Source organism: Lampris incognitus, chromosome 8 (genome assembly GCF_029633865.1).
Source record: "Lampris incognitus isolate fLamInc1 chromosome 8, fLamInc1.hap2, whole genome shotgun sequence".
NCBI classification, from domain to species: Eukaryota; Metazoa; Chordata; class Actinopteri; order Lampriformes; family Lampridae; genus Lampris; species Lampris incognitus.
This window is the reverse complement of record NC_079218.1, coordinates 26507600-26649784: the sequence shown is the minus strand read 5'-3', so window position 1 is coordinate 26649784 and position 142185 is coordinate 26507600. Positions and strand designations below refer to the sequence as shown.

General features: G+C 42.4%; 2 protein-coding genes across 2 annotated transcripts; both read left to right on the top strand.

The window, feature by feature from the left end:
• Positions 1 to 20662: 20662 nt before the first annotated feature.
• On the top strand, positions 20663 to 21781 carry LOC130117085 (gap junction delta-2 protein). Its single transcript, XM_056285234.1, has one exon. The coding sequence runs from the start codon at positions 20663 to 20665 to the stop codon at positions 21779 to 21781; it is 1119 nt and encodes a 372-aa protein (XP_056141209.1).
• A 6671-nt stretch (positions 21782 to 28452) lies between these two features.
• On the top strand, positions 28453 to 124544 carry LOC130116648 (unconventional myosin-XVIIIa-like). The gene is made up of 40 exons (XM_056284625.1): positions 28453 to 29591; positions 56332 to 56419; positions 56763 to 56869; positions 56952 to 57128; positions 57527 to 57737; positions 57898 to 58040; positions 58217 to 58317; positions 58443 to 58506; positions 58606 to 58750; positions 61487 to 61657; positions 62593 to 62683; positions 62961 to 63153; positions 69975 to 70061; positions 75073 to 75211; positions 77555 to 77714; positions 77797 to 77983; positions 81859 to 82084; positions 83434 to 83543; positions 84640 to 84705; positions 86782 to 86910; positions 93556 to 93699; positions 93866 to 93955; positions 94301 to 94420; positions 94623 to 94740; positions 96729 to 96856; positions 97128 to 97282; positions 98159 to 98282; positions 98492 to 98692; positions 99021 to 99131; positions 101497 to 101601; positions 102227 to 102373; positions 103775 to 103888; positions 104870 to 104986; positions 105596 to 105679; positions 108884 to 109021; positions 112774 to 112959; positions 113094 to 113233; positions 114566 to 114610; positions 122356 to 122478; positions 123128 to 124544. The coding sequence occupies exons 1-40, from the start codon at positions 28566 to 28568 to the stop codon at positions 124542 to 124544; spliced, it is 7428 nt and encodes a 2475-aa protein (XP_056140600.1). The 5' UTR covers positions 28453 to 28565.
• Positions 124545 to 142185: the final 17641 nt, after the last annotated feature.

Sequence of the window (142185 nt, the reverse complement as noted above, 5' to 3'; positions counted from 1 at the left end):
TTTACATTATCCTTCAAAATGTCAACATAATCTTCTTTCTTCATGATCTCATGCACCCGAACAAGGTTCCCTGTGCCAAAACAGTCCCACAGCATTATGCTCCCACCAGCATGTTTAACTGTGGCAACTGTATTTTTAGGGTTGAAGGCCTCTCCCTTCCTTCGCCAAACAGAAGCACCACCCATGTGGCCAAACAGCTCAAGTTTAGTCTCATCAGACCAAAGGACAGCCTTCCAAAACTCATGCCCCTGTTTCAAATGTTCACGGGCAAACTTCAGTCTGGCTTTGATGTGCCGCTGTGTGAGCAATGGAGTTTTTCTTGGACGATGACCTCGAAGTCCACCACGATGAAGAGCCCTCACAACAGTCTTCCTTGAAACATCAAGTCCAGAAGAGGCCAGTTCAGCAACAGTCATCTTGGCAGAGATCCGGGGATTGTTGTTAACATCTCTGACTATTTTCTTCTCCAAAGTTTTTGAAATCTTACACTTTCGACCGCACCCAGGTTTGTTTCTAACAGAATTTGTCTCCTTGTGCTTTGTAATGATGCAACGTACAGCTGTTCTAGACACTCTGAAACACTTGGAAATGGCAGTATAGCCTTCCCCCTTAAGATGAGCATCCACTCTCTTATTTCTGAGTTCCAGACTGATTTCTTTACTTTTTGGTATGATGAAATTACTTTTTACCAAGAATTTAAGAGTAGTCCCTCTCAATCAAGTGTTCAAGTGCCACTGGCCCTGTTCCCTGGAGTCCCTTAAGTAAAGTTCAATGCTGACTGATTGCTCAGGTGTGGTTTGAAAGCAAAAAATCGCATGGGGGCTAATAATTTTGACCACCTCAACTTTCACTACATTTGGTATAAAGCAAACCTGAAGATTTATTTTACATTCCAAAATGTACCAAATAGGGGCCTTAACACTGATGAATGTTTTATTATGTAAAGTTTTATGAATGATGCAAACATTGGGCAGAATTTTAGGGAAATGTTCCATAGTTCCTTGGGGGCTAGTAATTTTAACCTTAACTATATATATACACACACACACACACACACACACACACACACACACACACACACACACACACACACACGCACACATATATTGCTTTAGGTTGTCAATCGTGTCCGATGATGACAATCCTGCCTCTGTCACTTGTGAGTCTTCTTATGGCTGTAAAGCCTAATCCGCGATCCACAATGTCTGCCACAGACAGAACAGGTGAAATCACTGACTGGGGGTGTAGGTGTGGTACTGGCTACATGTCTCTTCAGACGTCTTCTGGTCCGTCGAGGTTTTGCACCCCTTGTTGACAGAGCTGCCGCCAGATGGAGCGTTGGGCGGCAGTGTCTTCCAGCTGGCTCGGGTTCAGGCCGCACTTTTTTAAGATGGTCTTCAGCTGGTCTTTGTACCGTTTTTCTGGCCCCTTGCCAAGCGGCGGCCAAGATGTAGCTGGCCATACAGCACTTTACGCGGTAAGCGCTCCTTTGGCATCCTAATGACGTGACCGAGCCATCGAAGTTGGTGCTGGGTGACGGTAGCCTCCATGCTGATGCAGTTGGTCTTGCAGAGTATTTCAGTATGGGACACTCGGTCACGCCAGGTTATCCTCAGGATGCATTGTAGGCATCTGATGTGGAAGGCCTCAAGCATCCTGAGGTGGCGGCTGTGCAGGGTCCACGCCTCACAGCTATAGAGGAGAGTCGTGATGACAACTGCCAAGTAGACAGATATTTTGGTGTGGAGGTTGAGGTCTTTGTTTTGAAAGACCCTTCTCCTAAGTCTGCCAAAAGAGGATGACGCTTGTTTAATCCGGTTTTGTATCTCCCTGTCGATGCTGCAGTCGTCAGAGAGGAAGCTGCCTAGGTATTTGAAGGATTCCACTGTTGCAAGTGGTTTGTCGGAGATGTTGAAGGTTGGTGAATGAGATGGAGGAGTAGATGCCCACTGGCATACTACTTCAGTCTTTGCCACATTTATAGAGAGCCCCAGCCTACCATACACCCTTGCAGCAGCTGCAAGGGTAGCTTGTAGTGCCTTGGATGTGTGGGCCACAACTGCACAGTCATCTGCGTACTGTAACTCGATGATGTGCTCAGATGTAATTTTTGTGACCGCTTGGAGCCTACGGATGTTAAATAGGTTTCCATCTAGTCTGAAGTCCACAGTAACCCCACTGTCCTTCCTGATTTCCTTGTGGAGCAGCAATGTCACACACAGGAGGAATATGTTGAAGAGAACTGGAGCAAGGATGCACCCCTGACGTACCCCGGTGCACACCCTGAAGGGCTCGGATTCCTGGCCTCCAATGGTCACACGTGCCATCATCCCCACATGAACAGACCCCACATGTGTGTGTGCAGCACAGGGCGGTGTGTGTGTGCGGCACAGGGCGTGTGTGATGCGTCAGTGCAGTGATACTGGGGTAGTAGTGCTTGTAGTTAGTGCATGCTGCATGCTGCTTCTGCTTGCTACTCTCTGCTCTCAGCTACTGCCGCCGGCTAGCCCTCTTTGCGGGGGTGAAAAGAGGAGCTGAGTGCGTAAGTCTCCCCTGCTGGTACATAGCCTCTCTACCGCCAAGACTCCTGCAGTGCCTCCTCGTGGCCACACACGGTAACTGGGTACCTTGCGGTCCCTGGCTAAACTGTAGGGGATCTCGGAGCTACAGTGGTCCCCAGAGGTCTAATGTGCAGGCCCATGTGAAGTGGATACGCCCTGGCATTGACCAACCACTGTCCCACAGCCTTTTGGGTAAGTGTAGGACGACAAAGGCTAGGGGAGCACACCCTGAGAGAAAAGCAACGTGCATGACGGCGCACGATAGGCGGTCCTCTGACAGACTGGAGCTCCGGCAGACTCCTGCAGCTGTGGAAGAGTGCTGGTCGTCTTGGGCCCCCCTTGCCACCGGATCCCACCCTCTCACAGTGAAGAAGTGCTGCTGGGACATGCGCACCCCCAGCGGCACTGTAAATAATCTCTTTGCGCAGGTATCCACCTCTGCCTCGGTGAGACCAGCAACACACATATATATACACACACACACACACACACACACACATATATATATTTATAGCGTTTTTTTTCCCTAAGCTGTCAATGGTTTTGTGAGTGCTCAACTAATGAGGAGCAGAATATCAACATGGATACAGGAACAAAGATTTTAATACATTGCAGTACAGGCCTGTTTTGTGCGTCTCACACTCATCATTAGCAGCTGATGAGTGCGAGATGCATGAAACAGACCTGTACTGCAATGAATTAAAATCTCTTTTCCTGTATCCGTGTTGATATATGTATATGTGTTTATATATATGTAGTTAAATGGCAGAAAAAAGCTTGTTCTGCCATTTCACAACTTTGAGCTATAAAAAATACATCTTTGCTCCTGAATTGTTGAGCTCTTTTTTCTACATCGAAGGTTTCATTGCAACATCCTGTGGACACACACACACACACACACACACACACACACACACACACACACACACACATATATATATATATATATATATATATATATATATATATATATATATATATATATATATATATATATATATATATATATATAGCGTTTTTTCCCCCGAAACTGTCAATGGTGTTGTGAGTGCTCGAGAAATGAGGAGCAGCATGTGTGTGTGTGTGTGTGTGTATATATGTGTACATATATATATGTGTACATATATATATGTGTGTACATATATATATATATATACATATATATGTACATATATATATGTACACATATATATGTACACTACCGTTCAAAAGTTTGGGATCACCCAAACAATTTCGTGTTTTCCATGAAAAGTCACACTTATTCACCACCATATGTTGTGAAATGAATAGAAAATAGAGTCAAGACATTGACAAGGTTAGAAATAATGATTTGTATTTGAAATAAGATTTTTTTTACATCAAACTTTGCTTTCGTCAAAGAATCCTCCATTTGCAGCAATTACAGCATTGCAGACCTTTGGCATTCTAGCTGTTAATTTGTTGAGGTAATCTGGCGAAATTGCACCCCACGCTTCCAGAAGCAGCTCCCACAAGTTGGATTGGTTGGATGGGCACTTCTTTGAGCAGATTGAGTTTCTGGAGCATCACATTTGTGGGGTCAATTAAACGCTCAAAATGGCCAGAAAAAGAGAACTTTCATCTGAAACTCGACAGTCTATTCTTGTTCTTAGAAATGAAGGCTATTCCATGCGAGAAATTGCTAAGAAATTGAAGATTTCCTACACCGGTGTGTACTACTCCCTTCAGAGGACAGCACAAACAGGCTCTAACAGGTACTATTTAATGAAGATGCCAGTTGGGGGCCTGTGAGGCATCTGTTTCTCAAACTAGAGACTCTAATGTACTTATCTTCTTGCTCAGTTGTGCAACGTGGCCTCCCACTTCTTTTTCTACTCTGGTTAGAGCCTGTTTGTGCTGTCCTCTGAAGGGAGTAGTACACACCGGTGTAGGAAATCTTCAATTTCTTAGCAATTTCTCGCATGGAATAGCCTTCATTTCTAAGAACAAGAATAGACTGTCGAGTTTCAGATGAAAGTTCTCTTTTTCTGGCCATTTTGAGCGTTTAATTGACCCCACAAATGTGATGCTCCAGAAACTCAATCTGCTCAAAGAAGTGCCCATCCAACCAATCCAACTTGTGGGAGCTGCTTCTGGAAGCGTGGGGTGCAATTTCTCCAGATTACCTCAACAAATTAACAGCTAGAATGCCAAAGGTCTGCAATGCTGTAATTGCTGCAAATGGAGGATTCTTTGACGAAAGCAAAGTTTGATGTAAAAAAAATCTTATTTCAAATACAAATCATTATTTCTAACCTTGTCAATGTCTTGACTCTATTTTCTATTCATTTCACAACATATGGTGGTGAATAAGTGTGACTTTTCATGGAAAACACAAAATTGTTTGGGTGATCCCAAACTTTTGAACGGTAGTGTACATACATATATATACACATATATACATATATACACACATATATATATACATATACACACATATATATATATACATATACACACACACACACACATATATATATACACACACACACACACACACACACACACACACACACATATATATATATATATATATATATATATATATATATATATATATATATATATAAAGCGTTGGGGTTTTTTTGGAACTGTCAGTGATGTTGATAAAAGTGCTCAACAAATGAGGAGTGGAATATTAAGATAACCCAAAACTTTCAGCAGCCTGTTTCGTGTGATGCACTTATCAGCTGCCAATGTGATTGAATCACAGCTCGACTTCAGAGGCGCTTAGCTTGTGACTTCATCTGGAGCCAGGCTGCCAGGTCAGGCAGGGTGTATGTCATGTCTGACGCAGTCCGAAGAATGCCGCGGCTCAGACAGTATTCGATAAATCTGTCCTTGAATGATGGCGTCATCTTGCTTTGGAGCCGGTCGACGAGGGATCCACATCTCAAGTCATACCCATTTGGCCCTTCAAGTGTCCCAAGCATAACCACCAGAGACTGGATGGACAGGGCGAAGGAGTCAATGGCTTCAGTGTCACCAAACGGCCCCAGGAACTACTTTAATCCTTCATCAGCCAACATTCTCCAAGTTCTGATGCCGATAAAGGTTGAGAATCAGATCCCTTATCTCATTCTGTTTCCTCCGTACCTGCTGTCGTGAAAACCAACGCTGAAGGCACAGAGGGAGTTCAAAGTCCACCACAGGGTCCTTTAAAAAACTTTCAACTTACTGCAGCAGGTAGAGGCCACAGTCACTGCTGTTGTCCTGCAGGGGGACTTGGCAGTGTGAGCGCTTCATCCGCTCACCACTTAAGTCCCTTACCGAACCCCGCCAGACCTCCCATTCTGACTGCAAGTATTCCCGCAAGAGTTTACAGACTCATTCATGGAGAGAAAGCTTGAGGGAGTCCATGGTAAGAATGCAGGGTCTCTTGCAAATAGTCTTTTTTTTTTGCAGGTCTGCTCTGTGCAGTCCATTTGCCAAGGTAGGGGCTCTTTTGTGGAGTCCTTTCGCGTATTTTCAAGTGATGTGTCTCTGGAACTTGATGAAGCTGGAGCCTCAAGGATGTCATTAGATCCTTTGGGGCCTCTTCCTCTGCCTGGGGATTGTCCAACTTGCCTTCCCCTGTTTCCTTTTGCAAGTCCAGGCCTCCCCAAGACTCAGATTGTGACTCCTCCAGGCCGGGGAAGCAAATGACTACTAAATACCAGTGAGCCTCCTGATTGACAGGCACAAAGAGGAAGTCCATTTTAAATTGGGGTATAGTCATACAGTTGTATGACTTTTGATTGTTTACATGATATGCTACCACATAATTTATGAAAGAGATCATTTGCATTCTTTTTTGTATAAGATCTGTAGAGTGATCCTTTTTTTTTAACTTTCAAATGATGCACCCAAGCCAGCCAAGAAGGATCAACATGTCACTCATTATAAGGAGAAGACCACGACCATCCTTCTCAACGATGGGGAATTCACTAGTACTCCAGAGCCTGCTCGCTCCAAGACCACCTTTAAGTCCAAGCCGTGTTGTCCCTTTTGTGACAACAAGGAGCACTTCTTGAATGCCTGTGATGACTTCAAGAAGTTATCTACCAGCCAGGTTGTGAAGTTGATCCAAGAGGGGAAATGGTGCCACAACCACTCCGCTGAAATATGTACTCTGAAGCGCCCATGCAAGACATGCAAAGAGCAGCACCTTACCATTCTGCATGACTCTGTCCAGCAGGGTGAAATGGCTTGAGAGGCACTTAGCTTGTGACTTCATCTGGAGCCAGGCTGTCAGGTCAGGCAGGGTGTATGTCATGTCTGACCCTGTCCGGAGAATACCACAGCTCAGACAGTATCCAATAAATCCGTCCCTGAATGATGGAGGCATCTTTCTTCGGAGCCAGTCAGCATGGATTACACATCTCCACTCGTACCCCTTTGGCCCTTCAAGTGTTCCGAGCATGCCCGCCAGAGACTGGGTGGACAGGGCGAAGGAATCAAAGGCTTCAGTGTCACCAAACTTGATGGTAAGGGAATTGAGGATGGCACCTAGCTATGACTGGATGAGCTGTTTGGGTTGACAGTATTGCTTATGGCATGAAACAGGCTTGTACTGTCTCATAAAGAATTTACTTGAATCACTGGATTTATATATATATATAAAACTTTGTTAAAAGAAACACTCAACGGTAGGGATAGTGCTCAACAAATATACACTACCGTTCAAAAGTTTGGGATCACATTGAAATGTCCATATTTTTGAAGGAAAAGCACTGTACTTTTCAATGAAGATAACTTTAAACTAGTCTTAACTTTAAAGAAATACACTCTATACATTGCTAATGTGGTAAATGACTATTCTAGCTGCAAATGTCTGGTTTTTGGTGCAATATCTACATAGGTGTATAGAGGCCCATTTCAAGCAACTATCACTCCAGTGTTCTAATGGTACAATGTGTTTGCTCATTGGCTCAGAAGGCTAATTGATGATTAGAAAACCCTTGTGCAATCATGTTCACACATCTGAAAACAGTTTAGCTCGTTACAGAAGCTACAAAACTGACCTTCCTTTGAGCAGATTGAGTTTCTGGAGCATCACATTTGTGGGGTCAATTAAACGCTCAAAATGGCCAGAAAAAGAGAACTTTCATCTGAAACTCGACAGTCTATTCTTGTTCTTAGAAATGAAGGCTATTCCATGCGAGAAATTGCTAAGAAATTGAAGATTTCCTACACCGGTGTGTACTACTCCCTTCAGAGGACAGCACAAACAGGCTCTAACCAGAGTAGAAAAAGAAGTGGGAGGCCGCGTTGCACAACTGAGCAAGAAGATAAGTACATTAGAGTCTCTAGTTTGAGAAACAGACACCTCACAGGTCCCCAACTGGCATCTTCATTAAATAGTACCCGCAAAACACCAGTGTCAACATCTACAGTGAAGAGGCGGCTGCGGGATTCTGGGCTTCAGGGCAGAGTGGCAAAGAAAAAGCCATATCTGAGACTGACCAATAAAAGAAAAAGATTAAGATGGGCAAAAGAACACAGACATTGGACAGAGGAAGACTGGAAAAAAGTGTTGTGGACGGATGAATCCAAGTTTGAGGTGTTTGGATCACAAAGAAGAACGTTTGTGAGACGCAGAACAAATGAAAAGATGCTGGAAGAATGCCTGACGCCATCTGTTAAGCATGGTGGAGGTAATATGATGGTCTGGGGTTGCTTTGTTGCTGGTAAGGTGGGAGATTTGTACAGGGTAAAAGGGATTCTGAATAAGGAAGGCTATCACTCCATTTTGCAACGCCATGCCATACCCAGTGGACAGCGCTTGATTGGAGCCAATTTCATCCTACAACAGGACAATGACCCTAAACACACCTCCAAATTGTGCAAGAACTATTTAGAGCAGAAGCAGGCAGCTGGTATTCTATCGGTAATGGAGTGGCCAGCGCAGTCACCAGATCTGAACCCCATTGAGCTGTTGTGGGAGCAGCTTGACCGTATGGTACGCAAGAAGTGCCCATCCAACCAATCCAACTTGTGGGAGCTGCTTCTGGAAGCGTGGGGTGCAATTTCTCCAGATTACCTCAACAAATTAACAGCTAGAATGCCAAAGGTCTGCAATGCTGTAATTGCTGCAAATGAAGGATTCTTTGACGAAAGCAAAGTTTGATGTAAAAAAAATCTTATTTCAAATACAAATCATTATTTCTAACCTTGTCAATGTCTTGACTCTATTTTCTATTCATTTCACAACATATGGTGGTGAATAAGTGTGACTTTTCATGGAAAACACAAAATTGTTTGGGTGATCCCAAACTTTTGAACGGTAGTGTATATATATATATATATATATATTTGTTGAGCACGTTGAGCACTAGCCCTACACACACACACACACACAAATACACACACACACACACACATATATATATATATATATATATATATATATATATATATACATACATACATCTAAAAAATATAATATGAACAGTAAAACAACAAGTAGAAGTACAATTTTATATAAATCACAATATATACATGTGCGTGAGTGGGACAGTGGCTGTCAGTGGGAGGCTGGGGGTCTGTTGATTAGTCTAACTGCAACAGGGTAGAAACTGTTTTTGTGGCATGAGGTTTTGGTCCTGTTGGACCTCAGCTTCTTGCCAGAGAGTGGTGTCTCAAAAAGGTGTAGTCCAGGGTGGGAGGGATGGCAACAATCTTCTCTGTTCGCCTTCCGGTCCTGGAGGCATGTGCAGGTCCTGGAGAGATGGGAGGCGGCAGCTGATTACCTTCTCCACTGAGCGAATGATGCACTGCAGCCTACCCTGGTCCCTGGCGGTGGCAGCAGCGTACCAGATGGTGATGGAGGAGGTTAGCATGGACTCAGTGATGGAGGTATACACATTTACCATCCATTTATGTGGTAGGTTGAATTTCTTCAGCTGACGAAGGAAGTACATCCTCTGCTGTGGAAGGAAGGAGTTCTCCTGAAGTCCACCAGTATCTCCACTGTCTTCAGGGGGTTTAGGTCCAGGTTGCTCTGGCTGCACCAGGAAGTCTGGTGGTCCACTTCCCATTAGTGTAAGAATAGCCATTTCATAATGGCTGTTCTTTTTATTTATACTTTTATAATTCATTAACAACAGAGTGGTGCATTTATGTCCCCAACTTTTAAGGTAAGCCTATTCAAATCCATGGTAAGTGGGAGTAACAGTAATGGTAACATACAGATATGAACGATATTGACTGTTTTAAATGTAGCTCCCTGGTTAGTTGGTGTAGAATAGGAAAAAATACATAGTCCAATTTGGGAGGGGGGGGGATTTGATCACGTTTAGATATTTGGGGAGGGTATTTCTCCCCAAAAGTATATTATGGCTTCAGCCATGTGTCCCAGGATAAAGTTGGCAAAGGGGACATAAGGTCAACCTTACTTGATGAGTTTTGGAGTCAAACAGGCTACAAAAACATAGAATCATTAGGGTCAATTTTTACAGAACAGAAATGGCATTCAATGGCATGATCATGATCACAATCAAAACTACAAGCTAAATTTTGCTAACAGTGTGACTTTTAATAATTGTCAACTAAAAATTGTATCTAAGATACCTGATATTCAGTTAAAGGGTCTCACCTTGCACATATTACGCTGCCCAGTACAGGTACATATTTTTGAAAAATTTAGATTTCTAGAGTGGGGAGAGCGACAGGAGAGGGGACGTGTCTTTGAAATTGGGGGTGTGGAGATGCACCTCAGACTCTGACAGTCTGTAATTTTCCTTTTCCTTTTTTCAGATTCTACCCACTGATATCACGCTACCCCCAAAATCTGCAGTACTACATCATCAGTCGGCTGGCAGTACAACAGGAGTAAAGATTTTGACCAAAGAAGGGTGGCAACTACTTTTTTTATTTCATTGAAATCAGTTTGGTGGTGTTATGTTGGCCAGTGTTGACATGATGTTCATTATTGATAGTTTTTTTATATATATATAAACTTAGCACAAAAAGTAAGGACATTTGTGTTTGGTAGATTATTTCTTTGTTGTAACAATGCTTCTTGGCAATAAATCTTATATCAGGCACCTGCTTGTCAGCACCTGGGGTACCAGAAGCTCAAAACAAGAGTCAATAGCAACAGCCAAATAAGCTTTTTGGCATTGGCAGAGAAGATTTGGCAAATTTTTCATGGGCGCAACCCACATACTCAGCTCTGCTGCTCATCCCACAAATGCACAAATGTGGCACCATTTAAAAGGGAAATAAACAGGCTTTCCAACGGTATAAGATGTATTGCCAAGAAGCATTGTTACAACAAAGAAATAATCTACCAAACCCAAATTTCCTTACTTTTTTTGCTAAGTATATATACTCTATTGATCCCCGTAGGGAAATTCGTTTCTGCATTTAACCCAGCCTATCTGTGTAGCTAGGAGCAGTGGGCAGCCACCTTGCAGCACCTGGGGACCAACTCCAGTTCTTTCCATTGCCTTGGTCAGGGGCACAGACATGAGTGTTAACCCTAACATGCATGTCTTTTTTTTTTGATGGTGGGGGAAACTGAAGCACTCAGAGAAAACCCACTGCAGACTCAGAGAGAACTTGCAAACTCCACAGAGAGGAAGACTTGGGATGACGCCCCAAAGTTTGGACAACCCCGGGGTTTGAACCCAGGACCTTCTTGCTGTGAGAATGTCTTGACAGATGCTTGATAATCCAGATAAGAAAATCAAAGAAGGTTGACTCAGTTCATCTGGATACAATGTTTATTGTCTTGTTTCACCGCCGTTTATTGTAAAGCGACTTTGAGTGTTAGAAAAGCGCAATATAAGTTTAATTTATGATCATTATTATATAATAGAGCTTCAAAGGCCATGTGTACTATTCACAGAGGACTCTGGAATGTTGCAATCAACATTCCAGAGTCATTGGTCGGGACTCACCTCTTCAGATTTCATCTGTGATTTATGTGATTTATGATGTTTATTTTCTTTCCCTTTTGTATCTGTCCAAGTCGGAGAGTACTGCTGGCGTCGTGTGTGGCTGCCGCTTCTCCCTCTCGTAGCCCCCCCTCCCCATCCACCCCTGTATGTCTGTGTTATGTTTATCTGATGTCTTGTTTCATCCTGTTTACTGTAAAGCGACTTTGAGTATTAGAAAAGTGCTATATAAGTTTAATTTATTATTATTATCATTAATCACAGCACTGTAAGATGATGACAGGTGTATAATGACCGAAACCAACGACCAGTTTCTTATGCAAATATGGGTGTGACCATTAACTAGAGTTTCAAAGGCCATGTGTACTATTCACAGGGGATTTGGGAATGTTTGCAATTACACCAGCACTGTAAGATGTTGACAGATGAAGTCTTAGCCCCCCCCCCCAGTTCAGGGATGTTTGCTCCCTCTTAATATACACTGAACAAAAATATAATTGCAACACTTTTGTTTTTGCTCCAATTTTTCACGAGTTGAAATCAAAGAGCCAAGACTTTTTCCATGTACACAAAAGGCCTATTTCTCCCAAATTTTGTTCACAAATTTGTTTAAATCTGTGTTTGTGAGCACTTCTCCTTTGCCAAGATAATCCATCCACCTGACAGGTGTGGCCTATCAAGATGCTGATTAGACAGCATGACTATTGCACAGGTGTGCCTTAGGCTGCTCACAATAAAAGGCCACTCTAAAATGTGCAGCTTTATCACACAGCACAATGCCACAGATGTCGCAAGTTTGAAAGGAGTGTGCAATTGGCATGCTGACTGCAGGAATGTCCACCAGAGCTGTTGCCTGTGAATTGAATGTTAATTTCTCTACCATAACCCGTCTTCAAAGTCGTTTCCGAGAATTTGGCAGTACATCCAACCGGCCTCACAACCACAGACCACGTGTAACCATGCCAACCCAGGACCTCCACATCCAGCAGCTTCACCTGCAAGATTGTCTGAGACCAGCCACCCGCACAGCTGATGCAACAATTGGTTTGCATAACCAAAGAATTTCTGGGCCAACTGTCAGAAACCGTCTCAGGGAAGCTCATCTGCATGCTCGTTGTCCTTACCGGGGTCTTGACCTGACTGCAGTTCGTCGTAACCGGCTTGAGTGGGCAAATGCTCACCTTCGATGGCATCTGGCACTTTGGAGAAGTGTCCTCGTTACGGATGAATCCTGGTTTTCACTGTACCAGGCAGATGGCAGACAGCGTGTATGGCGTCATGTGGGTGAGCGGTTTGCTGATGTCAACATTGTGACTAGAGTGGCCCATGGTGGCGGTGGGGCTATGGTGTGGGCAGGCATATGCTACGGCCAACGAACACAGGTGCATTTTATTGATGGCATTTTGAATGCACAGAGATGCCATGACGAGATCCTGAGGCCCATTATTGTGCCATTCATCCATCACCTCATGTTGCAGTAGTATGATGATGCGCGGCCCCATGTTGCAAGGATCTTTACACAATTTCTGGAAGCCGAAAACATCCCAATTCTTGCATAACCTGCATACTCACCTGACATGTCACCCGTTGAGCATGTTTGGGATGCTCTGGATCGGCATATACGACAGCGTGTTCCAGTTCCTGCCAATATCCAGCAGCTTCGCACAGCCATTGAAGAGGAGTGGACCAACATGCCACAGGGCACAATCAACAACCTGATCAACTCTCTGAGGGAGATGTGAGGCAAATGGTGGTCACACCAGATACTGACTGGTTTTCTGACCTCCCCGCATATCTGTGAAATCCATAGTTCAGTGCCTAATGTCTCCTTTTCAAGATAAAACTGCACATTTTAGAGTGACCTTTTATTGTGAGCAGCCTAAGGCACACCTGTGCCATAATCATGCTGTCAGGTAGATGGATTATCTCGGCAAAGGAGAAGTGCTCACTAACACAGAATTGAGAGAAATAGGCCTTTTGTGTACATCAAAAAAGTCTTAAATCTTTGATTTCAGCTCATGAAAAATTGGAACTAAAACAAGTGTTGCGTTTATATTTTTTGTTCAGTATAGGTGGTTTTGCTCTTAGATCCTTGTTTAGAGAGAAGATGCCCTTATGACCTCTGACTAGTAGTTCTCCTGATTTCCTACATTAAATTATGCTCTTACTGTAAGTCGCTTTGGATAAAGGCATTGACTGAATGACTCTACCGTAATATCTTGCAATGCTGTGATTGCAAATCCTCTGAATAGTACGCGTGGCCTTTGAAGCTCTAGGTGATGGTCACGCCCATATTTGCATATGAAATTGGCCCGTTGGTTTCAGTCATTACACAACTGTATTGTTTATAAGGGTGGGGATACCTGCAGCCAGTTTGGACTGAAGATGTCACTTAGTTGAGTGATGAAACGTATCTGTCAATAAATGTTGTATCCCGATGACCTGATTCAACCTTCTTTGATTGTTGCTGTGAGGCAACAGCGCTAACAACTACGCCACCTTTCATTAAGTCGACGGCATGTAGCGGTGTCTACAGCTCAAAAACATGATTTGGCATTTGATTACATTTATTTCATTGTTGATGCGCTCTATCTGAATAAAATCTGTCAATTTCACTTAGGTTATTGTAAAAAAGACAACTGGGAGAGAGGGTAAGGTAACGGGTATGTACCAACTATTCACGTCTGAGAAAAAGCCTTTTAATTTCCCCATTAACAAGTACAAAATAACCACTCTGGCAGGTGGTTGGATTTTGGTTTATTGTCCTGGTGGAAAATACCTTCGTCAGAACATCTTGGATATGTGAAATAATGCAAAAGTAAAACATTTTTGCAATAAAAATTGCATAGGAAGAACTCGGTTTAATGTAGAAATGGAATTTCCATCCTGTCTAGCTCAACATTTTCTGAGCAATGCAGCATGAAATCATATATATATAAACCCCAATTCCAATCAAGTTGGGACGTTGTGTAAAACGTAAATAAAGACAGAATACAATGATTTGCAAGTCCTTTTTGAGCTATGTTCAATTGAATACACTACAAAGACAAGATATTTAACGTTCAAACTGAAACTTTGGTTTTGTTTTGCAAATATTCACTCATGAATTTGATGCCTTCAACACATTCCAAAGAAGCTGGGACAGGGGCATGTTCACCACTGTGTTACATCACCTTTCCTTTTAACAACACTCAATAAGCGTTTGGGAACTGAGGACACTTAATTGTTGATGCTTTGCAGGTGGAATTCTTTTCCATTCTTGCTTGATGTACGACTTCAGTTGCTCAACAGTCCGCAGTCTCCGTTGTCGTATTTTGTGCTTCATAATGCGCGACACATTTTCAATGGGAGACAGGTCTGGACTGCAGGCAGGCCAGTCTAGTACCTGCACTCTTTTACTACGAAGCCACACTGTTGTAACACGTGCAGAATGTGGCTTGGCATTGTCTTGCTGAAATAAGCAGGGACGTCCCTAAAAAAGTTGTCGCTTGGATGGCAGCATATGTTGCTCCAAAACCTTTATGTACCTTTCAGCATTAATGGTGCCTTCACAGATGTGCAAGTTACCCATGATGCCATGGGCACTAACACACCCCCATACCATCACAGATGCTGCCTTTTTAACTTTGCGCTGATAATAATCTGGATGGTCCTTTTCCTCTTTAGCCAGGAGGACACAACGTCCATGATTTCCAAAAACAATTTGAAATGTGGACTCGTCAGACCACAGCACACTTTTCCACTTTGCGTCAGTCCATCTCAGATGAGCTTGGGCCCAGAGAAGCCGGCGGCGTTTCTGGGTGTTGTTGATATATGGCTTTCGCTTTGCATGGTAGAGTTTTAACTTGTACTTGTAGATGCAGCAACGATGTAGCAACCAACTGACGAGGGTTTTCCCAAGTGTTCCCGAGCCCACGTGGTAATATCCTTTACAGAATGATGTCGGTTTTTAATGCAGTGCTGCCTGAGGGGTCAAAGGTCACGGACATTCAATGTTGGTTTTCGGCCTTGCCGCTTATGTGCAGAGATTTCTCTGGATCTTTTGATGATATTATGGACTGTAGATGATGAAATCCCTAAATTCCTTGCAATTGTACGTTGAGAAACGTTATTCTTAAACTGTTGGACTATTTGCTCAGGCAGTTGTTCACAAAGTGGTGAACCTCACCCCATCCTTGTTTGTGAATGACTGAGCCTTTCGAGGATGCTCCTTTTATACCCAATCATGACACTCAACTTTTTCCAATTAGCCTGTTCATCTGTGGAATGTTCCAAACTGGTGTTTTTTGAGCATTCCTCAACTTTCCCAGTCTTTTGTTGCCCCTGTCCCAGCTTTTTTGGAACGTGTTGCAGGCATCAAATTCAAAATGAGTGAATATTTGCAAAAAACAATAAAGTTGATCAGTTTGAACATTAAATATCTTGTCTTTGTAGTGTATTCAATTGAAAATAGGTCAAAAATGATTTGCAAATCATTGTATTCTGTTTTTATTCACGTTTTACACAACGTCCCAACTTCATTAGAATTGGGGTTTGTATATATGTATATATTTATGGATCAGCAAATCAGATTTCACCTGTTCAAATGTGTAATACCACAGTCAATATTTAACATATTTTTGCCAACAAATTCAAATATGAGTGTTTTATCAGAACTTATTCTTAGCCAAGTATCAATTCTAACATATACAGTTTCCGTGTCACCTCATACGGGTGGTTTTGTGTGTCTTCCTCAGTTTTCAGGTTTCTCTACCAGAGGCCTGGGAGTTTGAGGGTTCTGTACAGTTTCCTTGCTGTTGCTACAGCTGCTCTCTTCTGGACAGAGATCTTGGATGTTACTCCTGGAATCTGTTTGAGCCGCTCTCCTAATTTGGGGGATAACAGCCTGCGAGTGTTCTTACCACCACTGGGACCACTTTTGTCTTCTCTTTCCACATTTCTGTTTAGTTTCTCCTTCAGCACTTGGTATTTCTCCAGCTTCTCATATTCCTATTTAGACCATGTCCTTGTCAGTACAGATTCAATATGCATTATGATATTTTGGACATTTAGGTCAGTGGCTCATAGCTACTGCAGAGAGGCAAATGGCTGATTGGTAGCCTAATGCCCAATACCTGCCAGACAATTTGTGCTAATCTTCTGGGAAGCATTTTGTGATTAGCCTCCTGTGCAGCAAGCCAAGCGGTGTTCTGTTAGCTTGTTGGCAGTTCACATGTGTAGCAGTGTCAGATACCTAACATACACACATTTAAAGTAGCTTTCATACAGTAAGACAGTACTACTTAAGGTAAATGGCTGGGGGGGTTGTCAATTTGGCACAAGAGATTAACCTTAATATAGAAAAACGTAATTCCATCAAACAACAGCACAAACTAACAACATGACCGAAACCAACGACCACATACACATGAAACTGGTCGTTGATTTCGGTCGTTATACATCTGTCGCCATCTTGCAATGCTGTGATTACAACAATCCCAAATCCTCTGTGAATAGTACACATGGCCTTTGAAACTCTAGTTAATGGTCACACCCATATTTGCACATGAAACTGGACGTTGGTTTCAGTCGTTAGGCACTGTATTGTACTGTATTGTTTATAAGGGTGGGGATGCCTGCAGCCAGTTTAGACTGAAGAGGTCTCTTAGATGAATGATGAAACGTATCTGTCAATAAACACTGTATCCAGATGAACTGATTCAACCTTCTTTGAAAAGCACAAACATAGAAAGGTGAATCAGTTCATCTAGACACAACATTTATTGACAGAAACGTTTCATCACTCATCTAAGAGACCTCTTCAGTCTAAACTGATTGCAGGTATCACCACCTTTATAAACAATACAATGGCACAACAACCGAAACCAATGACCGGTTGCATATGAAACTTATCATTGTATCAAGATGAACTGATTCAACCTTTTGGGATCAATAAACCTAGTGACCTCAACAGTTTGACTACCCTAAAGGAATGTATTATTGGCCTAAAATATTGGATGTTGCAAAATCTTCTGTAGTTAAAATGAAAGCAAAAAAACAAAACAAAAATAAAACTGGCCTTCCACAACTGAATTCATATCATTATATTTCAATCCCTAGTGGAGACTTTTCCAGTATTTTGTTTTTATCTGTTCTTTTTTCTTTTGATGTCTTCTTGATTTTTGTTATCATTTAGCATTAGATAACAAATAAAATTCTACCCAAATTAAGTTTATCGTTGTTACTATTACCATGGCAGTTGAGGAACATATCCAGGAGTCCAAGTTCAAATAATTCACTTTTGCAAAATGCATTCGTTTGTACACACTATAAAAGTGAAATATCTGCCAAACAAGATTGCAAATGACTATTTGGGATTAAAAGTTTTTTGGTTTTTTTTTAATCCGATAGGCTTTTTAAAGCATTTTACATAAAAAAACCCTTCTCAAATGCTGTACCAGCATAGCCAAGGCCTTGACGAATGATTTTTTTTTAACCTGCATTTACGTCTTTGACCCCACATTGCTGGAAAAACAAGTGCTGAGGGGAAAAGTCAGCCTCTGAAGAGAAGTTCATCATAGAAGTTCAACGTAACCTACTTAGGCATGTTCATGGCAATGGATGGCATTCAAAGTTTCAAGATTCATATCTGACCCCATAATGTTGCATTATTTTACCACTTAGCCAAGATCCCCCTTTTGAGTGACTTAAAGAGAACTATAAAAGTAAATGGTTCTGATTATTTGACTATGATATTTGTATTGGGCTACTCCTAGTTTTTGCTCCAGGTGACATCCGGTCACCTGGAGGTTGGGTAAAAATGATCCAAGGGGCTCCATACATGGTTTATAGTTTCAACAGCTGCTAGGGCCAATGTGTTTGATTTTAGCCGTGCCTCCTTCGCAAATAACCAGCCAAGTTTTCGCTATTCAGTTCTGTAAACCAATTGTGCTTGGTAAAATGTAAATATTGCAGTCATAGTTCAAAATGCATAGCTGCTGTGACCAGTGGATAAACAGTATTTTCAGGTCCTGCAACTCAAAGTTATTAAAGATTTTCAATCCATCAGTGCAAGTTACACAAATTATTGGAATATCCGTCAAAGAAATCACAATCAGAATCATGTTTATTGGCCACGTAGGTTTGCACATGCATGGAATTAGATTCCGGTTGCGTGGCTGTCTCAGTGTACTTGACATAGAATAACAACACTGCAACACAACAATCTTCAGCTATATACACAAAGATTGACTTATACAGGCGAAATAAGCGGTGATAAGGTGCAATGGTGCAGAGAATTTATCAGAGATGCTGAAATAGATGTTAGCAGGTTACTTACATACATGCCTGAGGGAGATGGACATGACAGAGTGTACCAGTCTACATGCAATGTACAGTACAGTATATACAAAATGTTGGATTTGTTGACAATGTTGAGTGTTCATTTGAATGACAGCCTGCAGAAAGTTAAATAAGTTCATCTGGACACAACGTTTATTGATAGAAACGTTTCATCACTCATCTAAGTGACCTCTTCAGTCTAAATTGGCTGCAGGTATCCCATCCTGATAAACAATACAGTGGCATAACGACTTAAAACAACGACCAGTTTCATATGCAAATTGCCACGACTATTAACTAGTTTCAATGGCCATGTGTACTATTCACAGAGGATTGGGAATGTTTGCTGCAGTCAGCATTGTAAGATGGCGACACATGTACTCTTAGCCCCCCCATCCAGGGTGGGGATACCTGCAGTCAGTTTAGACTGAAGAGGTCACTTAGATGAGTGACGAAACGTTTTTGTCAATAAACGTTGTATCCAGATGAACTGATTCACCTTTCTTTGATTTTCTTACCTGGATTATTGAGCATGCATCAAGACACTGGACTATTCAGTTCCCCACTTGGAAATATCGACAGTTCAATACAAAATTGAAAGTCTACCGCAGACCTTGAAAGTCATCACTGAAGGTTCATTATCTCCATTAAAAGTGGTATATTGACCTGTAGGGTCATATGAGTGTCAAAACAAAGCATTTGTAGATTTTATCATGAAAAATTGCAAGTTAAAAATCCCAAGACTAGACTTGTCATTAGAAAAGCATCTTAAATCCTGTATTACCTGACAGTTTTTTTTTAGAATATTTGTTTTCTGCTCTTAAATTTAAAGCAGGCTCAAATAATGTGTGAACCACAACTGTGGACATTCTTTCCAGTTTGTTCTTTGAACTCTGTGCTTGACTGTGAATGGCTGTTCAGAAAAGGTGCCCCCTATTGTACATTTGAATCTTTGTCCCACTGTACATTGAAGGCCTTTGTTTGCATACAGTACAATGAATGTTTCGGATAGAGTTTGGGAATATGTGTGGTCAGCCCATTCGCCCCTCATCCAGCTCAAAAGACTCTATCACATCCAGCAACTGGCTCCCACTTGAAAATATAGTTATGCCGTTTGCTCGCTTTGACATTTTTCCAGATTTGGATCAGGAGCAATCAAATTGTCCTAAGGTAAGCCCTTTTAGAGCATTTATCACAATTGTGTGATCGACATAAACAATTGATACCATCACTGAACGTTTGAATTGTGAAAAGAGACAGCTAAATACAGTAGAGAAGGACGTTTTCAATCCAGGTTGTGTAAAGTCATGGATTCATAGTGATTGAATATCAAACAGTGTTTTCTAAAATGGCAGATAATCAGACACATTTCACTGAATTGCTTCCTGTTATGTAACTGTAAATACAAAACTAATGAACAGACAATAGTTGATGATAATTGGTTACATTTGGTTAAGGGGTTGGCAACAGTTTGCAGTATGTAAAATAATTTTACTGATGAACTCATACTGTAAAGTAATGTTTACAAAGCCATGCCATGCTGTGGAATACAGGAAACAAGTACCATGTAATACTAGGGAGAGAGTATAGGCGGATATCTAAGATAATATTTTCAATATCTAATGAATGGTAATGCTGAAATGTGTATGCAGTGCCTGACTTGATGAAGAGCCGGTAAGCTTATGATGGGCTCATCACGTGATGAACTCTTTCAGAAGTCATGTAGGAATGTTGAGCTATCATTCTTATTCACATCCCTTCAATCTGAAAATTGTATCAGCAGATGGTGCTCCATTAAATAACTTCACTCTCTAATAAAACATTCAGCAAGATAACTGTTTTTTTTTTGTTTTTTTTTTCCTAACCCACATTTCCACAGAAATGGCAGACTGGTCCATTCTTGGCCGCTTCCTAACAGAGGTGCAAAACCACTCCACAGTAATTGGCAAGATTTGGCTGACTATGCTGCTCATCTTCCGCATCTTGCTGGTGACGCTAGTCGGTGACGCTGTCTACAGTGACGAGCAGTCCAAGTTTACCTGCAACACCCAGCAGCCTGGATGCAATAATGTGTGTTATGACACCTTTGCCCCCGTCTCACACCTACGTTTTTGGGTCTTCCAGATTGTTCTTGTGTCCACACCATCAATCTTTTACATCGTCTATGTCTTGCAAAAGATCACCAAGGATGACAAGTTAGACATTGAGAAGGTTCAAGTCGTAGCCAGATGTCCATCTGAGCTTGAAAAGCCCAAATATATCGGAGATGGGAGAGAGACAGTACTTGAAGTCAACAGCCCCAATTTCACTCCCAATGACGAGGAGGAGTGGAGCTCACGGGAGGGTGAGTGTATGGAGAGGAGTCACCTGGATGAGGACATGAAAGCGGTGGAGAGGGATCCGACCCAACTTTCTAGTCAAGTACTACTTATCTACATCATACATGTGGTGCTACGCTCCATCATGGAGATAATCTTCCTTGTGGGGCAGTACTACCTGTTTGGCTTTGAGGTCCCCCACCTGTTCCGTTGTGAGACCTACCCCTGCCCCCACCGAACGGACTGCTTCGTGTCTCGCGCCACAGAGAAGACCATCTTTCTCAACTTTATGTTCAGCATCAGTTTAGGCTGCTTCATATTGAACATTGTTGAGTTGCACTACCTTGGTTGGGTCTACATTTTCCGTGTACTCTGCTCTGCATGCTCCACATGCTGTGAACCACACAAGGACCCCATAGAGCAGGTCGGCTTGTATTCTAGCCACAACTCACTGCTGCTACAGCTCAAGCACTCTTTACGTGGCCGGGTGGTCCTACAGACCCCCCCTCCAATGTTCAGGGAGAAGAGTAGTGGTGTTCAAACACAGGCCCCTGCCATCTCCTTTGAGACTGACTCAACACTGGAGTGCTCTTCCAAGAGGAACCCAGATGAAAAGGAACGCACTAAGACTAAACTTTACAGCATGGCCAAATTAGGCAGAGGCAGAAAGTCATGGCTATAAATTTCTTAAGCTCTTATGGTGATATATAGCTATATAAAGCTATATAAAGCTATATACTACTGTTTTATATCTATATCTATATATATATGCTGTTTGTTTCCACCTCTGAATGCATTTGTATATTTCAAAATTTTGATTACTCGTTTTTAAGTAAGAGTGCAAAGGCAACCGTCTTTTTAGTCTGTTGCAGTGGATCAATGTTCTACAGAAATAACAAAAATATTTTACCTACTGATCAACAAATCTTTTTCCCCTACCACAGTGAAAATATTTGTAGTATGCAATCATGTTCCATATGTGATCATCTAATATAATTTTGTAACCTTTAGTGTGAAAGGTCAGAGCTGAATTTGGACTTTTCTTTTATACATTATAGTTAAGAGTACTAATCCCATCCCAAAATGAGACAGAAGTGTTTTAATGTATAAATATTTCACCTCTCATATCATTCAACTTGATGTGTGGGTATACAATAATCCTAAATGTCTACTGTAGCCTCATATACCTTTTGCATTTTTGAATTTGCCTTCATTTTATACAGAAAGTTCAGGTTTTTAGATAAGTCTACTAAATTTATAATGAATAGCAATCATGAACAGCAAGTCCTTTCAGTTTTGCATTGCATCCATTGAGCACTTGCACCAGTGTTTTGTTTATATGAAGATTAGAGGTGAATCTTTGTAGTGTTGGTTAAACATGAAAATTAAAATGGGGTAAAACCTGTCAAAAAGTGCAGTAAATGTTTTACAAAATAATTCAATGGCAAAAATAAATAAGGAAATAGATAAATGAAAAAGTTTTTCAGTCCTTCAGATGCCTGCTAAAAGCTTAAATAAATGGCTGATTTCAGAAGGGGTGTGGTGGTGGATGACTGCCCGATTTAGCAGGGCAGAGTAACATATGCTTTTGTTACACTCAGAAAGAATGGTTGCTTCCAAGATTTAAATAAGATTCATTTTCTGATACCTTCTCTTTTGCTCTAAGATGCAGAAAGTGATGTTTTTGTGTTTAATTTGCCTGCTGCACAAACCTCAACAGAAGGCTAAATTGTGCCCTGGAGGTAAGAGGCTTGGAGAAAAACATGATTATGGAATAAATATCTAATAATATATCCTCCTGGACAAAATGAGATATGAACACTCTTTTCAATCAATGGACATCCTAATGATTAAAAAATGTCATACAATACAACAGATTATCATATGCTGTATAGGGCTGAGTATTGGCAAGGACCTCATGATATGATATGTATCATGATACATGGTCACGATATGATTGTATCGCGATACATATTGTGATATGTTGCAGTACTCTACATAATTTACTAAAAATTAAAAATATAGCTGAAAATACAACTTCCTGTTTACCACTTAGGTAATCTAATATTTACATCACATCATATTTTGGTGACTCAGTGGACAAATTGAGTCAAAACTATTTAATTCTAAATTTCCCTTCCAATTTATTAGAATTGTATTTGCATTGCACAGTGCACACTGTATCACTGAACACACTGAAGTTGAAATGTTAGATGCCATAACATCATATGAAAATAAAGTGTCCAAATTAAGTATTCTTCATGTGTCACCGAACACATTGAACTGCAATGTAGATGCCATAACATTATAAAATAAAGTGCATATTAAGTATTCTTATTGTGTCACTGAACATATTGAACCGAAATCTGTTGAAAAAATGAATAATTTTTTAATGTATTGATACAAGGGACTGGAAAATCGATGAAGTATTGTAAAAAAATATTGCAATACTGAGCTGTACCGATTTTTTTTTGTTTTGTTTTGTGCAGCCCTAAATTGTTGTAGCATGATGGACTGGTCATTGCATTAATCCAAGTTGGACTACACTATAGGAAATCACTGATTAGGAACAGTTCAGTGATAATTAAGTTTAATATATAACCCTGACCTACTCAGTGTTTCGCCTTCTCATTTAACCACATTTCAAATGTGGAAGGCTATTGAGAATAAACAAGTACCATTCTTTGAAATGATGAAGAGGGAATGTGCACACCATTCTTAATTTAAAGAGTGTGTGTTGTGTGTTCATCACGAAGGGTGGCAATGGTGTAAAATGTATTATGAGATCAATGCAAGAAGCTCTCTGAAAACTTTGGTCCAACTAATGGATTTGCTGTGATTAATTTTTACCCCCTCTGCGATGAAAGGACATTGCCACCAGTGGAAGAAATAAAATAATTGATATCCTACCTAGTAAAAGTTTCTTTTTGAATAGGTCTTCTGTGTCTGTAAATGTCAGGCTACACAACACGTTTGTTTTGGTTTCATTGTTTTGATTGTCGATGCATCATCGACCCAGAGATGTAGTTACTCAGCATGGGGTTAGTGATAACTGTGCACAACTCCAACAGACCGTACACGTTAATATTTGGCATAAAGCAATGAATTGGAGGCAGTATTTGTCACAAAAAAATGAGAATGATATGGGCCTACAGACCACAGATCCTAAGACACAGGGCTATATGACAATGACAAGCCATAGTAATTCAATAAACAACCGCTGTAGCTCAAGAGAAATATGTTTAGGCCACATAACATTGTTTTTCCCCCCAACAACTTTATATATAAGTTTTGCACCACAAGAATACAGAAAATAGCCAATATCTTCACCAGCCAATATTTTCACCAAATGAAAGTATTGCTTATCATCCACCATAATTTACACATAAGGTATTTCCTGGATAATTTTGTTGCATAGATATTTATTTCACTTGGTAATGGAGCCTAAATTGCCTGATTGTTATTCAGCTTTTGCCTGGAGAAGAGGATGACAAAGATGTAACACACACTGTTTGCTGGGGGGCAGGGAGGACAGTTTCAGCATTAAAGTCATATGAACTGGTATACAAACAGGACAAAAAAATGAATAGTGAAGCTATTATTAAAGGTCAAGCCTTCCCTAATGTTGCTTCTCCCCACCGTACCATGCCCCGATCCTCCAATCTTATAAAAACTTTCTTGTTTTCATACATTTCTCATGTGAGCCCATCTTTTACAGAGAGAATAGTCAGTGGAGTCCTGCTTCTTCTTCTTCTTCTTTTTAAAAAAAAATTAAATCACTGTTTGTAGCTTTTGTGTATGTTTTCTTTTCAGTGTGCAGAAGTCAAAACCAGGCATTCTGCATGAACACTGGTTAGTTGGAAAGGGAATTGAAATTGTAAAAGGACTTGGTGTGTTTGTGTGTTTGTATTGATTGATTGATTTCACCAAAACTCTGTTTTAAAATCCTTGTGTTTATGTATCGTATATCTGTGTTGTAAATGCTGAATGCAACTATATATTTTTCTATGTTATATGTGAAAACAGAGACACATTACAGTTTCAGTGATCTGATTCAAATGGAGGGGGGCGGGAACTGAAGTAAATAAAATTCTGTAAAATCAATTGAGCCTTATTAGTAAACGTTTGGACTTTACTTGAGCACGGTATAATTTTGCACCATCAAGCTGCAGTCATGTACAAGACCGCTGGAAGTGTGAAAACTATTTGAGCATGGAAAACGTTGTCCTGTGAATGTACAGTTATTTTGGAATGGGGGGGGCATTTTTGCAATGAAACATCGTCTCCATCACAATAATAAAAAACGGAGGCGCCAATATACGTCGCCCGCTTCAATTTTAGGGGGAGTCCACTTATGGTAACAATTTTTTTTTTGCTTCTTTATGGGGGCTCGAAGGTCATTTGAGGAGCGCTTACCCCCCCCCCCTTAATTCACACTGCCTATCCCATACCTATTATATGTGCTAGGGAGCCACTGTCTGTCGTTTAACAGTGGAAAGTACATTTGCCGCCATATTTATCCTACCATAAGCATACTGTGGGATAGTTGAGAGGCTCTGATCTTGCCCCCCGGCGTGGCTCTTTTAAGCGACCCCCCGCGTTGCGTCACATAAAGAGACCACTAGAGAGCGCTGGTCCTGCTCTTGGATTGCCTTCCAGCGACTGACAACTCCAAGAAAAATGCTGAAAACCTTCCGATTTCACTCTGTCCTTTATCAGACGCGAGTGATCAATGTCCAGCTTCTGTCCTAACGGTAAGTTAACGCTTATAGTCTGACGGCTTAGCAACAGTTTTTAGAGCACTGGTTTCATATGCTTTATACATACATACAGCATATATTTGATTTCCATTCTTCCCTGAAAGTGTTCCCTTAAAGCCTCCGGTGCTATAAAGAATGAGGGCAAAGCAGCTTAAAGAGAGCGCATTATGACCAAGCTTTTAGAGTAGTCGAAACAACAACCTTCGCTAAAGCGTTACGCAAAAAATACGCGACGAGAAGTGAAAGAAACAATCGATATTTATTTACCCCCCCCCCGAAGGCGTGTTGTGAAGAGTTTCCACGTTTATAATGGAAATATTTCCAGAACAGGTGGCTTTGGCTTGGATGTCACTCTTTCACCGTGTCATTCTGCGACGTCGCCCAAGCTAAGGAGAAGTCTTTAAGTTCGGATCAAGTGTGAAACGTCATTTTATTCATTCAAACACGGCCAGGTGAGCGTGTCGTAAAAAAGACCTTCCGGTTTGGTTTTTTAAAATTTGAAAGTCGCTAGTACGTCTCATTCCCAAATAAACAGGGACACTGCGGGGGTGGTCAGTGCTCCCGGTTTGAACTTAATGGACCGGGAGGCACTCAGTTGCCTCGATTTAAGTATTTATGCGTTAATTTAGCCAGAAAAACAGTGCGTCTGTGTGTGCGCACTTCAAGGCTCTTTCGATGTGTGTCACCGTCTGTATGTAGGGCAGTGTCAAAATCCATATGGGCCAGACCACATGACCCATCAGGGTTGGTTGGTTTGTTTGAGACACTGTTATTCATTATATTGATAAGCTCTATCACACCTGAAAGCCTTTATGTATATATATCCAACTTTGTTTTGATGTTATGGCTGAAAGATACTTGACAGAATTAGCAATTTATTTTTGACGCTGCGGCTTTATATGATAGTTAATTAAGATACACTATTAGATTAGTGTTAATTTGTGGCCCTGCACGGTTGGATTGTCTTGCAGCTGTTTTGCGACCATTGCCAAACCTGATTATGTGAAGAATGGTTACTATGGTGGGTGCCATCTTGTGAAAGTGACCGTGGGTGCTCATCCAAAAGAACAGACGTAAAAATGCTTAAAATAATCTGCGTTTGCCCCATATTAGCGAGACTAGGGTGCAGGTTGAGGAGAGCCTGGAGAGGTGGAGGTATGCACTGGAGAGAAGAGGAATGAAAGTCAGTTGGAGCAAGACAGAAGACCTATGCGTGAATGAAAGGGAGGACAGTGGAATGGTGAGGATGCAGGGAGTAGAGGTGACGAAGGCGTATGAGTTTAAATACTTGGGGTCAACTGTCCAAAGTAACGGGGAGTGCAGGAGAGAGGTGAAGAAGAGAGTGCAGGCAGGGTGGAGTGGGTGGAGAAGAGTGACAGGAGTGATTTGCAACAGAAGGGTTCCAGCAAGAGTTAAAGGGAAGGTTTACAAGATGGTTGTGAGACCAGCTATGTTATATGGTTTGGAGACAGTGGCGCTGATGAAAAGACAGGAGGTGGAGCTGGAGGTGGCAGAGTTGAAGATACTGAGATTTTCACTGGGAGTGACGAAGAAGGACAGGATTAGGAATGATTATATTAGAGGGACAGCTCAGGTTGGATGGTTTGGAGACAAAGCAAGAGAGGCAAGATTGAGATGGTTTGGACATGTGTGGAGGAGAGATGCTGGGTATATTGGGAGAAGGATGCTGAATGTGGAGCTGCCAGGGAAGAGGGAAAGAGGAAGGCCAAAGTGGAGGTTTATTGATGTGGTGAGAGAAGACGTGTAGGTGGCTTATGTGACAGAGGAAGATGCAGAGGACAGGAAGAGATGGAAACAGATGACCTGCTGTGGCGACCCCTAATGGGAACAGCCGAAAGTAGTAGCAGTAGTAGGAGTAGATCATCCATCCATCCGTCCATTATCCGAACTGCTTATCCTGCTCTCAGTGTTGCGGGGATGCTGGAGCCTATCCCAGCAGTCATTGGGCGGCAGGCGGAGAGACACCTTGGACAGGCCGCCAGGCCGTCACACAGGGCTGACACAACACACACACACACACACACACACACACACACACACACACACACACACCTAGGGACAATTAAGTATGGCCGATTCGCCTGACCTACATGTTTTTGGCCTGTGGGAGGAAGCCGGTAGTAGATCGTGTGTTTGATTTATTTTTATATGAGAGTTGGTAACACAGCTAGCCTCATTCCAGTTCTTAACAGATATTTGACTATTAAACAAAATCTTATTGATTTGGCTAAGCATGTCTTTTTTTATTTTAGTCTATTTTTGTACTTTTTATTTTTTGGGGGGTAGGTGTGGAGGGATGGGGGCAAATATGTTGGGGGTGTTCATGCTCCTCAGCTCCCAAAGATCTGGGACCTATGAATGTAAACATTATAAACTGTAGATTGAGTAATGTTCTGTAGGCTCTGCTTTCCTCACCTTGCGAGAATGGCATTTGGGATAGATTCGTAAACTGTACAAATAAAGGAAGCCTCTAACAGAGGCCTGTATTGTGCTCTCCACAAATGCCTAACCAGTTGGCTACTTTTTTCTTTCCTGCAGTTTGGATCCAGTGTGTATCTACCTACTATAGATGCACACATGTTCTGATACTACACTGCATCTGATACTGCTCTGTATGAGCCCCTTCCTTCTCTGCTGTAAATGTGCACAGTCCAACCCTGTAAGGGTTGACAGAGAAAGACAATTATGTTTCACCTGATCAAGAAAGATAAGGAGAAGGAGAAAGAGAAGGATGTGGTGAAGAAGGAGAAGAAAGACCGGAAAGACAAAAAGGAGCGAATGTCCCAGGCAGAACTGAAAAGTCTGGAGGAGATGAGTGTGAGGAGAGGGTTCTTCAACATCCATCGTGGGAGCTCCAAGAGGGAGTCCAGAAGCAAGCTTGAGATCTCCAGTCCTATACCGATTAAAGTGGCAAGCAATGCCGAGCTCAGCCTGACAGACCTAGACACCAAATGCTCAGACAATGCCGCTACCCCGGCGTGGGACGTGGGGCAGATGAGCACCACCGCTTCCAGTGAGGATATTGAGGGAAATGGACAGGATTTGCATCGCCACTCTGTAAAGGAGCGGGCAGCCAGGTTTGGTGCACTGGCTAAGCCGAACACTCAGGTGGGACAAAGGCAGCTTCCCATCCCCCAGAGGAGCAATGAGGACCATCCCATAGAGAACCAAGCTCCCTCCGGGCAGAACTTGACCACCCCGAATCTTCAGATAAAAGCCCAGGTGTTTAACCCACAGCATAGACAAGGCTCCATCTCACAAGGCCTTGACAGGAAAATGGTTCACCTCCCAGATTTGGTGGAGAAGTCATTCCTTGGAGTAGACCTACAGCTGCCTCTATTAGTGCCTCCACCTATACCAGATCCAAGGCAACTGGAGCTGCAGCGGCGTAACACCGGGGACTTTGGCTTCTCCCTGCGAAGAACCACCATGCTGGATAGGCGAACTGACGGGGGGATTTCCCGACGTGTAGTGCACTTTGCTGAGCCGGGTGTTGGTACCAAGGACCGGACACTGGGCTTGGTGCCAGGAGACAGGCTAGTAGAGATCAATGGCGTCAATGTGGAGAACAAAAGCAGAGATGAGATTGTGGAGATGATTCGCCAGTCTGGAGAGTCAGTCCGACTCAAGGTGCAGCCTATTCTGGAGCTGAGCGAATTGAATCACTCCTGGCTGAGGACCAGTAAGGATCTGCACAGGGAGGTCTTTGATGTGAGTAACTATGACTGTGACTAATGGGGATTCAAGTTGCTTCCAGTCCACTCATAGCCATAGCTCATAACAGTGGTCCAACTCTCTGTCTGACATACAAAACTCCATACATCAGTGATTCTTTTTTTTTAAATCGTTGCCTAGCTTCACAATTATCTGAGAATGTAGGATATGTGAACACCAAATCAGAAAATGCATATAGTTTTTAAATGCATTTATAGTTTTACAGTAATACGCTACAGCGGGTTATAGAGTGTCATGAAGGAACTTGATCCTTGTAAAGACACAGTATGATACTGATACTGTGTCATGTATCCATGTGCACGCACTTGTATTTGTGTGTGTGTGTGAATGTGAGTGTGTATGTGATCTCATTTATCAACCCCCCCCCCTCCCCTTTTTGATCCTAAACAAAAGGATGCTGAAAAGGAGCATTCTACGTGGACTGCCTATGACCATATGCTCTTATGAGGCTTGGCAAGCAGTTCATACTTTAATTTCTCAGTCTGATTGTTTTGTGTAAAACTGAGAAGAGTGTGAAATTCACTTCTTTCATAGTTTACCCTTTTCCAGTGAAGGACCAAAACCTTAATTTTCTAGTCAATGATTCACATCCTTTATGACTGACAAATCATTTTTTTTATGAACAGAGACCAAACATTGAAATTCTCTTGCGCCCCTCTTTTCATCTCTATTTATAATAGCCATCAAATGGTTTGTAATATGAACACACAACACAGGAAATTGCTGCAAGGTTAGAAGTCATGGGCCTACAAGAAACCGTAACAGGTGTGGATAGCCTAATGAATGCTCACTGATAACAGATACCTGACTATTTTGCCCTCTTTACATCTTAGTTACCCCATCAACAAGCAGTACCTGACAGTACTTTTCTGTCCTACTTGAGAGCGAGCTTTTATCAAGAGGGTCAGTCAAGCAACCAAAAGCTATTGCACCAAGCCATGTCCTAACACGGTGTATTAACTCATTTATCAGTAGGGGGAATTGTAATCAGGTGTCTTAGAGCTACAGACAGGCTTATCTCACAGGCAATGTCATTTGCCAAACCACCTAAATTATTATAGGGGTGGACGTGTGAACTTATAATTGAGGTTTTTAAGTTGGCACTTCCCTTCAGCGATGTTTTAATAAGTCGAGCCTAAAACATCTGAATAAAACTCAGCAGGGTGCTCCAGCACCGTGGTGCAACTCCATCCTAAGCAGATTCAATATATCTATGGCAGAGTTTTAACTTTTACAAAATCTGAATGTGTGAAATAGTCTACTTTGCTCTTTTCCAAGCTCTGATGAGAATGCAAAGCTGTAACCTGTCTGATAAAAGCACTGACACAAAGACTTTCTGATTTTGTATCAAAAAGTAAAATTTTTTGTAGCTCATCCGAATATCACATTCTGATTGATTTAAGATATGTTAAGATATGTTTTGAAATCCAGATGGGATGCGTTTTACTTTATCAGAATAATACGATATGATAAAATGAACAAAGATTTAAAAGCGTTTGCCAAAATAAATCAGTGTCACTTCTCTGAGTTAGAGTTAGATATTTGTTTTGAAAGTAGATTTCAAGTGTTTTTGAGTATCCATTAGTTAAGGTTGGGGCACTGGTAAATCGATGCTCATAGCCCTTAATGTATTCAAAATAGTCCTGACTTTCATTCTTCTTACATTTCATCATTTCTCCCTTGATAATTATCTTAATTTAGCTGATGACCATCGGTGTGACAAACTTTTCATGTAGATATTTTTCATTAAGGGAAACAAGTTTATATTTTTTACAGATTTTCGAATGTTTTATTGTCTCCCAGTCAAGTTACGTGGAGGGTTAAGCAAAGCAACTGGGCAGAATTTTGTTTGTAAAAGGCAAATCCTGTATCATGCAAGAGTTGCACATCTGCATACAGGGAAATGTGACCAGTTCAGGTACAGTACCCTGCAGGCTTTATCCATTCAGGCTGCGAAGTGGCATTGGGAGACATACTCAAAAGTTGATGGATGTGAACAGATGGTGTGATGCATGTTTGTGAGGGAGTCTGTCAAGATCATACATGTCACTGTAAAAAAAAAGCAGTAGTAATGCTGTGAGACACCCTGATGACTTTATGAAGTAATCTAGGGGAGGCAACACCAGCAAACATGTGCTGTCTGTTCTGTAGAACTGACACAAAAGGCATATGCCTGTGTGTTTTTTTATTTTTATGTTCTTCTGTTTAATTTGGTTTGTAAGGCTACTTAAAAACCATCATCTTTCCACCTATGCAGATCATGTATTGTCTTTTTTTTTCTCTAAGAGGAACCATAAACCCATGTAGAGTTGAAGCGTTTGGCTATTCCTGGATTTGTCAGTCTTGGGGTTACATGAGTTGCATAAATTGCATGGAATACAAAGAAACCTTGATATCTGTGATTATCTTGGCTCATCATATTTTAGCAAATTCGGGGGGCAGTCCGGGTACCGCCACAGCCTGGACGCGAACCCGCAGCTCCCACACCGCAAGCGACAACGTTAACCAGTCGACTAAAGGGTCTGACCCATTAGTCAAGGACCAACGTGTCTACTTATCCATGCACGTTACACTACCCCCCTCCTTCGGGAAGCGCGTCCCCGCGCTTAAGCATATCAGCTCCTTCACGCCTCCTGGCGCACGCGCTTCCGATGACCTCACGATCTCACCATCCCACTTCTGACACCAATGTAGTGAATTCGGGGGGCATTCCGGGTCCGAATTCGCTACAATATTGTCTTCACACTATGTGCTTGTAATTATAAATGAATGGTGCTAAATGGTGCTACTTTCACTATCACATCAGATAATATGTTAGACACATTTTACCATTTTTTTGCAATAATTGAATGAATTGATGTTATTACAAATCATTTCAGTTGTAACGAAAGAGGTATCGAGTCATTTGGAGCATACATTTCTATCTGTACTTTTATCTGAGGTTATACTTGGATCTACACCTGCCACAAGTTATTTGCTGCCTCTTTAGTGCCCATGCCAGCCAGGAGAAGGATCTGTGGTTGTCAAAAGCAGCCAGTCCTGCAAACTATCCACCTGCAGGAGGCTCCAGGATACTGGTGCCTCACAGTTGCTTCCAAACACCCACCTGGGTAGTTTAAAACTGGGTCTAGACTGGACTCATGGCTGTGTGCAGCAATATTGCATGCTGATATTTTGATTATTCTCTTGGCTAGTTGTGTGGTATACAGCGTCATAGCAAGAGGCTGTAACCCTGGAATGATGTAAGAAAATATGCCTTAATAGCTTTGGAAAGAAAGCTCTCCAATTGTCTTTTGTGTTGTGGTTGTTTTATTTTGCATAGTTGCTGGTTACCTCTGCCAAGAAGGTTGTCCCCCCCCCCCCCCCTTGTTTGGCTGTCTGTCAGCAAGATGGCTCAATATATATGGATGGACAGATCTCAGAATTTTGTGAGAAGGTTGTCCTCCAGCAGAGGAACAATTGATTTGATTTTGCTTTTAAACTTTATACAGAACTTAATGTTGATTTAGAGTTTGAGAATATATTAAGTGTCAAAGTTAATTTCTGTTCCTCGTGCAAGCCTGTTGGATTAGTCCTGGTTTAGCTCATGTGCGGCATATAATTTTGAAAATCCAGTTATGCAGAGGTGCAAGTAGGGTTTCACCAATTTTGATGATACCGAGCACTTATCTGAACAGTAATGTTTCTACTCTTACCCCATGCCAACAGCAATATTCTGAAATGGTTGTACATTCTGGGTAAATAACTTTGGACAAGTAGACAAGCATTTCAGATGTCTAACCTTAAAGTTATAATGGCTTTTTGTAGTTATTTAATTTCCATTTAGGGTAGTGCCAAAACTTTGGAAATATATAGGTTGTCTTTTCAAGCCACGAAAATGACTTCAGTATTGGTCGGCATTATTGATTACTCAGACACTACCTGACCAAGAGTATGTGGCTCCAGATGTAGATTGGATTGAATCAATAGAATCAGTACCTGAATCAAGACCAAAGTCCTCTTAAAGGTGCCATGTGTGATTTTTACCTAAATCTTCCCCTCTATCATTGAGGGATGTAAATATTAACAATAAATCGTTGCCCGCAATACCAATAGTTGCAGGTAGACAGATAGTGGATTGTGTTTGCCGACATCTGCCATTTTCAAACTCCTTCAGTAGATATCATTGGCTTCAGTCACTACATAGTTTTGGTGAGGACTGTGAGTGCAAGTCAGGCCTTTTGAAAGCATGGGGCGTCAAACAATAAAAACCAAAACAACTCTGTCAGCCCCGACTCCTGTGTTTTTGAATGCAGGGGGCCACGAGTCATTCATTTTGTTTCAAACAAGAACCATTCATCAACCCCAGCTCATAGTTACTAGTCATGTTATGGTTTAGGAAAGCCAAAATATTACATGCACTTCCTTTTAACAGAGGATTTCTCTTGGTCACGCTGACATAGAGACATACAGACAATTACCATATCTCATAGTGTATGCGGACATACTGTGCAAGATGGCATTCTACAACATTTTCTTTTTTTTTCATATATAAACCCCCCGCTTTTTTTTTTCCTCCCCAGTCGTATCCGGCCAATTACCCTACTCTTCTGAGCTGTACCGGTCGCTGCTGTACCCCCTCTGCTGATCCGGGGAGGGCTGCAGACTACCACATGCCTCCTCCGATATATGTGGAGTCACCAGCCACTTCTTTTCACTTGACAGTGAGGAGTTTCGCCAGGGGAACGTAGCACGTGGGAGGATCACGCTATTCCTCCCCAGTTCCCCCTCCCCCCTGAACAAGCGCCCCGACCAACCAGAGGAGGCGCTAGTGCAGCGACCAGGGCACATACCCACATTTGGCTTTCCACCCGCAGACACGGCCAATTGTGTCTGTAGGGATGCCCGACCAAGCCGGAGGTAACACGGGGATTCGAACCGGCGATCCCCGTGTTGATAGGCAATGAAATAGACCGCCACACTACCCGGATGCCTATCGTACAACATTTTATGGAAAATGTGCTACATATGTGAAGTCACTCTGCATACGTGCATACATTCACCATTATGTGGTTGTCCATGTTTTAGCAGCGTGGCATACAGTATGGTTGGTTCTGTTTAGGAAAATTCTAGTGACTGACTACATGACCTTGAGAAGCTGTACCTTGAGGAAGTTATACTTACTAGAAGGGGATTCATAAAATAACTCATGGCTTTTTCCACAGTATATATTCCTGATTATAAAAGTGGCGTTTTGTCAATTTGACCGTTAAACCATTTTTTTTGGCTCTCTGTCCATTAAAGCACCAAACAGCAGCATGGTGAAGTGAAGTGAAAGAGAGCAAGTGTCTCACTCACTCTCAGTCATTTAAAAATTGCTGATAACTGAAATTTTGTGAGCCTTAATGGCTAGGTAGGAAAGAAATAGACTTGTAATCGGGCAGGAAACAAGGATTTGAACCAGTTGGTCTTCAGGTCTTGAATTTGTGACTACAGCTCTTAAGTGGTGTGTGTGTGTGTGTGTGTGTGTGTGTGTGTGTGTGTGTGTGTGTGTGTGTGTGTGTGTGTGTGTGTGTGTGTATGTTTAACTATCCTAATGTGGAACAAATGTCCTCATTAGGATAGAAAAACCGGAAACCACCTACCTTGTGTGGACATTTTAGAGGTCCTCACAAGTAAAAGGGTCTATTTTAGGGTTAGGACTTGGTTTTAGGGTTAAGGTTAGAGTTAGGGTAAGGGTTAGGGTTAGGCATGTAGTTTGCGTGGTTAAGGTTAGGGTTAAGGGCTAGGAAATGAATGTAGTCAATGAGGGGTCCTCATAAGGATAGTGAAACGAGTGTGTGTGTGGTAGGGGGTGAGATCAAGATTGAGAATACAGTATCACCATCAGTATTTCTTTTGGATTTTGGAACATGAGCTCTTGCAGTGAGGGTAACCAGGAGTGGCGTTGGAGTAGCTGGTGTTATTCACCAGCTTTGCCATCGAGGTTAAATCAGCTTTCATTTAGCAATTAAAGTACAGAGAACAGTTGGTTCTTTAAAGAGGCCTGCTGACCCACAGAGGATTAAGCAACTGTTACCAAAGCCGACAATTTTTTTGCAGTCCTACAAGTATAAAAATGGGACTTGCCCAAAGCTGCCCACAGCAAATCTTGGTGTTGCATATAGCAATCGAGGTGTAGTCCTTGTCGTAGGATCAGGAATCTCAGAAGCCAGTTGCTCCATCAAACAGTAGGTGTACTCTTAACATGTGCAATTCTGTTTGTGTATAACACTGCCCATTCCTCCACCCGCTGCATTTATCAGAGTAAGCCTAGACTTTAAACCAGGGATGGGCAACTTTGATAGAGAGGGCCACAAAAATGTTATACTCACTACCAGAGGGCCAGATTGTGAGCATGCACTTCCACCAGTGGGATGCTGTAACCCTATCGCTCAATTAACCAGTTATAGCTACTAATTCAATTAAAAGAATAAAATATATACCAGTAATCAAAGTTCATTATACCAACATTTCTATTTAATGAGCTTAACACAGAAACAAAACGTCCACAGTCCTGAGGGATATACCATTATTTAGTGCAATGGGGTATCAAAAATCAATATTCAATAATGGTACAAAAGTTAATGTTCACACTAAGTGCAACAACTAATATTCATGTTTGTATAGTGCATTTCTACTCTGCCCTTCCATTCCATGACATGTTTCAAATAAACATGGATTTAGCTCAAAATGGTAAATGGACTACATTTTATATAGCACTTTTCTAGCCTACCGTCAACTCAAAGTGCTTTTTTACAATGTATGCCTCACATTCACCCATTCACACACACATTTATACACTGATGAAGCCACTGAAAGCCATTGAAACACACCCACAGGTGGATCAGTATAAAGTTCTGTCTTAATGAGATACTTGTGGCCGCTCCTGCTGGCGTACAATAAACTGAATGTCAGTGTTTGTGCATCCAATCTGCATGAGCTGGAACAGAGTTTCATCTGTCAGTCTGTTTCTCTCTTTTGAGGTGATGTGCTTCATTGTTGAGACTCTGCTCTCGCAGATGTAGGCGCTCCCAAACATGCTGGCCATTGAAGAGTGCAAAATCCCTGAGGAGTGGAAAGCAGGACTTGGGTAGTAGTCTCCAAAATGAAATTCCTCTCTCATTGCACTTTTCTTGAAAGAAGGGGTCTGACTGTAGTTCGTGAAGTTCAAGCTGCAACTCTGGGGGTTGCTCACTGACAGCAGCAGAGAGGGGGTCGGTGAATAATGCAGTTCGTGGCTGCATGGCATGGAAATCTTGAAAGCGTTCCTTGAACTGCTGCTTCAGTGTTTGTGTCTGCTCTGTAGTTGAGAAATGTTTTCTCACATTCGGGGAGATCTTTGTGCATTTCTTCACAGGTGGGAAAGTGTGCCAAATTTGGATGGTTGGATGAAAAGCCCTCTTTGAACAGGGCTAATTTACACTTAAATGTGTTCATGTATACATAGCGATCCGACACAGTTTGGCCTCTTCCCTGCAACTGCATATTAAGGTGATTAAGATGTGAGGTATTATCTGCAAGGAAGGCCATGTCACAAAGAAAATCTGTACCCCTGAGTGTGCTGCAGTAAGCGCTTGTATCACATCCAATGGTGTCCTCCAAGAACACTGGGATTTCAGTGCGCAGCGCAAAAAACCTCACCAAGCACTTTCCGCGGCACATCCATCTGATCTCAGTGTGCATCTGTAAATCCCATAAGCGGCACTCATTTCATCCAAAAAGGCTACAGACTTCCCATGATTGAGGGACCTGTTCGCCCCTCAAATGGGATTGGTAACCTTGGTAACTAAATCCATGACATGAAGTTCATTGTCTTGGGACAGAGGGCCTCCTGTAAGATGAAAATGAAATAGGATTTAGCCTATGATAAAAATTCTCACAAAGAAAACCCACATTCATATCCATATATTAATAGTTAGCTAGCAATAATGTTACCCACCTGATGTATGATGCAGTGCAATATTGGACAGTCAGTGCCGCTCTGTTGGAGGAGCCCAGCGAATCCACTGCGTCTTCCTCACATTGATGGTGCACCATAGTTGAAAACAGCTGAAAGCTTATCAAAGCCCCCATGCTCACTTCACAACACTTTTAATGGCATTGAAAACATCCTTGCCTTTGGTAGTGTCATGCAAAGACACCAATTTCAATAACTCCTTGGGCACTTCAAATGAACTGTCAATGGCTCTTGTGTAAATGAGAAGCTGGCTAACATCCATCAGATCTACACTACCGTTCAAAAGTTTGGGATCACCCAAACAATTTTGTGTTTTCCATGAAAAGTCACACTTATTCACCACCATATGTTGTGAAATGAATAGAAAATAGAGTCAAGACATTGACAAGGTTAGAAATAATGATTTGTATTTGAAATAAGATTTTTTTTACATCAAACTTTGCTTTCGTCAAAGAATCCTCCATTTGCAGCAATTACAGCATTGCAGACCTTTGGCATTCTAGCTGTTAATTTGTTGAGGTAATCTGGAGAAATTGCACCCCACGCTTCCAGAAGCAGCTCCCACAAGTTGGATTGGTTGGATGGGCACTTCTTTGAGCAGATTGAGTTTCTGGAGCATCACATTTGTGGGGTCAATTAAACGCTCAAAATGGCCAGAAAAAGAGAACTTTCATCTGAAACTCGACAGTCTATTCTTGTTCTTAGAAATGAAGGCTATTCCATGCGAGAAATTGCTAAGAAATTGAAGATTTCCTACACCGGTGTGTACTACTCCCTTCAGAGGACAGCACAAACAGGCTCTAACCAGAGTAGAAAAAGAAGTGGGAGGCCGCGTTGCACAACTGAGCAAGAAGATAAGTACATTAGAGTCTCTAGTTTGAGAAACAGACGCCTCACAGGTCCCCAACTGGCATCTTCATTAAATAGTACCTGTTAGAGCCTGTTTGTGCTGTCCTCTGAAGGGAGTAGTACACACCGGTGTAGGAAATCTTCAATTTCTTAGCAATTTCTCGCATGGAATAGCCTTCATTTCTAAGAACAAGAATAGACTGTCGAGTTTCAGATGAAAGTTCTCTTTTTCTGGCCATTTTGAGCGTTTAATTGACCCCACAAATGTGATGCTCCAGAAACTCAATCTGCTCAAAGAAGTGCCCATCCAACCAATCCAACTTGTGGGAGCTGCTTCTGGAAGCGTGGGGTGCAATTTCTCCAGATTACCTCAACAAATTAACAGCTAGAATGCCAAAGGTCTGCAATGCTGTAATTGCTGCAAATGGAGGATTCTTTGACGAAAGCAAAGTTTGATGTAAAAAAAATCTTATTTCAAATACAAATCATTGTTTCTAACCTTGTCAATGTCTTGACTCTATTTTCTATTCATTTCACAACATATGGTGGTGAATAAGTGTGACTTTTCATGGAAAACACGAAATTGTTTGGGTGATCCCAAACTTTTGAACGGTAGTGTATACTCTCATCCAACGCTAAGGGGAAGTACTTGCAGTTATGCATGACTTGTTTTAGCTTTCCCTCGACAAGGTTTTGAATGTCAAAAATTCTTCGCATCACTGTACGATGGGACAGAGACCATTTCAAAGTTCTTAGCCATGTCATCATCGCCAAAAGCTTTATCCATTTCTACTGCACATAGCGTCACTGTTTCAGCATCTGACAAGGGCTTCTTTGCTTTAGCAAGCTCAAGGAAACCAGCACAAGAAGCCTTGAGAGAGGACTCCTGTGTAGATGTGGCTTTGGTAAAAAGGCTCTGCTGTTGGTGTATTTGTCCTTTGAGGTCAGCGATGATAGCGGCTCTGGCACCTCTGGTGCACATGCCATATTTGTCTTTGTGCATGGTATTGTAGCGGCAACTCAAGTTGAAATCCTTCATGGCTGATTTTGTTTCCAGGCACACTAAACACATAAGTTTGCCTTTGAATTCTATAAAAAGATATTCTGTTTTCCATCTTGCCTGGAAGACACAGTTCCCTTGGTCAAGTTTTATTTTTTTGCCGCTCATGTCTCTCCTCGTCATGTGTCATTATGGAATAGGCCCACCGAGACCAAGACGAGACCATGTGATGACCGACAGTAATTCTGGCTGCCGTTCATTCTCGTGGACAGTGAATTTTTTTTGGATATGTTGGATGAGGAAGTTTTTGGATATGTGTTTTTGTGGTTTTGTAGATTTAGTATTTTTTTTCTTCTGTAGTTTGGATATATGTGTTCTTGTAGTTTGGATATGTGTTTTTGTCTTTGTGTTGCACTGCTGTGGGCTGGGGGAAATAATATTTCGTTTAATTTCATGTATGCAAGTACATGAAATGAAATGACAAATACATTCTTCCTGATTTCTGATGTGCAAGCAGTTGCTTGGCTACAGGCCTCTTGTATTTCGAGGGCGTACCCTCTATCAGTGGACAGTATAATTACAATTGGGATCTGGTTCAAATGTGATCAAATGGCCCCCTTGCTTCCAATGCCTGCGAAACCAACAATTTATTTATATTTGGAAATTGACCTGCGAGCCGTACTGAGTGAGGACGGGGGCCAAATGCGGCCCGCGGGCCGCCAGTTGCCCATGTCTGCTTTAAACCGTCCAACAGTTGGTGATAATGCGTGCACTGCCGCAGACCTTCTACCCACTTCCCTAGAGGAGACATTTCTCTCCACTTTCTGCCATGTCCCAGATATTTCCCACCATGGTCATCATCATTAAAGAAGAGCCATTCCATAGAAGTAGAAAATGTGCATGTGTGAGTGACCTAGAACTAGCTAGCACTATTTATAGGAGGCTTATTATAAGATCTGGTCTCTAGAACAAGATTTGTCAAACTCGGTCATACGCTGTATGTAATGCCAATACAGCATGCATGAATGTGTTTTTAATAACACTTAATCGTCATCATTTTTGTCAAATTTCCTACCGATTGGAGTCATGTGTGCATTTAGGTAGTTTGTATGTACGTATGAAGATTGCTGAGTTAGTGTCACTTGGGTTTATCTCATGCATACATACCCACATTATTATAATTGAATGACCATTCTGTTGCATGACTTGCTGTGAAAGGACATTGCAAAGGTTTAGTGATATCTTATGACATGACTGCATCAAGAGTGGGATGGTTGAACAAGAGAGCTTGTTATTACACAAAAACCTGCTGTTCAAGTTTGGTTCCAGCGGCTCACTGAACTCTCTCTTGCTCTGACTCTTTCTGTCTGTCTGTCTGTCTCTGTCTCTCTCTTTGACTTTGTCTCTTTCTCCCTTTCCCACTTCCCCTCTTTCTCTTTCTTATTCCCCTTATCTTTTACATCTGAGTCCCCTTACCTTTTATGTTTCAAAACAACTTGAAGATCACTTTGATTGTTCTTACTTTGTCAACTAAGAAACATGTGGTCATGATTTTCCTCCTTTTGGAAGATTTAGTGTTGAACGTAAATTATTTGTTGCCATTACGGTCTTGCATACATGCAGACAAGAGAGAGACAATTGAGTGTAATACAGATATTTTTCTAGTGTCTACTAAATATGCAATTCGCATATCTTTTTTTCAGCTGCATTCACCGCAAACAGCTTTTGAGTGGACCCCCACATTCATATTGGACCAAATTAGATTATATAATAGCTTATTCTGGGCTATGGACCAACAAGTGAGTGGATGGAACCATGTGTCTGTTGGTTGGTGGCCACTGTCTGCTCATAGGAGACCAGAACAATTCTTCTGTTGTAACCTCTCTGTTGCGCTCGCTTCCCGAAGCTGTCAGTGTGTTTCCGGCTTGGCCTGGGAGCTTTGTCTCACACTCATGTGGTTACAGAACACTGCTGGGCTCGGACCACATGGACTTTGGCTAGGACTTATTACTCTACTCACAAAATCACAAAACCAGCAAAGTTCTTGGTCTAGGGCTGTATCCACCGCCCATCTCCATGACATCTATTGGAGTAATGAAGTTAATCACAGTGGGAACTTGGCCCACTGATTATGAAGTTCTCACTGTGGAAGGACTTGAAAGTATGCGTTCACAAGTCATTCATAGATGCAAGCATTGGTTCAATCATTGTCATCTTTGTTACAGAACAGTTTTAATGCCATGTAACTGATGCCCGCTCTATGAAACCTCTGTACATAAACCTTTAAATTTCAAGTATTTTGGCTATTCTTTGTCACACCTTGTTAGAAACAAGTCCTAAGTAAACTGTTTTAAGTGACTAATGTTGATGACTTGCACATATGGTTTGATTTTTTCTCTCTCTCCATTTGGAATACAGTACCAAATAGGAAGGCCTCGAAGTAAAATGCTGTCAAGGTATTTGTCAGCAGTGGGGCAAATAATAAGTGGCTATTTTCTAATTATGTAAAAAAAAAAAAATCCTTATATACAAAATCATCAGAAGTTATATCCGAAATTTACACCACTATTCAAGGCTTTAATAAACAAGGTGACAAGTGTTTTCATACAATACCTGTTTATTTTATTTATTTATTCTTTTTAATTTGCAGGATTCCCCCCCCTTTTTTTCTCCCTAATTGTATCCAGCCAATTACCCCACTCTTCTGAGCTGTCTCGGTCATTGCTCCACCCCCTCTGCTGATCTGGGGAGGGCTGCAGACTACCACATGCCTCCTCTGATACATGTGGAGTCGCCAGCTACTTCTTTTCACCTGACAGTGAGGTGTTTCACCAGGGGGACGTAGTGCGTGGGGGGATCACGCTATTCCCCCAGTTCCTTATTCCCCCCGAACAGGTGCCCCGACCGATCAGAGGAGTTGCTAGTGAAGTGACCAGGACATATATCCACATCCGGCTTCCCACCCGCAGATACGGCCAATCAGTTCTGTGCACAACTGTAGTCCACTGACTTCTGGTTTCTACTGTAGCAGTCATACCAGTTTTCTGTTTGTTGGCGTGTGCTGTTGACAATGGCATATTTTTCGCGATGCGTGCAAGATTTACCATGAATAAATGTCAATGACATGGACAGAATTGCCGGCAAACTTTCACCTGCACCTACCAGCAAACAGGTGAAAAGTTTTAAGTTGTACATATCAAGTTATGTCCTCAATTATGAGGATGAGTGGACAGACTGATGGACAGACGGAATTGTGGAATAAGCTAAGCCTTACTCTGATCTGATCCATGGAAATATCATCAGGTTTTGTCTAAAAGCTCAGAATTAGTTATCCAACCTCTCATACACATCCTGTCTTTCTGCAGACCAGACAAGGTTTTGTCATTAGGAAATTAACAAATGGATTAATCTCTTCCCCAAGCTGCCCATTTAAATTGCATCATCCTTATTTCCAGTGGGGTGATGCTAGCACAGAGTATTAGCACAGGCCTGGATTAGAAAGAGGCGGGGCCTTCAGGGATAAGCATAAAGCTGTTCATGATGGAAGCAGGACTTTAAAAGCTATTTACTCCTTTCTTGAACTCCAGTCTTATCGTATGTATTATGTTTTAACTACAGGGAGTGCTCGGGGCGATCAGTGATACTAGTAGCATGAGGCCTGCTGTGGTACCAGTCTCCTCCGCCTTATCACAACTGGCCTCTCATGCAGACCTTAATGTTGACAGCTGGAAGGAACAAGTGATTAATGTATTTGCAGTTTCATGAAGTAAGGTAGAAATATTTGAAATTCCTGGGTGTGTGACTGCTACTAGTCATGGGAATATGATGTCATAACATGACAGGCACACCCTCAACTCGCCACAAGCTATTTTACTTGAGCATTGTGTTTTTAGTTTAGTGTTTTTTGTTTTTTTTGTTTTGTGTGCATCATATACCTAAGTCTTTCATCACTGTCTCTGGTACGGACATGGTGTCTTGCATAACACACATTCCTGCCTTCTAAATGGAGATTACTTTTCAAAGGCAGCCTTTCAAATTCATTGAGCCTGTTTGCTCTCCTGATACATACCTTTTACCATTGCCATGCTCTATTACGACCTATTCTGACCCGTGTACGTTAGTTGAAAGCTGCCAACCACTTAGAGGAAACGTTTCAAGTGTTTTGCTCTCATGTTTGTGGAGCATGACAAGAGAGAGCCTCCTTAAACGACATTACAGCCTAAGAGTATTGTACGGGAGTCAAAGTCTGTGTCTGTGTGTGTTTTCTGTGCATGCATGGTTGCGTGTATGGGGGTAACTATCATATTGGCATATTAATGTTATTCAGCGCATTTATGTTATTCAGTGAATGGAGCTACAGTCGAACCATCGGCAGTAGTACGGAGTTTAGTTGCAACCATGAGGGCAGGGCATGTCAGTTTTAGCAGCCAAAGCTTTCCCTGCCATTTTTGTTCCAATACCCTGCCGTTTGTCTAAGGGAGTGTACAAAGGTATGCTAACCCCCCCCCCCCACTCTCTTCACTGATAATAGAGATGTTAAGTTCAAAGGTGTCTTTTTACCGAGAGTTAAATGAGACCATTTTCTATTGCTGCTCAACCCCTAATTATAATACATGTTATATCAAACCCTGTCCATGGCCTCTAGCCCACTAGCTCTTTATCAATCACATGCCTCCGGTAAGAACACCTGTGATAATTTTTTTCTTCTTTCTTTTTTGGGCCTTTTTAGCTATTGCTTTTTCCTTCATCTCTTGAGTTTGGACCCTGCAGAGTATGAGACCCTCTCTGCTGTCTGCCTCCAAATACAGGTGGATATAGGAGGCACAAAAAAGCTTCAGTGTTTTCTGCCTGCTTTGCATAGAATAAACAGAATAAAACTGGAGTCGGATGGTGCTGGTTTCTTTTGCTGAATTCATGTTTGAATGATTTGCGCTTTCCATTTTGTTCTAAGATTGTTTCATATTTCCTCTCTCTCTCTCTCTCTCTCTCTCTCTCTCCCCCCCCCTTGCAAAATAAATTCTTTATATCAGAATTACTCACGTTGATAAGTAAAGGTTAAGTCAATATTATCCCCCCCCAACCCTAACCCAAGTAAGGGTTAAATAAATACAGGTTTAAAATGACTATGGTTACATTTAACTGGGTCACAATCCGTTTTGTTTAGGGGTATATACAGTTCTTAATCTTTCATCAACCCTAAACATGTGTAAACAAGCGACCCACATGCGGTCCCAGTCACCCACACTGGGGATTAGCAGCCTGTGCTAGATATGGGGCAGATATACTGTGTGCTTGTACAGTGATAAAGCGGTACACTTCTGAGTATGCCATGACCAACAAATACCCTATGCATAACCTGTTGGAAAATATTATAGACAGGCCTTTTGTGGTTGGAAAAGTGGCATGCAAGGCTTTATATTTGCGCGTGGGACATCACAAAATATTGTTTAATGTTTGCGGTCACTTGACGAATTCACCTGCTTTATGCACACTATGTTGGTGTGCCAAAACTGGATTCCAGTAACCCAGCTGAATTTGGTGTGACATGTTCATGTTTTGTCCCTTTGTTGCAACAGACCTCGGCACTCACACCCCAATTTGCTGAATACCAAGGTATCCTTACTTGCATTTTTGTCTAGCTGGTTTTACCACAATGTATTTTTGTTAAATCTTGTACTTTGTCTTGTGTGTGTGTGTGTGTGTGTGTGTGTGTGTGTGGGGCCCGGGGGTTATCATTTGGATATTTGCGATGATTAATAGCTACAATTAAGATGAGCCCTCCGGAGATTGATAATGGCACAATGCATCTAGTCATCGTGACTCTTTGTCTTTCCATGAATTTCTCTTTTGAAGTCCATCCACAGTTCTGTAAAATCCATATTTCTACAACTCTTGAATAGCTTGAGAATATTTCCTCAAACTACACTAATACTCCCAAATAGTCCCCTAACACTCTCTGTGAGAATGGTTGAATTCACAGGCAAGGGGTTTTACATCTGACTGGGGCCACCAGTAAAGGTGCTTGTACAAGGTTATTCAAACCATACCTTTGTTATTTGTCACTCAGGTCCATGCCCCCTGTTTTGAAATGTGAGAAATGTGGACACATTTTAGTGCAACTGCACATGAATAGAATGGGTTTCTCCTCACATCAGGGCTAACATCGCGCAGTCATTGTTTGGGGCTGTGTTTCTCATTAGGTTTTATGTATGCCTGGATGCGTTAAATGGTGATTTCAAGTCAGTCGTATGCCTTGATGCCATTTTCTCCCATGTGAACAAACCAATGCAGTAACAGGTTTACAGCTCCCTCTTGTGGTTAAATTAGCCTGGTGAAATTTCTGAGAAAATGAAACGCCCCTCAGGTTAGCCCTCTGCTGTGTGGAAATAGAAGACAAATTGTTGCATGCATCCTGGCAACTTTTTAGGTTGCCAGGAGTCAACACTCCTAGCACCTAGATTATTTTCTTTGATGTGTGTGTGTGTGTGTGTGTGTGTATTTTTTTTTATTTGCCTTTCATATCTGCCTTAAAAAAAAAAAGAGATCATCAGCTTTTTGCTCCATTTGGGATCCAGTTGCACAGCTGGTGAGATATGAGTTCAGATAGCACCCAACAAAGGAGACCACCTCTCTGGGTTTCATCTCACCCTGAGATGTGTGCGCCACCCATCTGGGGGGATGAGAGTGGAAGAGGCAGTCGGTGCGGTTCTGCAAAATACTATTTATAGCCCCTCTGTATCTCAGCAGCTGTCGCTCGAGGTCTCCCTTCCATACACCAGGCATGCTGTGCCCACTGGGCTCCTATCACATTACCCCCCACCCCCCAGACAGCTTTACTGTGCTGTCTGTGACGTCCAGCCCTCATGGTTGCCCACCCATTCAGCTGGGAATAGGGACTATGTGTTCTCCCTAGACCCACACCTAACCCTGCCCTGGTCAGGACTGCTCCGTTTGAACACTGAAAAACCAACCGGGCCTAGAGAAAAGGTAATGGGCAAAGGCCTCTTTTGGACTCTGTATGTGGCTTGCAGTGTGATCTACTCAGGTTATCAAGTGCTCTGCTCTAGCAGTTCCATTAAGGCTCTGATTGTGTCTCCGAATGGCCTCCTTTGCTGCAGAAACTATTTATAGGAGTGACTATGATGAAAGCTGTACCAGAGATAGTGAAACATGTTGCTGTGCAAGTGATTTTAGTTCTGTCCTATTACTTAGTAGAAAGCACTTTCTTTAAAAAAAATCAGTTTAACTGGACATGGAAATTCAAACTCCATTATAACATGTTTTACAAAGTAGCATGTTACTTTATGAGAAAGTAGAGCTATTGTTCGCGTTCCACCACTTCATCCAACTCAGTCCAGAATTTTTCCAGTAATAGTAGTAGTAGTAGAGCTATTGTTCGTGTGGTATTCTTACTAAAGCATTTGCTACTGTTGTGAGTTGCTATGCCTTGCCACTAGCTGAGTTTTCCTTACCTTCATCAATATGTTATACCTTTAACTCATGGCTTTGTGTCATTACCATTTCCTTGTTTAAAGATCTAACAAATGTCACAAGTGTCATTATCCATTCCATTTGTGTGAGAACTGGAACTTCTGATTTTGAAAACCTCATAGTGCCGTAGTGACAAGAATATTTTTTGAAGCATTTTTAACTGGAAAAAAGAAAAATTTTATGCGTTTTTTCCAAATAAATGATATGGCTGAAAATGTGCAGGTTTATTAAGGCGCTAGGACAGTGAAACTGGTCAGTGTCATTGAAAATCTAATGCCATTAAGTCCCTCATGTAGAATGGGCAGACTTGCACTTCATAATTTTGCTGTACTACCGAAGGTAAGATATTTGTTGATGTAAAATCAAAGCCATAAAAAACTGATTCTGATAGAGGCTTACAACTGAGAACATAGCTCCAAGGCCCACATTGTTTTTACCATATATTTTCATTGATGACTGTTCATAACATAATAGTTAACCATAAACCCATCGGTGACCCATGGGTGGTCATGAACCATTCATTGATGGCTCTTTGTCCTTTTTGGAGTGTGTGAGATGAGTCTTGTTCCATCTCTTTCATTTCTACACACCTCTTATCTAATGTAAGGAAAGCAAGCTATCCATTTCATCATGTTCTTCTTGTCTTCTGTCCTCAGTGACTGCATGGTCCCACTGCCCTGTTGGTATATGACCTGTAGTGTGCAGAAATCAAGTCCACAGCCCTCCGTCATCCTCTGCCAAACTCAAAATGTTCCATTGAGGCGACTTTCGTCCTGTTTTCCTTCCTGTCTCTGTCTCTCGCTGTTCATTCTTTGCACCTGTTGTCCCCACCACCCAGCTCATCCCATGATTTCTGGGCCATCATCAACATGGCTTACAAATCACGCTTTTCATTCTGGGAGCAGAAGGGAAGTCTTGCTTTTTTATGTGGTGTTTGCACTGCATTGTATATTTGCCCATGCTTTTGTTTTGTTTTGCGGTGCAGTTTTAATTCACAAAAATTAGAAGATTAGACGATAGAGAAAAGTTCTCTGAATCCACGTTTTGATAAATCCTTTTGTTTTCCCTCATGTAGGTTAAAGACACCAAGCCTGATGTAAGTCCTATCTCCCATGCATACTATTGGGCAGTATTTAACACGATGCTTACTGTTCTGTAGAAAGAGTGAACTTAAGTACAAGTACTCATTACCAAGACCTTGTACTATCTGAAACTAGCTAGCATGGACTGGTGGTTAACAAGTTAAGTTGCAAGCCAGTGAATGCGGCAAATACAGATGATAATTACATCTATCAATTAATTGAATGATTAAAGGAGGTTAGGGTTTTGGTGATTGCTTATCGTTTTTCAATGGTGGCGTGTGAGGATGAAATTTGGATATCGCCATATCATGATGTACAGTTTTGTCAGCTAAGTTAATGATAATGAGAATTTATTATCTAGAATTTCTCACCAAATGAGGTCTGAGATATGTGAAGGAGTATTATTTGACAGTTAGTTTTAGTTTGATATTATACTTAACATTATCAAACAGATCAATATGATGAACCTCAGTTAGATGCTTAAACATGGTATTTTTACACATGCATTTTAAGCAGATATCATGATGCATATTGATATCCTGTCTAATTCCCTATGATTATCATCCCAGCACTTCTACAACAGTGGTTACAACATGGTTTTCTCAGCCAAGAATATTATGAAGATAGTCTATTTTCTATAGTACTCTAAAGCAGCTAATGCTTAGAAAAAAGTGTCATTTGATCTCCTCTGGAAAATGTGGTAGTAACAGACTGAGAATGCCAGAAATATGTCATTGCTGTTATTTTACAAGGTACATAAATCGTTGGCTACTTATAGCTTCTCATTTTTTTTCCTGACTGTGCACCAACTATAGTTATGTGAGAGTTGATATCTAAGTGATGGATAAATCAGAAATCCATTTCACAATAAGATTACTAAGTTGTTTTTTTTGTTTTGTTACAAAGACCTATTATTATGTTCAATGACAGGATTATTTTTTTTGGCCAGTGAAATAATCCTCTTCATTTCTGCCCCCATTTTGTTTGTGTGCAGTCCGATCCAGTTAGTAGTCAGCCTCAACCGGTCATTAGTCCTAGTAGCCCTGAGCCAATCATACCAACAGCTGGGGAGTCCAATAGTAACAGTGCCATGGGCGGCCCGGACAGACCAGGGGAGGAGCAAAACTCCAGCAGTAAGAAGGTAGTGAAGATTGTGAGAAGGGTCGTCAGGCGTGTGGTTCCCAGTGGGACAGGGGAGCAGACTCAACCTGTTGAGCCTGTCAAGACAGCCTCTGCTACAAACTTTGTTGCTAAAACCACCAAGGCAGCAAGTTCTACAGTCAGCCAGGAGGAGAAGGATGACATTTCCCTAGGCCTGACCAGCCTCATGGGCAGAGGCAGAACCAAAGAGCACCGGCCACGTACACGTAACCAGGAACGCAAAGATGACCTACCTCTAAAAGAAGAGGGTGAGGAAAGAGTTAAAAATGGGAGTGAGCAGGAGGATGAAAAAGGAAAGGTGAAAGAGGAGCAAGAGACACTTAAAGAGGACAAAGCAGAAGAGGTTGCACCCAAGTCTGTGCCCTCCACCACATTGCCCAAGTCTTCGACTCCAAAGTCCAACCCCCTCACCTCTCCGGTGGGGTTCATTCCTGTTCCCAAGCCGGACCCCTTGGCCCCTCCCCCTGGCTTTATTCCTGCCCCTAGACAAAATCCGTTAACCCCTCCTCCTGGTTTCATCCCTCCCACAAAACCCAACCCTCTAGCTCAGAAACAGAATCCCCTAGCTAGACCTCCAGGTTTTATCCCTGTCCCTAAAGTGGACCCTCTGGCACCACCGAAAGGGTTCCTCCCCAAGCCTCGTCCAGCAGTTGTGAAGAAACCGGAGGTAATGGAGAAACAGAAGCGTGTTTGCTACTAAACCAATTAATGGAACATGTTGTGTGATATTAACATAGATATCACTATTTGCATGTAGGTGATCTTTAATTGTGTTGGTCCTGGAAGTCTGTGTTCACCTGTTTTGACTACCACACAGATACAGATCACTATGACATTACCCTTATGACTTGTATGATTTGGCAGCTTCTTAACTTTGTTAACAGATTGGATGCTGGGGAAGGTGAATTTAGCCCATTTTGGCACTTTTTTGCAAGTCACAAGTTGGTCACGTTTTTGGATGAAAAAAGCCTTGACATATTGCCCCATCCTGGATATGTGAGGTGTGACGGGGAGGCATCCAGCTCATAAGGCTTATTAGCGGGTATTATGGTGTGCTCATGGCTGGTCTCGTGGGAGTCTGGTCAGTCTGAGCGGTTCTAGGAGCACTGAGCCGTGGCTCATTACTGTCATCCTTTGGAGACCTGTACTGAAGTTTTAGCTTGTCTGTTGCAGCTATAGACCACCAAGTTTCCGCGGTTGTTTTTGGGATTTTAAATAGGGATACCAGTCAATAAAACAATCATCTGTTAATCCCACAGACCAGGGCAATCGTTTCCTTTACATTTAGTTACCCCTCACCTAAAACTGGTAGCTAGAGAACCAAGATTTTAGTTGATGATGTGGCTCCAAGATATGGAACAGCGAGCTGCAAGTTGAATAACTATCTTTGAGGACTTCTGTAATGTTGTTTGCCTGAACATCCAAAGGAATGTTAAATTTAAGTAGTGTAATAGAATTTGAATGAGAGCATTTACTGTACGTAGGGCTATGTTTTCAGAAAGCCCTGCTATGCACATTAAAAGTCATCACTTTCATTTTTGTTATTTCCACACTATATTAATCAAACTCTAAATTCTATGACGCTGTCCATCATAACTACAGTGATTATATGTAGCAAGAGAATTGACTGAAGGGCATTGGATAGACCAAACTATTCAAGGGGATACGAGTAATGTATATGTGGAAGTATTACAAATTTGTGGCATTTTACAAAATTTTCCATGTTCATAGAGGTTGCATGTGTGGCAAACATTAATTGATCCCTAAACATGTCTGACTAGTTCGACATTTCTAAATGTTTTGCTAGCATATGCTTATGATTTTGGATTAGGACTGATATATAACCGAGGTTATAGTAGAGTATACTGTCAGCTTTAACCTGCGGGCTACAGCCGTATTGGATCAGCAGTTGTATTTAACAGAGTACGTACATCTTGCGCTTACCAGAGTTACTAAGGGGCTTTTTGGACAAATCAAGTTCATAGAAATGATTTATATAAGAATATCTGGAAAATACATGGAAACCAAATGGATAGTTATTTGAATTCATTATAATAATATACGTAATCTGCATTAGTCTATATTAACACATTACAAAATTGAACTTATAAATCAAAAAAAAAAAGGTCTTTAGCAAAAAATCTAATGTGCTCTAACTTTTGATCTGTAAACACCACAGGAGTCTTGATGTCTTGTGATCTGGCACTCCTCCCAGAATCTTAACATTTTTAAGACAGATCTATGAGGATACACCTGGAGGTTCGATTGATTTCAAATTAAGCAACAAGCGTTGAAACCTCTGAAGCAAAAACACCAATGTGTTTTTGCTTCAGAGATTTAAAGGTACAAGTATTATTTTTTTTTTATCTGCATAGATGCAAGATATGGACAAACATCTTTTGACATTATCTCTGGGCTTGGATGTGTCATACCAAAGCAAAATATGAAGCCAAAACACGAAATGATATGACACTTTCACTTTAACATCTCATGTTAATGCCTCATCTGTGATGTGTTTGTGTGTGTGTGTGTGTGTGTGTGTGTGTGTGTGTGTGTGTGTGTGTGTGTGTGTGTGTGTGTGTGTGTGTATGCCTCTCTCTCTCAATCTGACCATTTGGATCTGTGTGTGAGTATTTGCGTGGATTTTATAAAGGTGAAGGATACTTGTCCTTCTTTGGTCCCCAATAGTAAGCCTCCCTCTGTTGCACAATCCCAGGCCTGCTCTGCATTGAATGAACAGGTGTGTTTTGCGTTCCTTGGCAAGCATGCAGACTATAGTGTGTGTTCTCCATATTCAAGCTAACGCCTGATATCTGTTTCATGGAAGACTTTTCTCACACTCAGTTGCCATAGTAGAGGGAAATAGAGGACATCCATTCAGTGTTACTCTTGACTAGAACGGACAACCATAACAGTCGCTTCTTAACCATCATGGAACCATTTCATTCAAAATACTTTTCAATTTGCTGGTCCTGCTATCCTTCTGTAGGTTCCGCACCTAGTTCCCTCTGAGGAGGATCACAAACTTGTCAAGAGGATCTTCAACATCACTGGCAATGATGTAATGTCTCGCTTTCTCGGGTTGATTGGTTTGTACCTGTTGTTCTACCCAGGCTCCCCCCTGTGATCGGCCCGTGTCAACCCCTTGTTTTCTGGAAATAAGGAAATAGGTCGAAAAGTCACCATGGCCCATTATGGACAAAATGTAGCTTTGAATGACTTTTGACAGCTGCCAATAGGGTTCTAATGACATGGGGGGCCTGGGTTATCAGACACTTGGCTTGTAAAATGAACCAACACTGCATGTTGTGCTTCTCAGCCTTAAGTCCATGCCATACTTACCTTCGAGTGAGTATTTTGCCATTTCTCCACACTAACTAGAGGTGAACGTGAGTTGTGCTTTTGTTGAAAGTCTTCGGAAAAATTTTCATTCCGAATTGAGTTGGACTTGTGTAAACATATCATGTGTTCAGGTTATTCATGTTTGGATGATGATCTACAGATGGGTGACAAATTGAAGGAAAAATGTGAACGCTAACCTCTATAGTGAGGGGGTCCGGGGGCTCTGTTATGCTGTGGGGGGGGCATTTTTCTGGCATGATTTGGGTCCACTTGTCCTTGGGTCACTGCAAATCAATACAAAGTTATTCTGAGTGATCGCCTTTATCCTATGATGAAACATTTCTATCCTGATGGGAGTGGTCTCTTCCAGGATGACAATGCCCCCACCTACAGGGCATGAGGGGTCACTGAATGGTTTGATGAGTATGAAAATTATGTAAATCATATATTATGTCCTTCACAGTCACCAGCTCTCAACCCAAATGAACATCTATGGGAGATTTTGCTACGTTGTGTTAGACGACGCTCTCCACCACCATCATCAAAACTCCAAATGAGGAAATATCTTTTGGAAGAATGGTGTTCATCCCTCCAGTAGAGTTCAGAGACTTGTAGAATCTATGATAAGGAGCATTGAAGCTGTTTTGGAGGCTCCTGGTGGCCCAACACCTTACTAAGACACTTTATGTTGGTTTTTACTTTCATTTGTCACCCATCTGTAAGATATAAGGGCTGAGAAGATAATTGTGCATGTGGATTCTTTGGTGAAACAATTTTTCAGAGAAGAAACTGGCATGAATCCTTGGATTGTGGTTGATTTGCAGATGCCTTTTAATGATCTAACCGCTTATAGCTCAGTGTCTCTCTCTTTTTGCCTGTCTCTCTGTAACAAAATGTTCCTTGTCTCATAACGAAACAACATTCTCTGTCTCTTTCAGTGACAGAATTTGCTTGGGTATCAGTTTTGTACTTTATGTACTTTATCCTGTTTGGCAGTATTCTGTTGGTTATTTATTTACAGCACCTAATGACACTTCTCATTTCTCCTCCCTGCTGTCCTCTCCTGTTCTCTCATCACCTGTCTTCTGTTTGTCCTTCTGCTTTTATTTGGGTCGTGGATCTTGGCTTGTGGCTCTCCCTGTTGCTGTATGCATGACTAGGCTGCCAGAGCACCCACTTCCTCCCAGGTACAACCTTCCCTCTGTCATGGCTGTCCCTGGGCTGGCTACACTTCCTCCGCTCTCTGTCAGCGCTTGGTATAAGTCCTGGAGTACAAATCTTAGGAGTGACCCCTTTGTGCCCTACTCTGGGTTGTGTTCCCAATACAAGGTTTTGGTACCTTGAGAGGTCATTGCACGGGCTTCAAGGGGTCCTCAGCAAAATGATGAATAGTTTTATGCATCTAATATTTGATTCATTAGCCAATGAGCACAATGCACCAATGTATAAGCAATGACTATTACAACCATGGGTCTCGCTCTTCCCGCTGTGGTTATCACCTCACCTACAATACAGTTATACAGGTCTCTACGAAAGCATAACTGAAGATAAAAAAAGGAAATCTTGGCCAGGGTTTTTTGAGTACAAAAAGTGATTTTTAAATTGAGTTCTTGGCTCTGATATTTATCTGTTTATGTGGGGGTCCTTTACCTAAAAAAAAAAAAAAGGTTTAGCGAGCTCCTGACCTACCTTTTCTGAAACTTGTTGTGTGGCTCTAACTTTCATTGATTTATGAAGATATAATGATTAACAAGCACTCAGTTTAGGGCATCCGGGTGGCGTGGCGGTCTATTCCGTTGCCTACCAACACAGGGATTGGCGGTTGAAATCCCTGTGTTACCTCCGGCTTAGTCGGGCGTCCCTACAGACACAATTGGCCGTGTCTGCGGGTGGGAAGCCGGATGTGAGTATGTGTCCTGGTTGCTGCACTAGCACCTCTTCTGGTTGGTCAGGGTGCCTGTTCAGGGGGGAGGAGGAACTGGGGGGAATAGCGTGAACCTCCCACATGCTACGTCCCCCTGGCGAACCTCCTTACTGTTAGGTGAAACAAAGCGGCTGGCGACTCCACATGTATCGGGGGGGGCATGTGGTAGTCTGCAGCCTTCTCCAGATTGGCAGAGGGGGTGGAGCAGAGATCGGGATGGCTCAGAAAAGTGGGGTAATTGGCCGGATACAGTTGGGGAGAAAAAGGGGGAAAATCCAAAAACAAAAAACAAAAACAAAACAAGCACTCAGTTTTTCAGTTTACCACAGTTCCCTTTTTCACTACATACACTATATGTAGTGTTTCTGAAGGTTTAAAGCTATATACGTAGATAAATATGAGCACTATACAGGTAAAAAAATATGAGCACAGCATATTACATTGTATTACAAGTCCCTACATGTGTTTTGAAGCGTTGAACCAAGTCGCTTAAGTTAACAGCTGACTTTTCAATTCATCTTGACTTCTCTTCTCCAGTCTGAGACTGTTAAGGACCCTGTGGCCGTCCTGCAGGCAGCACACTCTGCAGCCACTCAATCTAAGGTCTGACCAAGGATATTGCTGACTGCAGTTTCTGATTGCATGGCCCCTCACATTGCTGTGCTAGCCCATGTAGAGAACATCTAGCTTTTGATGTTTTTTTCCTTGCAAGCAAAATGTTGAGTCGAAGGTTAAATGCATTGAGAGGAAATATTGGCTGCTGTGATATCCCTACTCACTGTACTGCTATTCACGGATCTTGGTTGATTTTCTCAGGGTCAGACCCTATTAGCTGGTTTGCTTGGACTGTTTATGCTAACAAGTCAGTTGTCTTTATGCATGCTCAATAATCCAGGTAAGAAAATCACAGAAAGTTGAATCAGTTCATCTGGAGAAGCTTTTCATTAGTCCACATGGTTGTAACTCTAGTTAATGCTCACGGCAATTTGCATATGAAATTGATCGTTGTTTTCGGTTGTTATGCCACTGTATTGTTTATAAGGGTGGGGATACCTGCAGTCAGCTGAGACTGAAGAGGTCACTTAGATGAGTGGTGAAATGTTTATTTCAATAAGCATTGTGTCCAGATGAACTGATTCAACTTTCTGTGACAAGTCAGTTGGTTTTTCATACATATGGGACTTTTTTTAAATTTTGAGTTTTAGCAACACAATAACTGCACGTTTCCTACAAACCCCCCCCCCCCCAAAAAACAAACCTGTGCGGCACATGTCACATGTGTGTGACAATATCAGTTGCTGAGTTTTGTTTTTGTCCCCCCTCCCCTGAGGATTTCTCCTACATCCCAAGGGTAGTGTGTGACAGTGTGGCATGATGACTCCTACTGGTAGTGGGGTTGGACCATGGTAAAACATCTCTCCCTTTCTCTTTGCCCTGGTTATTGAACAAATTAAACACGCTGATATTAAGAACTCTGACCGTGGCATGACATGACACGGGGAAAAGGGGAGGGAAGTCCAATTTTTTTATTAAAAATAAAAAAGCTAGAGTTGACGATAACAATGGTGGCACAGGATGGAAAATGGACCAGGCTCCTTCATGGACACCTATGACCCAGGAACACATCTCCCACAATAATGTCTGAATATGACACTGATTTTAAATTAAATTTGGGATGCTTGTGAATTTCTACCACACATACATTTGGTTTTAATGGACTTGTAACCTTTTTGTCTTGCACTGCATTTGACATTTTTCATTTCCATCGTCTTGCTATTCCTAACGCAGGAGATTGTTCCTTTAGTTTCCAGTGTTCAATGTGTGACGGCAGTGTCATTTTATTGCTTGTTAGAGTTTTACTAATCCTGTTATTTAATGGAATCTAGCAGGGGAAGACTGAGGAGCAGATAGCTGCAGAAAAAGCCTGGTACCATACTGAAAAAGTATGGCTCGTCCACAAAGATGGATTCTCCCTGGGTTAGTAAAACCCTCCACATCTTTTAAAAAAAATTTTTTTTTTTAATAATGTGTGTTTAGGAATCAGTTTTTCTTCTATTTGATTTAAAACCATTTCAACCATTTCAATAGGATGCATGAAATAGATACTAATCAATTCTCCATTTCGTTGTAGCTTATATACATTTAGACTTTTTTTCTGAAAAATGAACCCATCTATCATTTCTGAGGAATTAAGTCATTATTGCTAAATCTATATCCAACATAGCCCGCTGAATATACCAGGGCAATAATTTCAAATGCTGTCTCTGCATGAGAAGACTCTTTTCCTTATTAATTTGATTCTTCCCTTGTGATGATATAGCCACTCTTCTGAAGACGGAGCCAGGCAGTCTGCCAGAGGGGAAGGTGAAAATCCGACTGGAGAGTGATGGATCTCTGTTGGATGTGGATGAGGATGATGTGGAAAAGGTATTCAATCATGAACTCCAAACTTCATTCATTAGTGACAATGATGAGCAACTGTATGACCCGCTTTGACTTTGAACTCCAGGCGAACCCCCCGATGTTTGATCGAGTGGAGGACCTGGCCTCTCTGCAGTATCTGAATGAGTCAAGTGTGATGCACTCCCTGCGACAGCGCTACGGGGGAAACCTGGTCCACACTCACGCAGGGCCCAACATGATAGTCATAAACCCCATCAGCGCCCCCTCCATGTACTCTGAGAAGGTAGGCCACAGCCCTTTTATGTTACATTGTTACAATTTTATTTAGCAGAAGCTTTTATCCAAAGCGATGTACATCTGAGAGTTAATACAACACAAGCAAAGATCTAGTCAGGAGGCAACAATGCAAGTAAGTGCCAAAAAACTAGGTTCAAGTCCGATAGGTCATAGGTGTCAACAGACAGTGCGCAAAGGCAATGCATAGAAGTGATTTTTTTTTTATCAATAACATTGGCTGAGCTGTTGTTTTAGAAATAACATGATAAGGGTCAGAGGGATCAGCATCATGAAATAAATAGGCACAGCTAAAATATGATTGCAAAATTAGACCGTTATATGTTCCCTGTTTCTTATTCAGCTCTTCCTTTCAACTTCCTCTCTCTCTTCCATTCGCTCTACTAGGTGATGCAGATGTTTAAAGGCTGTAGGAGGGAGGACACTGCCCCTCATATTTACAGCATGGCCCAGTCTGCCTACAGGAACCTTCTGACCACTCGTCAGGACCAGTCCATTGTCTTAGTGGGCAAGAGTGGCAGCGGCAAGACAACCAACTGTCAACACCTGGTTCAATACTTGGTCACCATTGCTGGCAGCCCAAACAAAACTTTCTCCAGTAAGAAAACAAATCATACTGCAATGTTGCACTTCTGTCAATTTCATATCAAAACAAAGTTATTTCATTTTTGTTTGGTATCCATCCTGTTGTGTTGCTTTTCGTGCGTGTTTTTTTTTCCTTCCCAAGTGTCTTTACTTCTCTTTTGATCCTCCTGCAGCAGAGAAGTGGCAGGCTGTCTACACCATACTGGAGGCATTCGGAAATGCCTCCACATCTATTAATGGGAATGCTAGCCGCTTTTCCCATGTCGTCTCCTTAGACTTTGACCAGGCTGGCCAGGTGACCTCAGCATCTATTCAGGTATGTATCATTTAAAAGTCTTCAGCACAGTCCAAATGCAGAATCATCTGCACATATATACACATCACCATAAACTCAGTTTCACAAAGACCCCAGCATGGTTCATATTTACGCTTTGTCTATCAGACATATCAGATTTATGGTGAAAATATCCTCTGTTACCCTTGCCTTTTAAGACAATGCTTCTGGAGAAAACAAGGGTGACAAAGAGACCTGAGGGAGAGGCAACGTTTAATGTCTTCTACTATCTGATGGCTGGAGTAGACAGCACTCTCAGGTAAGGTTGAATCCTCTCCTGTCATATCAAAAGCACGCAGCAGCTCTTTGCTACTGGTTTGAAAGAGGCATGTTTATGTCCTCTACCTTGGAATCATCGTGACTGATAACCGATCTCCTCCTCAGAACTGAGCTGCACCTCAATCACTTTGCTGAAAACAATGCTTTTAGAATCGTGCCTCAGCCAAAGGTAACTATTGTTTGCCCTTAGGACTTTTTATCAGGAGAAATGTGGGTTTTTTTTTCTCTTCCTTTTTACATTTATTTGAGCATGTTTCTTAACCCTCAGTCTGAGGACAAGCAGCGGGCCGCTCAGCAGTTCTCGAAGCTCCAAGCAGCCATGAAGGTTTTGGGGATCAGTGCTGAGGAGCAGAGGGCCTTTTGGCTCGTCCTGGGTGCCATCTACCATCTTGGAGCTGCAGGGGCAACCAAGGGTGAGGATTCAACTCTTCGAGGGGTCACCATTCAGAAGCTACATGATAACTTTCCCATATTTTGTGGGATTTTATGATTAAGCAATTAAACACGAGAGGGAGTGTGTTATCACGTATATGACAGTTTAACAAAGTTAAAAAAAGAAACCCAGAAATAGCGTTTAAGATATGTTTTTAATATTTGTAATTTCTTTCACCAAAAACTGTAGCTCCACCACAAGTGGCCTGTTGCTGTGTATCCTGAACAATAAAGTGAAAATAAAGGTTGTTGGTCTATAAATTAGCTTAGCTAGTTGCGGAAAACTTTCAGATTAACACTTTGTAATGCTACAAATAATGATATTTGTATATTAAATGACAAAATGGTAAACATATATGAAAAGACAACATTGGTAAACATTGCTAGCTAGCTAGCTGCCTTTTAGGTATCAAATGTTTCACTGATACATGTTAGTTTGTACACTAACGTTCGTTGTGAAGTGTATTATTTGTACAGCCATAAATCACAGACCCTAGAATTACATTACATTCACCAAAACAGGTGAATAGATAAAAATGCAATATATGGCACCTCCTTTCCTCCCTCCTCTCTGAGCCTCAATTTGGATAAGGAAACACTTCATGCTTCTCAGCTATCGTCCATTATGCACTTAGAAACACACATGAGTTCTCTTGTACGTCATTAATTGGTTTCTAAATCGCCAAGTTGTTTTACTCTCACAAATTAATAATTTGCCTCATTGAACTGAATTCGGGGCTAGTCATGTGTCATACCACTTGTTATGGGTAAGTCAGGCCAGGTGGGAAGGTCTTAGTGGCTCTCAGCTGTCTGTTTCCCCCATTCACAATGCCCCACCAGGTAAACTAAAGCAAATTTCCACCATGTGAGTTGCAACTGTGGGTGGAAATTCCTTAAGGCTGATTGACAGGAAAAGATGTTGCAGCTCAAAATGCAGCCAAACAACCCCCTCATTTTAGCCTTGAGCCAGGGCAAACATCTTATCTTGTCACAAGGAGGCATCCAGAGAATCATGGAGGCGACAATCCTCTTAAATAGGAGATTGTGTTTTGATGTTTTGATGCTATTTGTATGATAAAACCTTCTTGAGGTCTTTCGATTATTTTTCTTTCTTTTTTTTTACTCCATGGTGAAGCAGAACACTTTGACTTTTGTTGCCTTTGAAGACTTTCATTCTAAATCAAGTCGTCTGTCATTTGAAAACAGCTACAACACCTTTCCCTGGAAAATGCAAAGCATTGCAAAGCATGGAAGTTGGGTGGCATGGCTCTTGAATTTATAATTCATCCTAAGACCCATGCTTAAATGGTAAAAAGTGAGGGATAGAATTATTTGTTGTTGATGAAATGTTGACAGCCGAATTTGAATTTTTCTGGCAGCAGTAGAAAATACCATCCTGGGCAATTTAAAAAAATTTTTTTTCTGAAATGCCCTATTGGAACTATATATATCTGGTTTATTTAGAGGGCGGATGTGTCACATGGTCTTGCCCTTTAAACTGATGACTGACTGCAGGTACCTTGATAGGAGTGCTTACCTCACAACCTCATGACAAGTCCAATAGATTGTGGGGTCGGCGTTATCACCGAGAAGAAATGAACTGGCAGTAGCTAGATTTTGTCTGTCCCTATAAAGGCTGGTTATATTCATTTATCTAAATTTGGAACATTTCCAGTAATTAAATTGTATCTCCCCCCGTAACCTATCAATGCCATGTCACCTGAGATTGTAGCCTCCTTAATTACCACAAGAGGGCAGCAAAGATCTCTGTCTAGCTCTGTACAGACAGGAAGAGAAAATCACAGTAAAATTGGTTAATTTTATTTTCCCAATCTACATCTGATCGCCAGATAAATGTCGGCAGATGTAAGGTTTATAGCACTGTAAGTAGGTATAGTTTTTATCTGTGTTGATTCATACATATACAGATGCTTTATGCATGGATGTAGGTATTTTTCCCCCCCTGTAATATCAAACACTCATTGATAACACCAGCAGAATGACCGCTTTGAAGCAACCCAATTTCTTTTTTTTTTTCATGTTTGGCTGGGATTTAAATTGTGGTGTGGAATGTCTATCAAAGCGAATATTTTAATGAAACACTTTCTTTGATTGTCTTTACAGCTATCTCGCTTATCTGAACACAGACGACTGGTGGTTTTAAAGGGCTGATGAAACGAATAGATTCCAACATCCTCTGTTTGACATTCCCCCAGTCCCGCGTTTAAATCTGGAGAGATACCACTCCGCAGTGGATTGAAAACAGAATATGCACTCAAATCCGCATGCTTTCATCACCAGATTAAAGAAAAAAACGTCTGTTCCCCCCCAACAGAAGTCTTCATGTAAATAAATTAATTGTGCTCCCTAATGATAGGCAGTGTATTCACTCTCATGTTTACAAATGATAATTATCTCTTCAAAAATAACTTCACAAAAGTTTTTTTTTTCCATCTTCGTAGAGTGTCATAACTTCATGATGGGCCCGTTCCAAATTTGTAAAATAACAAGCATTTTTGGTATAGTTCTGTGTGCTAAAGCTGGCGGTGTTATTCGGACGCTGTTAGTACATACAATATCCAGCTGTGTCATTGTCAGCTTGACCAGAGACATAATCCTTCCCTGTCAGACAGGATTGTCACAAAGCTACCAGACTAGCTGTGTGCCTGGGGTGTTTGGCAGAGGGGCTAATGGAGGTTTTCATGCTCGTGTCTCAGCTGGCAGGAAACAATTTGCACGTCATGAGTGGGCCCAGAAGGCAGCCTACCTGCTGGGCTGCACCCTGGAGGAGCTCTCCTCTTCCATCTTTAAGCACCAGGCTAAGGGCACCATGCCTAGAGCCAGCACCATCCGTCAGGCTTCTGACGAAAATGGCACAGGAGATGCAGGTACTCTACAGACCTCATGTACAAACAGACTCTCTTCCCTTCTCCCTTTTTAGTCTATCACTCTGTTGCTCTCTTTTTCCTCTCTTATGTTACACACACACACACACACACACACACACACACACACACACACACACACACACACACACACACACCTTTACTCATCACCTGAGGGAAATTGCATGCTCTGGAGAAAGTAAAGCTTATCTAAGTAATGAATACCACAGCTTTACAGGGGCTATTGACAGATAAGTACACACAATATATCAGGACAAGCAATTTTAGATCCACTCCTCATTCATTGCCCTTGAAATCATTATTGCCTCACATTGATTTTTCACGCGTGTCATTCCTCTGACTTTTATCAAAACTCAAACACTTTGAAGGACATGCAAGTACAGTTAAAAGTTTATCACAGTAGCGACGGGCAGAATTGACCTCTGTCTCAATTTACTTATATTTACTATCTCAAATGAAAGCATATAGTGGAATAGATTCACATATGTGTGCAAACTTATATCCACCCACACACTGACACACACACACACACACACACACACACACACACACACACACACACACACACACACACACACACACACACACACCCTAGCCCCACTTGATTTTAGCTCTCTGGCCATGTCGTAGGTAAACTGGAATGAGATAGGCAAGCTTAACAGGTGGCCATTATGGTGAGGAAAAGATTTGGGAGTATTAGATTTGATTTGAGCAATTCTGATTGGGAATTCAGAGATGGTTTGATGCATTATGTCTCAGGGTTTGATGCAATTGCAGATCAATAAAGTGCAGTTGTACCACTATCTCACATTAGAATTAAATGTAGTGTGCCTAGCCTTTGTCTAGAATTCAGAGTCTCACAACTCTATTTGGATGACAGCTCGTATTTGATCTGAATTGCATGTTTCCTGTGCCAGGATCCAAAGCTACAGCTATGGAGTGTTTGGAGGCTATGGCATCTGGACTGTACTCGGAAATCTTCACTACCCTCATCTCTTTCATCAACCGGTTAGTCTTCCCACTGTCCTGTGCTAGCAAGACTAAAGCTGCCACAGACCACTACTGTCTTTATGAGCACCAAACAATTGGTAGCATAGAGCTTGCCTCACTGTTGGCTGTTGTCCTGTCATCCTGTTGTCCGGTCTCTTACTCCTTCTTCACCTGTGTCTTTGTCTGTGTGTCTTTGTGTGTGTGTGTGTGTGTGTGTGTGTGTGTGTGTGTGTGTGTGTGTGTGTGTGTGTGTGTGTGTGTGTGTGTGTGTGTGTGTGTCGCACATTTCTCTCAGGGCCCTGAAGTCCAGCCAGAACTCACTGTGCTCTCTGCTCATCGTGGACACCCCTGGCTTCCAGAATCCCCGACTGGCCAAGCAGGAATGCGGTGCCACTTTCGAGGACCTGTGCCACAATTACACCCAAGAGCGTCTGCAGACCCTTTTCTACCAACGCACATTTGTTCAGGAGCTGGAGCGTTACAAGGAGGTAAGGACACTTGGAGTACAGGCACCACACATGCATGCACCGTCACAGATGTACAGGCACACGCAAAGAAAATAATGCACACACACACACACATACACCCCCCCATCTCCATATATCAACTCCAATAGTGTGCATTTTTCATACTTCAGTTACTTACCCGCCCACTGGTCACTGCCTTGAAGAACCAAAGTTGTTGGTGTGTTCCACCTCCTCATCACTAATGACAGTGTTCTCCTCCCCTGCCAAGATCAAAGTGAAGTCACTCACAGGCTGCCTATGGGCGCCACGCCCAGCTGCACAGCAGCACTGCCGCTCCCTGATGAAGAATAACTCACTGTCTTTTAAATCCTCTCTCCTGTCCTCTTTGCAGTTCTACCCATGAAGTCTACTCTATGATAACTGGGCAAAAACACCCCCGCCAACTTGCTGTCCAACAGCATATTTCCACTTCAGAAATATCTCCAGGACTGGGCATTTTCTTTCTTTTACCAGCCTTGAACAATGTAGCCATCCACTTATTTCATCCAATTCAATTAGCTTGCATTGCTCTCAGGTTATCCCTAACTTTTTCAAAAACAATGGTTTCACAAAAAACTCAGAAACCTTGACAGTATTAATCAGATGTAATTCCTGGAAACGAGGTCATTGACCTTTCCTACCCACATTCTCTCCATCTCTTGCCCAAAATTGCATGAAAGGAGGCGGAGAGGAATATTGCATATTGCATATGTTTATGTAGGGTAACACTAACACATCTTTGCATTCTTTTTTTTCTTTTTTTCTTCCCCCCCGCTTTTTCTCCCCAATTGTACTTGGCCAATTACCCCACTCTTCCGAGCCGTCCCAGTTGCTGCTCCACCCCCTCTGCTGATCCGGGGAGGGCTGCAGACTGCCTCATGCCTCCTCCGATACATGTGGAGTCACCAGCCGCATCTTTTCACCTGAAAGTGAGGACGTAGCACATGGGAGGATCATGCTATTCCTCTCAATTCCTCCTCCCCTGAACAGGTGCCCCGACTGACCAGAGGAGGCGCTAGTGCAGCAACCAGGACACATACCCACATCCGGCTACCCACCCACAGACACGTCCAATTGCATCTGTAGGGATGCCCAACCAATCCGCAGGTAACACGGGGATTCGAACCAGCAATCCCCGTGCTGGTAGTAATCAGAATAGACTGCCACGCCACCCAGACACCCCCTACATCTTTGCATTCTAAAAAAAATACATGATCAGAATCAAGACTATTTTCTGTTTTTCCTCATTGACAAATAGCTACTCCAACTCTGTTATGGTTTATGATCTCTGTTTTTAAAATTACTAACCCCAACCTTGTTGTCATATTAAAATTATTATCTGTGTATGTGTGTGTGAGTGTTTATGTGTGTGTAATTTTACATATAATATTGTTTTTTTCTCTCCTTTTTTCTGTTTTTTTTTTCTGCCTTTTGGGTGATGTGCACTTTAGATAAACTGAAGTTGAAGTTAAACCTGCACATGCATAGACTTGTACGTGGTGGGTATGATTTATAGATCAGATTAAATGTACATTTTCGGTGGGTGTCAGACTCCACCAAGGTTGTCCCTTGTGTCCGATTCTGTTTGTGATATTCATGGACAGGATCTCAAGGCGCAGCTAAGGTGAGGAGTGTGTCCATTTTGGGAACCTCAGAATTGCATCTCTGCTCTTCACAGATGATGTGGTTTTGTTGGATTCATTAGAACGTGACCTCCAGCGCACACTGGGGTGGTTTGCAGCTGAGTGTAAAATGGCTGGGATGTGAGTCAGCACCTCCAAGTCTGAGGCCATGGTTCTCTACCGGAAAATGGTGGATTGCTCCCTTTGGGTTGGGGATGAGTTGTTGCCTCAAGTGAGGGAGTTCAAGTATCTCGGGGTCTTGTTCACGAGTGAGGGTAGGATGGAGCGGGAGATTGACAGGCGGATTGGTGCGGCATCAGCAGTAATGCTGACGTTGTACCGGACCGTTGTGGTGAAGAGGGAGCTGAGCTGGAAGGCAAAGCTCTTAATTTACCAGTCATTCTTCATTCCAACCGTCACCTATGGTCATGAGCTTTGGGTAGTGACCGAAAGGGTGAGATCGTGGATACAAGTGGCTGAAATGAGTTTCCTCCGTAGGGTGTCTGGGCTCAGCCTTAGAGATGGGGTGAGGAGCTCGGACATCTGGAGGTAGCTTGGAGTAGAGCCGCTGCTCCTTCACGTCGAAAGGAGCCAGTTGAGATGGTTCAGGCATCTGATTAGGATGCCTCCTGGGCACCTTCCATTGGAGGTTTACTGGGCACAGTCAACTGGGAGGAGACCCTGGGGTAGACCCAGAACTCGCTGGAGGGACTACATGTCCAATCTGGTTTGGGAACACCTTGGGATCCCCCAGGGGGAGCTGGAGGGCGTTGCTGGGGAGAGGGACGTCTGGAGTGCCATACTTAGCTTGCTGCCACCGCAACCTGAACCTGGAGAAGCGGCTGAAGATGAATGAATGATTGAATAAACGTACCCATGACAAAAAAATAAATGATATATTAGATAATAAAAATCCCAAATGTAGTGTAAAAATCAGAAATGATTATACAAATAAAATTACCAAAAATAGAAACTAAGGTAATTAAGGTGCCTTCTCTATACAGTGTGCACATTGTCTTTTCTCAGAGACTGACTGATCACACTGATAGGATGCTATGAATACTAGCCATTAAAAAAAACAAAACAGAAAGGTATATAGATCCAGAGAGTATCACACTGTGCTCTGATCTTCAGCACATATTTACCAGGGAAGTTTGATTTTTGGGGTTTTTACTGTGTTTCCTATTTAGTACATAGTCAGTCAAAATGGTGGATACTTTTTTGTGTCTGCACATGCAGGTTGAAGGATAGACGGCACATATTCATCATCTTCCTTCATTGAAGAAGAGAGATGTGCGTGTTGTGGAAAAAATCATTCATAACTATAACCTAATTTTTTTGGATTTTGCATATACTTGGGAAAACCTTGCTTAAGAAAAATTAACGCAAGGCTAATGAGAAAAAAGTATTAGTGATTGGCTTCAGAGAAGGTGTATTTCCCTTCTGGGAGGAGTTGCTAATGATCCTGGTAGAGATCCAATATTTGAGCTAAGCTAGGCTAAATTCACAGTTCAATGTACCTTCAAGCGGCATGCACAGTCATAAAAAAGGTATCCATGGCGTCCGGGTAGTGTGGCAGTCTATTCCATTGCCTATCAACATGGGGATTGCCGGATCGAATCCCCGTGTTACTGCCGGCTTGGTCGGGCGTCTCTACAGACGCAACTGGCCGTGTCTGTGGGTGGGAAGCCGGATGTGGGTATGTGTCGTGGTCGCTGCACTAGTGCCTCCTCTGGTCGGTCAGGGCATCTGTTCAGGGGGGAGGGGAAACGGGGGGGAATAGTGTGATCCTCCCATGTGCTACGTCCCCCTGGTGAAACTCCTCCCTGTCGGGAAAAGAAGCAGCTGGCGACTCCACATGTGGAAGGAGGCATGTGGTAGTCTGCAGCCCTCCCCAGATCGGCAGAGGGGGTGGAGCAGCGACCGGGACAGCTTGGAAGAGTGGGTTAATTGGCTGGGTACAATTGGGGAGAAAAAGGGGAAAAAAAATCCCCCCCAAAAAAAGAAAGGAAAAAAAAACCCCACCAGAAACCAAACTATCCCTTTAAGTATTGCAAAAGAAAATATAGGTACACTTGAGCTGCAGTGGTATAATGCCTTACTCTGCAGCCAGTTATAATGGATATACACATGCTTTAACTATACAAACAGTTCAGTACACAGTATGCAAGAATTGCTAGTTGCTGTAGGCACTGGATAATAGTAGTAGTGTGCTACTGTCCATTATGATGCTCAAGGGTTGCGAAAAAGAGTTGTAGAGAGGTTATCTTTTGGGGGGAGGGGGTCAGTTGTTGTTAAGATTTTGATTGCTTGAAAATGCTTTAAGGTCAGGAGAGCTTGGTGAGTGGGGATGCCACTGGTTTTGCCCCTGCATTTTCTGTACCTGGACTCCCTGGGGTCCTGAAAGATGGGCAGACTGCAGCTGAGTGTGTGCGCCAATAGTTTTCTGTTTTTCTTGCTATTATTTTTTTAATAGTTTGAGATCCTGCTCGTTGATCTTAAGTTGGCGAAGAGGTCAAGGAAGGAGGAAGGCAGGGGGGATAAGGGTGGCTGGCTGGTCAGTTGGGGTCAATGAGGGTTACAAGTTAGCCGCCAGCCCTTCATATCTTTGGTAGAGCAGCTTGAGAAACATTGGTCAGCTGACCACCATCTGAAATGTGTGTAAGGGGCTCCTCTCCTTATATAGTTGGTGTTGTTTTTTTTTTTTTTTTGTGGGCCGTTCCAGAACCATCTTTTTCAGCCCTTCAGGGTGCCCTTACTTGGCAGCTTTGATTCCTTTCTCAAGTCTCTACTTAGCCACTTTGGAGAGGTTTTTACTCGCATTCGGGTAGGTTTCCTCCTTTGCCTAGCAAAGCTGCCCGTCTCCTGCTGTAGAGCAGTGATTGTCATTGTTGTAGGTTAGTTACACTTGTGTCTATGCTGAGATTCATGGTTCGAGTCCCAGCATTGTCCCTGGCTGGGCATCGCATGGGATTCTCTATGTGAGTCACTTTGAACAAAAGCATCTGAGAAAATTGAGGAAATATAAGTGTAAAACAATGTAATGTACCAAGGGAATGCAACTGCCTTCACAAAAGCTAATGCATGACATCACTATTTCTTTATTTATTCAGGCTGCAGGTTGTGTATCTAAGCGGGCTACATTCCAGTCACACATAGTTGTGATGGGATGTTTGAAGCAACCAGAATAAAAAAAAAAAAAGGATGTTTCTCTGGGACAAAAGAAGGGTATGCAATGGGGCTGCGGACACAATCAAATCAAAACATGACCCCTCTTGTTTCTGTCATGTGGAACTTGGTCAAACCAATTGTCAGTTGGCACTCAATATAAAAATCATGTCCACAGCTTTAATTGTATTATTCACCGCGGGTCTATGCTCAACCATTCTGACCCTTAAGAATCAAATGCAATTGAGAGTAATTCATGTACAGTTTCTCTTTCATCTCCACATCCTCTCATCATAGCGGAAAACAAAGGAACACACTGTTTCCGCTGGGCTGATGCACTATAATTATTGTGCCCCTGAAAATTTTCCCATGTGTTCTGTGCAATTGGCGATGTCACTGAGGGCCACATCTACTTTTCTCTAGTGAAAGTAATTCACTATATTTAACTGGAATGTATGCTTTTTACTGTTGGAAAAATGAACACGCTGTCCCCCAACAATAACATCATTTTCCCTTCGGATGAGTGCAATTGGGAAATTGATGGAACACAGTAATGAGAAGCATCATTCCTCTAAGTTTCATCAAAACCTAACCAGTGGTGTCTGAGACACTGTGCGTGACACACTGAGAGCATGAAATGAGTGCGGTAGCGTTCCCCCTTGGGCCAATCATTCCAATTTCAATATGGCAGAATGCATTATTTCCCCGAGTATCACCCAAATCCGATCAGCCATGTCTCAGACATCCCAAATGATCGATGGATGAATAAGCCTGGAAAACAAACAAAACAAAGGTTGGTGCCGACCCATAATTGCCCCCACATGTTTCCCCCAAAGTTTTGCCATCATCAGTAGGCTGTCCCACTGCACATTAAAAATGTCCCTTATCTCAATTTTCACGTTTGCCCACCTCATGAATATCTTACACACCCTTCTGTGTATGTTTAACTGTGTGTTGCAAGGCATTGAGAATGGGATTCAAAGCCGTCATGCATGCCCATATCAGTGAGCAGTTAAGGGGAAAGGTGGTTCAGATGCATCTTTTTACATTGGTGCACATTCATGAATTTTCCAAGAGGGATTGCTGAGAGAAGTTATTCTCCCTTGGCTGAAAATGATACATTTTATTTTTTTGAATACCATAATGCAGGATGACAACCGCTCCACCCGGTTACATCTTTGCTAAGGCGCTGGAAGCATCAATGGGTCCAAACTGATATCTTTTTCTTTTTAATGCCTTCATGTCACCAAGTTTCCGTCTTTTGTCACTTAACCCTTGTAAAAATATTGATTACAACGTGCTACTTATGACAAAAAATTGATTGACCTTGCTGCGCGTTATTTTATTGGTATACCTCCTCTTTCTGTAAATGCATGCTCACAAGGTGTCATTGCCCATATTTAAAAGGAAACGGCTTTGGGCAGGGCCTTTTCTTACCAGTCACCATTTCTTTATAAAGAGACCGCAAATGTCAGGGAATAAGTTTTGAAATGTAGCTTCCCATCCAATTTATTTGGCACAGCACACAGTTTCTCCTGAACTCCCTGCATAGCAGTTTTCCCCTCACCCTTCATTTCGCTCCTTGCAGTATTTCTTTTATTCTCTGTACCCATCCACTAGCCTTGTGCTGCCCTTGTGCTCTCATAACTATTCACAAAAGGCATACAGAATAGGTGTCATACGTACATGGACACATGCACACGTTCTGCTCTCTAAAGTACTTGGTACAATGTTTTTACTGTCAGCATTTCATATGGACTTTAATAACTGACCAGACTTTGCTCAAAAAATTTCCCATAATGAACCTTCAAACTAATAATTGCCAAAGACCAATTTCTTTCTCAATTTTACTCCCAGAAGAGCCTCAATCTACATTGTTTTTTCACCTTTGTAATCACCTAGTTAACATCTACTGATTCATCATTTTCTACTAATTGACATTATCACTGGTCACTTAAGAGTTTGTTTGTCTGTCTCTTTCTCCTTGTCTGCTTGTCGTTTGTGTCTGTACAGGAGAACATAGAACTTGCATTAGATGACTTAGAGCCCAGTACATCGCTGTCTGTGGCAGTGGTGGACCAAGCATCAAGCCAAGCACTGGTAAGGACATTTCAACATGCTTGTAGTCGCCATGTCCATTTCATTGCTCAACATAACAGTATTGGAACTGTAACTTTCCTCCGTATCCTTTGGTACCTCTGTCCACCCAGATGACTCACATCCTTTTCATGATTTATTTCCAGACCCAATCTCTTGAGCATGTGCACTTTGATTGATTATCTCCGCCAAGCAGTAGCCTGGAGGGGATATTGCGTGTGTGTGTGTGTGTGTGTGTGTGTGTGTGTGTGTGTGTGTGTGTGTGTGTGTGTGTGTGTGTGTGTGTGTGTGTGTGTGTGTGTGTGTGTGTGTGTGTGTGTGTGTGTGTGTGTGTGTGTGTGTGCGTGCGTGCGTGCGTGCGTGCGTGCGTGTGCGTGTGTGTGTGTCTGTCCGCAGCTAATTTCGCAAACTACAGGACCTATCAGCCTAAAATTATTTGTGCAGTTAATGACTGTATGATGAAGAGCCTCTCATGATTGCATGTTTCTCAAAAAAGAGACATGCATGTTAGGGTTAATTCTCCTGTCTGTGTCCCTGACTGAGGCATGGCAAGACGAACTGGAGTTGGTCCCTGGGAGCTGCACGGCGGCTGCCCACTGCTCCTAGCTACAAAGCGAAGAAGGGTTAAATGCAGAGCTTGAATTTCCCCATGGGTCTTAATTAATTATATCAAAATCAAATCAAAATATCAAATCATTGCAGTGATTCAAAACTTCAGGAAAATGTTTAGTCTCACTATTGCAAACCCCCTCTCTTCATTCACTCTCTAGCTTGCTTGGCCAATGCTGCTTTCTGTCGTTCCCCGCTCTGAGTCAACAGTGCGCATGTGCGACTCACACCTACGGTTGAGTCAGATCGGGCAGTGATAGTGTCAAAACAGTCAGGTATGAGTCCTGAAAGTAAACAAGAAGTCAATCGTATTTCATTCACTACTGATCTCAGCACAGGAGAACTGGAGGAACACTGGAAGAACCAAAAATAATTTGCCTAATTCACTTCGCTGCTACATGAAAGTGCCATATTCTCCAATGGGTGGCATGGTGGTCCAGTGGTTAGCACTGTTGCCTCACAGCAAGAAGGTCCTGGATTCGAACCCCAGGCCATCCCAGGTCCTTTCTGTGTGGAGTTTGCATGTTCTCCCCATGTCTGCGTGGGTTTCCTCTGGGTGCTCTGGTTTTCTCTCACCATCAAAAAGACATGTTAGGGTTTATCCTCCTGTCTGTGTCTCTGACCAAGGCAGTGGAAAGAAGAACTGGAGTTGGTCCCCGGGTACCGCAGCCACTATTTATTTTTTTATTTTTGTCATTGTACTGGTTACAATGAAATGTGTTCTCTGCATTTAACCCATCCTATTGTATAGGAGCAGTGGGCAGCTGCGGTGCCTGGGGATCAACTCCCGTTCTTCTTTCCATTGCCTTGGTCAAGCAATCCTATACCATAGGATGGGTTAAATGCAGAGAACAAATTTCATTGTAACTGAACAACTGTACATTGAAAAAATAAAGTGGCTTTAAAAATGTTAAAACCCTAAAAAAATACAATTTCAAGAAAAGGATTAATTAGTCACTGCTGGAAATTATCACAGTAGCAAGAATAAAACATTTCCCATGGCTGAGCTATGTTTTCTTATTTTTGTTTTATGAATGAAAGTTAATCAGCAGAGCAGCCATTCACCTTGATTAATTTTATATCATGAAATCCGTGACGGTTAAACACATTTGAAGTCTTTTCATAAGGGCTTTGAAATTATGATAGCCTGATCTCTGTCATTTCATGTCAGACCTGGTCGCTTTTGTGCGAGGGTCCGCCTAGGAGGCTGAGCATCCACAGACTAACAGGCAAAATGTTTTTATTAGGTAGATTTTTCAGCTTGAGCACTGCATATCAAACACTTTTTTTTCTATATTTCCCATTTAATCGACTTTGGCGCTGTGCAAAAGTCTTGTAATGGCAGGAAAAACACTGGCTTTTCTGCGCGTATGTGCATGTATTTCCCTTTTCCTGGTAGGTGAAATAAAGGGTTTGATGCCAAGTTTGAACACTGGAGAAGAGGAGATATGTACGCCTGGTGGAGATCTGTACTCTACTGAGTGGACTCCTCTAGTTGTGCTTTATAATTAACAGTGAACCTGTAAATGACACATTGTGGAAGTTATGCAGGTGGTAAGTGAAGCTGGTCTGACAGGTTTTTATGTGATTGTTCAGTTTAAGACAAGGGCAGAGAGAGGTCAGGAGCAGAAAAACATAGATTAGAGACTGCTGCAAAGAAAATTCATTTTGAGTATTTTCAGACCTCGATCTGTGCCATACAAACCAAATTTCTTTTTCTTTTGGCTGCAAGATGAGTGTCAGATCAATTTGGTGTAATTCCAGTGTGGTTGGTTTAAGTGCTTAACTTGTTAAAGGTTTTTCACCCCAGTAAATACGTCATTAGAAGCAATGAACCACAGTACACCGGACCAAAAAAAACCAAAGGCAAAGGCCTCTGATTTGACAAAGCAAGTTTTAGTCAAACCTGAAAATCAGCTTCTTTGAATATAAAGAATGAACTTATTTTTTTCACTGCCAGCACACAATTCTCTCCCTGTCTTTGCTCTGTCTTTAGCCATCATGTACACCCCCCCCCTTTTCGCCCCAATTGTATCCGGCCAATTACTCCACTCTTTCTAGCTGCACCGGTTGCTGCTCCACCCCCTCTGCCGATCTGGGGAGGGCTGCAGACTACCACATGCCTCCTCCGATACATGTGGAGTCGCCAGCCGCTTCTTTTCACCTGACAGTGAGGAGTTTCGTCAGGAGGCTGTAGCACGTGGGAGGATCACGCTATTCCCCCCAGTTCTCCCTTCCCCCCGTACAGGCACCCGGCTAAGCAGAGGAGGCGCTAGTGCAGCAACCAGGACATATACCCACATCCGGCTTCCCACCTGCAGACATGGCTAATTTTGTCTGTAGGGATGCACGGCCAAGTTGGAGGTAACATGGGGATTCAAACCAGCAATCCCTGTGTTGGTAGGCAACAGAATAGACTGCTACACTACCCGGATGCCCCAGTCATGCCATCATGTAGCCATCATTTACATTCTTGATGCTTAGTTTAACATAAGCCTGTTGCCAAATCTCCTCTGAACTAATAGCCCTTTGAGGTAATTGCAACCTATGCAGCTTGGAAAATGGAAGTGTCCAGATTATAAAATTTAAAACGGAGGGGTCCAACTTCCACAAATATGTGTATGTTTAGGAATAGGAACAGAGTTGACTCACAGATTACCCATGCTAATTGAAGAGGGAATGGCCATCCCTGAACAGAGATGGGGGGGGGGGCTAAGAGTACACCTGTCACTATTTTACAATGCTGTGAATGCAAACATTCCCAAATCCTCTGTGAATAGTACACATGGCTATTGTAACGCCAATTAATGGTCACAGTAATTTGCATATGAAACCGATCATTGGTTTCGGTTGTTATGCCACTGTATTGTTTATAAGGGTGGCGATACCTGCTGTCAGTTTAGACTGAAGAGGTCACTTAGATGAGTGATGAAACGTATCTGCCAATAACCGTTGTATCCAGATGAACTGATTCAACTTTCTTTGATGATGATGATGATGATGATGTCCATCTTGGGAGAGAGAACCCTCCTCTGTTGCTCTCCCTGAGGTTTCGTCCTATTTTTTCTCCTTGTTAAAGGGTTTTTGTAGGGAGTTGTTCCTTATCTGGTGCAAGGGTCTAAGGACAGGATGTTGTGTTGCTGTAAAGCCCCTTGAGGCAAATGTGTAATTTGTGATATTGGGCTATACAAATAAAATTGACTTGACTTTTGATTTTCTTACCTGGATTATTGAGCATGCATAAAGACATGCTAATTGAGTTACCCATCTCAATGGAAAACTTTCGTTTTTTCTGGATCTTGTCCTCACCCACAACAAAAATAGCTTTGTGTCCTCTTGGAATTAAAATTAAAGCTTTGAAAATGGCATTGCCTTGATAAATGTGAATGAACTAAAGTAATACAATGTTGTTTTTATCTGTTGGTAGAACATGATAAAAGAAAACAACAGGGAATATTAGCACAGTACTTCAACAGAAAGAAGTGCAAGAAAGGTGCAGGCTCTAGCGGTGACACGGCTGGACATGTAGTGTCCTCTGGCTGACACTTCAGCTAGTGGCCTATTTTCTGATTATGTCTCTTTGTTTCTCCCTTTGTGCTTTTTAGTCGAATTATTTTTTTAAAATCCGTATTCCTCAGCCCAGTTCTTAAATACACAAAATGCATTTTTCTGCTTGAATTATCAGGGGGGAAAAACTGAAGTGATGATGCTATTATAGTGATAATTGCCGATGTGGACTACTGAGAGTGCAGGAACCATACATGCTCTACAAACTTTGAGCTCCCACCCTGGTATTAGTCCTTATCAGAGTCTAGCCTAATGACCTGTCACAACTGGCTCAGCTATGGAAAATATACCAAATATACCGCTATAATTGCTTTTTAGAAGAGCTACTTTTTAACTGGATAACATTTAATAAAAGCCTGGACACTGAAGACAGAATCCTGTGTTCGGAGGGTGATTGACGGGCAGGTCTTGCCTATTAATGGCTTGTTTCTTCAGTACTTGAGAGGGGTCAGAGGAAAACCTCTGCTTTTATAGATAAACAAACAATAAATGCTGAATACTTAATCCTCTGGATTATGGATATTTTCCTTTGAAATAGGTGAGTAGATTTAATGCTCTAGCTCTTAGGCAGACCTTTAAATAAAGAGCTAAAGTGCAAGGCAGTCTTGCACCAGTGTGACTCACATAGTAAAGATGTAAAGTAAACTGAAGGCCATTGATGGCAGAAAGGGTGTTTTCTGTTTAATTTGGCCAGAACAGTCCTGCTCCTGTACGTTTGCTATGCAGGGCTGCAGGTAAAACAGGGCATTTTATGTACAGGTTTATTGTGGTGTGTAAGAGGAAATTCTGACCTGTGTGTGCATGTGTACATGCGTGCGTGTGTGTTTGTGTTTGACAGGTGCGTACACTACGTACAGATGAGGCCCGGGGCCTGTTGTGGATGATAGAGGAAGAGGCACTGCAGCCAGGGGGATCAGAGGAAACGCTCTTGGGTCGTCTCTTCAGCTACTATGGACCTGCTGAGGGGGAGAGTAGAGGTTGGGGACCTGACAAATGCGCTCGCATGCATGCACATGCACGCACGCACGCACACACACACACACACACACACACACGAGCCTAAGACAGAGCATCTGACATGTAATCATTGCTCAGGACAACATTTTTCTGGGAAAGAAAGATCAAATATTACATTTCCAAACCAAATATGATTTACTTGGAATCATACTACCTAATAACCAAAGTTTCGTAGATGCTTAAACCTAACCTTTCATTCCTGTATAGAGATCAGCCCCAATCTATTCAGTGCATAATCAGTTACTCACACAAAAGCAATCGTTTACCTTAGAAACTTGACTAAGGTCAGACATGTTACCTGTTTTCCCGTAATCTTTGAGAATCGTTACAGTAAAAGAATCTCCTCTTCTTCATCTTTCCTTGAAAATGGGAAGGTTTTGTATGTAGTCATTTTATTGATATTGCACAGTCCTAATTGCATTATTAAAACCTGGCAGTTTGTGATACTTTACTTTTTTTGAATTATAGTGCCTCTCTCATCTTTCGTGAAGAATGAACCAACTGTAACTGCAGAAGCACACACACAAAACGCTTTCTGAGAAGCTGGGGTTACAGATGACTCATTGTGGTCCACTTTATTATGTATTAATACAAGAACTTGTCATTAAATCATTTATTCTAAGAGCTCATGTACTGTTTGCTGGCCCTGGGGCCAAATGGATTGCCCCCAAATCTCCAACTGAAACTTTCTAACCAATAATATAAATGGAAAGTGTTGCCTGCCAAGTTTACAGCCTGGGGCCTTCAAAATTACACCCGAAATAGTGAAAACTCAATAGGATGCTGAAGGGAAAATAGAGACTATCCATTTGTCCGATATCAGGAATACCTACTGTCTCTAATTCCCAACTACTCTAATTTTTACTCCATATATTTATACTTCGGTAACCCTTTACTATAAGGCATACCTTATAAAGCGTTTATGAGTGGTTACTAATTGCTTTATTAATGTTAGTAATCCATTTATTGATGCATTATAAATCAGTCATAAGATGTTGATGCATCAATAAAAAAACGTTGGGTTGTCTGATTGGACGCTCACATTTTATCAGTATGTGAGTCTCCATAGATAGTCTCTTGGAAACCATGTGACCAGTGAGGGCTGCTCGTTTTATTAATTTCTTATTTTTGGGGGATTTTTCCTCCTTTTTCTCCCTAATTGTATCCGGATAATTACCCCACTCTTCCGAGCCGTTCTGTCATGGTCCACTCCCTCTGCTGATCCGAGGAGGGCTGCAGACTAATACATGTCTCTTCCAATACAAGTGGAGTCGCCAGCCGCTTCTTTTCACCGGACAGTGAGGAGTTTCACCAGGGGGATGTAGTGCATGGGAGGATCACTCTATCCCTCCCAGTTCCTCCTCCCCCCGAACAGGTGCCCCGACCGACCATAGGAGGCACTAGGGCAGCGACCAGGACACATACCCACATCTGGCCTCCCACCAACAGACATGGCCAATTGTGTCTGTAGGGACGCCCGACCAAGCCGGACGTAACACAGGGATTTGAACCTGAGATCCCTGTATTGGTAGGCAACGGAATAGACTGCCATGCCACCTGGACGCTCGGGGCTGCTGTTTAACATTCTTAGCAAGCGGCATACACATAACAGGATTTGAAAATGTTGTGCAGCGCCTATGCAAAAGTTGGTATGTGTGCAGTAGGTACAGCAACTACAGTTACAGTGTTTAAGTTTGGGATTAAGATTAGGTAATGGTTAAATTTCAGGTCAAATTTAGGGTCAAGGTCAGGTAGCGGTTAGTGAGGCCTTCATACAACAGTCCAGCCATCTGTGTTCTAGTCACATGGTTTGAGAGAGAATGTCTATGGAGACTCTTCCCAATCCACAGTGTATTTTTTTCTGTCACTTCAATACAGTTCATCATACCCTATTTGAATGGAACCATGGTTTGATCTTTTGATGACGAGTGAAGGAACCATGAAGCTACCAGCACAGTCAAGACTGATAAGAAAAGCCCCTAGATGAATAGGCTTGCAGGGTGGTTGTTATACCAGTGAATTTTATGTGGGCATGGAACTATACATACATAAAGTAATCAGGGCAAGATAAATCAATATGCTTTGTTACACCCTGCATAAACGGGTCACTATCTATGTAATTTTCCTTAACTCATAAGTATGGCAATCGAGGAGGCTAACTGCATGGAGTGTGTTTTCTCTTAGCAAAGAAATGATAAATAAACATGCCTACAGCATACACTTGAGCCTTTTCTATTGTCCTATGTGTATTGAAACCAACTAGAGAGTCTCTGTTCTTTCTCTTATCCACTTCTCTGGATCAGGTCACACTTTACTCCTGAAGAGTGAAAGGCCTTATCATTTCCTCCTGGGCCATAGTCATGGCACCGACTGGGTGGAGTACGACGCCCGTGGGTGGTTGAACCATGCTAAACAGAACCCCGCCTCCACTAATGCTGCCAACCTTCTGCAAGACTCCCAAAAGTAAGGATTATATTTGAAGTGTGGGCCTGTGTTAAATAAGATTATTACTTGATGCTGTTGGCTCATCTGTTGTGTCTTCCAGGAAGAATATCAGTGCTCTGTTTATGAGCCGAGGAGGTGGAGCGACCCTTCTCTCCGGCTCCATCGCCGGCCTCGAGGGTGTTTCCAAGCTTTCCCTTCGACGGGCCTCCAGCATGAGGAAGACTTTCACCACAGGGGTGGCTGCTATCAAGAAGAAGTCCCTGTGTATTCAGATAAAACTTCAAGTGGTGAGAGGAGAGGTTGAGTCAATGGCTGTATTACTGGAGCAGACAGTAGGGCTTTGAGATGGTGTGATGGTCAGTGTGAGATGGGACTTAGACGAGGGTTAAAGTTGGAACGTTGTCTGGGGTCATGGCCAGCATGGACAATTAGGGTGGAAAATGGAAAGACTAGAGCTGGGACTAAAATGTGATATATGGAGTCCTATGATTCCCAGGATGCGGAAAACATGGATGTAAAATCAGATTCCAGATGTAAATGGGGAAGTGCACGAAAACTGGAAATTTGGAGGAGATTATCGCAAAATTTGTGAACTTTTTAGGAACTTAAAGTAATTTAGTCCTTAGATCATCTTTTGCTCTCCTTCGTAGAAACCCTATCGTGCTTTTGTGTATTTGTGCATATGAGTGTACATAGGCATCACAGTGTGCATATGTCAGTAAATGCACCTGTGTTTGTTGTATGGTAAAGAAATATTAACGCAAAAGACATCTCAGGAGACAATGGCACAAAAAAAAAATGAAACAGTCATTTTGCTTTTATTTTTGTTATTGTAGTTGATTAACCAAACCTTTTAATAAAAATAGTTTAAAAACACAAAAATCTGAATTGAAAAAATAAAACGGGAAACTCCAAATATGGGAAAAAATAAGATAGAATTTGGGGAGAAAATGATATAACTGATTTTATTTGGCCCTGATGTAGGTTTAAGGCTAGGCTGAAATTAAAGCTAGGACTTGAGCTGGTTTTGGGTTTGAACTGAAATGCAGGCCGAGACTGGAGCCAGAACTGAACCTAATGTCGGGCCTTGGCTTGGGCTTTGCTGAAACTGCGCTAGGATGTAAACATGCTTCATTTGTTTAGAACAGTTATCCAAAACCTAGAGTGGCTTTGTTTGCAAGACATATGAGTTGCTGTGACCTTGTTCAGCATGCCTCTTTTCATCACTCCATTTCTAAAAAAAACTCTGGTGCACTTCATTTGTACTGATAATATGATTGCACCATACCATAGCAGAGGCAAACAACAACAAGTATCTGTCTTAAAAGTGCTGACAGGAGGGATGTTGCAGACTATTATCCAATCAATTCAATCAAATTTATGACTCAACGCGTCTTACTGTCTTAGATGTAAGAAGGTCGGTGTGTCACCATACAGTAGGTGTTATTAGCACCTGCACTGTCTGGTGAAGTTGTCTGGAGATGGTGTGTCTTCTTTGAATCAAGTAAAACAGCATATTATTTTTTGAAATGCAGTTTGGACACATTACTATCTGGTGTTCTGATCACATACAGTATCTCTCTTCAGAATATGAACCAAAGAATGACACCAAATGTATCCCATCATTCATTCATTGATTCATTCATTGTCTATACAATATACAACATGCAATTTGTGGTTACTGGGGGCTGGAACCTATGCCAACAGACACTGGGTGGCAGCAATTGCAATGATCCACAAATGCAACTGATGCTGATTCTTCTGGTTTGTTTCCCCTTTAATATGCAATCAAACCAAGACATAAATGGCACAAAGTAAAAGCCACTCCAATGATTCTGGCCAGAGTAAACAGACTTAAAGTAGAACCCCCCCCCCCCCAAAAAAAAGAACCACGGGTGGAACTGGAACTCAGGCTGATGTGTGAACTGAAAGTAGAGCCAGGGCTTGAACTGTGATTTGGGCTCAGGTTGGGCTGGATTTAGGAGTGAATCCATTGGCAGCTCCTGACAATTCTCTCAGAGGGGGGGCAGTTGTTGCGATGATGGCTAAGGTGACCTGCTCAATCGGTAAATTAACATAGGTCAGCTAGCTAACTTGATATTGTCACATTGCATTGTACAATTTGTTTTTTTCCGGTCACCACATATGCTGTACATTATTTGTGGACAGCTACATCCAGGAGTTTATTGTAAATGTCTTGATTAAAATTATTTTGGCTCTACAATGACTGAACAAGGCACGGTGGCACAGTGGTTGGCACGGTTGCTTCACAGCAAGAAGGTCCGGGGTTTGAACCCTGGGGTTGTCCAACCTTGGGGGATGTCCCGGGTCGTCCTCTGTGTGGAGTTTGCATGTTCTCCCTGTGTCTGTGTGGATTTCTTCTGGGTGCTACGGTTTCCTCCCACAGTCCAAAGACATGTAGGTCAGGTGAATCGGCCATACTAAATTGTCCCTAGGTGTGAATGTGTGTTTGTGTGTGTGTGTGTGTGTGTGTGTGTGTGTGTGTTTGTGTGTGTGTGTGTGTGTTGGCTCTGTGATGGACTGGCAGCCTGTCCAGGGTGTCTCCTCACTTTCTGCCCAATGACTGCTGGGATAGGCTCCAGCATCCCGTGACCCCGGTTGGGATAAGTGGCTTGGATAATGGATGGATGGATGGATGGATGACTGAACAATCCACCGTGGTCATCAACAGATAAATTGTCATCTATCAGTTTGACCTCACAAATACCTTTGAATGTGAAGAGAGAGAGAGACCTGTTTTATCGTTAATCATACAAAATTGAGTAAGGTCTTCACTCTCACAATAAGACAGTCTTCATCAAGGGTAACTTGAACACTCCACAAAACTTCACACAGTCGATAAAACAGGCTAGAATATGCTGATTCTTGCTCACCTCATTGTTGTGACGATGCACAGCTATCCTGTAGCTCTCGTCCTACTGTGTGGCAATGTTGACCCTCCCGAAAGCCGAAAGTTTCAGGTAACTGCATCTTCGATGTTTCATGCTTTTTCACCTTCTCCGAGAGATGATGCATGTTGCTGACTCCCATAGTTGTCCAATCAAGCAGGCGGCTTTATAACAATATAATGGATATAGAAATCTACATTTTTGTAGAAACTCACAAAAGCTGAAATTCTAAATAATTTACATTTGATGTTGCCTAGTCATAGATCGGAGCCTGCATATCCCAGAGGAAGTTGTGGCTATTCAGAAGGTTAATGTTTTGGCATAGAGCTGATTAGATCCACCCCCAGTAACTGAATTTAATGACAATAAATAACCAGTATAAAGTTGAATTACTCACGTTTATAACAAACCACATTTTATGAAAATCAATTCAGAATTAAGCGAGTTACAGTTGATATTGTAGTGAAGTCTGCATCTCTTAATTCACGTTGCATTTGTTTACTTGCCGATCTTGATACCCCCGTAAATATGGTGGACACGCAGACGCATAGCGGAAACATACAACAGCGACTGATGTGGTATGGCTGGCTGCCCTGGTCACATATGATGCAAACACGTTAGTGCAAGCCCTCCCTGAAGCCATACAGATCGCATTGCCATGTCTGCAGTTGTACAAAAATTACCTTAACATGAAAGTCTGTCAGAGTGATCTGGGCGATTTTTCAACCAGACCGAAATTGTTCGAAGGTTGCGTTACCCCTTAGAACACTTGATGCTGATTGGACTATGATATTCAGGCACAGGACAAACTGTCTAGGAGAGTCACAGCTAGCGTAACGCTGTGGTAGAATGTGATAGAAAAAAACCCCCTCCTTTTCCCCTTAGGTGGTGCGTTGCTCGATCGCCTTAGGGAACAAACCGCCTCTGGGTGAACCTGTGGTGTCATAATCCTCTTTTCTGAGTGTTTACTGAGTTATTGTATCTATTAAAAGATATTACCTCATGCAGAATAAGTGTCACATTTACCCATTATGTGGGCTAATTAGTTAACCCTCCTATTTATTCACATCAACACTTTTGCCAAGAGCTTCTGTTAGTTAAATGTTCGTATGTGAGCCACTATATGGGGCATTTCATATTATCGCGAAAGAGGCTCAGCCAGTGATTATACTTAGGCATTTCAAAAATGTATGATATGCTTTGCTATTCTCCTGTTATAACCAGACTCCTTAACCCACTTCTCTGTCCTTCAGGATGCCTTGCTTGACTTGGTGCGGAGGTCCAAGGTTCACTTTGTTCACTGCATATTGCCTAAGGCGGATGCCCTTAAGGCACTGAGTGGATCCCTGTTCAAAGGAGGGGAGGGCGAAGTCCAAGGGGAGAGTGGAGATTCAGGCCTGATGCAGTTGGATGCAGGCTTGCTCCGTGCTCAGCTGCGTGGCTCAAAGTTGTTGGATGCTCTCCGGATCTACAGACAGGGTGAGGTTGCTGACTGATGCATATGGAGCCTATTCTCCAAATCGTCTGTCTGTCTGTCTGTCCGTCTGTCTGTCTGTCTGCCTCTCTTTCCATCTTCAAGATTCAAGATTACTTTATTTGTCCCTAGGGAAATTTGTCTTAGGCATGAGGGCTACCACATAAAAATATATACATTATAGTGCAGCAACAGACATAAAGTTTATAGTGCAGATGTAAAGTGCATTCAAATACGTGCAATACAGCCCCTCATTTCACACCCTCCTGAGGTCCTGAGTTTTGGAGAGCCACTGATAGAGGGATGAAAGAGTTTTTATACCTATTCAGGTATCTTTTCCTGTATTTAATTGGAACCCTGTAGTGTCTACCTGATGGGAGCAGTTCGGATTCTGAATACAGGACATGAGAGGGGTCAGCAATCATTTTCCCAGCCTGTTTAACTATTGTCTTCTCAAAGAGCATTTGGAGGGAGGGATGCTCCCTCACACCCATCCTTTCCATTGCTGTGTGGACCAGTCTGTTTATTTGTGATTTTAACTTAACTGATATTTTACCAAACCAAACTGAAATTCGGTAACGTAATATACAGTCTATCATAGCATGATAAAATAACATCATTGCCCTTTGTCCGACCCCAAACACCCTGAGTCTGTGCAAAAAGTAGAATAGCTGTTGGATCCTAGCACATACAGAATTCACATGGACATGCCAAGACAGATTACAATCAACATGTACACCCAAGTATTGGTAAGAATGCACCTGGGTAATACAAGTGTTATGGATCAGCAGTGGAGAATGATCTCCCAGATGTCCTGTATCAGAAATCATTTTTTTCTGTTTTCTTGGTGTTTACAATGATATGATGGTCATCACACCATTTTACAAACTTTTTAACTTCTAAACTAAAGCCAGAAATGCCAGTGTCTGTTTCCATAAGTCCCAAGATGGTAGTGTCATCAGAAAACTTGACCACAAAAGTACAGGGATGACTACTTGTACAATCATTTGTATATAATGTAAACAGCATGGGAGAACTCACACACCCTCGTGGAATGCCTGTGTTAATGAGTTTAGACTAAGAGCGTCTTCCTCTCTATTGTTCTATCTATATCTCTGTTGTCCTCTGTTTCTCTATCTTTGGTCTATTTTTTTCTATCTTTCTGTGGTATGTCTGCATGTCTGTCTTTCTGTCTGTCCGTTGGTCTGTCTATCATTCTTTCTATCTGTGGTATATTGTTCTATCTGTCATTTGTCTGTCTGTCTGACTTTATTCATTGTGTTCCCAATGAGACTGCCCGCACAATTCCATTTCTCATGCATCATGTTTTTTTCCTGCATGCTGTCCTTCATAGGTTATCCAGATCACATGGTGTTCTCTGAGTTTCGCCGACGCTTCGATGTGCTGGCACCTCATCTCACCAAGAAACACGGCCGGAATTACATAGTAAAGGATGAGCAGAGAGTAAGTCAGTCAGAGAGAGCCGAGTCTGCTGCAGCAGGGTACATTGATGATTAATGCTGGAAAGAAGCCGCTTCTTCCCAAGCCTTCACGTCAGCAACCACTGCCTGAGAAATAAAGCATCATTCATCAGGGCCATTGTAATGACCTAATCAACTTCATCTTGCCTCTTACCAGGGCAGATCAATAAGAAGCACTGGCAGAAAATGCCTGCTAATTGCACTGGGGTTTAAAGGCCCACAAAACACCCTGAAAATATATGTTCTTATCAACCTTTGTATTGTGGTCATTAGAGACTAGCTCACTAGGGTTTGTACCAATGATTTGCAAAGAACGTTCTTCACTATTGTACCTCTTTTGTTTGAGATATAAGAAGAGTGAGATCATCTGCAAAAGAAGTCATGGTCTAGTCGCATATAAAAGAAAAAAAAAGAATACAAAAGCATGCTTTTAGGGTGCAATTGGATGGAATGAAAGAAATGGAGTAAGAGGGAGAAAAGCTGTTTTCCCCTGTGGCAGTGTCTGGGGCTGAGTTTCTGTGGAAACGCTGGCAAAACAAAAGCCCCTCAGTACTTGTGGCTAACCTCTCCCAGTGCAATCTAGGTTTGGACTTTCAGGCTAGATAATCAAATGGAGAGAGGAGGGTAAAACAAGCACACACCTATACACAGGCTAGTAGATAGGACAGGAGGAGACTGCAGACTTGTTGGCAGTATACCTCTTCACAGGCTGTTTGTGTTCAAGGCTGCTGTGGGGCTGAAACCACCTCGGGGCCAGGAGGACTAAGCATGGGGAACAGGTGGATTCTGGAAGACAAGTTACTGAATGACTCTGGGGTAGTAAGGCCTAGAGATCCAAACTCTCCTAGTACTTAACATCTGAGAAGATAGTGTAATGGGGAATGCATCAGAGAGCAGAAATGTCCTGTTGTCAAATTTGGAGATCTATGGTTTACTGAACAGAAGCAGTGTCAATACAAACTGCATGTGGATCCAGGGGCTGAGAGAGACTAACAATGGGATTTTTATATGTGTGTGTGTATGTATATGTATGTGTGTTTGTGTGACTGTAACATGCATTGTGTGCTTTTTGTTTCCAGGCTGTGGAGGAGCTCTTGGAGTCCTTGGACCTGGAAAAAAGCACTTATCACATGGGTCTAAGCAGGGTGAGTATGGTCACTACCACAGTGGTGAGGTTGTGTGCACATAAAACATGTCTTAGGCCAGGTGCTGAATAAAGTTCAAGTGAAGAATGAGTGGAAAAATAATTATTCGTACACTGGATTGTAGCTCCCGAATATTTTTTTTTATTACATGCAGCTTTTGTAATGGATGAATGTATGATTACATGCAACATTTCAACCTAAAAGGGTCTTCTTCAGGCAAATGATTATGGTTACTACCTCACAATCTATTTACCAACATGCAACATACATATTTTAATTAACACTTACTACCTTTTTTGTGTCACTAGCACCCAAACTAGCTTCAGCCTACTGAGAAGTAGGTAGAAGTTTCAAAACTATGCTACTGTTGTTAAAACAACAGTTTTGGCTAATGCCTTTATGTAGACAGACTCAAAGTGAGAGAACAAGTGGAATTCAGTTACTTGCTAAAGGAAACGTGGCTCTTGCAGGATTGAACTTGAGACCTTCCAGCAATGCAAACAACCCTGCCAATCCCCGGGGTACCCTTCCTACAATTTTGATTCTTAAACAGAAAAAGACACATCTCATCTTAAGGAGTCCTCCTTTACATTCTGGTTTTCCCCATCTGTTGTCTCCTTTGAAAGATGCCAAGCATCCTGCCAGTTGTTGGCCATAGGTTCCTTAAGATGCTCCCGATCGCCTCCCAGCCCCATCATGTGACCAATAATATCTCTTTACTGTTCGTGTCATTGGAGCATTTTCTCACGTGTGATGGACCTCTTTGTTGTTTTTTTCACCACTTGGAGGCTAATCACAGTAAACGCTGCTTGGCACTCTTAGGTTTTAATCCCATTGGATGTGGATAGTGGCTATCAGCCAAGAAGAAAATCAAAGGAAACGGCACTTAGCCAAAAAATGATTTCTACGTTTCAAAACAAGTGCAGTTTGTAAAACACAGGAAATTAGATTTTTTTTTGGGGGGGGGGGGGTACGGCTGTATTTGCCTGCACATGCTGGTCTGGAGTATGAAATGGTCTCTCAACAAAACCAATATTGAGCGTTTCGAGTGAGACGGTCACTCACAAAACATTCCTGCGGTGTCTTAGCAACCTCCGTCTCACTAGCATGCCAATTACACCAATGCTGAAATATTCTCAATGGATTTGTGGCTCCTGTTAGGATAAATGCTGTACAGCAGTGAGACGGATGCATAAAAATAGCTGCTATTTCCTCCATTTATCAGCCACCGTGACAACATGGCAACATTCTGAGGAACCTTGAGTTGCTTTTAAAGTGCTAAGTAGGTACACTTAAAGCAAAATGCAGTCATTAGCCAATCCTCCCTCCTCCCCTCCCGCATCTGCCGACTGGAAAACAGGCGGCTTCTGTTTCAATCCCCCAAGCGGTTTAAAAACGAGTATCCATTCGTGTCATTGAATTCATCACTCCCCCTTACTGGTTTGCAATTTCCCGTACTTAAAGCTGCACTGTCATTTCCAGCTTCTGCTCTGTTAACGGATCACATATGGGTTTGGTAATTCATTAAGCAACGGAGCTTGGGAAGAGAGACCTTGGGTGGAGACAGTTCTCCCATCATCATCCATCCCTTTTAGCAGCTTGCTGCCGTCATGTCTGGAAGGCATTCATTGTATCTAATCCCCGTAAGGGAAAGACAGACTGTGACGTGATCTGCTTTTTATTGGCTGTTTAACCGTGTTTTACCTTTGCCCCAGATTAAGCATTGCTGATTGTCCCAGATAACAACTTAATCACGGCTTTCTCACTCCGATAAGACTCGGTTGTCCGTGGATTACACAGTTTCTCATTGATTTACTGCTTCAGTGCACTTACTTCCTTTTTAACTCAGTGGTGTCCCGTTTGGTCCTTGTATGTTACACCAAGGAGGGCTTTCGAATCTCTTTTTTAACTCCAGCCAAAACAAACGTTACACAATCTGACACTTATTTTATCCTTTGCTATGAGCTAAGCTGATCTAATGTGTGTGTGTGTGTGTGTGTGTGTGTGTGTGTGTGTGTGTGTGTGTGTGTGTGTGTGTGTGTGCGCACGTGCACATGTTTTTGTTTTCCCTTCTAGCTGTTCTTTAGAGCTGGCACCTTGGCTAAGCTGGAGGAGCAGAGGGATGAGCAGACCAAGCGTAATCTAACCTTGTTCCAAGCTGCGTGCAGCGGCTACCTGGCACGGCAAGCCTTCAAGAAGAGGAAGGTAGGCGAGATGCAACACTGATATGAATGGCTTGATTTGAAATTTGGGTCACAGAGCTGAATGCATTGAGGCCTAACACCACAAAATAAACACATCATTTTAGACATTATTCTTTGATACTTTTGATTCGGAAAAAAAGTACAGCCATGCTCATACAATGAATGCTAATCTAGCATTGAAGTCTTTTTTTTTGTCTTGGGCTTGATTGCTTCTTTTCATTAAATGAATTTCAAAGGCCTTGGTGTCTATGGGCCAACTGAAAATGGAGTTACAGCTTGTTGTCAGGGCCTTATTTTAGAGCTTGTTTGCTCTGCTGTTGGACTAAATCTTACTAGCTCTGCAGTAAATCTTCAACTAATTACAAATGCAGTCTCTAAATCCATCAGCTGAACCCCTCCCTCATCCATCTTGATGCATCCAATAGGCATTCCCCTGGCGATTCAGTGGTGACATGTTCCCTTCTGTCAGCATCTGATCCATCAACTCCCCCTAAATGTAACCCTATCATGTGTGCCACTGTCATGTACTGTGCTGCGTTTTCGTCCTCCATTTATTATTTTTTACCCCCCCCAGCATGTGACGGGGGCCATCGCTCTGGACCTCAAACCATGTCCTCTTGTGATGTATGGAGCCCTGCGGTCCGTCTGTGATTACTATTTAAGTGAGGCAGCAGCTTGAGCTGAGTAGTGATGAACCAGCAGAAACAAGTCACCCTGCAACCGTTAGTGCTGCATTCACAACATGAGACCGTATGTTGTATGTCAGTTAAGACATTAAAATTTAATTTCTGTCAGAAATTTAAATTAAATATAACCCTTGGCTTTTGAGGAGCATACTCTTTTTTCCGCCTTCTTTTTTAAGGATTGGATTTCTGTCTTCTTTTCCGTTGTTACTGCTTACATTTTGTGATTTGGATTTCCCTTTCCCCCCAGTGACATGATAAACAGCTTGTGAGTAATGGGGGGGGGGGGTTGGGGTTGAAAATGGGAACAGAAGAATGGCCAATGTATTCCTCTTATTAAGTTCAAAGGTCATCATTCACACAGTGGGGAAAGGGTAAGAGCCTGGAAAGAGCCTGGCACTTTTTTAATCTGCTGGAGCCGGGGGAAAATCGGTACTGAAAAACCATACAAGATCACTAGACAGCTTTGCCATTACAATATCCATTAGCAAAGGGACATTTTTTTTCTCCTCTGTTCCCTCCCATGTCTTCTCCTGCAAATATATCTGTAATAGAAAGATAAGATTCATTTTATTTTATCTTGTAACTCTACTTCTGAAATACAATTCAGGTTGGCAGGGTAAGATGTAGTACCCAATTATGAACATGATGAAAGCTACCCGTGTAGATTCTATCCAGTCGTGATTAGTGGATGTGCTGGTATTTCAATTGATTTAAACTGTTATTTATTTTTATAGATAAAAAGAATATTTTAGAACTCATTATAGTGATAAATAGTGATAAGAAAAACCACTCTCAGGGTTCATACTGTACTTTAATTGTGGCATCATACAAAACATGCCCACATGCTCTATACAGGTCTTGTATATTCAACTATGTGGTGTCCAGTGTTGCTCAGGTGTTGTGCAATAAAGTCAGTTGCTCATAGTAGAATCAAGTCCAGGAGACTCCAGACGTTCTGTTTAGGAACCTTCCATCTTGTGTTATGCTGCGGGCAGGCACAGGAACCCTCTTAGGCGTTATATTTTATTTGGCTGAACTTCAATATTAAAAAACACAACAAAAACAAATTTATTGGGGGGGGCATTTGGGTGGCGTAGCAGTCTATTTTGTTGCCTACAAACATGGGGATCGCCAGTTCGAATCCCCGTGTTATCCCTGGCTTGGTTGGGCGTCCCTACAAACACAATTGGCCATGTCTGCGGGTGGGAAGCCAGATGTGGGTATGTGTCCTAGTCACTGCACTAGCGCCTCCTCTGGTCGGTCGGGGCACCTGTTTGGGGGGGGGGGGCTGGGAGGAATAGCATGATCCTCCCACGCGCTAGTTCCCCCTGGTGAAACTCCTCACTCTCAGGTGAAAAGAAGCGGCTGGTGACTCCACATATATCGGAGGAGGCATGTGGTGGTCTGCAGCCCTCCCCGGATCGGCAGAGGGGGTGGAGGAACAACCAGGACAGCTCGGAAGAGTGGGGTAATTGGCCAAGTGCAATTAGAGAGAAAAAGGGGGAAAAATAAACCCAAATATCTAAAATGCATTGGCTGCAGTGGCTTTGTGTTATGTGGTATGTTTTTAGGACACAATATATTATCTGTGGTCACTTTGATATCAAAGATTGGTAAATAAACAAAAACAAAATTAATTGTTAAGAAATGAAAACTAGCTAGCTTTCCACAATAACCAGAGGTGAATGCCCCCCTCGGGTTTGGGAGTGAGTGCCCCTGGCACCTATGCCTACTATATCTTTTCACTCTGATTACCTGGGAGGCAAATATAATATGCTGAACGTAAGATTACCCCCATCTGGATCCCACTCCATTTGTTATTATTCCTGGTCCATTCATTCAACAGCAGAATATTTGGACAGCAGCAGTGCGGTGGCATATTTCTGAGTGCGTTTCATTGCCTTTCCATGGAGAAGATTTACTAAGTGTGTTGCCAAGCAGTCCTAGACTAATCATCGTATAATAAGACCCACTTGCACCCTTGCTGTTATTCCATTGTGAAAATTGATTGGGTTCCCATGCCTCTGTCACCATATAAAATATCTACTCCTAGCAGGGGAGGTTGTAATATACTTCTGCAATAGTGAGGCTGCATTTTGGTGAAGCCCCTCAGCCACTTGCTGCTTGAATTATATGCCTAAACCATAGAAAGTCAGTCAGACACCCTCTGGTTGATGCATACGGTTGTGCCATAGAGACTCACAAGACACACTGATTAATATTCCCCGGCATAGTAACCTTGGAAAGCTATCCCAAGATCATTGTGTTGCAGTGAATGACAAAACAACAGTACCACAGTGGGGAGTTTTTCCTTTTTCTTTTCGACTGGCTTATTTTCAAAGAAGACAACCCTGAAACAGAGTTATTTTATTCCTGTTTTTCAGAGTTTTATCATACTTTCTTACTGTAAAAGTTGCTTCCTTTTTTTCTTCTTTTTTTTGTAGTAATTTTCATTGAAATTATTGAAAAGTTGCAAACTTACAAGCGGGCTTTTGAGTGGCAGTAACTACTAATTTGAGCTGCCTCCTTCACTTTAACAATCTCAAAATGATATAATCAAAATGAAAAATTTGGGTTATCCTTTTAAAACAGAAAATAGTTTACAAGAGATTTTTTTTTGTGGCTTTTTCCCCCCCTTTTCTCCCAATTGTACTTAGCCAATTACCCCACTCTTCCAAGCTTTCCTTGTTGCTGTGCCACCCGCCCTGCCGATCCGGGGAGGGCTGCAGACTACCACATGCCTCCTCCGATACATGTGGAGTCACCAGCTGCTTCTTTTCACCTGACAGTGAGGGGTTTCGCCAGAGGGACATAGCATGTGGGAGGATCACGCTATTCCCGCCAGTTCCCCCTCCCCCCTGAACAGGTGCCCCGACCGACCAGAGGAGGTGCTACTGCAGCGACCAGGACACATACCCACATCCGGCTTCCCACCCACAGACACGGCCAATTGTGTCTGTAGGGATGCCCGACCAAGCCGGAGGTAACACAGAAATTTGAACCGCCGATCCCCGTGTTGATAGGCAATGGAATAGATCGCGACGCCACCCGAATGCCGAAATATCTTATTTTTTAGAAACATGCAGTCCCACTGCCCCCATTGTGTTTATGTGTGCAAAATACAGTGTGCATGTAGTTCCAACAGTGGAAACACCAAAATATATTCCACCCACTGTGAAGGTTCATAAAGCTTCTGTATTGTTGCATGGTGCATTTCTTGGTGCAATTTAAATACAATGATCCTTTTAGAGGGCAAGGCAAAGTCTAACAAATTAGATTATCATTTGAGATCCTTTTTATGCCAGGATGAAAAAACACCTGGTATGGAAATAAAAAAAGAATCGCTAATTAATATGAAGTTGGCAATGTCAGCCAAGCAAGATACACAGATGAGAGCTCCAAACAAATGCCACATACGTATAAACGGAGCACCACAACAACAAGAGTCAACGAGGCGTTTGTGCTTGTGTTTGATGTGTTGTGGACATGCTCCGGCATCCTCACATGTGATTTTACAGAGCAGAAGTGTCCCTAGGGAGGCAGGGCAGCTGAAAATGTACGATTAACAGCAAGTCAGAGCTGGCCGCAGAACAAGACCAGGTGGTAGAGGTGGTGCTGCTACTACCATCAAATAGCTCTCAGATGTCCATGGACACACATACCCATATGCCTGCCTGCATGCACAAACACACCCGCACACACAAGCAAACACATACACACTGACACAGACCCACACATGCATTCACACAGACTCACATCTGTTACCTAAGATGTGAAATCCCCTCCTAGCCTTTACCTAAGTTGCACATTGTGTGTATGCAGTGTGCTCAGGCAGATGGCTCAGTGTGAATATCATGCTTTTGTCTTAATCTTGGCTCACAATTCATATTCCTGTGGCACACTGTCTTACGGTTGTCATTGCCTCTCAGTGTGATAGGAATATCACTTTGTTTATCCACGCTGTTCAAGTAGTCTAATCTTTTGTTTGTTATATTCATTATGGGCTAAATATCACAAATGCACCCTTTTAATATGCCTGTCTGAGATTTGCGGCATTTTCCTGCATCTTAAAGCTTTTCACTGTGTGACAAATCCTAATTGGTCATAGAGACTGCCTCTGGGGCAAAACGTACCTGATGCTGAGAATTGTGTTTCTCTAATTGGGTTTGTCCATAATCTGCTGCTGGTAGAGATGCTCATGCATAAGCAGCATGGAAATCGTGTAACGCTTGGAATAAGCTGCCAACATGTTTGATTTAATTAATCAAAAAAGAGCTTCCAGCCTTGGAACAAGCTCTGTAGCAGTTCTCCAGAGAAGGCTGGCAAAGACCTGGATAGACACTATAGGGCTTGATTGCTCCAAAGACAGAAAATATATCCTTATACTTATCAGTGGTTCAGGTAATGTGCAAGTGCAGCTTTGAGTATAAGATTCAAGTTAGAATCAGATCAGAATCTTGTTTATTGGTCATGTAGGTTTGCACATACATGGAATTTGAACTCTGGTTTCGTGGCTCTCTCAGTGTACTTAACATAGAATAACAACACTACAATGCAACAATCTTGAGATAGAAACACAAGGATTGACTTATACAGGTGAAATAAGAGGTGATCAAGTGCAATGGTGCAGAGAATATATCAGATGCTGAAATAGATGTTAGCAGGTTACTTACATACATGCCTGAGGGAGATGGACATGACAGAGCGTACCAGTATACGTACACTGTACAGTACAGTATATACAAAGTGTTGGATTTATTGACATTGTTAAGCGTTCATTTGAATGACAGCCCGTGGAAAGAAACTGTTTTTATATCTGGTTGTTCTGGGGTACAGTGCTCTGTAGCGCCTGCCAGCGGGGAGGAGTTGGAACAGGTTGTGACCAGGGTGTGATGGGTCTGCAGTGATGTTGCCTGCCCATTTCCTGGGTTTGGAGGTATATAAGTCCTGAATGGAGGGCAGTTTGGCACCAATGATTTTCTCTGCAGCCTTAACTGTCCATTGCAGTCTGTCCCTGTCCTGTTTGGTGGCCAATCCAAACCAGACAGTGATGGATGTGCAGAGGACAGACTGGATTATTGCAGTGTAGACCTGAATCAGCAGTTCCTGAGGCAGGTTGGATTTCTTGAGCTGGCGGGGAAAGTCCATCCTCTGCTGGGCCTTTTTGATGATTGTGTTTATGTGGGATGCCCACCTTAGGTCCTGGGAGATTGTGGAACCCAGAAATCTGTAGGTTTTCACCATAGACACCATGCTGTTGAGTATGGTGAAGTCCACTGAGCGTGTTCAGGTTATGGCCACACCAGAGGGCCAGCTGATCAACCGCCTGTCTATATGCAGACTTGTCACCATCCTGGATAAGGCTAGTGATGGCTGTGTCATCCGCAAACTTCAGGAGTTTAACAGACTGGTCACATGAGGTGCAGCCATTTGTGTAGGGGGCGCCAGTGCTGATTGTCCTTGTGCTGGATGGGATTTTCCCCAGCCTCACCAGCTGCCCCCTGTCTGTCAGGAAGTTTTTAATCCTCTGGCAGATGGGGGCTGGTACAGTGAGCTGGGTGAGTTTGGAGTGGAGGATATCTGGGACGATGGTGTTGAACACTGAGCCAAAATCCACGTTGAAGTCCAAGTCAGCAAAAGTCAGCCTGCTTAAATTTTCCTGTTTTTTAAAAAATTTTTTTTTTATGAACGTAAGACAGCTAGTTTATGTACATTGTATATACTTAAGCCCTGTTTTTAACCTCATACCATTATGGACTCATTCATTCATTCTAAGTCATTTGTTACCATTCACATAAGGATGCTACTTTCCTCTCATTTTGTGCATACATATGATTTTGTGTGTGTGTGTGCACGTGTGTGTGTGTGCACGTGTGGACGCACGTGTGTGTGTGTGTGTGCGCGCGCGCATGCACGCGCATGTGCACATGCATGTGGATGCATACATTATTTCTTCACAGATTCAGGACCTGGCGATCCGTTGCATCCAGAAGAACATCAAGAAGAACCGAGGTGTAAAGGGCTGGCCCTGGTGGAAGCTCTTCACTACTGTCCAGCCCCTCATCAAGGTTCAGCTGACCGAGGAGCAGATGCGAGGCAAAGACGTGAGAAGCCGTTTCTTTCTGTAGCCCATATTGGCATCGTCTCATCCAGACACCTTCTCACTAGGGAGAAATAGGCAACGCGTACAACTGCCAGGTTTTAAGTAGTGTTGATAGTTTTCCACATTCACCTGCACTTCCCCTTTTAACATTGTCACTTGCATTTCAGGAGGAAATCCAGCAACAGAAGTCTAAGCTTGAGAAGGTGGAGAAGGAGAGGAATGAGCTGAGACTCAACACTGATCGACTGGAGAGCAGAGTGCGTCTCTTTTGCCTTGTATTATTTTGTTGTAACGTGTGCCAGGAGACTGGTGGCTCAGTCTGATGGATGTGTTGTTGCATCACTTCTGTTCTTCTGAAGACTTCACTGCTCACCTGTATTGTAACAGGGATGGGTATTTTTTGGATTACTCCCTACAGTCACCAGCCGTAGTTTTTCTATTCTTTTGATAATTGCATCAATAGAGAGTGGTTTGTTTGATAGTGTATTTGCCTGATGCGTGTGTGTGCATGCATGCATGCACGCGCGCGCGCGCGCGTGTGTGTGTGTGTGTGTGTGTGTGTGTGTGTGTGTGTGTGTGTGTGTGTGTGTGTGTGTGTCCAGATCACAGAGCTGTTGGCAGAGCTGACTGATGAAAGGAACGCTGGTGAGTCAGCATCCCAGCTGCTGGAGGCTGAGACCTCAGAGAGACTACGCCTGGAGAAAGACATGAAGGATCTGCAGGTACAAACCAGCCTGTACACACACATATGCAGACAAGTAATTCAAGTAGATTTTAGTAAACAACAGCAAGTATTTGATGGTGTGGACGCATTACTGATATATATTGACGTATTTCAAATTTTTATGTCAGTGCCATGGCACCCAAACACATTGTCATTCACTCATTGTCCTGTTGTTTGGCATTTGAATCTGTCACATCTAGGCTAAGTTTGATGCCATGAAGAAGCAGATGGAGTCACAGGAGATGGAAGTGATGGAGGCTCGGCTCATGAAAACATCAGAGCTCAATGGGGAGATGGAGGATGACAATGATGATGCTGGTCAGTCTTACTACCAGCCTGTTGTCATAGTTACCAGTACAAGTGATGAAAGCATGGAAACCACTACTGATCCCTTAACAGCCTGATCCTGGTAGTTCGTGGGCCTCAATTGCTAACATCCATTCTTAGCCCATTACAGGGTTAGAATTCATAGTGAGGCAGATTTACTCCATCAGGTGAAAATGATGCATGCACCACCATAGAATACTCTATAACACATACTGCAGCATAAAGTGAGAGCATAAAAAGGACTTTTTATAAATATAATGCAAATGGATGTGCCGAATAACAGCTGAAGTAGACTTTGAAGATGTGCCTTCTGTTAGTGTTTTTTTTCCTTTGAAATTAAACATCTAAGACGGCTGTGTTTTCAGACCTTTGTATCAGATACTCTAATTATTTTATTTACTTATTTATTTATTTTTTACTTGGATTCATCACATCTGTGCTTCAGGAGGAGACCTCAGAGACACCCTGTTTACACTTGGTTTTAAAATGCGTTTTGGGCAATCAGATCACAAGCGGACAGCGAGACACATCACCGTTTACACCTGTGTCTATCATGCGTCTCCAAATGCGTCCATCCTGCTGACCACTTGTGATCAGATTTCATTACTCTGAAGAAGAAGATTTCATTACTGTTACATCACTTCCGCTACAAGGTCAAAGGGCTTCAGTGAAGCGCCAGATTTGCTGACTAGCTGTGCAAACAATAGCTAATGTTTGAAGGTGTTTCAAGCACTAATATACATGTACAGACTATTCCAAATGTTGAGATTGACAGGACTGATTCTTCTGCCCAAATGGAGATTAGGCATCTCGTTTCACTTGTACTCCAACCACATACACCCTCCTCTCTCCGTTTTTTCGAAAGTTGGCGCACTATTACCAAAATAACCACCACATCCTGCATTGATGATGTATTTTCCTGTTAAATCCTTGTCGGGGATGCATCAGGATGCATTAGCATTTACACTACAGACCACCTTGGCAAGTGGTTTGAGTAACCGTTCACAAAACGTTTTGGTGGTCATTTACACTTGTATTTAGCGCTGTCCACTTGTGATCCGATCGCAAAAAACGCAATTTAAAACCAAGTGTAAATGGGGTGAGAGAGTCCTGGACCCCATCTTGCATAACTGTCCCATCTAAATTTGGGATTTACAGCTGAAGGATTATGGTTCACAGTCTCAGGCATGAATCCTGTGACTATCTCTCTTTGGTCTCTTCCCGCTGGGTAAAGAGAGCTCCTAGCAAGAGTGTATCCTCTGTGAGGCTGTGAGACTTTTTTTTTCCTGTGTCCCCACTCCCCTTCACCCCACCTTAGCAGACAAGCCATTACAGAGCATATCAGAATTCTCAGATGAATGAGAAAATAATCGCTGGGGATCAGATCAGTGGCCCAGCAAGTTGTCATTATGCTATATATATGCTAATGAGCAGGGCTGATGGAGAAGCCAGTGTTGGTATGTGAAGGGGAAATGGACAGCCTCTAAAATGATAAGGCGTAGAAATGAACCTGAACCTGAATGTCTGGCTGGCCACTGTTATACTTCTGATAGCCTCTGACAGCTCTAGAATTAGGGTCGGCTAAGAACTTTGGAGAGTGCCACTTAAATTCTTCCTTCCCTAACTACTATAATGCTATGCTCGGAATTTCTATCTGAGTTATCCAAGATTATAGTTGAAACTTAAAGGGTGCTTTTTAGTTTTCTGTTGAATTTCTGTTGAACGCTGAAGGCAGGTGAATGCTGAAGGCAGGTTTTGATGAAAGAAGCCCCCCCCCCCAAAGGATTATACTATTTGAGGCCTAGACTGTGAAGCACACAGCAAAGACAGTGCAGTGCATTCTATTCCATAATCCACAGCATCTACTATCTCAGAGCTCTTGAGCATTTTGCTCCATGCAGCCCACCAGTCTTGTATTAAATGTAGAGGATGGCCAAATGTGACATAGAAATTGTCGCCACCGTGTGTCTGTCCCGCAGGAGGTGAGTGGCGGCTTAAGTACAACCGAGCCATTCGTGAGATGGAGTTCACCAAAAAGAAAGTCCAGCAGGACTTTGAAGACAAGCTGGAGACAGAACAGCAGAGCAAAAGACAGATGGAGAGAAGGGCAAGGCTCCATTTAAATATTGGACTATTCAAATAACCAAGTCTATGTTAGTGTGTCGTGACCACAGATGCATGGTCTTTAACAGTTATATCTTATTTGATCACACTAATTGTGCATAATTTAAAAATATTGTTGGCTATAAAAATGATAATTTGAACATACATTGATCTTTAATTAAAACAGTTAAGCAAGCAAAGCCCAAGCTATTGGGAATAGAGGACATTTATGTACATGTGTATATGTGTCAATGTAATGTATGTGTATGTTGCAGCTGGCTGACCTCCAGACAGATAATGAGGATATGCAGCGCTCTATCCAGCAGCTTAAAAAGAAGTGCCAGCGAATGACAGCAGAGCTACAGGACACCAAGCTGCATCTGGAAAGCCAACAGAGCCGCAACCATGAGCTGGAGAAGAAACAGAGGAAGTGTGTCCACATAAAAAGACTGTCTGTCTGTCTGTATAGCCAAGATGAGCCATTTCACTGCTTATCTATACATGCTGATGCTAATGCACCCATGCATAGACACATAAACAGGAAAAAGAACATATTGCTCTTTTCGCCTTCGGTGACTCAATGCAGCACCCTCTGACCCACACTGGAGAGGAAGAAAGTTTTCTAAATGGCAATTCAGATAGTCTGTAATCTGTGGAATTACATTAGCTAGGAAAATGACTCTAAGCACTTGAGAAGCCATCGCAGTGGCAGAATGCGATCTCTCCCCTGAGGCCAATTGAAGATGCTCTATGGGGGGAATTATTTTCAGCTGTGCTTTGGAGAGAACAAGGGGGAATTACGGCATGCTGACAACATTTAGCTGTTGAGTTCTGCAGACATTAGTGTTGCAGCCGCAGAAAATTGAAGAAAACATTATGCCCATTATTGTCATGCAATTGTATGGTCAATGACAGATGATAAGAGTTAAGGTTTATACTGATATCATATTTGTTAAAAAGCAAGTGGATATTGTTCTCTTTGAGTCAACTTTTTTTTTTTACAAGCAACTGAAGCTAAATTATATTCACACACTTTTTTTTCCATTCTTGATGTGCCAGAAAGACCATGACAATTCAAGATAACAAAATATTTGATCTAAGCCTGATAAACCATTCCTGTGCTCATATCTGCCACACATCCAAAATATTTAGGTCTCAATAAGGGTTAAGATGTTCTTGATATTTTAGCATGTTCTCTGTTATGACATTCTTCAGGACTAAAAACCTAGTTTGCTGTGATGGTCAGTAGATAACAACTCCAGTGCTTGCATAATACAGAATTTGTGCGTGTGCATGCCCGTTTCAGATTTGACATGGAGCAGAGCCAGGCTCAGGCCGAAGTACAGAGAGAGAGGAGCCAGAGGGAGAGGCTAGCCCGAGAGAAGGACACAATGACTGGGGAAATCTTCAGCCTCCATCAGCAGCTGCAGGTAAGCCACACAACATATCATTGATTGATCCAAATGTCTCCTCAGGAGATAACATTTCTCTCCTCCATGTTCTCTGTATTTCTAGAAAAATAGGCTGCTCCAGGTGTGGCTGCATGTTTGTCTGCATCTCTCTGTGTGTGTCTGTGTGCCTATATCTCTATCTGTGTCTGTGTGTAGAAGTGTCTGACCATCTTTGCCGTCCTCTGCAGGACAAGGACAGTGAACTGTGTGCTGCCAATATGAAACTACAGCAGCTGGAGGCAGAGCTCCAAGACCTCTCCTCCCAGGAGTCGAAGGACGAGGCATCATTGGCCAAGGTCAAGAAGCAGCTTCGTGACCTTGAAGCCAAGGTCAAAGACCAGGAGGAGGAGCTGGATGAGCAGGCTGGAACAATCCAGATGCTGGAGCAGGTGGAGAAAATGTGCTATAAGGAGGAATTATGTGGTGCAGTGGTACATAAGTAAAATACAGCACCTCAAGTATCAAGCTATCTGGTCTTTCAAATATGTATAGATAGATACATCTCAAAGACCAGATGTAGTTCTATTTCAAATTGTGAATAATTTTTGACCAATCCCGTTACATTTTCGAATTGCATTTCTCACTTTCTATTTTTCATTGTAATTCCAAATCTATATATGTATGCATTTTTTTGGTGGCTATATCTGTACAACTTTTTTTTTAACTTTTTTTTTAACTTGTTTTATGACACTTGCTGTACGTGTCCCCATTCTCCAGGCTAAATTACGGCTCGAGATGGAGATGGAAAGGCAGCGGCAGAGCCACTCCAAAGAGATTGAGAGCAAGGATGAAGAAGTGGAAGAGATCAGGCAGTCTTGCAGTAAGAAGGTAAGGGCAGGCACGTCATGCTCATTCTTCCATTTTATAAGCTGCTTGACATGTTTTCCTTATACACAACATCCCTGATCACATGTTCAGTGAGACCGCACTGACTAAAACATGTGTGCATGCAATTGTAATGCAGTCGGTCATGTGTCACACGTATGTGTGTGTGTGTGTGTCTGTGTGTATCTGTGTCTGTGTGTCTGTGTGTCCACGGCTAATCTCGCAAACTACTGAGCCTGGAACAAAACATTATGTATTCAGGTATGAGTAATAAAAGTAAATGAAAAGATGATCGTATTTCATAAGTCAGCCAATCATTCACTACTGATCCTAGCACAAGACAACTGGAGGAACACTGGATGAACCAAAAGTAATAACCTCTGTCTTTATTCTCCCAGGGTTAGGGTGAGACCAAAACCTTTTCTATTTGGGAAGTGCAAATTCAGATTAGACTTGGTTGCATTCATGCAAGGGTCCACCTAGGGGGCTGCACATCCACAGACTGACACGCAAAACATTTTTATTAGGTACACTACCGTTCAAAAGTTTGGGATCACCCAAACAATTTCGTGTTTTCCATGAAAAGTCACACTTATTCACCACCATATGTTGTGAAATGAATAGAAAATAGAGTCAAGACATTGACAAGGTTAGAAATAATGATTTGTATTTGAAATAAGATTTTTTTTACATCAAACTTTGCTTTCGTCAAAGAATCCTCCATTTGCAGCAATTACAGCATTGCAGACCTTTGGCATTCTAGCTGTTAATTTGTTGAGGTAATCTGGAGAAATTGCACCCCACGCTTCCAGAAGCAGCTCCCACAAGTTGGATTGGTTGGATGGGCACTTCTTTGAGCAGATTGAGTTTCTGGAGCATCACATTTGTGGGGTCAATTAAACGCTCAAAATGGCCAGAAAAAGAGAACTTTCATCTGAAACTCGACAGTCTATTCTTGTTCTTAGAAATGAAGGCTATTCCATGCGAGAAATTGCTAAGAAATTGAAGATTTCCTACACCGGTGTGTACTACTCCCTTCAGAGGACAGCACAAACAGGCTCTAACAGGTACTATTTAATGAAGATGCCAGTTGGGGACCTGTGAGGCGTCTGTTTCTCAAACTAGAGACTCTAATGTACTTATCTTCTTGCTCAGTTGTGCAACGCGGCCTCCCACTTCTTTTTCTACTCTGGTTAGAGCCTGTTTGTGCTGTCCTCTGAAGGGAGTAGTACACACCGGTGTAGGAAATCTTCAATTTCTTAGCAATTTCTCGCATGGAATAGCCTTCATTTCTAAGAACAAGAATAGACTGTCGAGTTTCAGATGAAAGTTCTCTTTTTCTGGCCATTTTGAGCGTTTAATTGACCCCACAAATGTGATGCTCCAGAAACTCAATCTGCTCAAAGAAGTGCCCATCCAACCAATCCAACTTGTGGGAGCTGCTTCTGGAAGCGTGGGGTGCAATTTCTCCAGATTACCTCAACAAATTAACAGCTAGAATGCCAAAGGTCTGCAATGCTGTAAATGCTGCAAATGGAGGATTCTTTGACGAAAGCAAAGTTTGATGTAAAAAAAATCTTATTTCAAATACAAATCATTTCTAACCTTGTCAATGTCTTGACTCTATTTTCTATTCATTTCACAACATATGGTGGTGAATAAGTGTGACTTTTCATGGAAAACACAAAATTGTTTGGGTGATCCCAAACTTTTGAACGGTAGTGTAGATTTTGCATCTTGTCTTATAATGGCAGGCAAAACATTGTTTTTTTGGGGGTTTTTTTTGTTTGTGTGTGTGTGTGTGTGTGTGTGTGTCCGCTGCTAATCTCACATACTACTGGAACTGTCAGCCTAATAATTTTTGCACACGGTTATGACTGTATGATCAGGGACCTCATGGTTGCATTTATTCAAAACCTTTGAAAAACCTGTTTTATACCACAATTGAGTGCTAGCTCCTCAGCTGGTTTTTCACCTACATCTGAGCACTGCAGATGGGGAGATGCGCCTGGCGGGGCTCTGCACTCTACTGAGTGCACTCTTCTAGTTACAAATGTGCTCAGGGACTCCTGCATGGCCCACCTTACCAATTTATTTGCAGTATAGGTCATTTTAGCCACATCTTGCATAGTTGTCAGTTACTAGTTCTTATATAGTGTTTCGGTTATATAATGAATTAATCTTAATTCTACGTCACTTAAATATATGTTTGTTATGACATGCAACTAGAAGTGTGTGGTGTGGTTCAGGTGGTATCAGTTTGTCTTTGGCCTATATGACAAGGTGGCCTTCAGGGCCACCTTGTCATATGACTTTGTTTAGTGATGGTCATCTGCTTGTGTCCTGACACTGTCCATATGTCCTGCAGCTGAAACAGATGGAGGTACAGCTGGAGGAGGAGTATGACGACAAGCAGAAAGTCTTGCGTGAGAGAAGAGAGCTCGAATCCAAACTGCTCACAGCCCAGGACCAGGTACTTCCATTACACTGACTGAGACTGGCTCACTGTAATCACGGGTGTTTGTGTGTGCATGTGTGTACTTGCATGTGGTCATGTTTTTTTTATTCCAATTATATGCCACTTGAGTGCCACTTTTATTGACTGCAGTCCACCCATTTTGAAAGTTGTTGTTAGTCTTGCAATTACCGATGGGTTTTGAAACAATAGAATAAAGATATAGTCAGTCATAGCCTCGGTGAATTGTCATAGAGCACATCCATTTCATGGCACCGATAATTAAATGTAAAATATTAAAATTTGACATTAATGACTCATTTAGAACATTGGACAAACATACAATAGTGGAATATTGCTTCTTTTTTATTTATTTATTTATTTTAATTGTTAATTGTTAATTTTGTTATTATGTTTATTATTTTGTTTGATTATTCTGTAACGATGTGATTCATGAATGCATATGCATACACATGTTTGTGGTTTATTCTGTGCATTTGTATGGTTGCTACTTATGCTCACTGCAGGCCATGCTTGTTTATAAGATGCTTTGTTAGTCTGGGGATTTTTCTTTGGTTTGGAAACTGAACAAACAAGAATTACATTTGGCTGCAGTGTACGACTGAGGTATCTTGTTTTTCAGGTGAGCCAGAGGGATGTAGAAACAGAGAAGAGGCTGAAGAAAGACCTGAAGAGAACCAAAGTCCTGCTAACCGATGCCCAGATTATGCTAGACCACCTGAAAAGCAATGCGCCCAGCAAGCGAGAGATCGCCCAGCTCAAAAACCAAGTACACAACTGTATTACCTGCTATGCTGCACTGCACCTTAGCAAGTCTACCATCTAGTTTAGGCTAGAGGTTTAAAGAGTGATGCCGAAAATAAGTTATACATTCAGGGGTTAAACTGGGCCAGTGCTGGCCTGAGCTCAGCACTGGCACTTAGGTTTCCAAACCTCATTAGACAGAGCTAAGGCTCGGCACATCAGGTTCCCGCACTTTTACTTATAAATTATTCTTATAAATATCTTTCCCTTGACCTATTGTTTAAAAAACGCAGCCATTTTTCTTTAATAATTGAAGGAAAAGGTGTGTGTGAGTGAGTTTTATATATATATATATATATATATATATATATATATATGTGTGTGTGTGTGTGTGTGTGTGTACACACACACCTATATATATGTGTGTGTGTGTGTGTGTGAATGTATATATATATATATATATATATATATATATACATATATACATATAAACTTATTTCAGGTTCTAAGTGACATGGTGTCATAATGCTGAAGAGTGTCTTCTCACCCACTGCCAACAACAGAATAGACTTGATAGATTTAAGATAATTATTATATTAGTATGATTTGCCCTCTGTACGTTGTATGATTGAGCCAAAACAAATGCTCAAATATATGAGTTTTACATTTCACAAATATGATGTATACATATACTATTCCCCCCCCCCCTCTTATTCTCCCCAATTGTACTTGGCCAATTACCCCACTCTTTCGAGCCATTCCGGTTGATGCTCCACCCCTCTGTTGAGCCGGGGAGAAACTGCAGACTACCACATGCCTCCTCCGATACATGTGGAGTCGCCAGCTGCTTCTTTTCACCTGACAGTGAGGAGTTTCGCCAGAGGGACGTAGCATGTGGGAGGATCACGCTATTCCCCCCAGTTCCCCCTCACCCCCGAACAGGCACCCTGACCGACCAGAGGAGGTGCTAGTGCAGTGACCAGGACACATATCCACATCCGGCTTCCCACCCACAGACACGGTCAATTGTGTCTGTAGGGACGCTCGACCAAAACGGAGGTAACACGGGGATTCAAGCCAGTGATCCCCGTGTTGGTAGGCAACGGAATAGACTGCTACGCTATCCAGATGCCCTACATATACTATTTAAAAAACATAATTTTCAGCATGTATGCACACCTACCAACTCTCATGATTTAGAGCTCCCCCATCTCAGGAAACCCAATTTAAACACTGGATACATGACAGGTCTAATTCAAATACACTCTTAAATTTCCCTGATAATACGAAAAATAAGCACAGCTTGATAAATCCTCTGTCTTCTGACTAGCCTCTTTTTTTTTTAATGTTGAATTCATTGTTGACCCTGGTTTATTGATGTTTCTCTGCCCCCCCCATACCGCCACCTTCCTTCTGCCTCTCACAGCTGGAGGAGTCAGAGTTCACTTGCGCAGCATCAGTGAAGGCTCGTAAGGCCATGGAGATTGAAATAGAGGACTTGCACATCCAAATGGACGACATAGTCAAAGCCAAGATGTCGGTGAGTCTCAGCCTATAGCTGCTGGATTGACATTGATCAGCCATTTGATGGCACTCATTCTTTTATTCATCCAAGTTAATGGGCCTGTCCGATTCTGTTGAATTAGATGGTTCATATCCTTATTCAGTCTGTTCTTGACAACAGCATTTTAATTTATTTTTACTCTTCATGTTTGATTATCTTGCCATCATTTTACGTTACAAGTTTCAATGTGTTTTTGTAAATCATAATTTGCATATGAACATTGTATTGTGCATTTGTGACTTGTGAAATACTAAATGACCACAACAGTAATGACTATGACATCTTTAATTATGAGAGAACTTGTGCCTATCAAATTTTCGCTCTTGAAAATGCAGAGCAGTTCCAATAATAATATGCACACTTCTTCCAGCCATGGTGGGGTGTTGAACTAATAAATTCTATTTGGCACATGTCTCATTTTGCCATTTTGTTGTAATGGATAAATAAGCTCTTTTAAGCCTTTTCCCTGTCATCATTATGGATGTCTCTTGAGAGCCCTCTCTGCATTTTAGAGGATATTGTAGGCTGAGGATGTTTGTGTCTCCAGGGAAGACATAGAGTGCTTTGTGTCTGTGCTCTGCTTGTTAATTGCTACGCTTATAGCAAAGAAAGGTCCTGTAAATGTCTCATATTAGAAAATGCATGTTGAAGGCCCGAGTCTGTATCTCCTAAATGTGGAGGATGAACTCTCAATGGGACACAACCAGTATGCTGCACTGGTCACACTTTTCTCAGCCTAAATGAGCCAATTGATTATCTCAAATTGGTCTCATCCTCCAGCCAGAGCCCTGTCCAGACTATATTTTATAGCCATTAGATGCGATTCAAGGACTGCCTGGGCATGGCTAGCTAATGACCATTTATCACATTCAATAGCGCATGAATAAAGCCTGTCATTCCACACTTCTCTCTTTTTCTCTTGCTCTCTCTGTCTCTCTCTCTCTCTTTGTCACTCAGCTGGAGGAGCAGGTTAGCCGTCTGCAGAGGGAGAAGAATGATCTGCAGTCTCGTATGGAGGAGGACCAGGAGGACATGAATGACATGATGAAGAAACACAAGGCTGCAGTTGCCCAGGTAGCACACCCTGCCCAGGTTCACAGCTCACAGCATACCACTTTATCACACACACACACACACACACACACACACACACACACACACACACACACACACACACACACACACACACACACACACACACACACACACACACCTCAACTGCCCTACAAGAGACTTATTGTCCTACACAGGAAACTTTAGCCATGAGAATAGATGGAATTGTTACAGATGATGTGACACAATCTCTGAGGGGAGTATATCATGGTTGTTTTTCCAGGCTTGTGATGGACACAAAATTTGTATATATCTTAATATTACAGTACTATTAAAATAACTAGTTTTTTGTACTTAACATAACCTAAACAATCCTGAGTAAGTATGTGTCATGACACAGAAAGAGATGCAATTTCTTGTGCAAGAGAGGATATGAAATGGACAATATCCTACATGAATTCATTGTTTTTCTTTAACACTCAAACAGAATTTTTCAGATAATTGCAGCTTCAAATGCAGACATACGTGTATGCATGTGCTCTCTCTCTCTTTCACTCTCGCACACAAACAAATTCATAATCACAAATGCTACATACTGACTTAATCTGTCTTTATGTGTCTGTACACTAGTCTACCAGAGACTTGAGCCAGATCAGTGACCTGCAGGCCCAACTGGAGGAGGCCACAAAGGAGAAGCAGGAGATCCAGGAGAAGGTAGAATAAGTATTCAAGAAATCTGTGGCTATCTTCTTCCAATAGGCAGCATGCTTAATTATAACCTCTGTCTGATTAGGTCTCTTCCTTTAACCAGTCACACCACATCTCCTTGTAGATCCACTGATAATTTTGACCAGGAATGTTTTCCTTTTTTTTTTTTTTTATTGTAACTTTTCTCAGAGTTGCACTCCAATTTGCATTTAAACAGTGGGAATCGGGGAACAGGGTGGTTCAGTGGTTAGCACTCTTACCTCACAGCAGGAGGGTCCTGGATTCGAATACAGCCCATCTGTGTGTAGTTTGCATGTTCTGCCTGTGTTTGCATTGGTTTTCCCCAAGATATTCTGTTTTCCTCCTACAGTCCAAATACATGAATGTTAGGTGATTTTGGAGTCAGTTGTACATAGGTGTGAACGGTGAGTGACTGTGCATGTTGGCCTTGTGGTAAACTGGCGACCTGTCCAGGTTGTCTTCCTAATGTCCTCTGGGATAGACTCCAGCTCCCCACAACCCTGAATTGGATTAAGTGGGTATAGTTAATAGATGGATTGATAGAATTGGGGAACATTGCAGGTTAGGGAAAAAAATGTGATCTCACTCTCTTGCAAGTACGTTAAGTGAATAACTCTATTGTGAGGTGTAGGAAATTATATCTAGCACTCAGCTTAGTTTAAGAGCTGGTTACCCCTAACCTCAATGCTGTTGATTTGTCTCTGCTGTTGCCTGGACATTTCACTCATTATCTTGACCTGCTTTGTATTTGAAAAGTCACAACCAAACAATTATTTCCACTTGAATATTTCACTCATTCTTGAAGAGGTAGTAAAACTTTTTTTTTATACATTTTTGGAGCTGAAATCCTGTTGGTATGACTCCAGGGTGGTAGAACTGATTGTCCTGGTAATAAATTCAACAAAAAAGAGACCCCATTAAACAAACACTTTGGGGAAGAATCCAGTGGGAAAATGCACTTGACAATAAATACCCTCCATGGGTGACATGTGGGGTCCAGTGCATTAGACTAATAAAATATGAGTCGATAAAAGTGACGGCATTAGCCAATGAAGCTCTCTGGGTAGACTGCCACATTCAGCCCCCCTAAACAACCATCTGTCCTCTTCATTTGTGCACTTTTTTTTTCACCTTTGTCAAAACGGAAGGGGGTGGAGATGGGCAAAAAAAAATTGTGTTCACTTGTTCTTTATATGCAACATATTTTTATGCACATTTTGAAGTATTGCATTAAGAAAAGGTTTATGGAAATGACAAAATTCGAAAAAAACTTCCTCAATTTTGCAACAAAAAAAAAATGCTCACTTGAGGTGGTTTTTTGCCTTTTTCAAAAAAAGAGTTAATGCACTAAATGGGATATTGAAAAACTTTAAGTTCTGACGTAGTGAACATTTAACTCATGTGACTGATCAGCTGTGCATGGCACAGTGGTTCCAGCAAGAAGGTCCTGGGTTCGAGCCCCCGGGGTAGTCCAACCTAGGGGGTCATCCTCTGTGTGAGGTTTGCATTGTCTTCTCCCTGTGTCTGCGTGGGTTTCTTCCAGGTGCTCCAGTTTCCTCCCACAGTCCAAAGACATGTAGGTCAGGTGAATCGGCCATACTAAATTGTCCCTAGGTGTGAATGTGTGTGTGTGTGTGTGTGTGTGTGTGTGTGTGTGTGTGTTTGTTGGCCCTGTGATGGACTGGTGGCCTGTCTAGTGTGTCTCCCCACCTGCCGCCCAATGACTGCTGGGATAGGCTCCAGCATCCCCATGACCCTGAGAGCAGGATAAGTGGTTTAGATAATAGATGGATGGACTGATCTGTCGTTTCCACTGTTGGAATCTTCCTGGATAGTCCCATTACGCGCATTTCTTTGTCTTCATCTCCAGACAGCATGAAACATGGCCAGCAATAGCTGATATGAAAGAGCAATTACAACTTTTCCAACTGAAACAAATTCCTGAAGACCTCTCTCCATTTCCTCTTGTAGATGGCCAAGGTGACTGGTTTTGCTTCCGCTGCTCTGTTTATTAAAGCCATGCGTAAAGCCTATACCGCCAACCTCAGACAAAACTATGCATTGTGTAGCATAGTTTATTCGCTCCAAACCAGTTGATGGAGATGTGCCTAATTCGCATTTTCTTTTTTTGTTTTTTTGTTTTTTTTTTTTACGACATTTCAAAAGTTCACCTAAAATTTGTTTGACAATTAATGAAAACACAGCTAGTGATCCAAAAATAAGACTGTGAAAGACTGGTTTGCCAGTTTGCTATTATCGGCTAATTGGACCATTTTATGTGTTGATGACTTAGTTTTTTTTTTTTTTTTTTGGACCATCCTACAAAATGGATAAATACAGTGGGATAATCAAAAAGATGCATATTCTTGTTGGGATAATTTGTTGAATTTACTTTATTATGAAGTCCTGGAAAGGCAGTTAAGTCACACAATGACCATTAGTTGCTCACACTTATTCTTTGAGGTGTAATACCACACACACAGCCCTACTCCCATGCATCTTCATGAAACAACTTCCTAATTTGCTATTTGCTCCTAAAACCCATGGAAATTACCCCAAGATATCAGGCAATTTTTAGATCTCCAAGGGAAGGTGGTTAAAGCCTCTGGCCTTGCAGTGGTTATCATAGGAGAAAAAGAAGGCTTTCTTTAATGACATCAAAGGGGAACTTCAAGTCCTCCTCAGTTAAGAAGAAAAGTCCCTCATTAGGTGCCGTGCTGCATTTCGGGCTGGTTTTTGTTAAAATGTATCTTTCATCCTCTTATCAGTGATGAGAAGGAACAAAAAAAACCCCTTTCAGATAGCACAAATATGCTTAACGTTGATCTTCCCCCTCCTTTCTGGCTGATTTATGAATTTAAAATGTATCTTTTGCCCTTTATTCATACTGGAAGAACAAGAATAAATGAAACTCCCCGATTAATTTTTTTTCAAAGAGTCAAAAGACGGATATTTTCGCTCAAGATCTGGGATAGATCATTTTGAGATAGCTGCTTAAGAGAAGGTAAAAGACCAGAGGTCGAGGCAGGAGTGTGGGATGTGAACTGTGCACCTCAGAGTGACTGTCAAGAGTGTGCTTTTGTAAGCTTATGTGTGTGTGTGTGTGTGTGTGTGTGTGTGTGTGTGTGTGTGTGTGTGTGTGTGTGTGTGTGTGTGTGTGTGTGTGTGTGTGTGTATTTGTTCTTCCAGCTTCATTCCCTCCAGAGCCAGCTAGAGTTCCAGGAACAGTCCATGGTGGAGAAGTCTCTAGTGAGTCGTCAGGAGGCCAAAATCCGTGAGCTTGAGACCAAACTGGAGTATGAGAGAACCCAGATGAAACGCATTGAGGTGAGATGATTCCTGGGATCAGAGTTTCTTATATCAACGCATTCTCATCCCAGGAAGTCCTGTATTGGCCCTTTTGCCAAAGCATCGATGTAGCATCAATCAAATTACTTTAATCTTATAGTCCTGTAATCGTCTGAAAACAGAGACATAAAGACATGTCAATGAAAACACCTATATTGAGTTGTACGCTATGTTGAAGCACAAAATTAGTGATCATAGACTGAATCAAAGGTGACAGAAAGATGTATTTTTAACATTGCGGCCAATGGGAGAGAACAAATTATACCCTACTAAGATGAATCAAAAGTGTATCAGCCATGTTTGTGAAAAAGATCTGTTTATAGCTAGGGTGCTAACTTATGATGTTGATAGGTAACTCATGGTGACAATTCATTGATTGTCCAATCAAATCAGGGTATTACATGATGCAATTTTTATTTTTCTTAGACCCCCCCCCTTTTTTCTTCCAATTTATACCCGTCCAATTACCCAACTCTTCTGAGCCATCCCGGTCGCTGCTCCATCACCTCTGCTGATGGGGAGGGCTGCAGACTACCACATGCCTCCTCTGATACATGTGGAGCTGCCAGCCGCTTCTTTTCACCTGACAGTGAGGAGTTTCACCAGGGGGACGTAACATGTGGGAGGATCACGCTATTCCCCCCAGTTCCCCCTCCCCCCTGAACAGGTGCCCCGACCGACCAGATGAAGTGCTAGTGCAGTGACCAGTTCACATACTCACATCCGGCTTCCCATCCGCAGACACGGCCAATTGTGTCTGCAGGGACGCCCGACCAAGCCAGAGGTAACACGGGGATTTGAACTGGCGAGCCCCGTGTTGGTAGGCAACGGAATACACTGCTACGCTAGCCGGATGCTCCATACATGATGCAATTTATTTATTTATTAATTGCCGTGGGGAACACGTCCCCCCCCCCCAGTGTACGACAGAGGGAAATTTGACCATCTCAAAAACTGTCAATTCGATAAAAGTCCCAGCTCATGAAACTGCACTATGTCAGGTACTTTCTTTGTTTAATTGCACTTTGTTCGGTGAAAGCAGCATTGACTATAATGTACTGGGTTCAAATTCAGACAGGAAGAAGAAGCACCACTTGCGTTCTTTCGGTACAGATGTTAATCAATTGAGTTATGAGACAAAAATGTTTGCAGAACTTGTCCTGAGGTCTCTGTCTCTCTTGGGTAACCTGCTTCACTAAAAGTAAATATCAGTAGGGTGTCCGGGTAGTGTGGCGGTCTATTCCGTTGCCTACCAACACAGTGATCGCCAGTTCAAATCCCAGTGTTACCTCCAGCTTGGTTGGGTATCCCTACAGACACAATTGGCCGTGTGCGTGGGTGGGAAGCCAGACGTGGGTATGTGTCCTGGTTGCTGCACTAGCGCCTGATGTTGTCAGTCGCGGCGCCTGTGCAGGGGGGAGGGGGAACTGGGGGGAATAGCGTGATCCTCCCACGTGCTACGTTCCCCTGGTGAAACTCCTCACAGTCAGGTGAAAAGAAGCGGTTGGTGACTCCACATGTATTGGAGGAGACGTGGTAGTCTGCAGCCCTTCCCAGTTCGGCAGATGGGGTGGAGCAGCAACCGGGACGGCTCGGAAGAGTAGGGTAATTGACCAGATAAAATTGGAGAGAAAAAGGAGGGCGTGGGAAGGGAGATCTAAAAAAAAAGAAAAGAAGTAACTTCAGTGATCCTGGATAACCGGTGTCATGAAGCTGGTTATCACCAGTCTCTATTAACACAGGGGTTTCCAGCTACGAGTGGAAGAGGTGGGTTGTTAACCGCTGCATTACAAGTCATTTAATCAGAACCATGAATAACAAACTGAGATGAGTTAAAACGGTCAGGTAATCGTACCAGCTGGAAAAATCAGTTACAGCAACAATTAAAAGTGATATTCACCAAAGGGAAATTTAAACAATATAATCACATAACTAAAACATGATAAGAAGCTTTAGAAAAACTAGAAATAATTTCCAAATATTAAAAGTAAGGCTAAGGCTCAAAATAAGTGTGGATATATATGTATAGCCTAGGCTACAGTATGTCTTTAATAAAAGTGAGTACTTTTTGTTTTTGGTCGGATGATGAACAAACTATTCTTGAGAATGTGCTGCACATAAAAAGCGTATCAATAAATCTGTTGGTCTTTATTGCTTGTCACATTATTGTAAACTCAGGACTTTTTTCAGGATCCTGTAGGACTGATGACTCTGTTTTATCAGTGGTCTGAAATCTTCTCTGCACCATTGCACTTCATTGCCTCTTATTTCGCCTGTGTATAGTCAATCCTTGTGTATATATCTAAAGATTGTTGTGTTTTTACTCTATGTTAAGTACTCCGAGAGCCACGAAACCGGAGTTAAATTTCATGTGCGTGCAACTTACATGGCCTGTAAATCTGATTCTGATTGGTCAGTGGTCGGCCTATTGTACAGTTTTGATATGATACTCTGAACTTAACCTGCCATGCAGCATACGTTACCATGGTGATCTACCTGGGTTAAAAGTGAGCCAGCTTTGTGATACACACACACACACACACACAGACACACACACACGCTCTCACTCCCCCCCCCCCCCTCAAAAAAAAAGTCTGAGTGGTGATTTCACCCTTGATGTTGACAACCAGGAAGATAATTTTTCCAGGGGCTGTAGCGATATTATCACAGCGGTCTAATATTTTGGATAACTTTACATTAACAAACCTTCTATTAAAAATATGAGATTGGAAAACAGACTGAACCTTTAAGAGGAAGAAATATATAATACATGTTCAGTAATTGTGACAACCAATCGGCTGCAGGTGATTGCTAGTCATTTTATTCCATGGGCTCTCTTTCAGTGTGATCTCAGTATTTATTGAAATTACTGATATCCACAGTATATAAAAATGTGGCGTGGGAAAAATGGATATTATAAGATTTTGTTTCTACTATGTTAAGTTTCTTCACGTGACTGGATAATTTAGGAACAAAAGATTTGGAGGTTGGCACTTGGTTCAATGGATCAGAGAAATAGGACTTGCACACTAAATGAAGCACAGTCGACTGTAATAGTTTTTATTTATATAGCACCTTTCCAGAGTAAGTATCAGTATAACATAACACAAGAAGCGACAATCGGAATGTGATGACAAAACAATGACAAATCAAAACTCATTCAGAAGAGGGTGAGATGGAAACAGGAGGACCACTGTAAGAAGAAATTAATCTTTGAATGAGATTTGAAAGATGTAACGGAGGAAGTGTCATAGATGGTCTGTGTAAGTGAATTCCAAAGTTTGGGAGCCATTACACTGAATGACCTGCCACCCATAGAAGACAGTCTGCTATGAAACAGTCAAACAGTCTGTATAGCAACAATGCTAAATGTGCTATTATAAATCTGTTTTGGAGAATTAAATTTAGTATGCAAGTCCTATTTCTCTGATCCACATTTTATGTCTTGGACTCTGCACCTGAAGGTATTTTTAAGGTGTGTGGGTGTGTGTCTTTGGGACACCTTTAGTTTAGTTAAGTGACCATACAAGCAGCGGGTGATCAACTTAGTACCATTTACACAAAAATTAAAAAGAGGGAATTGCTATGGTAGACTAGGATCAAGCATGCAATGATTAATGTCAATCTGAAGACCTCATTTCATTTATAAATCTGTGATCCAATTGATGTGAGCTATGTGACCTGTGTGATTGAAAGATCTAGCTGGCTTAGCTTTCCCCCCCCCCCCCCAGAGCCTGGTGGGTCGTCTGAAGGAGAACCTCGAGAAGATGACAGAGGAAAGAAACCAGCACAGGGTTGCTGAGGACCGAGAGAAGGACCAGAACAAGCGCATGCAGAGGCAGATACGCGACATGAAAGAGGAGATGGGGGAGCTGTCCAAGAAGGAGACTGAGGCCAGCCGCAAGAAACATGAGCTGGTGAGGTCTATAGAACTGCCAGTAGGGGAAATGGGGAGATCCATCAAACCTGATATTATTATTAGCTATTAACTGAAGGAGATTATTAAAGAGAAAGAAACCATGATTCTTCTGTGGCATGATCCATTCACTAGGAAATGGACATTGAGAGCCTGGAGGCAGCCAATCAGAGCTTACAAGTTGACCTCAAGTTGGCCTTCAAAAGGATAGGTGACTTACAGTCTGCCATTGAGGATGAGATGGAGAGTGATGACAATGATGACCTCATCAATAGGTACAGAGTCTTTTTCCTAAGAATATCCTCTATTGCCTTTAAGCACTTTCATTTTCTATGTTTCAAGGAAAATTGTCAAATGAGGATTTTACACATTATGTTTAGCCTTCAGTTGACCATTTGCAAAATAACTTCAAGTCCCACCTCCCTTGTTGCTAGACCCTATTCAATCATCTCCCTTCGGGTAAAAGACTCAGCAGTATCAAGACCAGAACATCTCGTTTCCACAATAGCAACAATACCCTGCAGCAGTCTGCATCCTAAATGCTTCACTGATTGTACAAGTATAGTCTCCTTAAGCACATGCACTTTAATTTGTCCCTATAAGGGCATGGGCCATATGATTGCATTAACTGAATTATAATTGTAACAGTATGTTTTGTGGTTACTCTTTGTATGTATTGTGTGGTTATATGTTTACTGTTGTTATCTTTGAGCACACCGAAACAAATTCCAAATCAACTGTAAAGTTGATATTGCAATAAATTATTGAATCTTAGGTCCAATATACTTCAAAATAAGATCCACTATTATAACTTTAATGTCGCATCAAAACAGTAAATATGCTTGTGGATCTGTTTTACAGTTTACACAACACCTTTGCTACACTTTTTTTATTTTATCTCATTTATTTTCATGTATTGTGTGTTGCATCAAAGCTGTTGTTCATTGCTCTTGGTAGAGCATTGGAGCAGTGTCAGATGTCAGTAGAAGTAAAGAGGATTGCTCAGCACTGGTCGGTGGATGGCTGTGTCACCCACAACTTTGAAAATAGTCAATTACTTTGGCTGTCAATCTTGTATCTCTCCATTCTTATTTCCCACAATGCTGTTTCCCTGGAACCACTTTGTTTCACTCTTCCTTCTTTCGATTACATTTCTTGCTGCTCTTTCTCTGCTGCCCATTACTTCTCACCAGGCCCCTAATCCTGATATTTTGTCAATTTACGTTTTTTTTCCCCTTGTTTCTTACTCCCCCCCCTCTTTGTAGAGAGGTTGAGGGTCACGTGAGCTCTGAGCCCACAGAGGTAAACGTTGCAATAATACAGACCACTTAAAGGGAGACATTATGCTCCCTGGCTCCATCTGAGAATAAGGGCAACGACAGGATGAGTTGATTTACCGAGTCACTGCTTCACAATGGAAACTCTGTTTGTGTGTGTGTGTGTGTGTGTGTGTGTGTGTGTGTGTGTGTGTGTGTGTGTTAAACCTTTTCTTTTGGTCCAGTCTTATTTTTTCTCTCTTTCACACACTATTGTTTGTATATCTCACTCTTTTGTGCCTCTGCTTTTTTGTTCTCTCTTCTGTTTGGTCTCTCCTACACTTGGTCCAGTTTACAAGACATGGTGACAAAATATCAGAGAAGAAAGAACAAAACGTGAGAATGAAAAATGCATCCTTTCTTTGCCATCATGGTTGTTTTCAAGTCTTTTTCGCACCCGTTTCACCCACATGAGAGAAATGATGCAGCATCCTTGTTTTGTGTTGCTCACAGTCATTCTGGTGAGGGGGGAGAGGGGGAGAAAATAAGAGGGAATAGCACAAATTAGATATACATCTTCTTCAATAAGATAAATCTATAAGTCAACCTCCAAGTGCTCAAAAGATGTGGCTACATTGGAAAGGCAACATGTTATGTTGTTAAATTTAGCAATGTTCGATACTGCATCATCATCTCCTTGAATATCATCCTCATCTTCATCAGAGCTACCGCTGCAAATCTGCATCATGCATCTGTCAGAGAAAGGGTTAAAACAGTTGATGTTTTATACCACTATTCCACTGTCTTGATGCATGCTCAATAATCCAGGTAAGAAAATCAAAGAAAGTTGAATCAGTTCATCTGGATACAACGTTACGTTGTATCCAGATGAACTGATTCAACTTTCTTTGATCACTATTCCACTGTTTTGCCAACAATGCATCCATACCAGCACACTGTATTGTGTACTATATTGTAACAGTAGCATGCTTCATTGAAGGAATTGTGTAAAATATGTTCTGCTAGGCTAATTCATGGCAGTTCAGTAGTACAAGCAAGAACTCTAAATCTTGCTGCACTATTCAAATACATTCTGCTGACTGTCCCGTCATAACATGTATCTATATGCAATTATACATGGCAATTGTCATTATATTGCTGCAATTTGTAAATGATTCCCAGTACTGAAAGCCATACAGCAAATCTTTGCATTTACATCAATGGGGCCAACTCATAAGAATCCATGTGCTTTGTGAGCAGGATCCTGCAAGACAGTTTTGAGTAATACTGCCTTTCAGAAATGTATTTAAAAGGCAATGTGGCAATGCAATACATTATTGCTCCTTTCAACGATGTAGACGCTGTCCTACAAGGATTTCAACCTTGAGAATAATCTAAATATACAAATAATCATGGCTGTTTGCCTTCCTAACAATGTCAGACAAAGATAAAGACAGTCTGTTGTGTGCCCTTCAACCAAACTCCATGGTTTATAGTTTTAGCACAGTTTCACCTACTATGATAGGACTACTTCAAAAAAAGGTAGAATACTAATTGTAATTCATTCAATGATATGTGCAACTCTGCAGATAGTGCTGGTACAGCTGCATAAGTGGCAGCACACATTCTGTGACAGGACAATAATGGCACTGGATAATGCTCAGTGATTTAACCCCAGCTACCTGCCAGGGGTCAAAGTGCATGAAGACACTTGACTAATTTCATTTCATTGTGGTGAGAAACATGTTTCCCAGGGGCATATGGGTAGCATGGCAGTCTATTCCGTTGCCTACCAACATGGGACTCGCCGGTTCGAATCCCCCTGTTACCTCCGGCTTGGTCAGGCGTCCCTACAGACACAATTTGCCATGTCTGCGGGTGGGAAGAAGGATGTGGGTATGTGTCCTGGTCTCTGCACTAGTGCCTCCTCTGGTCGGCCGGGGCACCTGTTTGAGGGGGAAGGGGAACTAGGGGGGAGTAGCATGATCCTCCCATGTGCTATGTCCCTCTGGTGAAACTCCTCACTGTCGGGTGAAAATAAGTGGGTGGCGACTCCCCATGTATCGGAGGAGGCATGCGGTTGTCTGCAGCCCTCCCCCGATCGACAGAGGGGGTGGAGCAGCAACCGGAATGGTTCGGAATAGTGGGGTAATTGGCCATGTACAATTGGGGAGGGAAAAACAACAGACATGTTTACTTACTGTTTATGCATGGAAAGCGTGTTCTAACCAGCTGAAACTTGATGATTGACTAAGTCCCATTTGTATTTTTGTTTTGTTCGGTGGCAGCAGTTAAGCGTTAGACTCAATAATTCAGACGTTCATCAAAGCAGAATTGAAGGACTGCAGTCTTCAGTTTATACCAGGCAGGCCTTTTCATGATTTCCTGTTTTAACCTCTCATTGCTTCTTCAAAGAGACACGCCATCCTACTCTCTCTGAGTCAGCGCTCATTGTTATTCATTTTTCATCAGACAACTCGTGTGTATCGGTGCTCTGCCTCTGCCTCAGCACCACTCAAGGGAAAGAGGAATGATTTGCCCTGTTTACTTAATGGCAAATTTGTTCCTCCTGTAACCGAAATGCAGCTGCATTTTGTATGGATAAACTATAACAGAGGGGAGGAACGCTCAGTAAATTGGCGAGTGGATTTTCTGGATGGTTTGGATTTCCTTTTGATATGTGTGTAATGATCACTTTAATGCAAAGATGAAAAAAGCTGAATTTTTTTATGACTGAGGAATGAAGGTGTCTCCCTCGTGCCAATAAACAAGGCCTGTGCTTATGGTAGCAGACTATCATGGCTGGAATAGCCACAGTATGTCTTTTTATCTCTGGTTTATCATACAGGGATAGTGTCACATAGGTATAGGACCCCTTAATCAACACTGGGTACATTTAAAATGTTTTTTGATGGATACATAGAATCAAATCCAAGTTTTTCTTATGCTAATTCCAGTATGGTTATTACCCTTGAGAAGCACAGCCTGTATAGGGACGTATTACACATGATTTTTGGTGTGCGCTGCACATTGTTTACATAATTTGAATTGATGCTCCATGCCTGTTTTTTTTTCCTTAGGAGTTAATGCTGATGTATACGGTGAGGATATTGGATTTGGTAGGAGCTACTGCTGAAGTGCTAAAGTGATAGGAACAAGCCATACAAGATTTGATGCTGAGTATAAGTATTTGTGACAAAGATTTACAACCAGTGGAGGCCAATTGTCAGAAGCGATTAATGTCCAGTTCTATATTCTTGGGGCTTGTTTGTATCGGTGAGCCTCAGGACTGGTTAGCCAGTGGTGTGGGGCCAAGGACAAATTGCTTGTGACACCATTTGCAAAGCACTCAATTGCAATGCACCTTTTAGTTCACATATGTATGTATGTGTGTATGTTTGTGTGTATGTGCGTGCACGTATGTGTGCATGCGTGTGTGTGTGTGTGTGTGTGTGTGTGTGTGAGAGAGAGAGAGAAAGAGGGAGAGACAGAAGAGGATATGCAGTATACAGGTAACAATATATTGCCATGCAATACATCATGATATAGAAAAATGTCATATAATGCATTGTTGCACTGGTGAAGGCATTACATCATCAATTACAATTTAGACTTGGTATCAACTATGACAACTACGGCTGTGAAATTTCACAAATTAACAGGATAGTTACATGTCAAGCCATCAACTACATAATTCCTCAGATGGAGGGAGAGCATTGGTCATCTTAACATTTGAGAGTTGAAAGTTTTGAAATATATAGTATATATTTCAAACTCGCTGATCAGCCGATACCGTAAATCCATTTTCAGATTGTATTTTGTATGATTTCTAGTTTTATTTATTTACTTTTATTTTTATTTGTTGTATTTCAAGTGTATCAGGTATTATACAGCAGAGAAAGACAATACATGGCAAAGGTGAGACATACAAAAGCTCGGCTTCAAGTCACTGTCAGCCCACTGCCTCGTGAAATGTTCCTCGAATCAAATTCAGAAATGAAAACACTTAGCCTCCAAACATAGAAAATAAGATTAGACCACTTACCCTACCTGGACCCATAACTTCCTTTTCCCTGGAAGCCTGACTATTAATGATAAGGACGTTAAATAATAACTAAAAAGCCAGTGATAATTTTCTCAACAACAGGAGGTACGAGAGATACCATTCAATTTAGAAAAAGCACATCCATTGAGGAAGCCTCTCTCTGTCCTCTCTAATTTTCTCCATCCCTTTATCTCTTTCCCTCTCACTCTCTTACTCTGCATCCCTCCTACTGCCTTCTTTCTAGTAAATAATTTCTGGCTTTCAGGTAGACCACCCTGAGGGAGGGGAGAGAGGAGCAGACTCTTTGTTCTGTATATATACATGATTGAATTTGTGACACAGCCTCGTAACAAAGGGAATGCTATGCCATTCAGTAGAATACACACGTTGGTGGCATATACACTACCGTTCAAAAGTTTGGGATCACATTGAAATGTCCATATTTTTGAAGGAAAAGCACTGTACCTTTCAATGAAGATAACTTTAAACTAGTCTTAACTTTAAAGAAATACACTCTATACATTGCTAATGTGGTAAATGACTATTCTAGCTGCAAATGTCTGGTTTTTGGTGCAATATCTACATAGGTGTATAGAGGCCCATTTCAAGCAACTATCACTCCAGTGTTCTAATGGTACAATGTGTTTGCTCATTGGCTCAGAAGGCTAATTGATGATTAGAAAACCCTTGTGCAATCATGTTCACACATCTGAAAACAGTTTAGCTCGATACAGAAGCTACAAAACTGACCTTCCTTTGAGCAGATTGAGTTTCTGGAGCATCACATTTGTGGGGTCAATTAAACGCTCAAAATGGTCAGAAAAAGAGAACTTTCATCTGAAACTCGACAGTCTATTCTTGTTCTTAGAAATGAAGGCTATTCCATGCGAGAAATTGCTATGAAATTGAAGATTTCCTACACCGGTGTGTACTACTCCCTTCAGAGGACAGCACAAACAGGCTCTAACCAGAGTAGAAAAAGAAGTGGGAGGCCGCGTTGCACAACTGAGCAAGAAGAAAGTACATTAGAGTCTCTAGTTTGAGAAACAGACGCCTCACAGGTCCCCAACTGGCATCTTCATTAAATAGTACCCGCAAAACACCAGTGTCAACATCTACAGTGAAGAGGCGGCTGCGGGATTCTGGGCTTCAGGGCAGAGTGGCAAAGAAAAAGCCATATCTGAGACTGACCAATAAAAGAAAAAGATTAAGATGGGCAAAAGAACACAGACATTGGACAGAGGAAGACTGGAAAAAAGTGTTGTGGACGGATGAATCCAAGTTTGAGGTGTTTGGATCACAAAGAAGAACGTTTGTGAGACGCAGAACAAATGAAAAGATGCTGGAAGAATGCCTGACGCCATCTGTTAAGCATGGTGGAGGTAATGTGATGGTCTGGGGTTGCTTTGGTGCTGGTAAGGTGGGAGATTTGTACAGGGTAAAAGGGATTCTGAATAAGGAAGGCTATCACTCCATTTTGCAACGCCATGCCATACCCAGTGGACAGCGCTTGATTGGAGCCAATTTCATCCTACAACAGGACAATGACCCTAAACACACCTCCAAATTGTGCAAGAACTATTTAGAGCAGAAGCAGGCAGCTGGTATTCTATCGCTAATGGAGTGGCCAGCGCAGTCACCAGATCTGAACCCCATTGAGCTGTTGTGGGAGCCGCTTGACCGTATGGTACGCAAGAAGTGCCCATCCAACCAATCCAACTTGTGGGAGCTGCTTCTGGAAGCGTGGGGTGCAATTTCTCCAGATTACCTCAACAAATTAACAGCTAGAATGCCAAAGGTCTGCGATGCTGTAATTGCTGCAAATGGAGGATTCTTTGACGAAAGCAAAGTTTGATGTAAAAAAAATCTTATTTCAAATACAAATCATTATTTCTAACCTTGTCAATGTCTTGACTCTATTTTCTATTCATTTCACAACATATGGTGGTGAATAAGTGTGACTTTTCATGGAAAACACAAAATTGTTTGGGTGATCCCAAACTTTTGAACGGTAGTGTAAATATGTGGCCAAATGATGTAGTTTAGTAATTTGGGTGGCAGTAGCTCCGGCAGGTTGTCTGGTAACTGGAGGGTTGCTGGTTCAATCCTTGGCTCCTCCTGACAAAAATGTGGAGGTGTCCCTGAGCAACACACCTAACCCTTAACTGCTCCTGATGAATTGGTTATTACCTTGCATGGTTGACGCCATTGGTGTATGAGAGTGTGTGTGTGTGTGTGTGTGTGTGTGTGTGTGTGTGTGTGTGTGTGTGTGTGTGTGTGCATGGGAGAATCTGAGACATTAAATGTAAATACGCTTTGAGTTGCTGCTGCAGCTAGAAAAGCACTATATGGGGCACCCGGGTGGCATGGTGGTCTATTCTGTTGCCTACCAACATAGGGATCGCTGGTTCAAATCCCCATGTTATCTCTGGCTTGGTCGGGCGTCCCTACAGACACAATTGGCCGTGTCTGCAGGTGGGAAGTCAGATGTGGGTACGTGTCCTGGTCGCTGCACTAGCGCCTCCTCTGGTCAGTCGGGGTGCCTGTTCGGGGGAACTGGGGGGAATAGCATGATCCTCCCATGCGCTACCTCCACCTGGTGAAACTCCTCATTGTCAGGTGAAAAGAAGCGGCTGGCGACTCCATATGTATCAGAGGAGGTATGTGGTAGTCTGCAGCCCTCCCCTGTTCAGCAGAGGGGCTGGAGCAGTGACCAGGATGGCTCGGAAGAGTGGGGTAATTGGCCAAGTACAATTGGAGAGAAAAAGGGGGGAAAATACAAAAAAAAAAGTGCTATATAAAATGCAGTCCATTTACTGATAGTATGGCTGTCATCTCAGATGACTGTGTTTGCCCCTGATAAGCATTTTACACTTTGTTCCACGACTCTAAGATAACCCAAGAAAAAAAGATTTGTAACGTTTATTGGTACTTCTCATTTTTAATGTCTGAACTAAGCCGAGACATTTTGAGGCGTTTGGCTTGTTGGCATTATCTATTTTGTCCGTTGTTCAGACGGCACAAGAGTGTTTGACCGCGAGGAGGAGTAAGGTCTTATTACACCACTCAATCAATGTTAATTAATTAAACATGAACATTTTAAATAATCATAAATGTAGAACTTGAAAAACTGTAATGAATCAAAATGAATTGAGGTCATAATGTTTTGAAAATCAGTCTTTACACTCAGTCATGTTCTGAAACCCAGAAATGTCACATGAGGCTTCTCAGTCAGTCACCCAGAGGCCCAGTGCTTACCACAGCTACATAAATCCAGACTAGCTGCACTATTTGCCATTTTTTTTACTGAATTCAGCTATTTTATTTCATTAATTCTTTAGCTAAAGAGGATATAATAGCTAGTTATTGCTTGTTGGAAAAATAATAAACTCAAACAAATGGAGTTGGTGATTTTCTTATAAAATCATGTAGGCCTACTGTGCAAAGGTTTTGTTCATGACATGACTATCGATTGTCAGGTTGTGCCTTTTCCCTTTTCCTCTTACGATGCAGAATTCAGAAAATTCACCTTGGCGTTGAAGCAGATAAATGAGGATTGACCTTTTCCAGGCGTGATCTAATATGCTTTCTCATTAGAGTCCATGGGTCTCTGTAAACTGCTTGTTATTGTCAAGTCTGGGGCTGGAGGGCTGTCTCATTGGCTCCACCCCAATAACAATATCTATGAACCACACACATGTCATACAGATGCTAGCTGCCTGGCCCCAACCAACAAAGTTAATTAGGCCTTCAAGAGCTTCATTTGCATTCTACTCAGAGAAAGGACTTGATGTGCTCAACCGTGATCACTCTGCACAAAGCATCTTGAATGTTTCTATAGTGCAAGTCAACAAACAGGTGTTGCTAATCTGATACCTGGATTGTCTGTGCATCATACTCATCCACAAGTATTCTTCCTTGTGAAAGCAACAAAGCCACTCTTTGACTAACAAAATGCTGCTGTGGAACCTGAAAACTATTGATTGTCACTTTTTTTCTGTTCCTGTGTAATAAATCTCCTAGTGTTGGTTCAGTTGTCCCTGTCCTGAGTGATGGATTCTCTACACTAACTCCAGCTCACTTTCTCTCTACACAGTGGGGATGAAACAGAGACAGACTCGGAAGTGGAGGACCGTGTGGATGGAGTTAAGTCTTGGCTGTCCAAGAACAAGGGCTCCACAAAGACCCCATCAGATGAGGGAAGTCTTAAGAGCACAAGGTTAGAACTGTCACCCCTGTTCTTTGCACAATGACAAACTCTTGTGGCACATCTGTAAAACTTGACAGAGATAGAGTTATCCTCATTGCCAGCCTTAAAAACGCCCAGCATTACCTAGGACAGTGTGCAACAGAGGGGTGAGTATTTCATCTGATGAGATGTCAGCTCTCTCTCGCTGTCATCTCTCTAATGACAAGAGACGGCAGCGGGAAGCGGCTGCTGTCAGATTTATTGAAGTGGCCCATGGCCAGTTGGCTTACTTGCTAAATGGCCGCTCTGCTTCAATTGGATATCTTCCCACTGGCTGTTCTCACTTATTATATACATACCAGCTATAGTCTCAGCTACTTTATGTCTTATCATTCATGACTTTATACTGATGCCAAGGACAAAACTTATAATGTTTAACATCATGTAAAATATTGTCAAAGGCACAGGGATAAAAAAATCCCAGCAATTGCGCTTCCTAATTCAAGACACTAATCCAAATGAGCTATCACTCTGTTATTATATTTTGCTAAAAATAAATTCCAAAAGTGACTCAAATTTATTCCTTTAAAGTTTATGGAATACTTTATTTTACTGTCTCTCTTGTGTATTTTTGCTCTGTTGCTCATGTGGTGTCAATTTTTCCTATGTAACTCATTAGATATGCAGCCAATTCAGATGCCAAGGAAGTGAAAGAGGGTAAGGAGAAGATGAATGAAGGAGGCAAAGAGGGAAAAGAGATAGAGCAGAACAGGTCAATGTCTGTAATGAGTTCCCTAAGCTACAGGAAGCGGTCCAATTTGAAAGACTCAATCGGGGGGACAGGAGATGAAAGTTCCTTGTTCAGTGCACTGAAGGAACAACCAGACATGCCAGACCACTCCTCTGTCCGCAAGGCCAAGGCAAAGTCTGGGGAAATCCAGGAGGACTGGAAAAAGGCTCAGGATGATCTGGATGACAGGGGCTCTGTAATCTCCATGGCCTACTCTGAGGCCACCAGCAGGGCTAGGAAGGGCATGGAGTGCCGTTGGACCTCCCGCGGCAGCCCAGACTTCGATAAAGACTCCATGGTGTCTTCCATGGCTCCCAGCAGGATGTCAACTCGGAGGGGCATGCTGGACTTAGATGATGATAACAAATCCACCATCAGCAGCGTGAGCCGCTCCAGTCCTCGGTCACTGCATCGCAGCGCCTCCTGGAAGGACGACAGGCGCAGCAACTCACGCATGTCTCTGGCCCAAAGCTGTGGCCTCAGCGAGTTTGGTGTGTGCATTGATGACAATGATGCATTGAGTGTAGCCTTTAGCGAGGGGGGTACCTCATCTTACAGCCCCCACTCTCGTAGCCGCAGTTTGTCCACTCCCCGGCAACCCCGCACCTCGGAGGACAACCCGCCTGACACATCTGACATTAAGACGGTAACCCACCGCAACTACCTGGACCCTGACTTAGAGGCTGCCATCAATGAGGTGCTAAGCTTCAAACCTATCAAGTTCAAGCGCAGCAAACTTGAAGACTCCGGGGATGAGGAAGAGGAGGAGGAAAAGAAGGGCATGGGAGCAGAAAACAACAGGAAGAGTGTGCACAGTCTCAAAGGAGATGATAAAGGACCAGGTAGTTCTTCCATTTTGTCTCGATCCGCATCTGGCTCTGCACTGGACTATGGTAGCCGGCCGTCTAGTAGCATCAGTACCACCAGCTCCCGCAGTCGCAAGTCAAAGAAGAAGAAGAAAGTCTCTGAGTCAGACAGCTCATCCTCAGATGATCGTCACAGCAGGAGGAGCTCCAGGGGGAAGAAGGGCAAGAAGTCCAGGAAGCGATCTAAGAAGAAGAGTGAGTCTGAGGACTCCTCTTCCTCTTCAGATTCATCAGATTCATCTGATTCTTCATCTGACTCCACCATCTCCTACCGCAGCTCCAGCAGCATTAAAAGAGGCCCAGCTCCTCGCACCTCAGCCTCTGGAGATGAGGAGACACCTGTAGGTCAAGTGCAGCTCAGCAAGAAAGAGACCAAGAAGAAGCAGAAGAAAATGGACAACCTGGTGATGAAGTACCTCTACAAGCCTGAGAGTGACTGAAACCAATAGAAGAAGGTGATACTTGGCATGACTCTAACCCAGAAGCCTGGAATTATTAGGTTTGAAATAGGATTATTGCACTAAATTAACCAACTAACCCCGTGTGCTGTCTCTAATTACATAGTATTACTGAATGCGATGAGCTAGAATTTTAAAATAATTTGCTTGTTGGCTCAAGGTCTCAAATCATTTATTATGCAGAGGGATCTTTTGCCAAGCATTTTTAAGTAGACTTTCCCTCTGAAAGATGGCACTGGCATAGTTTTGCTGGCATAAAGATTGGTTTTACATGTGTAGAAATAAACACAAAACCTTCAAATATGCACTACAGTTTGTCCTCTTCAGCCTTTCTAATAGCATCAAAAACAAGTTGGAGATAAGTGCTGCTTGTTCGAGAGATGTAATCTGTCTTTTCAAAAAAGAATCAGAATTCGTGTCAGTTTACTTACATTCATATCTTTGAATGAGGCATTATTTTTTTTTCTATTCTCATCCTACAAATAAATAACTTCCAAGAAAGAAAAAAAATCTCTACAAGACATGCTAATATAAGTGCTGAAAGGAAAATGTTCAAAGATGACCTGTACCTCTGCAAGCTAGAGTGGGGTGTTGCATCCATCCATCCATTATCCAAACTGCTTATCCTGGTCTCAGGGTCACGGGGATGCTGGAGCTTATCCCAGCAGTCATTGGGCGGCAGGCGGGGAGACACCCTGAGCGGGCTGCCAGGCTATCACAATGTTACATATGCGACACAATACTGTGTACATGTGAAGGTGCTCAGTGCCACTTGAAACTGACATAATGGCATATGTTTGCTACATTGAGAAGAGCATTGAGAAGTGTGATACATCTGTTGGCATAGTTACTGTTATCAGTACCAGTGATAACTAAAGCTGATAGCAGAACAATCAATATGCAAAGAGCAAAGCTGTAAAAGACAATGTAAGCCTAGATACAGGTCTTAACTTATAGTACACTATACATACATTCAGCCTAAACTCATGATAATGAGACCTCTGACATTGACAAAGCGGATATGGGACCTACTTTTGCGTACCCTCCACTATGTTGTTGCCATTATGCAAGCCACAATGTAACATGCAATGATTTTCTTGCATGAAACTCTCAGTTTGAATATTTGCCTCCGGTAGCTTCTGGCTTCCCTGCACGATACTTGCAGCAGTTGTATTGATTGTAGAGTGCAGAAGAGGTTATTGCCACTGGTGCAGTTGAAAGCATGAATGGCTTGACCCCTGGTGAATGCTGTGTCTGTGTGAGTCCTCTGGGTATGTGCTTGCAACTGCAACATACTAAAGACCAAGCACATTGAGACGGTATGCAGTGCGGTTGTCATATATACTAGACTGAATGTGTGTGTGTGTGTGTGTGTGTGTGTGTGTGTGTGTGTGTGTGTGTGTGTGTGTGTGTGTGTGTGTGCATGCATGTGTCTGTTTATGTGTTCACCCCTATAGCCCTCCCCTGTACCGACGACACCGGTGCATTACCAGATCTGATGACGATGATAAGGAGGACAGAAGCTCCGGCAGGCAGTATGACAGTGAGGACAGACTGGCAGAGAGCACGGCGTAACCCCAAGTTCACGTCACCTCTCATATTATGGACACCAAGCACACAGGAGGGATACGTTTCTATATTCCCCGACTCCATCAACCCGCCCATCTCAACCAGAAAACAAGGCCAGCTACTTCCCACAGGCAAGGACAGGGGAAAGGTTGGAGAGCACATGTAGTACAATCACTTTTGATGGTTTACTTTTAGTTGTTGTTTTTTTAAATTGTATTTCTTCTTCCTTGTCATAGTTTACTTATTACAGTGAGTGCATTCATGCAATGAAATGAAATATTATTGCTTTCAGAACTCTCTTGGCTTTTATTTAATTTAATATTAAGTATTCAGACAAGTCAGTGGAGGTCAGCAGGTTTGAGCTGCATTAGCATATTTTAAGAGCTATTTGAAGAACATCCTGTCACTTCTGTATTTAAGAGAACCGCTTTTCAGGCTGATTTTAGCTCTCCGCAGTACTGTTGTTTAAGAACTGTTCAGATATTTTAGCTCTGCCTAGTGGATTTAGATTAGCCCCCTTTTACTGGTTTTCACAGGGAAAGGTCTGACATCTGAGCAGCCATGAGGACTGCTCTTGCAATATTTCCTGCCCATTAATGTGGGCTAGTTACGCAGCAGGCATTAAACCATTTTTGTTAATGGTGCTAATGTAAGTCTGTCCACACCTGAGGGGGTTTTGTTATAAATGGAGCTATGTGCTATTTAAAATTGACACCTACTCTTAAGGAAATGTTTGCTTCCATGAAAGTGAAAATCGTTTTGTCAAATTTACTTAATTCATTCACAATTTTAAGACCTTTTCCTACCAAAAATAAGTGTTTTGGAGGGGGGGGGGGGATTAAATCGCCTATATTTTGGGATTTTAGAGACAGTTTTCACAGAAAATATGACCTAAAATCGTTGAATGTTATTGTGAAATTAAACCCCTCATTTGTATTTTTTGGTAAGATAACAGTTCTGGAAGATGCTGAGAGAGGTAATCTCTCGTGGAGGTTAAAGGAGGAATTCAAGTCATATGCCATCATATGCTGAAGCACAAGTATGCTTTGGATCCCCTGCATCACATTTGTTGATATTTTTTTTCTTCTTTTTTCAGGCGGAATGTATTTTAGTGCAGGTATGACTGACTATCCTGGGAGCTTTTTACATCCCGCATATGCAAAGGTGTGTGTGTGTGTTTCAGTGTATCTATCTGCCATGATGTCTTCTCCTCTATTCAAGATAAAGTCATGAAAGTATAAAAGGAAAACAAAACAGAATGCTGAATGAGGCCATAGGGCAAAAAGTGAATCCGTGACCTTGACCTAGCGGGCCTCAGGCATTGAAAGGTGAACAGAATGTTGCACTCCTCTTGTGTTGTTTTGTTCAAGATGCATACACACTGGACTTTCATGGGGCAAAATGACAAATTCTTTGTTACTGTTGCTTAGAATTGGTAAATTCTCTGAGATCTCAGACCTCCCACTTTGGACTGATTTATAGTAGCAAATAAAGCTAAGCACTTGGATGAGGTTGGATCTTTCAGCTACATACGCTGTCGCCCCCGGATGTGAAGTGACACAATATGAAGTTATAGTGCAGATCCTCTTTAACAGAGAATTTTGCCGGTTATGCTGTTTTAAACAGTAATGCCTTTTTTATTGAATGTGCCCAGACCTCCAATTTAAAGGTGCCAAAAACCTTAGCATAAATGCAGATTGTATTCGTTTAAGTAGCCGGTCTCCAGTTTGTCATGAAATGCCTTGTGTGAAAAAGACTGTTGAAAGTCTGCAGTCAGTGAACACCGCCTCAATGTCTTATTGCTAGATATGATTTTATTTCCATTATCCCTTGTGCATTTGAATGTAGCTTAAAGCAATGTGAATTATGCTTGGCTCCCTAATACTGAGGCTCCAGAGTAACGTAGCACACCCACCTCAAATAAAGGTCTAAGGGGGGCATCCAGGTAGCGTAGTGGTCTATTCCATTGCCTACTAACACGGGGATCACCAGTTCGAATCCCCGTGTTACCTCTGGCTTGGTCGGGCGTTCCTACGGACACAATTGGCCGTGTTTGTGGGTGGGAAGCCGGATGTGGGTATGTGTCCTGGTTGCTGCACTGGTATGGCTCGGAAGAGTGGGGTGATTGGCTAGGTACAATTGGGGAGAAAAGGGAAAAAAATAAAAGGTCTAAGGGATTGGTTGGAATGTTTAACCTTTTAGTTTTGGGGGAAAAAATGAATAAATGTCCAGGTGATTCATGCCTAACTACAGCTCCATAGCAGGAGTCTACTGGTTTGAGGAGTATGCTGCCTCAAACTCTAGTGTGCTCATTCACGTTTAGCCACCTGTGCACTCCATATTGCCTCTCAGAGTTATGCCAAAAATATATTGAAAGTAAAGCAGGCCGTCTGCCCTGTAATCTCTCTCTCCGTTGTGTCACTCCAGATCCATAGTAACAAGAGCAACATCGAACCGTGGGTCACTTTCCAAGTAATTAGACATCTGACATCATAGTTCAATACAGTGTCTGCCCTTAGCAAACAGTCAAAATAACTGCAGATGATTGTGATCGTATGAATTTTAAACTGTGCTATTTATGTCTAGACAGATTTGAATAAGGAAAAGTATGTATGTGAGCACTGCCTGCTCATGTGCATTGAAATAAAATAAGCTTCAAGTGTCTGGCTTACCATTTGCATATCTCCTTAGATGAAGCTTGTCTGCATATTATTTATTTTCTCTCTTTTTTTCTTTCTTTCCTCTACGCATGAATATTAATGTGGAACACATGACACTTTGATGTTAATACTTCAGAGTAGAGATTTTTTTTTCCTCTGGAAGACAAAAATATTCTGAGTTTCTTTATCTAAGTTGGAGTCATCTGCTTTAAACACAATGCGTGAAACGTTTGTGTGATTAATTATCTGTTAAGAAATGCTTGTCTATTTTCATTATTGAGCAAATTATGACATGAGTGATTTTTGGAATTAGTTTTATAGAAAATAAATTCTGCTGTTTGTTTACAGAAACATTATAGGCTTGTTTTATCATTGTAGCTATAATTAAGATGTCGTTGTGCCTTGAATTAATTCAGGAGGAAAATACTTAGTTTTACTCCCCTCATATTTTTTCCTGAAAAAGGGGTGGGGGGGTTGAATTACAGAAGTTAAAATGCATGGATACAATATCATCTGTTCTTTAAAAAACAGAAGAAATGTTTTTAACTAACAGTCAGTCCATTGTTTTAGATTTTTTTTGGGATGCTGGTGTTTTTGCTGTTTCTTCATGGAGATTGAACATCTTTTCTGAGATATGAAAACACCAAAACATGATACACAGTGTGGGGAGTTCGGGCCAGGAGGAAAATATCCAGTTGCACATTGTGTGTGTGTGTGTGTGTGTGTGTGTGTGGGGGGGGTTCTTGGTGTGGGTTCAGGGGATGTCCTACCTCAGAAAAATGTCATTTTGAAAACCATTTTCCTGCAGTTCTGCACTTTCCTCTCGCCATATTTGTCTGTGATATGTGATATTTCAAGTGGCATCTGCAAAGCATTATTTCAGCAGTTCTGTGGAAAAGCATGATCATGTCCTGACTTCACAAATCGTCCCCGTTATTTCTCAGTTTATCACTTTTTCCACACTTGAAAAAACTGAATATACATAAAAAATGCACAAAAAAGAATATACAACCCAAATATTGAAGACATGGTTCCAGTGTCCCAAAGCCAAAGGGTGGTTATGGCCAAGGTTATGATAGCTTCACTGTTATTTTGGCTATTGGTTGATTTACTGACAATGAATTTCCCCTTAGTACAAGCAAAACCTATTGAGGTTGAAACATCAGGCATCGACTTTTGGGACGAGGTGTATTTTTCACATAACACTAGTGGAGTGAAATGGATGTGAGAGGCGGACAGGACGGAAATCATTACTGCTTTGTTGCAGGTAAATGTATTCACATTGTGCTTGCACAATCAGCTACAGTGAAAGTTAAAATCAGTTATATTTTTGTAACTTGCCCTTTATGAACACTGAATGGGACGTGTCGCCAGACTGCCCCCTCCAACCCCTAACCCCCACCCTATCCGGGAACTGTGCTTAATGAATGTATCGCCATTGGGAAATGCATTCAGAGAGCGATTGTGAAAAGAGCAGCGGGACTATTTCAGAAAAAAAAGCCATGGGCATGCCTGATGAATTTTACCTCATCTATCCCAAAGTATCTTTTCATCACACCCATCTATTTTCCCAGGTGACGACAGAGGAAACAAATAATTCATTGAAATGATTAATTCCAAAGAGGATGGAAAGGCAGATGAATCAGAGAACATTGCTCACAATACCTTGGCACAGTTGGATAGTAAATATTGCTGCAGTGCATGCACACAGTTCAAAACAAAGCTTAGGGCGAAGTCGGTGAGATCAAAAACCAAGAGCTAACACAGCATCCCTCCCCACATCAATTTCTATACTACATAGGTGATGGTTCCCTAGAATCAAAGGGATTGATGGTTTTAGATTACTACCTTTGTTTACATTCACTCTCGCTCTTTTTTACTTGAAAGGATCCCCCTATTTCTCTAGCCAATCTGTAATCCTCATTCTTATCCACAGTTTGCTCTGTGCCTCACCCTGTGCCATGCAGCTTTTACAGTTATTTCACTTCTCTTGCATGCATTCCTCTGGATGGCTGCATGTTTCCCCTTAAAGGCTTTCTGTTGAGTGGCAGATTAAATTCTGCTCCTGAATTCACTTCTTTCGACTCTAACGCTGTTTCACAAACCACTGGAGCAGGCAGTCATTAGCCTGACGAAGCCAAGTAGGCCTGTGTTTACAGGACCACACTCCCTGTTATTTAGACTGAACGGTTTGGCTACACACATCTGCCACACTAGAATTCCTGCATTGCTGCTACTATGCATAGTAATGCCCCCTTCAATGACATGGTGTGTGAAAATTCCAGTATGTCGTCACCTCTAATCACTTAAATTTACCGTTTTTTTTTTTTTTTTTTTAATTTTGGGTGAGATTGGGATACTTTTTTTTTGGGGGGGGGGTATTTTCCCGCTTTCTCTTCCCAATTACCCCACTCTTCCGAGCCATCACGGTCCCTGCTCCACCCCCTCTGCCGAGCCGGGGAGGGCTGCAGACTACATGTCTCCTCCGATACATGTGGAGTCGCCAGCCGCTTCTTTTCACCTGACAGTGAGGAGTTTCGCCAGGGGGACGTAGCACATGGGAGGATCACGCTATTCCCCCTCAGTTCCCCCTCCCCCTTGAACACGCGCCCCGACCGACCAGAGGAGGCGCGAGTGCAGCGACCAGGACACATACCCACATCCGGCTTCCCACCCGCAGACACGGCCAATTGTGACTAGGGACGCCCGGCCAAGCTGGACGTAACACGGGGATTCGAACCGGCGATCGCCGTGCTGGTAGGCAATGGAATAGACCGCCACGCTACCCAGACACCCTTGGGGCACTTTTAAAAGTCTGTCGTCTACAACAACAAAAAGCTAGTACGCCCCGCTTTTGTTTCGGCTAACAAGCGTTTACTCGCATCCTTTGCATTGGTTGTTTAAAACACACACTCCCACCTTTAGAAAACACAGAGGTGGTGGAGAGCAGCCAAAACGGGGTGTGAGATGACTCTAAAACACCACGTTGAGTGAGTTTCTGTGTAGGCGGCTCAATTTGCCAAGCAGCGAGTACGTCTCTGCGTTATATGACCTTAGTTGGAAGCCACCCAGCCAGAAGGTAAAGTCCGTTGTGGTGCAGCTTGAGAGGGAATGTGTTTATCAGGCGTCATAGTCAACTGTCAGTGCTCTCCGTTTTCTGCTGGTTGCCTGCTGTCAATAATGCACTGATTGGAGGCACTGGGAGGCTGCCTGCAGGGACCAGGTGAGAAAGCTGGATTCATTTGCAATTCTGAGATGAAAAGGCACAGCAGAGTGTGCTGCTTGGGTGTCTCTCTTTGTTTGCACATATCATTTCCACTCTAATGAACACTGCACAGTAGTGGGCCCATGTAACGAGGCTCAAAGGTAGGCTCAAACATTGTTTACATTTTGCACAGGTCTCTGCAGGGCCTTGGGGAACAATGAAAGCATTTTCTCCATTCCTGTGTGGGACTTGCCATGAAAGTGAATCACTTTTAGCACCCATAGAGACAGGAAATATTTGATTTAATTTGTATACCATTCCTCATATCCAACCAGACTCTGAGCCCAGAAAACAAATTGCAGGAACCCTTGGAGCAGAACAAAGGTAAATGCTGTAATGTCTATAACCAATTTCAGTGCCGGCGTTTCCTCTCCGTCTCCTCACACAGCGAGCAGGTGGTCAGAGCCTCCCACCATCCCGAGTCTTCAGTGTCCCTGCCTGTCCCTGTGTGTGTGTGTGTGTGTGTGATTAAGTCCTAGGACTGTGTCTGAGGGATCTGAGAGGAGACGAGGGAGTTCCTCCCTTATGGCCTCTGTCTGAGAAATTGTTGGAAAAATCATTTAACTGTTTCACAACCTTCCTTAAGTGGCGAGCTCGGTACACGCCTAGAGCTTCCCACGGTGTTCTGATTGTGTTGCGGCTCCTGTTTTGTTTATTTTACTTTAATTTATTTAATTGTATTTTATTTCCCGTGCCGCTGCTGTTCTGCTTCACCTCCTGCCACGGCAGGGAACTTAGTGTGATTTATCAAGATTCAAAACAAATGCTGCATAAAACTCAAGAAACCGCAACTGCGTCTATATAAATCTAATCTTTGTTTCGCAGGTTTCCTAAAACAGGCATGTCTTTTGCCACAATCCCACATGTCTGTCTGGTTTGCAGGCAGAGGAATGAAAATTGTTAAGCATAAGCAGCAGGGGAGCGAAAAAAGTGTCAAACATGCATACTTCTTATACCGTTTACTCAATACATTCTTCTCTTTGCCATTGTATGAGACAAAGAAGTGGGAGACCAGTGCCCTAATTGCTAAGCTATATGCGGCTTGGAAGAGGACTTGACGAAATAAAGTGGCTTTCTTTCTTTCTTTCTTTCTTTCTTTCTGTAGAACTGATAAGTATAACTTGCTGGGAAGAGGGCGGTCATTGGTGGCTTGTCATACTGGTCGAAGTGAGTCGATGAAAATCCTTTGGGTAACACATTTTAAATTCATAATACTTAAAAAAAAACAGCCCAGAATCCAATAACCCAATTAAGGCAATCTCGGGGCCTGTGTGTGTGTGTGTGTGTGTGTGTGTTGGTATGGACTAACTACGGTGACCTGCAGAGCTTGTGGACTTGAGTAGAATAGCACTTCTGTCTTATGCATATCCATGTACTGCAGAGATTGGGAAGCAGTTTTACTCTGAGGACTTCTGTCCTAGAGGATGTCGTGTTCAGGCTCAATGAAGTACAACGCTGAATAAGTATCGGTGTAGAAGATAAGAAGAGAATCACCGAGGATGACATTTCAAAATGCATGCTACAGTTTCCTTGAGTTATCCAATCAGTTACATAATCAACGTGTTCCCTGTCACCATGCTGAGGAGAAAACGGTAAAAAAGTGGGTTTTTTTGGGCCATCCAGACTAAATGTGTCTATGTTGAGATTTTCAGGGCAGTCATCAAATAGGTCATACTGTTATTCACTTTTCATGGATTTGTATATTAGAATAAACTACCAAATAATTCTTTCTCGAATAGTTGATTGGAAGTGATGCAATGACATTTCTGTCATTAATTTGAACAGTCCATTCTCACGCTCCATAGTAGGCTTGGAGAGGGTATCCATCCTTTAACCCCTCTGCATTCAAATGTTCCCTATCGGACTGATTTCAGGGATGTAAACAGCTTTCCGGGGAGAGCTTTCAACCAAGATCCGTTCATGTGCCGAGCGAAGATAACCTGACAATACTTGTGAATAGATTTTTGAACCATTTTTAGTGCGGCACCTCAAGTGTATTGAAAGTTTGACAGCTGGGCGCTGACTCAGAAAGGATGCTAATGTCCATTCGTGCTTTTCAATCTTCCATCTCAGCAGGCGCCGACTCACTGTCCATATGATATGGGATCTGAGTGACAACCCACTGACAGTTACAATTTCTCACCTTCAGCGTGTAGGCAGGCATATATGTATTACAACCAGATTACAGTGGAGCTTTTGAGTCAACAGGGAATTTTATTCGAGCAAAGCATTGGTATACCACTGATTGAATATGCCGGGGCCGTTTCTGCTGTTGTCGCAGGGTGTCTGTGTTCAGCGTTGACTTTGTTTAATGAGGCTATGTGTAATATTTCAGCTGAAGTGTAATATTGCTAATATCACTCTTTTCAGTGGCTGTTGCTGAGCTTACCCCGCTATTCAAATTTATGCATTCAAAAATAGGGCTAGCCGAGTGGATTTGTTGTTCGAGGGCCCGCCACACAAAGATTTGGGTCACTGTCTTTATAGCAAACAATGCTACTATTCCAGCAAACTGGTCTCCACTAAAAGGTGTTTGGAAATGACACATCCAAGTAAATGTGCCGTGTATCCATTACCACGCTGTTCGAATTAGCTTGTACTTGCCTGAACAGCAGTCAAGGTGCACGTCTGTTCTGGGTTGTTGTTGATATTCACATCGCTGAATAATACAGGCTAACTAACATTCATGTAAGGATTACACATAGCCCCTCTCATCATTTTACCTTTTGTCACAATGTCCCTGAAAATAGTATTTCACAAATGAAGAGACTAGCCGATAAACTGTGTGCATGTTCTCAAAGATCTAAGCCTTCAGAGGAAGTCATAGGAGGTTAAGCTGTCTGCGATCTAATATCTGTGTCACTATAAATATAGTGTAGCGCTAACTCTGAGATATACTTTCCAATTTCATGTTAACACAAAAAAAAAAATCGTTTAGTTTTTTTGATGACCCCCCCCCCCTTTTTTTCCCCCAATTGTAATTGGCCAATTACCCCACTCTTCCGAGCCATCCCGGTCGCTGTTCCACCCCCTCTGCCGATCCGGGGAGGCCTGCAGACTACCACATGCCTCCTCTGATACATATGGAGTCGCCAGCCACTTCTTTCCACCTGACAGTGAGGAGTTTCACCAGGGGACGTAGCACGTGGGAGGATCACGCTATTCCCCTCAGTTCCCCCTCCCCCCTGAACAGGCACCCCAACCGACCAGAGGAGGCGCTAGTGCAGCGACCAGGACACATAACCACATCCGGCTTCCCACACACAGACACGGCCAATTGTGTCTGTAGGGACAACCAACCAAGTAACACGGGGATTCAAACTGGCGATCCCCATGTTGGTAGGCAACGGAATAGATTATTACGCTACCTGGATGCCCAGAAATTTGGTGTTTTATGCAACAAAATAGCTATTTGAGAGAAAACGATCCAAGGAGACTTTAAAACAAGATGGACGCAGTTTTGTCCAGACAAATGTTGGTCTTACAGACATTGCATTATTTGGTGTCAGTGCTACAGGCAAGAGAGAAGGCAACTTTGTATCCAGCGACAGTGTTGTTGTGAAGACAATAGGCTAAATCACTTTAGGTCTTGGTGGACCCATTTGTGTCTAATTTTTCATGTTCGCCTCACCTTCATCCTTTGTCATTACTCATTGGAGAAGAACTTATAGAAGTGGTATTACTGCTCTGCTTCACTCCTTTCCAGACAGCTGCTCAGGCCATACTGTGCTCTCTGTGCCTGGGACCTTCCTGTTCTGGTAGTACCAATTAATCTTCACCACCTGCCTACCAGCAACAGGCCTCACACAAGGGCACCTATATTTCACCACTCGCTCTTTTAATGGCCAATACGCACTGACATATCATTTACAGCTGCCCCTTCTGCCCATTTTTGAAGGTAAACAATTCAACTTTTTGATGAGTAATGTAAGTGGAGCAAGGGTGTGGAGCAGCGATTTTAAAAGTGGGAGGGGGGATTCGAGGGGTGGGCCATGAGCACCGTAACCCCCCCCCACATTCGGCCCCTGTTCCAGTTTCTGCAACATGCCAAATCAAAATGAATGCCATGCATTTCTACATTTTTCTTTACGACCGTATGCAAATATAGAGTTCAAAATGCACGTTGTAGCACCACGCCCTTCACCCTAAGATACGATGTTTGTGAGCAGTAATCAGTAATAAGCATAACCCTAACCCTGTGCAATGTTAACGTCATCCTCTCTCATTGAGGTTGATGCTTGATGTTATTGCCTATCCTAAACAAGCAGAACTCAGCAATAATAGGGACAAATTGATGTGGGGGGGGGGGGGACTTTTTTAAAATTTTTTGAATAAGTTTCAAGCTCAAACAAACAGCTTTAAGTTACGTCAATAAACATCTACATAGAATTAACACGAGTAACAAATGTACTTCCATAAAAGTGAACGATTGCAATCATAGATTGCAAGCTAGCTTTTTGTTTCCTTCCAAAGCAAAGCCCTAGCAAACTCATGTCACTATAGCTCCCCTTACATGACTACTTGGCTTGAAAAAGGAGTCAATTTTCTTCTGCATTTTCCCTCTGTGCATTTATTTGTATCTTGCATAACAAAAAGAACAGTAAGAATGTATAACGATGTCAAACTCATTGGATGTCACTGGCAAACTATCACTGACTCTAGCGCATGCTATAAAGCTAGCCAACATTGGGCTGCTACAGACTGCTAGCCTACTAATTACCAGCTTGCTGAGACAAGAGACATTGTAAACGGAGGGTGCAAGAGATGTCCACAAAAGGGGGGGGGGCATTCAGAAATGCTAAATAATGTCAGCTACCATTAGCTTGCATTAAGTTTGTTTGCCACCTGGCTTGCATTTGGGATGATTGTTAGGTGACATATCACATAAGACAAAGTTACAAAAGAAAATTCTACATTACTAACTAGTTAAGTCGCATTTCATACCTCTGATCTGTTATTCTCTAATGTGTTATCACAGCCAGCGGTGAGTGACCGAAATTTCAGATGCAGATTTTAACTTTGCCCAGAACTCCGCTCCCCTAACTGTATTGCGGAGTACCTTTAAGCATTGTGGCAATGTCAGGCGAAACTGTGTGTACTATATATCTTATAAACTTTAAGTAAAACTGAAATTTAAGGAAAAACTAGAGCATGAATTTGATAACATGAAAACTAAATAAGCACTCCAGATGGTGAAAACCTTGACTGGATATTAACCCAAACACAGTCCAGAACTTTTTACCACTAAACTGAACACATTCTCCACTTGCTTCAACACTGAGGATTTCACAGACGAATGTGTCAAAGATCTGAGAGCACTCCCTCCACTGGACCCAATGAGCTGGCCCCTTTTTCAGAAGAGGATGTACTGGGCCAGCTTGGCCGGTGTAAGCCAGGCAAGGCCCCGGGGCCTGACGGCATCCCAGCAAGGGTGCTAAAGATCTGCTTTATGGAACTCTCCCCAGTTCTTCACTCACTCTTCTGTGAACTTTACGGGTCTGCCACAATACTCACCCTCTGGAAAACAGCAACAATAACCCCAATGCTAAAAAAAAAACAAAAAACCCACAGAACACAATCATTACTGCCCCATTTCCCTCACACCCATAACAATGAAGTGCCTTGAGAACCTACTGCAACACACCATCCTGCCAATTGTTAACCAACAACTGGATACCCTCCAAATTGCCTACAGGGCCAAAAGGGGCACAGAGGATGTTGTGCCCTGCCTGCTGCACCTCCTCCTCCAGCACCTGGCTCCCCAGGCACCTTCGCCAGGATCCTCTTTGAGGACTTCAGCTCTGCTTTCGATGCCATCCATATCAGTTGTGAACGGTGACTCTTAAACCCTGGCCCTTTGACCACCCTTCCCTTGTCAGGAAAAAAGCAAACTACCAGCCTAGCTTACTGTGTCCAGTCCTATAGTACTGCAAAAGTTACCTGTGACAATTCCAGCTTTGAAACAAAAATTAAGACACAAGTCTTATTGCCTAGGCAATGCAACGAGCAAACAGCATGGAGAGAGAGAGTTATCACCTAAACTATACACAAAATGCAAATCGTCCTTACAAATAACTGCATCATCACACAAGCTGTGTGAGCACTTCAGCGTAATATGGTGACAACAGGCCAGAGTGCAAAACTATATGCAAAGTGTATGACAGCCACCCCGTCCTACCATAAACCCCCCCCCCCAAAAAAAATGATGTAAGCCTACACATCATGACACTGCACACGCAGCCAAGCAACCATTAGTGACAGACACCTCAGAACCATGGACAGTGAATGGCAATCACTTGGGAACCCAACACCACAAACAAGCAATATTGTTAATAAATGATATTAGAATGGCACAACGCCCTATTAAATATATATGTAATGGTAAATATGCATAACGATTGCTGAGTTGGTAAATTTGCAGATTGATCTGTAATTCTGCATAATTCTTTGTTTTTAATTTCCCATGTTGCTGTAAGTATTAGTTGTTGAGTTACTCACTGACAGACCATCTATTCTGTTATTTATATTTGAGTAAGGGGGCAGGCAAAATAAGATTTTTTTTCTCCCTGCTCCTTTTCAATCATGGAATGTGTAAATTGATTTGTGTTTGATTATGAATTGCTTGTTTCTGTCTGGAGCTGTGCATGACCATGAGTGGAATAAATAATAATGAAATGAAATTCTGCACCACTTTCCCAAATAAACTTTAAAGGGGTACTTCGCCGATTTTCAACCATATATCTATACAAATTTGGGATATAGTGTAAAAACCGTCTGCAGTTGTTGCCAATGTTCTCTGTCTCTGGGACATAGTTGCGAAATCTGTTCTTTTGGCACCAGTGTCATAATTTATATTATTATTATTATCCCCCCCCCCCCCCCATTGTATCCGGCCAATTACCCCACTCTTCTGAGCTGTCCCGGTCGCTGATCCACCCCTGTGCCGATTCGGGGAGGGCTGCGGACTACTACGTGCCTCCTTCGATACATGGTTAGTTGCCAGCTGCTTCTTTTCACCTGACAGTGAGGAGTTTCGTCAGGGGAACGTAGCGCGTGGAAGGATCACGCTACCCCCCTCCCCCAGTTCCCCCTCCCATCCGAGCAGGCGCCTCAACCAACCAGAGGAGCCCCCAGGATACACACCCTCATCTGGCTTCCCGTTGTGTATGTAGAGACTACAGACGGGATTCGTACCGGCGATTCCCATGTAGGCAACGGAATAGACCGCTACGCTACCCAGACACCAGTGTCATAATTTGACGCGTCAGTGACGTAGTTGGTTACAACGAACAGGCAAGGTCAGCTTGGATTTCTAGTCCCCGCCTCCGGGGGTGTGCGTTCTCTTCGCCGTGCGCAAACTAGCTACGTTTCCAAGTTCCACCAGTGAAAATGGCGTCCCAAAGAAGTGAGTGCAGAGGATGTTATGGACGAGGATACATTTTAAAGCGTTTTAGCTGACTCGAATATTCAACCGTGTTTGTTTGAGCCAGGGTATACGACCGAAGAAATGCTGCGGAGAGAGGCTGAAGCCGCTGCTGCATTAGTGTTAGAAGACTAGACTAATACTTTGTCTATCTCTGCGCAGATCATTAAACCGTTATAAAGAATCGTACTGACTACCGAACTTCTAATGGAGGGAAAAATGCAGCCTCCGTTTATTCGGTCGTTTTGGGAGAAGAAGAAAATGAACAGCGTCTCAGTGACGTAATCAATCCGCGCATGCAAGCGCAACACCGCCCACTTGTGGACAAACAAAGTCGTAAACAAAATAATACTACACAGTAACACATAGTCATACAAATACACTGGCCTTTCTCACCGCATCGCCAGCACACCGTTTGTTCATCATCTCCCTCACAGCGTTTCACTGGCTTTTTCTTAGGCGCTGCGTGGGCCTTCATCACCCTCTCGGAAGTCTCGTCCGATGCTGTAGCATTGGTTACATCTTCAGCCGCCTCAAAGTTTCTCAATTTGACCTTAAATTGTCCCAATGTCAACTCACTGTCGCCATGTGTCACCATTAGAGTGAATGGCTTATATCTCTCGGGTAACCCCCTCATCACCATGGCCATCATTAGTCCCTCACTCGGTGCTTCTCCCGCCCCTTTGAGAGCCGTAATGATTTGTTCAGCTCGGATAATGTATTCGGTTATCGTCTCATTATCAGCTTTCTTTAGCCCAGTCAATGTTACATACAGAGTGACAATCCGGGGTCTGCCCTTACCAATGTAATGTTCCCGCAACACCCGTAGACTCTCTCTACCGTTGTTCTTCGTTTCTCTGAAGATCAGTCCCAAGCTTGTGTTGTCCAATAAAGGCGCCAATGCGCAGTAGGCGTCCGCGTTCCGCTCCTCGTCTAGGGCCTGCTCTTCCGCTGTCAAAGGTCCCACGGGCTCGGTAAGGATGGTGGTTTTCAGCCCCACACCATGCATGCAACAGAGCATTCGCTCTTCCCACAGTTCATACTCATCGGCCTGTCCGTTGAATGTGGGCCACCTGCTCTTCTTCCGCTCCATCTCCCTAGGTAGCGTTAGCTTAGTTTAGCGTTCCGTTAGCTTCCGGATAGCTTCTCTCGATGCTAACTAGCTTCACACTTGCTAACTTGCTACTCCGTGCTAACCTGCGCGCATCCCGCCATCCGAGGTTATCACACTTCGTGTACTTCTTTTATCAAACTACTAAATAATCCAACGTTATCTGGGCCCATAACCCGTTAGAAGACTAGACTTATACTTTATGTCTATCTCTGCGCAGATGAAGTGGATTATTAAACCGTTATAAAGAATCGTACTGACTACCGAACTTCTGCTGGAGGGAAAAATGCAGCCTCCGTTTATTCGGTCGTTTTGGGAGAAGAAGAAAATGAACAGCGTCTCAGTGATGTAATCAATCCGCGCATGCAAGCGCAACACCGCCCACTTGTGGTCAAACAAAGTAAACAAAATAATAGTACACAGTAACACATAGTCATACAAATACACTGGTGTCACATCTCAACAATTAGCCAAGCAAGAAGACACGGCCGGTGGGGACCATCCAGAAGAGTCTGGATGGTCTGAGCTGCCGAGAGCAAACCGCAGCTGGCGGTACCTTTGCTCAAATTGCCCTCCGATGCCAACAGAAACGGAATCATTCTGCTGCCATGCATTTCAGCGTAGGCAGTTTTTGCTGGATGCTGTCGCCGCCGAGACAGCCTGTGTATGTGATACTGTGCATGAAAGTGTTACCCCTCACGTGTGTTGGACACTTTCTTCAGGATCCCGAAGATAAACTGGAAGAGACAACGAAGACCAGCAGGGCAACGAGGGCAGATGACCATTGAGTAAGTATTTTATCACCTAACGCCATGTTTTGGCCAACAGCAACATTGGACAAGCGGTTTTCTCAACATGTTTGTACTGATTGCATGGACACCTCTTGTTGCCCAGATAAATTCTATAACTCTTCTATATTTTCCCATGTTTCACTAGATTTCCGGTTGGCAAGCACATTCCCCGACTATATTGGCCAAAAAGTTGCCCAGTGTATCATCACCCTTAACGTTATTTGTTGCTTTCTCCTTAGGTAACTTGCAGTTACAATGCCCGCTGTGTTAGTGGCCGAAACCAGCACAGTGGCATAGCAACTGAAACTAGCGGTCCATTTAATAAGCACATATCCATTTAATAAGCACATATTCCGTTGCTTACCAACACGGGATTGCCGGGTCGAATCCCAGCGTTACCTCCAGCTTGGTCGGTCGTCCTTACAGACACAGTTGGCGGTGTCTGTGGGTGGGAAGTCGGATGCGGGTATTTGTCCTGTTGCTGCACTTGCGCCTCCTCTGGTATGTCGGGGCGCTCCCCGGATCGGCAGAGAGAGGGTGGAGCACCGACCGGGACAGCTCGAGGTAATTGGCCAGATACAGTTGGGGAGAAAAGGGGGGGGGGCATGGCAATTTGCACATGAAATCTGTTACATCTCCAGTTTCAGTCGTTATGCAACTGTGCTGTTTATAAGGGTGGGGGTACCCGCAGTCAGCTGAGGCTGACGAAGTCACTTATACGAGTGATGAAACGTTTCTCCCACTAAACTTTGTGTCGAGGTGAACTGATTCAACTCTCTGGGAATAGCTGCTACCGTTACAGTA

Bases quoted from the DNA above. Each gene is read 5' to 3' on its own strand.
- LOC130117085 (XM_056285234.1), top strand. From the start codon at position 20,663: ATGGCAGACTGGTCCATTCTTGGCCGCTTCCTAACAGAGGTGCAAAAC.
- LOC130116648 (XM_056284625.1), top strand. From the start codon at position 28,566: ATGTTTCACCTGATCAAGAAAGATAAGGAGAAGGAGAAAGAGAAGGAT. The intron at 58,507-58,605 runs GTAACTATTGTT...CTTAACCCTCAG, and splicing joins GAATCGTGCCTCAGCCAAAG to TCTGAGGACAAGCAGCGGGC. The intron at 112,960-113,093 runs GTGAGGTCTATA...TCCATTCACTAG, and splicing joins GCCGCAAGAAACATGAGCTG to GAAATGGACATTGAGAGCCT.